The 140,856-nt window shown below is 45.1% G+C and overlaps 3 protein-coding genes and 18 non-coding genes across 23 annotated transcripts; 14 read left to right on the top strand and 7 right to left on the bottom strand.

Moving 5' to 3' along the window:
* The first annotated feature begins 6,107 nt into the window (after nt 1-6,107).
* TRNAG-UCC (transfer RNA glycine (anticodon UCC)) lies at nt 6,108-6,179 on the top strand. Its single transcript has one exon. It is a non-coding gene; the product is annotated as a tRNA-Gly (tRNA).
* A 258-nt stretch (nt 6,180-6,437) lies between these two features.
* On the top strand, nt 6,438-6,509 carry TRNAE-CUC (transfer RNA glutamic acid (anticodon CUC)). The gene has a single exon. It is a non-coding gene; the product is annotated as a tRNA-Glu (tRNA).
* Nucleotides 6,510-12,566: 6,057 nt separating this feature from the next.
* TRNAG-UCC (transfer RNA glycine (anticodon UCC)) lies at nt 12,567-12,638 on the top strand. The gene has a single exon. It is a non-coding gene; the product is annotated as a tRNA-Gly (tRNA).
* A 260-nt stretch (nt 12,639-12,898) lies between these two features.
* Nucleotides 12,899-12,970, top strand: TRNAE-CUC (transfer RNA glutamic acid (anticodon CUC)). The gene has a single exon. It is a non-coding gene; the product is annotated as a tRNA-Glu (tRNA).
* A 5,526-nt stretch (nt 12,971-18,496) lies between these two features.
* Nucleotides 18,497-18,567, bottom strand: TRNAG-GCC (transfer RNA glycine (anticodon GCC)). Its single transcript has one exon. It is a non-coding gene; the product is annotated as a tRNA-Gly (tRNA).
* Nucleotides 18,568-19,490: 923 nt separating this feature from the next.
* On the bottom strand, nt 19,491-19,573 carry TRNAL-CAG (transfer RNA leucine (anticodon CAG)). The gene has a single exon. It is a non-coding gene; the product is annotated as a tRNA-Leu (tRNA).
* A 600-nt stretch (nt 19,574-20,173) lies between these two features.
* TRNAD-GUC (transfer RNA aspartic acid (anticodon GUC)) lies at nt 20,174-20,245 on the top strand. The gene has a single exon. It is a non-coding gene; the product is annotated as a tRNA-Asp (tRNA).
* A 6,698-nt stretch (nt 20,246-26,943) lies between these two features.
* TRNAG-GCC (transfer RNA glycine (anticodon GCC)) lies at nt 26,944-27,014 on the bottom strand. Its single transcript has one exon. It is a non-coding gene; the product is annotated as a tRNA-Gly (tRNA).
* Nucleotides 27,015-27,934: 920 nt separating this feature from the next.
* Nucleotides 27,935-28,017, bottom strand: TRNAL-CAG (transfer RNA leucine (anticodon CAG)). The gene has a single exon. It is a non-coding gene; the product is annotated as a tRNA-Leu (tRNA).
* Nucleotides 28,018-28,618: 601 nt separating this feature from the next.
* Nucleotides 28,619-28,690, top strand: TRNAD-GUC (transfer RNA aspartic acid (anticodon GUC)). The gene has a single exon. It is a non-coding gene; the product is annotated as a tRNA-Asp (tRNA).
* Nucleotides 28,691-29,399: 709 nt separating this feature from the next.
* On the top strand, nt 29,400-29,471 carry TRNAG-UCC (transfer RNA glycine (anticodon UCC)). The gene has a single exon. It is a non-coding gene; the product is annotated as a tRNA-Gly (tRNA).
* A 228-nt stretch (nt 29,472-29,699) lies between these two features.
* Nucleotides 29,700-29,771, top strand: TRNAE-CUC (transfer RNA glutamic acid (anticodon CUC)). Its single transcript has one exon. It is a non-coding gene; the product is annotated as a tRNA-Glu (tRNA).
* Nucleotides 29,772-33,110: 3,339 nt separating this feature from the next.
* TRNAN-GUU (transfer RNA asparagine (anticodon GUU)) lies at nt 33,111-33,184 on the top strand. The gene has a single exon. It is a non-coding gene; the product is annotated as a tRNA-Asn (tRNA).
* A 3,812-nt stretch (nt 33,185-36,996) lies between these two features.
* On the top strand, nt 36,997-37,068 carry TRNAE-UUC (transfer RNA glutamic acid (anticodon UUC)). Its single transcript has one exon. It is a non-coding gene; the product is annotated as a tRNA-Glu (tRNA).
* An 890-nt stretch (nt 37,069-37,958) lies between these two features.
* TRNAE-UUC (transfer RNA glutamic acid (anticodon UUC)) lies at nt 37,959-38,030 on the bottom strand. Its single transcript has one exon. It is a non-coding gene; the product is annotated as a tRNA-Glu (tRNA).
* Nucleotides 38,031-48,664: 10,634 nt separating this feature from the next.
* Nucleotides 48,665-48,737, top strand: TRNAV-CAC (transfer RNA valine (anticodon CAC)). Its single transcript has one exon. It is a non-coding gene; the product is annotated as a tRNA-Val (tRNA).
* Nucleotides 48,738-56,752: 8,015 nt separating this feature from the next.
* CFAP126 (cilia and flagella associated protein 126) lies at nt 56,753-75,810 on the top strand. Its single transcript, XM_012768590.3, has 6 exons — nt 56,753-56,786; nt 72,243-72,411; nt 74,041-74,103; nt 74,293-74,373; nt 74,855-75,031; nt 75,392-75,810. Exons 2-6 carry the CDS (start codon nt 72,385-72,387, stop codon nt 75,635-75,637), a joined length of 594 nt encoding a protein of 197 aa, XP_012624044.1. The 5' UTR covers nt 56,753-56,786; nt 72,243-72,384; the 3' UTR covers nt 75,638-75,810.
* Nucleotides 75,811-77,421: 1,611 nt separating this feature from the next.
* Nucleotides 77,422-77,528, bottom strand: LOC142869727 (U6 spliceosomal RNA). Its single transcript, XR_012918300.1, has one exon. It is a non-coding gene; the product is annotated as a U6 spliceosomal RNA (small nuclear RNA).
* A 622-nt stretch (nt 77,529-78,150) lies between these two features.
* SDHC (succinate dehydrogenase complex subunit C) lies at nt 78,151-121,528 on the bottom strand. 3 transcript variants are annotated; one of them, XM_076000322.1, is made up of 6 exons: nt 121,419-121,528; nt 114,156-114,212; nt 112,112-112,213; nt 98,992-99,053; nt 82,773-82,936; nt 78,151-79,007 (listed from the first exon to the last, which is right to left on the bottom strand). In XM_076000322.1, the coding sequence occupies exons 1-6, from the start codon at nt 121,436-121,438 to the stop codon at nt 78,903-78,905; spliced, it is 510 nt and encodes a 169-aa protein (XP_075856437.1). In that variant the 5' UTR covers nt 121,439-121,528; the 3' UTR covers nt 78,151-78,902. The 3 variants fall into 3 exon arrangements, with proteins under 3 accessions (XP_075856437.1, XP_075856439.1, XP_075856438.1); XM_076000324.1 differs by lacking the exon at nt 82,773-82,936; XM_076000323.1 differs by lacking the exon at nt 112,112-112,213.
* A 5,122-nt stretch (nt 121,529-126,650) lies between these two features.
* Nucleotides 126,651-131,814, top strand: MPZ (myelin protein zero). The gene is made up of 6 exons (XM_012768587.2): nt 126,651-126,732; nt 129,176-129,342; nt 129,632-129,845; nt 130,079-130,214; nt 130,373-130,430; nt 130,562-131,814. The coding sequence occupies exons 1-6, from the start codon at nt 126,666-126,668 to the stop codon at nt 130,661-130,663; spliced, it is 744 nt and encodes a 247-aa protein (XP_012624041.1). The 5' UTR covers nt 126,651-126,665; the 3' UTR covers nt 130,664-131,814.
* Nucleotides 128,781-128,911, top strand: LOC142869838 (small nucleolar RNA SNORA64/SNORA10 family). The gene has a single exon (XR_012918390.1). It is a non-coding gene; the product is annotated as a small nucleolar RNA SNORA64/SNORA10 family (small nucleolar RNA).
* Nucleotides 131,815-140,856: the final 9,042 nt, after the last annotated feature.

The raw sequence follows: 140,856 nt of genomic DNA, 5'->3' as shown, positions 1-140,856 counted from the left end.
CCCGCTGAGAGTCTCAACGCTTCCGCCTCCTCTGCCCAGTAAGTCTAGCGAGGAGGACCTCTCGAGCTTCATTTTCATATCCAGAACACACAAAGCAACCCAGACAACGCGACAGCCAACACCACAAAAAATTGCGTTGAAACAGGAGCAAAGCTCATGAGTACACACTTCTCCAAAGAATACAGATGAATGGCCCACAGGTATGTGAAAAAATGCTCAACGTCCCTCATCATCTAGGAAATGCCCAACAAAACCACAATGAGCTCCCATCTGCACCCAGTCAGAATGGCTAGTACTTAAAAGACCAAAAGTAACAGGTGCTGGCGGGGATGGGGAGAAAAGGGAATCTCTTACACACTGTTGGTGGGAATGTCAATCCCCACAGATGTGGGACGGGGAAATCCCAAAATTTGTATGGAACCACTTATAAAAAGAAAAAGAAAGGGAAAGACCAGGAATGGCCAAAGCAATCCTGAGCACAAAGAACACAGCTGGAGGCATCCCACTACCCGACCTGCAACTGTACAGCAAAGCCATAGGAACCAAAACATGATGGGACTGGTATGAAAGCAGACATGTAGACCAATGGAACAGAATAGAGAACCCTTACATAAACCAGGCATTTACAACCAAGACACCTTGGTGCCAAGACATGCAATGGGCAAAGGACAGGCTTCTCTATAACCAGTGTGAGGGAAAACTGGACATCTATTAATATTTGCAGAAAAAGGAGCCTAGACCCCTATATCTCACTGTATGCAGAAATCAAATAAAAATGGATTAAAGGCTTAGACCTAGGACATGCTACTTAGAAACTGCTAGAAGGAAACATTGGACAAATGCCTCAGGACATTGATCTGGGCAGAGTGCTTGTGTAAGACCTCAAAAGCACAGACATCCAAAGCAAAAACAGACAATTGGGACCGCATCAAGCTAAATACACACATACACTCAGACACACACACACACACACACACACACAAACAAACAAAACAAAAGAAAACAACGAAAATGCTTCTTCCCAGCAAAGGAAACAGTCAGAAAAGTGAAGAGACAACCTAGGGAATGGGAGAAAATATATGCAAGCTGTCCATCTGAGAAGAAAATATATGCAAGCATCCAAACTTAGAGTCCAGTGGGGAAGACAATGTTAAACAATTACCAAAATAATTATTTCTTACAATTAAAGGAAGAATGAAAAGTATGGTCTGTGAGAACATTAAAGAGAGGACCTGGTCCTAGTTAAAACCCAGAATGCATAAGGAGCTCAAACAACCCAATGGGACAACAAAACACAACCCAACAAACAAAAAAACAAAAATGAGCAATCCGATTCAAAACTGGGCAAAAGATCTGAACAGGCGTTTCTGAAAAGAAGACATATAAATGGCATACAGGTATATGAAAAAATACTGAATTCCACTATGGATCGAGGAGAGGCAAATCAAAACCACGGTGTGGTATACCATCTGTCATCCCAGTTGAAACGGCTTACATCCAAAAGACAGGCAATGACAGATGCTGGCCAGGATATGGAGAAAGGAGAACCCTCCTGCATTGTAAGTGGTGGGACCACAAATGAGTCCAGAACAGCAGGGGGAATGCTCAAAGTCCTACAACTAGGCTTTACATAGATCCAGCAGTCCCACTACTGGGTCTGTATCCAAAGGAACAGAAATCCATACCTCAAGGGAATACCTGTGCTCCCATGTTTACCACAGCACAATTCACCATAGCGAAACCATGGAATCGACCTAAGTGCCTATCAACGGGTGAATGGATAAACAAAATGGGGTGAGGATATACAAAATGGAATACTACTCAGCCATGGAAAAGGATGGAATCCTATCATTTGCAGCAACATGGCTACAGCTGGAGGTCATTGTGTAAGTGAAATATGCCAGCCACAGAAAGACAAACATGCGTGTTCTCACTATTATATGGGAGCTAAAGAAGTTGATCTCTTGGAGGTAGAGTCTCGGAAGGGTGAGAGGGGGTGGGGGGGCATAGGGTGTGAGGAGGGATGCGGGGGTGGGAGGCAGGGGAGAAGGCAGGGGGGTTGTTAAAGGGTACAGACAGTTACATAGAAGGAGTAAGTTCTGATGTCCCACAGCAGATCATAGTGAATATAGGTAATTACTGTATAGGTAATGACATATATCAACATGGTAGAAGACAAGACCTGAAAGGTGTTCAACACATATCAGTACCAATGATAAATAGTCAAAGTGATGGAAGCCCTGACTAAATCCTTCCACATTCTATGCAGGTACCCCATAAATATGCACAAATATCATGGATCAACACAAAACCATTTTCATTTTTCAAAAAGATTGGTTGTCACACCACTGCCTCCCCAACGCCTTGCCTGGAGCTAGGCTCTGACGACGTCCACACCCGTTCACAGTCAGAAGCCACCGACACACGTGGAGCCCAATCACCGGCCATGCTCGAGGCCGGACCCACCGGGGGAAAGCCAGAGCGCTTGACCACCTGAGTGGTGACATCACAGACCACAGGCCCTCCCGAGTGGCATAGATGGACCGGTGGGCATAGATGCCGTAGCAGGGAGAGCGGAAGTGGCCGGTGAGCCATGAGGCTCCGCTTGGCAAAAGCAGTGCTGCTGGAGAGTGCTAGCCGGTTCAGGGGGCCAGAAGCAAGTGGCTACGTGTGTTTGCGTAATGTGTGTGTGTGTGTCTGCGCGCGCACGCGCGCATATGCATGGCATGGTGTTTGTGTGTCTGCTGGCAGCCACAGGAGGAGAAAGGCTGTCGTGGCCAGTGGAGTTTGTGTCTGAGGAAGACTGGGAGCGAGGCGAGCAAGGGAGAGGGCAGAAACTGAAGGCCTGAAGGTGGCGAGCCACGCCAAAAGGCCGGATGGCAAGAGGGGTAGGCGTGAGGGCTCTGGCTGAAGATATAACACAACATAACACAACCCAAACAACACAAAAACAAAAATGAGCAATCTGATTCAAAACTGGGCAAAAGATCTGAACAGGCATTTCTCAGAAGCGATCACGTCTGTTGGCCAAAAGGGGAGGTGTGAAGGTGGTAGCAAGGTCCAGAGGCAGTGGGAAAGGAGGAAGCCTTCCCTGACCGGGAATCGAAACCAGACCGTGGCGGTGAGAGCGCTGAATCCTAACCACTAGTACAAGGGTGTCGTGGCCTGTTTACAGGACGGAGGATGAACACAGAACATAAAACACAAACGCAGAACACAGAGAAAAAATGCAGACACACATACAGACGGTTGACTCGAGTAATAATACACTGGGTCAGTTTTATTTTTATACTCTAAAAGATTAAAGTTAGTTCCTTGTACGTAACCACTCAGGCGTGGCAGCGATAACCATAAATTCCAGAACCCGTAGCCTTAGGGAAGCAGATATCCTGACTCAGAATTTCAAGGTGGTTGCTCTAGGCACTAGGCATAGATAAAGGACCCAGATTAGCAAGGATGGGCAAGGTGAGCCACAGGGGGCATTTCTCATCCCCAGCTTCCCTTAGGGTGACCCCCTAAGATCTTCAGCTGAACCCCAGCAGCTGTGCATGGCTTAGGTTGCCCCTCCCTTGAGGGATCTTACCCGTCATTGACTAACCAGCCATCTTATGGGGTGTTTATCATGTGGCCTCCAGACTCCCAATGCCGTGGGGCGGAGCTGCTCTTGCTAGTTGCAGCTCAGGTCCTTTGTTATGCCTCTAGGCAACACCTTTGTTTATCACAGGGAGCCTGTCCAGAACACATTACTTTCAAACACTCTGGGAAAAACACCTACATTACTCACTAACTTTAATTCTTAAACTAGGAAAATATATGTCAGTTCCCTACAATTGATATGTGTTGAATATCTTTCAGGTCTTGTCTTCTAGCTATGTTGAAATATACGCCTCATTGGTAATTACCTATATCCACTACAATCTGCTGTGGGACATCAGAACTTATTCCTTCTATGTAACTGTCTGTACCCTTTAACAAACCCCCTTCCTTCTCCCCTGCCTCCCACCCCCGCATCCCTCCTCACACCCCATGCCCCACTCTGCTCGAACTCTTCCCAGACTCCACCTCCAGGAGATCAACTTCTTTAGCTCCCACATATGAGTAAGAACACGCATGTTTGTCTTTCTGTGGCTGGCATATTTCACTTAACACAATGACCTCCAGCTGTAGCCATGTTGCTGCAAACAATAGGATTCCATCCTTTTCCATGGCTGAATAGTATTTCATTGTGTATATCTGCACCTCGTTTTGTTTATCCATTCACCTGTTGATGGGCACTTAGGTCGATTCCATGGTTTTGCTATGGTGAATAGTGCTGAAGTAAATGTGGGAGAGCAGGTATCCCTTTGAGGTATGGATTTTTGTTCCTTTGGATACAGACCCAGTAGTGGGATTGCTGGATCTATGGAAAGCCTAGTTGTAGGACTTTGAGCATTATCTCTGCTGTTCTGGACTTATTTGTGGTCCCACCACCAACATTGCAGAAGGGTTCCCCTTTCTCCACATCCTGGCCAGTATCTGTCATTGCTTGTCTTTTGGATGTAAGCTATTTCAACTGAGGTGACAGATGATATATCACATCGTGGTTTTGATTTGCCTCTCCCAGATGCTTAGTGGCTTTCAGCATGTTTTCACATACCTATTGGCCATTTGTTTGTCTTCTTCTGAGAAATGCCTGTTCAGATCTTTTGCCCAGTTTTGAATAAGATTGCTCATTTTTGTTTTTGTGTTGGTTGGGTTGTGTTATGTTGTGCCATCGGGTTGTTTGAGCTCCTTATGCATTCTGGGTTTTAACCCCTTGTCTGATGGACAGCTTGTAAATATTTTCTCCCATTCCCTGGGTTGTCTCTTCACTTTTCTGACTGTTTCCTTTACTGGGCAGAAGTATTCTTCTTGTTTTCTTGTGTGTGTGTGTGTGTGTGTGTGTGTGTAGCTTGATGTGGTCCCAATTGTCTATTTTTGCTTTGGTTTCCTGTGCTTTTGAGGTCTTACACAAGAACTCTCTGCCAAGATCAATGTCCTGAATCATCTGTCCAATGTTTCCTTCTAGCAGTTTCAAAGTTTCAGGTCTTAGGTCTAAGCCTTTAATCCATTTTCATTTGATTTCGGCACACATTGAGACATAGGGGCCTAGTCTCCTTTTTCTGCAAATATTAATATATGTCCACTTTTCCCCCACACCGGTTATTGAGGAGACTGTCCTTTGCCCATTGTATTCTCTTGGCACCGTGGTCGAAGGTGCCTTCGTTGTCAATGCCTGGATCTATGTATGGGTTCTCTACTCTGTTCCATTGGTCTACATGTCTGTTTTTATACCGGCGCCTCCTGTTTTGGTTCCTATAGCTTTGCAGTACAATTGCAAGTCAGGTACAGTTGCACTGCCTCCAGCTGAGTTCTCTGTGCAAAGGATTGCTTTGGCCGTTTCTGGTATTTTTCCTTTTTTCTCTTTATAAGTGGTCCCATAGGAATTTTGGTATTCCCTTTTCCTCCGTTTCTGTGGGGATTGACATTCCCACCAACAGTGTGTAAGAGATTCCCTGTTCTCTGCATACCTGTCAGCACCTGTTACTTTTGGTCTTTTAAGTACTAGCCATTCTGACCGGGTGCAGATGAGAGCTCATTCTGGTTTTATTTGGCATTTCCCCGATGATGAGAGACGTTGAGCATTTTTTCATGTACCTGTTGGCCATTTCGTCTGTCTTCTTTCTAGACGTGTGTACTCCTGAGCTTTGCTCCCGTTTAACAGGACTTTTTGTGGGGCTGGCTGTCGCGTTGTCTGGGTTGCTTTGTGTGTTCTGGATATGAAAATGAAGCTTGAGAGGTCTGCCTCGCTAGACCCAATCGACAGAAGAGGCGGAAGGGTGGAGACTCTCTGAGGGTTGGGAAAGCAGCACAGCAAGGCGGACCGGCGCTGGTGTGGGGAGAGGCGTGTCGGGAGAGACGTCTAGCCGATGCGGTTGTGCAGGAGCAGCTGCGCCGGGCTTGCTCCTGTGGGGGCGCGCGGCGACCTAGGCTGGCACCTAGGCGGCTGGGAGCTGAGGGCGGGAGGGGCATCGCGGCCGGGCTTCGCCTGGCCTCGGTGACACGCTCGTGACAGCCCGGGCCCAGCGGCGTTGGTGGTATAGTGGTGAGCATAGCTGCCTTCCAAGCAGTTGACCCGGGTTCGATTCCCGGCCAACGCACTACGTCGACCTTTTGCAGAGGTCCAGGCGCGGGGCCTTGGCCTGTGGGCTGCATGACAGTGTGGAGGGGAAGGAGGCCGGCGGAGCTTGGAGGGTGCTGCAAGCAGCAGGAGCGCTGCCAGGGCACGCCGATTGCCGAAGATTGGGGGCGGCTCGTCTTTGTTTTAAACCGAAGCCGGGGCATGGCGCCAAGGTAATGCCCGCGCTTCGGACGGAGGCGCTGGTTCCAGTAGTCCAAAGTATAATGTAGATTGTCGCTCCCTGGTGGTCTAGTGGTTAGGATTCGGCGCTCTCACCGCCGCGGCCCGGGTTCGATTCCCGGTCAGGGAAGCTTTTTCTCCCTGCTACCTCGCGTTTTAGCCAACAGACTTGATCGCTTCTCCAGCGCCCACCACTTGTAGCTCGAGCCCATCCGGCCAAAAGGCCTCGCTCGTCGCCTTCAGCTTCTGCCCTTCCCTTGCCCGACGCTCGCCTCGCTCCCAGTCTCCCTCAGACCCAGACTCCACTGGCCACGACAGCCTTTCTCCTGCCGTGGCTGCCAGCAGACACACAAACACCATGCCAGGCACAGGCGCGCACGAGCCCGCGCGCGCACACACACTAAGCGAACACACGTAGCCACTCACTTCTGGCCCCCGGACGGGCTAGCGCTCTCCAGCAGCGCTGCCCTCGCCAAGCGGAGCCTCGCGGCCCCCGGGCCACTTCCGCTCTCCCCGCTGCGGCGTCTGCGCCCACCGGTCCCGCCACTCGCGAGGCCTGCGGTCTGTGACGTCACCGCTCAGGCGGCCAAGCGCTCCGGCTTTCCCACGGCGCGTCCCGCCTCGAGCGGGTGATCGGGCTTCACGCGTGTCGGTGGCCTGTGACCGCGAACGGGTGTGGACGTCGTGGGAGCCGAGGATCCAGGCAAGGCGTTGGGGAGGTAGGGGTGTGAGGGTGTGACAACCAAACCTTTTGAAAAATAAAATGTTTTTTTATTGATTCTTGATATCTGTGCATATTTATGGGGTACCTGCATAGAATGTGGAAGGATCCAGTCAGGGCGTCCATCACCTTGACTATTTATCATTGCTACTGACACGTGTTGAACACCTTTCAGGTCTTGTCTTCTAGCTATGTGGAAATATACACGTCATTGGTAATTACCTATATCCACTACGATCTGCTGTGGGAAATCAGAGCTTACTCCTTCTATCTGTCTGTACCATTTTACAACCCCCCTTCTCCCCGACCTCCAACACCCCACCTCCCTCCTCAAACCCCATGCCCAACCCCCTCCCACTCTTCCCAGACTCCACCTCCAGGAAATCAACTACTTTAGTTCCCACAGATGAGTGAGAACACGCATGTTTGTCTTTCTGTGGCTGGCATATTTCACTTAACACAATGACCTCCAGCTGTAGCCATGTTGCTGCAAACGATAGGATTCCCATCCTTTTCCATGGCTGAATAGTATTTCATTGTGTATATCTACACCCCATTTTTTTTATCCATTCACCTGTTGATGGGCACTTAGGTCGATTCCGTGGTTTCCCTATGACGAATTGTGCTGCAGTAAACATGGGGGCGCAGGTATCCCTTTGAGGTATGGATTTCCTTTCCTTTGGATACAGACCCAGTAGTGGGATTGCTGGATCTATGAGAGGTCTGGTTGTAAGACTTTGAGCATTCTCTCTGCTGTTCTGGACTCATTTGTGGTCCCACCACCAACATTGCAGGAGGGTTCCCCTTTCTCCACATCCTGGCCAGTATCTGTCCTTGCCTGTCTTTTGGATGTAAGCTATTTCAACTGAGGTGACAGATGATATATCACATCGTGGTTTTGATTTGCCTCTCCCCGATGCTTAGTGGCGTTGAGCATTTTTTCATATACTTGTCTGCCATTTGTTTGTCTTCTTTTGAGAAATGCCTGTTCAGATCGTTTGCCCAGTTGAATTGGATTGCTTTCTTTTGCTTTTGTGTTTGTTGGGTTGTGTTTTGTTTTGTTATTGGGTTGAGCTCCTTATGCATTCTGGGTTTTAACCCCTTGTCTGATGGACAGCTTCCAAGTATTTTATCCCATTCCCTGGGTTGTCTCTTCAAACTGTTTCATTTGCTGGGCAGAAGTATTCTTCTTGTTTTCTTGTGTGTGTGTGTGTGTGTGTGTGTGTGTGTGTGTAGTTTGATGTGGTCCCAATTGTCTATTTTTGCTTTGGTGTCCTGTGCTTTTGAGGTCTTACACAAGAACTCTCTGCCAAGATCAATGTCCTGAATCATCTATCCAATGTTTCTTTCTAGCAGTTTCAAAGTTTCAGGTCTTAGGTCTAAGCCTTTAATCCATTTTGCTTTGATTTCTGCCTACACTGAGATATAGGGATCTAGTCTTCTTCTTCTGCAAATATTAATAAATGTCCAGTGATCCCTCACACCAATTATTGAGGAGACTGTCCTTTGCCATTGTATTCTCTTGGCACCGTGGTCGAAGGTGCCTTCATTGTAAATGCCTGGATTTATGTATGGGTTCTCTACTCTGTTCCATTGCTCTATATGTCTGCTTTCATACCAGTCCCATCCTGTTTTGGTTCCCATAGCTTTGCAGTACATTTGCAAGTCGGGCACAGTTGCACTGCCTCCAGCAGTGTTCTTTGTGCTCTGTATTGCTTTGGCTGGTCCTGGTCTTTTTCCTTTTTTCTCTTTATAAGTGGTTCCATACGAATTTTGTTATTCCCCCCATCACCACCATTTCTGTGGGGATTGACATTCCCACCAACAGTGTGTAAGAGATTCCCTTTTCTCGGCATCCCAGCAAGCACCTGTTAGTTTTGGTCTTTTAAGTACTAGCCATTCTGACCGGGTGCAGTTGAGAGCTCATTGTGGTTTTGTCTGTCATTTCCTAGATAATGAGGGACGTGGAGCATTTTTTCACATACCTGTGGGCCATTCATCTGTCTTCTTTGGAGAAGTGTGTACTCATGAGCATTGTTCCCGTATTAACGAGATTTTTTTGTGGTGTTGGCTGTCGAGTTATCTGGGTTGCTTTGTGAGTTTTGGATGTGAAAATGAAGCCTGAGAGGTCCGCCTCGCTAGACCTACTTGGCAGAGGAGGCGGAAGCGTGGAGTCCAAGGAGCCGGGTGGGAAAGCCACACGGCCACGCTGACCGGTGGGGGCGTGGGGAGATGCGTGTCGGGAGAGACCTCTAGCCGGCATCCGATGAGCATTTCGTTTGCAACACTCTCCATCTGGTCTCTGAATGGCAAGGAACATAGCGAGAGCGCCCCTAGTCCCAGCGCCTCGATGTCGTTTCTGATCGTTTCCTCTTCCCACCTTATCTGCTGTCTACTCCCCTGCTCTCCACCCGCAGCCCATCGCCCTGTCTATCCGTCTCATTCTGTGGCTGCTCCCAAAGCACACCGCAGGGCTCAGTCCATTGCATGCCAGAACTTCATTGGCAGGTCCAGCTGACGTCCAACGTACTGCACTAATCTGCGACATACCTGTCACAGGGGACCTTGAGGCCTCGGTATCAGGTGGGGAGAGGAGCCCCTGTTGGGACAGGGGAGCTTGCGGTCATTGGGGGAGGTTCCCTCACGAGTGTGTTGTGGGTGGGTGTGAGTGGGTGGCAGGGATGTACAGGGTGTCCCTTCCCGTGGGTGGCATCTCACGCAGCCCAGGGCAAAGGACATGACACCAAAAAGGAGAGGGACGCCGGCCCACAGTGCGGGGAGTAGCGGTGTGCTGGGGCTGTGGGTGGGGAGCTCGGTGTGAGTGTGGGGGAAGAAGGAGGCCAGGGTGCCCGGGTGGAGCTCGAGACTCGCTGGTGGGGGCTGGGGGCTGCGGCTGGCCAGTCAGGCGGGGCTTCTGCAGACCCGGTGGGGAGTGGGCCCTCGTGATCTCGGGTGGCGGGGGAGGTGGCAGGTGTCTCCGGAGCTTGTGGGAGGCTGGAAGAGGGGGGACTCGGGTCATTAGAGCAGGATGTGTGAGACAGAGGCGCAGGGAAGGTGGGTCTCAGTGTTTGTGTGTGTGTGTGTTTCTTGTTTGTGTGTTGGCGCCCCAGGGCTGGGGTTGGGTGTAGAGGGGTGGGTGGGTTGATTGGGGTGGGTTGGGGGAGAAGGAGACGTGTGGGCAGTGACGGAGGTGGCGGAGGGAGGGTGAGACTCGAGTCTGGCAGGAACAGCAGATTGCCAGTGTGTGCAAGGAGGCTGTGGTCCAGGGAAGGTCCAAGATGGAAGCAGGTGGAGTCAGAGGGGACCCCCGTTGGAGAGATCGGGGTGCTGGGCCGCCATAGGGTCAGACTAACGGGGGAGGCTGGGGGTGACGGCTGATGGGGAGCAGGCAAGGGTAAGGCTGAGAGCGAGAGAGAGCGGGCGTGGGCAAGGTGAGAAAGGGGTAGAGGATCCAACTGGACCCGAGACCTAAATAACCCCTCATCAGGACAGACATTTGGGGCTGAGAGTAGAAAAGACCCGAGGGACAGATATGCAAGTGCTGGACTCTGGCGAACGCTGCGGGTGGGGGTTATGGCGGGGTTCTCGGTGGCGGTGGGTGATGCGTGGCAGACTGGGAGACACACGGGGGAGAAGCGCCACGCACTGAATCTGGACAGCGCAGATGTGACGATATCGTCCGTGTGCTTTTTAATTTACTCGCGTGGTTTAAGGACCGTGTGACCCTCCAAGAGTGTTGTGCTGTGTGCGCCAGTCTTAAGAGACTCGCTGTCCTTGCTACGGGTTGGGCGGGACCGACACGCTTCTCAGGGTGCGGGGAGCCAGAGAACGAGAGCAATGCGGTGAGGCGCGAAGAGGAGAGGTGTGGCGGGCGAGCGCAAGCGTGTGGCACCCGGTGGTATTCCTTGAGGTGAATGCGTGTGTGGACTGAGGCGGCGGCCAGGCCAATGAAGAGAATAGGGACCAGGTAGGTGTGTGGCGGGAGCCGGGGTGAGCTGAGCTGGATAGGTGTCGGGTGGGCGGGTGGGTAGGGGAGTGCGTGGAAGATCGGTTTCCTGAGACTGGGGAGAGAGGTGCGGGGAACCGGCAGAGGTGGGTTGTGCTGGGGATCTGAGCTGGTGTAGGACAGGCGTTTGCGTCCCCGTGGAAGGAGTCAGAGCAGGGCGCCGCTAGGCCTTTGGGGCTGCAGGGCCAAAAGTCTACTGGGGGTGGGGGGGCGCTGCATGGGCCTGGAACCAAACCCGGATGTCCCGCGTGGCAGGCGAGAATCCTACCACTGAAACACACTAGCGCTGGCGGCATGTGGAAACAGAGGCTCAGACAGTGGCGTTCCTCTGCTCGCACGCTGCCACACGGCGCGCTCCCTCCACCCCCTTGCAACCTTGCCGGGTCGCCCGCGCATCTTGGTCCAGGCGCAGCCCCCGATTCCCGCGCTGGGGCAGCAGGGAGGGCGCACTGGGAGGTTCCGCTGCACCCGGCTACACGTCGGGGTGCGGCTATGCGTCCGGGTGGGCTTGCAGGGTGCTTTGTTGGGAGTCGTGGCAGGTTGGCTTCGGGGACCGTGGTGGGGGCGAGGGTGAGTCCGGGATGGTGGCGGGAGTGCGGTGTGTTTGGGGATGGGCACGTGCCAGGCACCTGCGGTGGGCAGGGGGAGGTAGTGGTGACGAGGCGTAGGTGGTTCGTAGAGTCCTATGACGCACAGGACGCTGTCACAGCAATCCTCGTTAGTATAGTGGTGAGTATCCCCGCCTGTCACGCGGGAGACCGGGTTCGATTCCCCGACGGGGAGAGGCAGTAGCCACTTTTGGTCTCCGACTCTCCCTGTGAGACCCAGCCTCTGGACCTCAAGGGACTTTCTCCTCCTCTCTCTGCCCTCCAGCGGAGAGCCCTCTCGTGCCTGGCCTCATCCACCCCTTCCCACATTCCCCTTTTACTCTCCCCCAGGGGTCACCCTGCACCCTGGCTGCCTTAACCCCACCCCTACCCCGCCTCCCTCCCTTCCTCCTCACGGGCCTCTTGGTCGCCTAAGCCCAGCGGCCTCCTCGCCCCCAACAGCTCCGGACTAGAGCCGCCCCCCAGACTGGGAGTGGAATGGGCTCCCTGCGACGCGCAGACCCGTGGGGGGCGGGGAGGGTGGTGTCGGCAAGGGGAGGGTACCGGTGAGAGTGCAGCGCGTGCGGGCTGCGGCCTCGCTGGGACCCTGGTGGAGAAGCGCTGTGGTGAGCAGGGTGCCGGACGACCGGTCAAGTCCGCGGGGCGGGCGGCGGGCGCGGAGCCGAGGGCCCATGAGCAGCAAGGCAGCTAGAGCGCCACCAGAGAGAGTCTGGCTGCCGGCGGGCGCGCTTGAGGGCCGGAGCAACGTCACCGGGCTTGCTCCTGTGGGTCGCGTGGCGACCTAGGCTGGCACCTAGGCAGCCGGGAGCTGAGGGCGGGAGGGGTGTCAGGGCGGGCAGTACCGGCCGAGTGGCGTTGGTGGTATAGTGGTGAGCATAGCTGCCTTCCAAGCAGTTGACCCGGGTTCGATTCCCGGCCAACGCACGAGGCCGGCCTTTTGCGGATGTCCAGGCGCGGCATTGGCCTGTAGGCTGTGTGCCAGTGTGAAGGGGAAAGAGGCGGGCGGGGCTTGGAGAGTGCTGCAGCCAGGAGTAGCGCTGCCAGAGCACGCGGATTTCCGGGGCTGGAGGTCAGCGGGCGGCTGGTCTTTGTTTTAAACCGAAGCCAGGGCTGGGCGCCAAGGTAGCGCCTGGCTACCTAGGCCCTGGTTTCAGTTGTGGCCAGCGTGGACCCCATGGCATCGCTCCCTGGTGGTCTAGTGGTTAGGATTCGGCGCTCTCACCGCCGCGGCCCGGGTTCGATTCCCGGTCAGGGAAGCTTTTCTTACTAGCTGCTCCTCGACCTTGCCGCGGCCTTCACGCCTACCCTTTTTGGCCAACTGACTGGCTCCCTTCTCCAGCGCCCACAACGTGCAGCCCGAGCCCTCGTGCATAACGCCTCCGCCCATTCGGCCTTTTGGCCTCGCTCGCGGGCTTCAGCCCTTCATCTTCTGCCCTCTCACCTGCGCAACGCTCGCTTCGCTCCCAGTCTCCCTCAGACACAGACTCCACTAGCCACGACAGCCTTTCTCCTGCCGTGGCTGCCAGCAGACACACACACACCACGCCATGCATGCGCGCGCACGCACACACACACACACACACACATTACGCACACACACATACACACATTACCGCGCGCGCGCGCACACACACACACACACACACACACACACTAAGCGAACACACGTAGCCACTCGCTTCTGGGCCCCGGACGGGCTAGCGCTCTCCAGCAGCGCTGCCCTCGCCAAGCGGAGCCTCGCGGCTCCCGCGCCACTTCCGCTCTCCCCGCTGCGGCGTCTGCGCCCACCGGTCCCGCCACTCGCGAGGCCTGCGGTCTGTGACGTCACCGCTCAGGCGGCCAAGCGCTCCGGCTTTCCCACGGCGCGCCCCGCCTCGAGCGCGGCCGGTGATCGGGCTCCACGCGTGTTGCTGGCTTGTGACCGCGAACGGGTGTGGACGTCGTGGGAGCCGAGGCTTCAGGCAAGGCTTTGGGAAGGCAGGGGAGTGACAGCCAAACTTTTTGGAAAATAAAATATTTTTATTGATTCTTGATATTTATGCATATTTATGGGGTACCTGCATAGAATGTGGAAGGATCCAGTCAGGGCGTCCATCACCTTGACTATTTATCATTGCTACTGACACGTGTTGAACACCTTTCAGGTCTTGTCTTCTAGCTATGTGGAAATATACACGTCATTGGTAATTACCTATATCCACTACAATCTGCTGTGGGAAATCAGAACTTACTCCTTCTATGTAACTGTACCCTCTAACAGCCCCTCTTCCATCTCCCCCCCTCCCCCCTGCCTCCCTCCTCACACCACCATGCCCCACCCCCTCCCACTCTTCCCAGACTCCACCTCCAGGAGATCAACTTCTTTAGCTCCCAGGTAAGAGTGAGAACACGCATGTTTGTCTTTCTGTGGCTGGCATATTTCACTTAACACAATGACCTCCAGCTGTATCCATGTTGCTGCAAAAGATAGGATTCCATTCCTTTCTATGGCCGAGTAGTATTCCATTGTGTATATCTACATCACGTTTTGTTTATCCATTCACCTGTTGATGGGCACTTAGGTCGATTCTGTGGTTTCACTATGGTGAATTGTGCTTCAGTAAACATGGGAGCACAGGTATCCCTTCGTCACGTGGATTTCCTCTCCTTTGGATGCAGACCCAGGAGTGTAATTGTTGGATCTATGAGAGGTCTAGTTATAGGTTTTTGAGCAGTCTCCGTACTGATGGGACTCATTTACGGTCCCATCACCAACAATGCAGGAGGGTTCCCCTTTCTCCACATTGGCCAGCATCTGTCATTGCCTGTCTTTTGGATGGGAGCCGTTCAACTGGGGCAACAGATGATACATCACGTTGTGGTTTTGATTTGCCTCTCCCCGATCCTTAGTGGTGTTCAGCATTTTTCCATATACCTGTCTGCCATTTGTATGTCTTCTTTTAAGAAATGCCTGTTCACATCTTTTGCCCAGTTTTGAATCCAATGGCTCATTTTTTGTTTTTTGTTTTTTGAGTTTTGTTTTGTTGTGCCATTGGGTTGTTTGAGCTCCTTATGCATTCTGGTTTTTAACCCTTGTCAGATGGACAGCTTGCAAATATTTTGTCCCATTGCCTGGGTTTTCTTTTCACTTTTCTGACTTTCCTTTGCTAAGCAGAAGTATTTTTGTTTTTTGTTTTGTTTTGTTTTGTTTTGTTTTGTTGTGTGTGTGTGTGTGTGTGTTTACCTTGATGCAGTGCCAATTGTGTATTTTTGAATTGGTTTCCTGTGCTTTGGAGGTCTCACACAAGAAATCTCTGTCAAGATCAATGTCCTGAAGCATTTGTCCAATGTTTCCTTCTAGCAGTTTCAGTTTCAGGTTTAGGTCTATGCCTTTAATCCATTTTGATTTGATTTTGGGTACAGTGAGATATAGGGGTCTAGTCTCCTTTTTCTGCAAATATTAATAGATATCCAATTTTCCCTCACACCAGTTATTGAAAAGACTGTCCTTCACCCACTGTATCCTCTTGGAACCGTGGTTGAAGGTGTTGTAACCCGTTTGCAGAATGGAGGATGAACACAGAACACAAAAAGACACACAGAAACACATAAAGACGGTTACAAGACTGTAGTGCATAACGCACCAGTGGTTTTATTTTTGTAACACAAAAATCAAAGTTAGTTCCTTTTACATGTCCACTCAGGTATGGCAGCAAACATGTAACCTAAGGACACAGATGTCTCCTGACTCAAGGTTTCCAGGCAGTTGCGCAAAGGGCCAGGCATAGATCACAGACCGAGATTAGCAAGGTTGGGCAAGGCTGCCACTGGGGGCATTTTTCGTCCCCAGTTCCTCTTAGGCCAATCCTCTGCAGCTGTGCTGCCTTAAGTAGCCCCCCCCTTTGAGGGGCTTACCCCTCATTGACTAACCAGCCATATTATGGGATTAAGCAGCAATCAAAAGAACAATGTGCTTATTGTGTGGCCTCCAGGCCTCCACTTATGGTGGGACTGGGCAGCTCTTGCCTCAATGCAGAAACTCAGGTCTATTGTTATGCCTCTAGGCAGCAACCATGTTTGTCACAAGGGCCTTGACTGGAACACATTACTTTCAAATGCTCTGGGCAGAAAGCATACATTACTCACTAAATTTAATTCTTCAACTAGGAAAATATATGTCAGTCCCCTACAGGAAGGTGCCTTGGTTGTAAATGCCTGTATTTATGTATGGGTTCTCTATTCTGTTCCATTGGTCTACGTGTCTGCTTTCATACCAGTCCCATACTGTTTTGGTTCCTATAGCCTTGCAGTACAGTAGCAAATCTGGTAGTGTGATGCCTTCAGCTGTGCTCTTTGTGCTCAGGACTGCTTTGGCCATTCCTGGTCTTTTCTTTTCTTTCCACTTTTTCTTTTTATAAGTATTTCCATACGAATTTTGGGATTCCCTCCTTCCCCCATTTCTGTGGGGATTGACATTCCCACCAACAGTGTGTAAGAGATTCCCTTTTCTCTGAATCCCCACCAGCATCTGTTATTTTTGGTATTTTAAGTACTAGCCATTCTGACTGGGTGAAGATGAGAGTTCATTGTGGTTTTGTTGGGCATTTCCCAGATGATGAGGGAGGTTGAGCATTTTTTCATATACCTGTTGGCCATTCGTCTCCCCTCGTTCCAGAAGTGTGTACTCATGAGCTTTGCTCCCGTTTTAAAGGGACTTTTTGTGGTGTTTGCTGTCAAGTTGTCTCAGTTGCTTTGTGTGTTTTGGATATCAAAATGAAGGTCAGCTGGGCTAGACTTACCCCGCAGAGAACGCAAAGAGTGGAGACTCTCAGCCGGTTGGGAAAGCCGCAAAGCCAAGTAGACTGGTGCGGGGGTGGGGAGATGCGTGTCCGAGAGACGTCTAGCCGGCATCCGATAGGCATTTCGTTCCCGACACTCTCTATCTGGTCTCCGAACCGCAAAGGACATAGCAAGAGCGCACCTAGTCCCAGCGCCTCGATTTCCTTGCTGATCATTTCCTCTTCCCGCCTTACCTGCTGTCTACTACCCGGCTCTCCACCCGCAGCCCGTCGCTCTGTCTATCCGTCTCATTCTGTGGCTGCTCCCAAAGCACACCGCAGGGTTCAGTCCACTGTGTGCTAGAACTTCATTGGGAGGCCCAGCTACGACCAACTCAGTGAGGTGACTGTGGCAGGGGACTCTGAGGCCTCGGTATCACGTGGGGAGACGAGCCCACGTAGGGACAGCGGAGCTTGCCATCATGGGTGGAGGTTCTCTTGCGAGTGTGTTGTGGTTGGGTGTGAGTGGGTGGCAGGGATGTACGGGGTGTCCCTTCCCGTGAGTGGCATCTCCTGCAGCTCAGTGCAAAGGACATGACACCAAAAAGGAGAGGGACACCCACCACAGTGCGGGGAGTAGCGGTGTGTCGGGGCTGTGGGTGGGGTGCATGGTGTGGGTGTGGGGGAGAAGGAGGCCAGGGTGCCCGGGTGGAGCTCGGGACTCGCTGGTCGGGGCTGGGGCTGCGGCTGGCCAATCAGGCGGGGCTTCTGCAGACCCGGTGGGGAGTGGGCCCGCGTGATCTCGGGTGGCGGGGGAGGTGGCAGGTGTCTCCAGAGCGTGTGGGAGGCGAGGAGAAGGGGGGAGGCGGATCGTTAGAGCAGGACATGTGAGAAAGAGGCCAGGGGAAGGTTGTCTCGGTGTTTGTGTATCTGCTTGTGTGTGTGTGTTTCTCTGTGTGTGCGTTGGTGCCAGAGGGCCTGGGATGGGTGTAGAGAGGTGGGTGGGTGGGTTGGGGTCCGTCAGGGGAGAAGGAGAGGTGGGGCAGTGTGGGAGGTGGCGCAGGGAGGGCGAGACTCGAGTCTGGCAGGAAAAGCAGATCGCCAGCGTGTGCAAGGAGGCTGTGGCCCAGGCAAGATCCAAGACGGAAGCCGGTGCGGTCAGAGGGGAGCCCAGCGGGCGAAATCGGGGTGCTGGGCCGCCATACGGTCAGACTAACGAGGGAGGCTGGGGGTGAAGGCTGGTGGGGAGCAGGCAAGGGTAAGGCTGAGAGCGAGAGAGCGGGTGTGGGCAAGGTGCTAAAGGGGTAGAGGATCCAACTGGACCCGAGACCTAAATAACCCTCAGCAGGACAGACAGAGTCTCAGGTGAGTGTTTGGGGCTGAGAGTAGAAGAGACCCGAGGGACAGATAAGCCACTGCAGGACCCTGGCGGAAGCTGGGTATTGGGGTTCGGGCGGGGTTCCCGGTGGCGGTGGGTGGTGCGTGGCGGACTGGGAGACACACCGGGGAGGAGCGCCACGCACTGAATATGCACCGCGCAGATGCGACGATCTCGTCCGTGTGCCTTTGAATTTACTCGCGTGTTTTAAGGACCGTGTGACCCTCCAGGGGAATGTGCTGTGTGCGCCAGTCTTCAGAGACTCGCTGTCCTTGCTACGGGTTGGGCGGCCCCGACACGCTTCTCAGGGTGCGGGGAGCAGAGAGGGAGCAATGCGGAGAAACGCAAAGAGGAGAGGTGTGTCGGGCGAGCGGAAGCGTGTGGCGGCGGTGGTATTCCTTGAGGTGAATGCGTGTGTGGACGGAGGCGGCGGCCAGGCCAGTGAAGAGAATCGGGGCCAGGTAGGTGTGTGGCGGGAACCGGGTTGAGTTGAGTTGGAAAGGCGTCTGGTGGGTAGGGGAACGGACAGAGGCGGTTTGTGCGGGTGGTCTGAACCGGTGTAGAAGGGGTCCTGTCTCGGGGTGGAAGGAGGCAGAGTGGAGCACCGCCAGGCCTTTCGGGCTGCAGGGCCAAAAGGCATGGCGAGATGCATGGGCCGGGAATCGAACCCGGGCCTCCCGCGTGGCAGGCGAGAATTCTACCACTGAACCACCCATGCACTGGCGACACCCTCCCTTGGATGGTCCCACAGTGAAGCTCGACACCAGCCGCCAGCCTCTGACCACCACCTGCCCTGGGCATCCTCTGCGTTTGAGCGCGCACCAGGGGCACAAGAGCCGACGGTCGGCCAGTAGGAGAGACGCGGGTCCCGTCGAGGGTGCTCGGGCGCGCGCTTAGGGAGAGCGGCAGGTACGCCCGGCCCTGCGCTTTCTCTGTCGCCCAAGGCGGCCAGACCGGCTGTCGGTGTCGCCAGAGGAAGCCAGGAGAGGGACCGGCCCGGCCCGCGCCCGGACGCCAGGCGGGTGCCGCGAGGGTGGGTGACAGGACGGATGTCGGTGGTTGCCCCTGGTTGCAGAAGTGCGCGGCTCGGAGAGCGTGCGGCTCTCCTGGCGGCGGGAGCTGGAGGGTGAACCGGTGCGGGGGGCTCTCTGCAGCGGACGGCCCGGCGGAACGCTTGGGCTGAGGCGGTGCAAACGCGGCCGGCTGTGTTGCAGGGAGGAGGGGTGAGGGGCGTACAGGGATGCGGCAGGGGACGGGCGGAGGAGCACTGCGTGAACGAGCAAGATGGACAGCGAGGTGCAGACGCGTCCAGGTGCAGGCCCGTCAGAGGGATGTGCGCGTCGGCGTTCGCGGGTCTGTGCGGATGTGAATTGGCAGAGGGTGGAGGGCGCTGGCTCCTGGGACTCGGGTATTTCTGCGAGGCCAGCGCGTGAGCAGGACGAAGGGATGTGCCTGAGCAGTAGCTGCCTTTGAGAGGGGTGCGTCCAGGGCACGGGAGTCTGGTGAGCGGGCGGGAGCATGTCCGGGAGGCGGGAAGGCAGAGTAAGCAGGGTACAGGGTAAGGTGGTGAGGGTTGCGATGGTTTTTTCTCCAGTCCTGGGGGACCGGGCATCTGCGGGCGGGTGGGCTAAAAGGTAGGCTTGTCAGGAGTGGGATTCGAACCCACGCCTCCAGGGGAGACTGCGACCTGAACGCAGCGCCTTAGACCGCTCGGCCATCCTGACGTCGGGCATTTACCTGGCGCCGCTCCCCTGGCTGCCAAGCAGCGCCAACGTAGGCGACCATGGCCCGCGCCTGTCCTGGTGCGCAAACTTTGGGCCGCGCAGTCAGAGCGCTAGTGATGCAAGCAGTCGCGGCTCTTTCCTCTCCAGCGTGCACGCCGCCACCCTGCAGCCAGCCGGGGCCGCGTTGGGCCAGCCTGCCGTCGGCCGCCACCCGCGCCTCTGCTCCCGCGCTTCCAATGGCGCGCGCCCCCCACCCCCTGGCAGCATTGCTCGCTCGCCCGCGCATCTTGGTCCAGGCGCAACCCCCGATTCCCGCGCTGGGGCAGCAGGGAGGGCGCACTGGGAGGTTCCGCTGCACCGGGCTACACGTCGGGGTGCGGCTCAGCGTCCGGGTGGGCTCTGAGGGTGCTTTGTTGGGAGTCGCAGCAGGTTGGCCTCAGCGACCGTGGTGGGGGCCGAGGTGAGGCCGGGGCGGCGGCGGTAGTGAGGTGTGTTGTGGGGCGGACACGTGCAGGACACCTATGGTGGGCCGGGGAGGTGGTGGTGACGAGGATTCGGTGGTGGCAGACATCATTGATACCCAAGATGCTACCAGAGTCGTCCTCGTTAGTATAGTGGTGAGTATCCCCGCCTGTCACGCGGGAGACCGGGGTTCGATTCCCCGACGGGGAGAGATCAGCCATTTTTGGCCACCGCCTCGGTCCCAAACGCTCCACGAGAGAACCAGCCTCAGGATCTCAAGGGGCCTTCTCCCCCTCTATCCGCCCTCCAGCCGGGAGCCCTCTGGTTCCCGGCCCGCACGGGCTCCATCCCATATCCCCCTTTACTCCCTCCCCCAGGGGCCACCCTGCACCCTGGCTCCCTTAACCCCACCCCCACCCCGCCTCCTTCCCTTCCTCCTCGCCGGCCTCTTGGTCGCCTAAGCCCAGCGGCCTCCTCGCGCCCCCACAGCTCCTGACGAGCGTCTCCCCCCAAACTGGGAGTGGTTTGGTCTCCCTGCGACCCAAAGGCCCGTGGGGGGCGGGGAGGGTGGTGTCGGCAAGGGGAGGGTACCGGTGACAGTGCTGCGCGTGCGGGCTGTGGCCTCGCCAGGCCCCTGGTGGAGAAGCGCTGTGGTGAGCAGGGTGCCGGACGACCGGTCAAGCCCGCGGGGCGGGCGGCGGGCGCGGAGCCGAGGGCCCATGAGCAGCAAGGCAGCTGGAGCCTCACCAGAGAGAGGCTGGCTGCCGGCGGTGGCGCGGGAGGGCCGGAGCAGCTGCACCGGTCCTGCTCCTGTAGGGTGCGCGGGGACCTAGGCTTGCGCCCAGGCAGCGCGGAGGTGAGGGTGGAAGGTGCGTCCGGGGCCAGGCTGCGCCGGCCGTCGTCTGCGCCCTGGTGGTAGCCCGAGGACTGTGTAGCGCAACTACGCTGGGCAAGTGGTGTTGGTGGTATAGGGGTGAGCATAGCTGTCTTCCGAGCATTGGACCTAGGTTCAATTCCCGACCAAAGCACTAGGCTGACATTTTGCGGAGGTCCAGGCGCGGGGCATTGGCCTGTAGGCTGTGTGCCAGTGTGGAGGGGAAGGAGGCGGGCGGGGCTTAGAGGGTGCTGCAAGCAGGAGTAGCGCTGCAGGGCACGCGGATTTCCGGGGGCGGAGGTCAGCGGGCGGCTGGCCTTTGTTTTAAACCGGAGCCGAGGCCGGGCGCCAAGGTAGCACCTGGCTTTTGCGACCATGGTTCTGGTTCCAGTGTGGCAAACGTGGACCACAGACCGTCGCTCCCTGTGGGTCTAGTGGTTAGGATTCGGCGCTCTCCCCTATGCGGTCCAGGTTCGATTCCAGGTCACGGAAGCATTTCTTCTTTCTCGCTGCTGCTCTACCTTGCCGCCGCCTTCACACCTCCCATTTGGCCAACTGACTGGCTCCCTTCTCCAGCGCCCACCATGTGCAGCCCAAGACCTCGCGCCTGTCCCTCCGGCCATCCGGCATCGCTGGCAGCCTTCAGCCCTTCACCTTCTGCCCTTCCCTTGCGTGACGCTGGCCTCGCTCCCAGTCTCCCTCAGACCCAGACTCCACTGGCCACGACAGCCTTTCTCCTCCCGTAGCTGCCAGCAGACACACAAACACCATGCCACGCATGCGCGCGCGCGCACACACACACACACACACACACACACACACACACACACACACTAAGCGAACACACGTAGCCACTCGCTTCTGGCCCCCGGACGGGCTAGCGCTCTCCAGCAGCGCTGCCCTCGCCAAGCGGAGCCTCGCGGCTCCCGCGCCACTTCCGCTCTCCCCGCTGCGGCGTCTGCGCCCACCGGTCCCGCCACTCGCGAGGCCTGCGGTCTGTGACGTCACCGCTCAGGCGGCCAAGCTCCGGCTTTCCCACAGCGCGTCCCGCCTCGAGCGCGGCCGGTGATCGGGCTCCACGCGTGTTGCTGGCTTGTGACCGCGAACGGGTGTGGACGTCGTGGGAGCCGAGGCTTCAGGCAAGGCTTTGGGAAGGCAGGGGAGTGACAGCCAATCTTTTTGAAAAATAAAATATTTTTATTGATTCTTGATATCTGTGCATATTTATGGGGTACCTGCATAGAATGTGGAAGGATCCAGTCAGGGCGTCCATCACCTTGACTATTTATCATTGCTACTGACACGTGTTGAACACCTTTCAGGTCTTGTCTTCTAGCTATGTGGAAATATACACGTCATTGGTAATTACCTATATCCACTACGATCTGCTGTGGGAAATCAGAACTTACTCCTATGTAACTGTCTGTACCTTCTAACAGCCCCTCTTCCTTCTCCCCCCCTCACCCCTCCCTCCCTCCTCACACCACCATGCCCCACCCCCTCCCACTCTTCCCAGACTCCACCTCCAGGAGATCAACTTCTTTAGCTCCCAGGTAAGAGCGAGAACACGCATGTTTGTCTTTCTGTGGCTGGCATATTTCACTTAACACAATGACCTCCAGCTGTATCCATGATGCTGCAAAAGATAGGATTCCATTCCTTTCTATGGCCTAGTAGTATTCCATTGTGTATATCTACATCACGTTTTGTTTATCCATTCACCTGTTGATGGGCACTTAGGTCAATTCCCTGGTTTCACTATGGTGAATTGTGCTTCAGTAAACATGGGAGCACAGGTATCCCTTTGTCATGTGGATTCCCTTTCCTTTGGATGCAGACCCAGGAGTATAATTGTTGGATCTATGGGAGGGCTAGTTATAGGTTTTTGAGCAGTCTCCGTACTGTTCTAGACTCATTTACGGTCCCATCACCAACAATGCAGGAGCGTTCCCCTTTCTCCACATTGGCCAGCATCTGTCATTGCCTGTCTTTTGGATGGGAGCCGTTCAACTGGGGCGACAGATGATACATCACGTTGTGGTTTTGATTTGCCTCTCCCCGATCCTTAGTGGTGTTCAGCATTTTTCCATATACCTGTCTGCCATTTGTATGTCTTCTTTTAAGAAATGCCTGTTCAGATCTTTTGCCCAGTTTTGAATCCATTTGTTCTTTTTTTGTTTTTTTGTGTTTTTTTTTGGGGGGGGGTATATGTTTTGTTGTGCCATCGGGTTGTTTGAGGTCCTTATGCATTCTGGTTATTATCCATTGTCAGATGAACAGCTTGCAAATATTTTGTCCCATTGCCTGGGTTTTCTTTTCACTTTTCTGACTTTCCTTTGCTGAGCAGAAGAATTTTTGTTTTTTGGTTTTTTTTTTTTTTGTGTGTGTGTGTGTGTTGTTGGGTGTGTGTGTGTGTGTGTGTGTGTGTTTACCTTGATGCAGTACCAATTGTGTATTTTAGCTTTGGTTGCCTGTGCTTTGGAGGTCTTACACAAGAACTCTCTGCCCAGATCAATGTCCTGAAGCATTTGTCCATGTTTCCTTCTAGCAGTTTCAAAGTTTGAGGTCTTAAGTCTAAGCCTTTAATCCATTTTGATTTGATTTCTGGGTACAGTGAGATATAGGAGTCTAGTCTCCTTTTTCTGCAAATATTAATAGATGTCCAGTTGTCCCTCATGCCAGTTATTGAAAAGACTGTCCTTTGCCCATTGTATGCTCTTGGAACCATGGTCGAAGGTGTTGTGGCCCGTTTGCAGGACAGAGGATGAACACAGAACACAAAAAGACACACAGACACAAAGATGGTTACCAGACTGCAGTGCACAATGCACCAGTGGTTTTATTTTTATACCACAAAAATCAAAGTTAGTTCCTCGTACTTGTCCACCCTGGTGTGGCAGCGATAGCCATAAATTCCAGAACACGTAGCCTAAGGACACAGTTGTCTCCTGGCTCAAGGTTTCCAGGCAGTTGCTCCAGGCGCCAGGCATAGATCACAGACCAAGATTAGCAAGGTTGGGCAAGGCCGCCACTGGGGGCATTTTTCATCCCCAGTTCCTCTTAGGCCAATCCTCTGCAGCTGTGCTGGCTTAGGTCACCCGTCCCTTGAGGGGTCTTACCTGTCATTAACTAACCAGACATCTTATGGGATTAAGCAGCAATCAAAAGAACAATGTGCTTATTGTGTGGCCTCCAGGCCTCCACTTATGGTGGGACTGGGCAGCTCTTGCCTCAATGCAGAAACTCAGGTCTATTGTTATGCCTCTAGGCAGCAACCATGTTTGTCACAAGGGCCTTGACTGGAACACATTACTTTCAAATGCTCTGGGCAGAAAACATACATTACTCACTAAATTTAATTCTTCAACTAGGAAAATATATGTCAGTCCCCTATAGGAAGGTGCCGTGGTTGTAAATGCCTGTATTTATGTATGGGTTCTCTATTCTGTTCCATTGGTCTACGTGTCTGCTTTCATACCAGTCCCATCATGTTTTGGTTCCTATAGCCTTGCAGTACAGTAGCAAGTCCGGTAGTGTGATGCCTCCAGCTGTGTTCTTTATGCTCAGAGTTGCTTTGGCCATTCCTGGTCTTTTCATTTCTTTCTCTTTTCTCTTTTTAGAAGTGTTTCCATACGAATTTTGGGATTCCCTCCTTCCCCCATTTCTGTGGGGATTGGCATTCCCACCAACAGTGTGTAAGAGATTCCCTTTTCTCCGCATCCCCGCCAGCACCTGTTACTTTTGGTCATTTAAGTACTAGCCATTCCTGGGTGCAGATCAGAGCTAATTGTGGTTTTGTTGGGCATTTCCCAGATGATGAGGGAGGTTGAGCATTTTTTCACATACCTGTTGGCCATTCGTCTGTCTTCTTTGGAGACGTGTGTACTCATGAGCTTTGCTCCCATTTTAATGGGACTTTTTGTGGTGTTGGCTGTCGAGTTGTCTGGGTTGCTTTGTGTGTTTTGGATATGAAAATGAAGCTTGAGAAGTCTACTGCACTAGATCTACCTGGCAGGGAAGGTGGAAGCATGGAGACTCTCAGCCGGTTGAGAAAGCCGCACAGACAGGCAGACCGGCGCTGGGGTGGGGAGATGTGTGTTGGTAGAGACGTCTAGATGACATCCGATGGGCATTTATTCCCGACACTCTTCATCTGGTCTCCAGATGGCAAGTGACATAGCGAGAACGCCCCTAGTCCCGGCGCCTCGATTTCCTTTCTAATCGTTTCCCCTTCCCGCATGACCTGCTGTCTACTACCTGGCTCTCCAGCCGCCGCCCGTCGCCCTGTCTATCGGTCTCATTCTGTGGCTGCTTCCCAAAGCACACCGCAGGGCTCAGTCTACTGCATGCCAGAACTTCACTGGCAGGTCCAGTTGACGTCCAACGTACTGCACTAATGTGCAACTTGACTGTCTGAATGTCGCAGGGGAATTTGAGGCCTCGGTATCACGTGGGGAGACGAGCCCATGTCGGGACAGCCGAGCTTGCCATCACGGGTGGAAGTTCTCTCTCGAGTGTGTTGTGAGTGGGTGGCAGGGATGTACGGGGTATCCCTTCCTGTGAATGACATCTCACGCAGCCCAGGGCAAAGGACATGACACCAAAAAGGGGAGGGAGGCCCACTCACAGTGCCGGGAGTAGCGGTGTGCCGGGGCTGTGGGTGGGGAGCACAGTGTGGGTGTTGGGGGGAGAAGGAGGCCAGGGTGTCCGGGTAGTGCTCGTGACTCGATGATCGAGGCTGTGGGTGTGGCTAGCCAGTCAGGCGGGGCTTCTGCAAACCCGGTGGGGAGTGGGCCCGTGTGATCTCGGGTGGCGGGGGAGGTGGCAGATGTCTCTGGAGCCTGTGGGAGGCCAGGAGAAGGGGGAATACGCGTCGTTAGAGCAGGACGTGAGACAGATGCGGGAAAGGTGGGTCTCGGTGTTTGTGTGTGTGTGTTGGCACTCTCGGGCCCAGGTGGGTGGGTGGGTTATGGTTGGTGGGTTGGTTGGGGTGGGTCAGGGAAGAAGGAGAGGTGGGGACAGTGTCGGAGGTGGCGGAGGGCGAGACTCGAGTCTGGCAGGAAGAGCAGATCGCCAGCGTGTGCAAGGAGGCTGTGGCCCAGGCAAGATCCAAGACGGAAGCCGGTGCGGTCAGAGGGGACCCGAGCGGGCGAGATGGGGTGCTGGGCCGCCATAGGGTCAGAGTAACGAGGGAGGCTGGGGGTGAAGGCTGGTGGGGAGCAGGCAAGGGTAAGGCTGAGAGCGAGAGAGCGGGTGTGGGCAAGGTGCGAAAGGGGTAGAGGATCCAACTGGACCCGAGACCTAAATAACCCTCAGCAGGACAGACATTCAGAGTCTCAGGTGAGTGTTTGGGGCTGAGAGTGGAAGAGACCCGAGGGACAGATACGCAACTGCAGGACCCTGGCGAACGCTGCGGGTTGGGGTTCGGGCGGGGTTCCGGGTGGCGGTGGGTGGTGCGTGGCGGACTGGGAGACACACGGGGGAGAAGCGCCACGCACTGAATATGCACCGCGCAGATGCGACGATCTCGTCCGTGTGCCTTTGAATTTACTCGCGTGGTTTAAGGACCGTGTGACCCTCCAGGGGAATGTGCTGTGTGCGCCAGTCTTCAGAGACTCGCTGTCCTTGCTACGGGTTGGGCGGCCCCGACACGCTTCTCAGGGTGCGGGGAGCCAAGGAGGGAGCAATGCGGAGAAACGCGAAGAGGAGAGGTGTGGCAGGTGAGCGCAAGCGTGTGGCTCCCGGTGGTATTCCTTGAGGTGAGTGCGTGTGCGGACGGGATGGAGGCGGCGGCGAGAATCGGGGCCAGGTAGGTGTGTGGCGGGAGCAGGGTGAGTTGAGTTGGAAAGGTGTCTGGTGGCAAGGGAAGCGCGTGGATGACCGGATTCACGGGACGGTGGGTGGACGGACAGAGGCGGGTTTTGCGGGCAGGCTGAGCAGGAGAGTAGGAGAAGTGTTCGTGTCTCCGGTGGAAGGAGGCAGAGTGGAGCACCGCCAGGTCTTTCGGGCTGCAGGGCCAAAAGGCATGGTGAGATGCATGGGCCGGGAATCGAACCCGGGCCTCCCGCGTGGCAGGCGAGAATTCTACCACTGAACCACCCATGCGCTGGTGACATGTGCCAACAGATGGTCACATGGTGGAACTCGCTTCCAGCCGCGGGCCCCTGGCCACCACCTGCCCTGGGCATCATCTGTGTTTGATGGCGCACCAGGGGCCCAATGGGGCCCGGAACCAACAGTCACCCAGTAGGAGAGGCGCGGGTCCTGTCGAGGGTGCTCGGGCGCGCGCTTAGGGAGAGCGGCGGGTACGCCCGGCCCTGCGCTTTCTCTGTCACCCAGGGCGGCCGGACGGGCTGTCGGTGTCGCCAGAGGAAGCCAGGAGAGGGACCGGCCTGGCCCGCGCCGGGGCGCCAGCCGGGTGCCGCGAGGGTGGGTGACAGGACGGATGTCGGTGGTTGCCCCTGGTTGCAGAAGTGCGCGGCTCGGAGAGCGTGCGGCTCTCCTGGCGGCGGGAGCTGGAGGGTGAACCGGTGCGGGGGGCTCTCTGCAGCGGACGGCCCGGCGGAACGCTTGGGCTGAGGCGGTGCAAACGTGGCCGGCTGTGTTGCAGGGAGGAGGGGTGAGGGGCGTACAGGGGTGCGGCAGGGGACGGGCGGAGGAGCACTGCGTGAACGAGCAAGATGGACAGCGAGGTGCAGACGCGTCCAGGTGCGGGCCCGTCAGAGGGATGTGCGCGTCGGCGTTCGCGGGTCTGTGCGGATGTGATTGGCAGAGGGTGGAGGGCGCTGGCTCCTGGGACTCGGGTATTTCTGCGAGGCCAGCGCGTGAGCAGGACGAAGGGATGTACCTGAGCAGTAGCTGCCTTTGAGAGGGGTGCGTCCAGAGCGGGGATCTGGTGAGTGGGCGGGAGCGTGTCCGGGAGGCTGGAAGGCAGGGTAAAGGGTAAGGTGGTGAAGGGTTGCGGTAGTCTTTCCTCCGGCCCTAGGGGACCGGGCATCCGCGGGAGAGTGGGTAAAAAGCATGCTTGTCAGGAGTGGGATTCGAACCCACGCCTCCAGGGGAGACTGCGACCTGAACGCAGCGCCTTAGACCGCTCGGCCATCCTGACGGTGGGACTGTGCTTGTCACCGCTCACCTCTCTGTGAGGTGGCGGGAGCGCTGGCGCCCTGGGCCGGTGCCTGTCCTGATGCGCAAACGACGGGCCGCGCCGTATAGGGGCAGTGGTGGGAGTAGTCGCGGCTCTTTCTGCTCCAGAGTGCCCGCTGCTACCCCTGACCCAGCTCGGGCCGCGTGGGACCAGCCTGCCGCCGGACGCCACCAGCTCCTAGCCCGCGCGCTGCGGCACGGCGCGCTCCCTCCACCCCCTCGCAACCTTGCTCGGTCGCCCGCGCCTCTTGGTCCAGGAGCAGCCCCCGATTCCTGCGCTGCAGGCAGCAGGGAGGGCGCACTGGGAGGTCCCACTGCCCCGGGCTACACGTCGGGGGACGGCTCTGCGTCCGGGTGGGCTCAGAGGGTGCTTTGTTGGGAGTCGCGGCAGGTTGGCTTCGGCGACCAGGGTGAGGGCAGAAGTGAGGCCACGGCGGCGGCTGGAGTGGGGTGTGTTGGGGGACGGGCACGTGCAGGGCTCCTGGGATAGGCAGGGGGAGGTAGGCCGGAGGAGACGTCAGCCGGTCGCTGAGGGTTCTCACACCGGACCGCTGCCACCACCTTCCTCGTTAGTATAGTGGTGAGTATCCCCGCCTGTCACGCGGGAGACCGGGGTTCGATTCCCCGACGGGGAGGCAGCTCATATTTTTGGCCACCGCCTGGCCCCATGCGGGACCCAGACTTTGGCCCCCTAGGGCCCTTCTCCTCTCTCGACCCTCCAGCCGGAAGCCCTCTCGTGGCTGGCCCGCTTGGGCCCCATCCCACATCCCCCTTTCGCCCTCCCCCAGGGGCCACCCTGCACCCTGGCTCCCTTGACCCCACCCCCACCCCGCCTCCTTCCCTTCCTCCTCGCCGGCCTCTTGGTCGCCAAAGCGGGCGCCTCCTCGCGCCCCCACAGCTCCGGTTGAGCGTCGCCCCCCGAACTGGGAGTGGTAATAGGCTCCCTGCGAGGCAGAGGCCCGTGGGGGGCGGGAGGGCGGAATGCGGAGGGTGGTGTCGGCAAGGGGAGTGTACGGGTGAGAGTGCAGCGCGTGCGGGCTGTGGCCTCCCCGGGTCCCTGGTGGAGGAGCGCTGTGGTGAGCAGGGTGCCGGACGACCGGTCAAGCCCGGGGGGCGAGGGAGGGCAGACGCGTAGCCAAGGCCCATGAGCATCAAGGCATAGCGAACGCCACCAGAGAGAGTCTGGCCGGCCGGAGGCCGCGCGGGAAGGCCGGATCACCTTCGCTGGGCTTGCTTGTGTGGGGCGCGCTGCGACCTAGGCTTGATCCTAGGCACCCGGGAGCTGAGGGCGGGAGGGCGTTGAGTCCAGGCTGCGCCAGCGTCAGCAACTGCCCAGGATAAGTTGCGTTGGTGGTATAGTGGTGAGCATAGCTGCCTTCCAAGCAGTTGACCCGGGTTCGATTCCCGGCCAACGCACTAAGCGGTCCTTTTGCGTAAGTCCACGCGCAGGGCTTGGCCTATAGGCTGCATGCCACTGTAGAGGGGAAGGATGCGCGCGGCTTGGATGGCACGCTGATTGCCGGGGTTGCAGGTGCCTGTTTTTCGTTTTAAACGGAAGCCCTGGCGGGGCGCCAAGGTAGGGCCTGGCTTTTACCTCAGAGGCACTGGGTCCAGGAGGCGGAAGCGTTATGAATAAGCTATCACTCCCTGGTGGTCTAGTGGTTAGGATTCGGCGCTCTCACCGCCGCGGCCCGGGTTCGATTCCCGGTCAGGGAAGCTTTATTTTCTCGCTGCTGCTAGACCTTGCCAGTGCCTGGCTTTACATCTCCCATTTTGGCCAGCAGACTGGCTCACTTCTCCAGCGCCCACTACATGCAGCCAGAGCCCTCCACCCATCAGGCCTTTTGGCATAGCTCGTCGCCTTCAGGCCTTCATGTTCTGCCCTTCCCTTGCCTGATGCTCGCCTCGCTCCGAGTCTTCCTCAGACCCAGTCTCCACTGGCCACGACAGCCTTTCTCCTGTGGCTGCCAGCAGACACACACACACCACGCCAGGCACAGGCGCGCACGAGCCCGCGCGCGCACACACACACACATTAGCGCGCGCACACACCCACATTACGCGAACACACATACCCTCTCGCTTCTGGCCCCCGGACGGGCTAGCGCTCTCCAGCAGCGCTGCCCTCGCCAAGCGGAGCCTCGCGGCTCCCGCGCCACTTCCGCTCTCCCCGCTGCGGCGTCTGCGCCCACCGGTCCCGCCACTCGCGAGGCCTGCGGTCTGTGACGTCACCGCTCAGGCGGCCAAGTGCTCCGGCTTTCCCACGGCGCGTCCCGCCTGGAGCGCGGCCGGTGATCGGGCTCCACGCGTGTCAGAGGCTTGTGACCGCGAACGGGTGTGGACGTCGTGGGAGCCGAGGCTTCAGGCAAGGCGCACTGAAGTCAGGAGTGTTTTTTCTCTTTTCTTTCTCTTTTCTTTTTTTTTTTTTTTGAGACAGAGTCTCACTTTGTTGCCCAGGCTAGAGTGAAGGCCATGGCGTCAGCCTAGCTCACAGCAACCTCCAACCTCCAACTCCTGGCCTCAAGCAATTCTACTGCCTCAGCCTCCCGAGTAGCTGAGACTACAGGCATATGCCACCATGCCCGGCTAATTTTTTCTATATATATATTAGTTGGCCAATTAATTTCTTTCTATTTATAGTAGAGACAGGGTCTCTTGCTCAGGCTGGTTTCGAACTCCTGACCTGGAGCAATTGGCCTCCCAGAGTGCTAGGATTACAGGCGTGAGCGACCGCGCCGGCCAGGAGTGTTTTTTCATTTCTTGATAGTTGCCTTTTTCTCGGGTAACCGATAAGAGTTTTTTGTTGTTTTGTTTTTGAGACAGAGTCTCTGTCTGTTGTCCAGGCTAGAGTGCCGTGGCTTCAGCCTAGCTCACAGCAACCTCAAACTCCTGGGCTCAAGCGATCCTCCTGCCTCAGCCTCCGAGTAGCTGGGACTACAGGCATGTGCCACCATGCCCGGCTAATTTCTTCTATTTTTGGTAGAGGGCTCTTGCTTAGGCTGGTCTCGAACTCCTCTGCTCAAACAACCCCCCTCCTTGTCCTCTCAGAGCGCTAGGATTACAGGCGTGAGCCACCGCCCCCGCCTGGAGACAATTTTTAAGCTGAAAATTTGGGCACCTTTTGAAAACAGCACAGCCAAATTGAGTCAGTGGCTTGGGGGATGCCGGTGAGAGATTTCTAACGGACATTAGTTTTGCATTTCTTTTTCGATGTTCTCAATCCTGTCTCATAATGGCAACGAAAACTCGTAGAATACTCCTGCAGCAGCACCTAGATTTCTTTTTTCATATTTTCCACTTTCCACCTTATGTCATATCTTACCACGTATCTACTCCTCTCTCCATCCTTGTATCCTTCTTCTGCGATGCTTCCTAAAGCATACTGCAGAAGTCAGTGCACTTTCCACCAAACCTTTTGCACAAAGCAGGATAGTTTTTCTCACATACATCCTGTTTACCCTCATCTTCCTGTATGTTCCTGCTCTCTCCACTGCACTGGCAACTCTGAGACCAAGGCCTTAGGGCAGCCACCACTTCCATCCTTTTCTCTTTGGCCTGTGTCCTCGTTCCTGCCTTACTGGCAACTGGAAGTGTGAACTATTGGTCATCTCAGCTCTGATCTGGGTTCCCAACTCTTTTGATTTCTACTTATTACGGTAGAGGGCTGTTGGCTCCGCCGTTCACGTAGCATAGTGTTCATTTCCCGTGTCACAGCGGTAACTCCCCTTTTGGGTTCTATAGCCAGCAGGACTTCCATATTCTTACAACCTGTTGATTATGAGGACCCTGTAAGGAAGTCTAATAACAAAATTCTTCGAACTCTGTGGATCCAGAGTTTCTGCAATGCCTCCCCAAATCTGCACTTCTAGCAAACCTCGCCCCTGGAATGTTTGCAGAAACGTTTTGAATCCATGCAACAAGTGTACTGGAGAGATTGGTGTCTGCCAGCTGGAGCTGCTTCACCACGAAAGCCTAGGAGTGATATCCTGTTATTTTCTATTTTTAAAAGATCACTTTTGATTTGGTTTTAGAAATAGGGTCAACTAAATTGTTGCTATTTAGAAACACAAACTGTATTAACACTAACGTATTAGGTATGACATCCCTGTTTTCCGAGCTTAAGTAAGATTAAATGGGTGGTGGGTTTTCTAATCAGGAACTTCTGAATATGTCATGGGAGATACCCATGGAAATGTCAGAAGGTTTGGTAAAAATTATCCACACTGTAGAGCACTCTGAAAGGTTAACTTCAGCTTTGAGAATTCCAAAGGATCAGGAGAAAATTACATTCATTACTAAAACTGATTTTCTTGATTCAGAATAACTGGCAGATCGGCTTCATGTTTCAATGTAAAAATTAAATGTAGTCGAATTAGTTATAAAGCATTCATTCCCTATGGAAAGCCATGGCCCATTGGAGATATTTTTTAATGGGGGGGGCCGTGGGAGGGGTGGAGAGTTGTATATTCAACCTGCTCGATAACTTGGGTCCCTAAACGTTTTTCCTCCTTCCCGTGGTATATTCAGTACTCTCCCTCCTTACTCTTGAGAATCATATTCTGGAGAGCTTTGGGCTCCTTGCCATAATTCACTTACCTCTTGAACAGACGCTTAGCATCTGCATTTAAAATTCAGAAAGACATGATATACCCGGACTTCAAAGAGCTTTACTGAAATAAGTACGTCAAGATGATCTCCCAAGCAGGGATCCTTAATTCAAATCAGCAATGAGCTATTCTCCCAGCACTCACCTACACACGCTCCATTCCCTATTTCTTCAAGCCGTTAATCAACTTGGTTTTACCCCCGTAAACCAAAATCTCAACTTTGGGAGAAAGAGGCAGTTGCCTTCTGCTGGCGCTAAGGAATTGGGAAGCAAGCAAGCAAAGATTCGAATGTTGCGTAGCGGAGATGGTTTCAAGTTCTGGGTTTTAGAATTGCTCAATTGAGACCTAAAATTGGAATCTCAAGACGATCAGAAATGCAGGAAGCAGAATGGTAATGTTTGACAAAATATCTATAAATATGATCTGCAAGATCAGCAGCTATAGGTCGGTCTCTGTGGCGCAATCGGTTAGCGCGTTCGGCTGTTAACCGAAAGGTTGGTGGTTCGAGCCCACCCAGGGACGACCATAGTTTTCGGTCATGACAGCAATTAGAGAAGCGCTCTAATTCCTACTTTTCTTCATCCTCCCTCTTTGGCACAGATCTACTTCTAATTCAAAGACCTACAAATTGGTTGCTGTCTAAATACATTTTCCCAACATCTTCCACACCTCATCTAGAGTTTAACTACAGGCTCCTGTACTTCTTTTTCCTCCAGAAGCGAATCCTTTGGGAACTTTTTTACTTCAGAATCTCACAGCATGCGGTCCTTAGCAGGTGGGCGCTAGTACTACAGAAAACAGCTATGGCTCTTTCTCGCTCAATTAATTCTCCCAGAAGATGCTAAACAACTGGAGAAACCCAGTGACCTCTGTGTAATTTTAAAGGGTGTAAGGGCAGCAAAACTTTACTTCCATCCTGTTAGGATCCAGGCTGGGCCAAAAAATTAAATTGATGTAAAATAGATTAACAGTAGAAAAGCATACAAATTTCTTTAATACAAGTTTTATGTGACCCAGGAGCCCTAATAAGGAAATGAAGACTGGAAGAAGCAGTTAGGGTCAGTTACTTATATACTAAACTGTATAAAGAGTAGTAAGTTTTGAAAAAGCAACTAAATTATGTGAGAAGGCTTAAAAGATAAGAGTTATTTTAATAAGATCTGTACAGAATTGTCTTGGTCTTCACTTCTTGTCTTGTCTTCACTTCACTTCTTCACTTCACTTCTTGTCCTTGAGGATCAAGGACATGGGAATCTTCCATATGGGAATCTCATGCTCTGCTTTTAGGAAACAGCACAGAGTGATCTTTTTGCATCTACTGTTTTTCAAGTCCCTCTAACTTAAGTAGTCAATATGCCCAAGTGGTATATTTTTTAACTCTTTTAAGGCCAGTATTCCACTCACTAATGTGCTCTAATTTATCTGACTGTTCACTTATAGTTGGACACTGCACATAGGGCTTCAGTAAGGGTCCTAGAAATAATCTGTTATGGGTTTTGTCTTTGGCCCCAACTCTTCCTGTTTCATATGACATACCCTCTCTTTAGGTGATCTCAGCACTCCTGTGTCTGCAGTTATACAGGCAACTCTCAAATTTGTATCTCCAACACTTCTGCATTTTCAAGACATCCGTGCATCCACCTTCCTGCTCCATACAATACTTTGGCCCTCAGGGTCACCTTCTCCCAAACTGAGTCCATCTTCTCCACACTCCCCTAAGCAGGAGTCTCCTCTGGTGTTTTCTTTCCCAGTGGATGGTAATATTGCTTCAGGGGAACAAGCCAGAGGAAAGAGGGACTTTGTTGAAATCTCTTTCCCTCACCCAGTATATCCATTAGTTATCAAGTCCTTTTCATTTTAATTCTCTGGCTTTCATTCCTGTTAGCCCACAGCCACATGCCCCAGGAGGTGGATCCATGTCAGCTTGTGGAGTCCTGGTGTAATATGAGGAGGGTGCCTCCAAGACTCTAGTCTGCATTTGTTCCCACATGAAGAACTCTAGTGACTGGCCTCTCTGCCCCAGCCAAAGCCAACTCTTTGTCCTCTTGAGTGTCCTTCTCAGATTGGGAGTCAGGACCAGAAGACCACAGAGAGGAAATTCTCTGTTGGCTAAAGCGAATTTTCTTACTATTAGCTGGTCTTCTTTTTTTTGAGACAGAATCTCACTTTGTTGCCCAGGCTAGAGTACCGTGGCATCAGCCTAGCTCACAGCAACCTCAAACTCCTGGGCTCAAGCGATCCTCCTGCCTCAGCCTCCCGAGTAGCTGGGACTACAGGCATGCGCCACCATGCCTGGCTAATTTTTTCCATATATATTAGTTGGCCAATTAATTTTCTTCTATTTATAGTAGAGACAGGGTCTCACTCTTGCTCAGGCTGGTTTCAAACTCTTGACCTTGAGCAATCCGCCTGCCTCAGCCTCCCAGAGTGCTAGGATTACAGGCGATAATGACCTTTCAATCAATGACAGACTGCATATATGATGGTGATCCCATAAAATTGTAATGAAGCATATATTAAAACCTTTTATCTAGCACTTGATGTTGGCATTGCAGATCAAGTAGGGGAAACGATTGATATTCAGCAATGGTACTGGGACATTTGGTTTTCCATATGAAAAAAATATATATAATAAAAATATATATATGTCATCTAGGGTTGTATACATTCTGTAATGTTCACACAACAAAATTGCCTAACAATGCATTTCTCAGAATGTATCCTTGCCAAAGCAACTCACGACTATATATCAATACCTATACATAAATATACAAATATACACGCACACATCCTATTGGTTCTATTTCTCTGGAGAACCCTGACTAATGTACCATGCATCCAGTCCAACATCAAAGAAACTTTACAGGCTTCTTGTTCTTCCTCTCATTAACTCCTAGCAGGAAATATGAGGGTTCCTGGACATAAAGGAAGTAGAAAAGTTTTATACCATTTTTTAAAATTGGAAAAAATGCTACTGAATACAATTTTAAGGGGGAAATGCATACTTGTCACCTCACTGCCTTAAACCACATGAGGGCTGCTTAAGTTGCAGAGGTGAGAACATTCCCCAGAGAACTTGGCAATGTCTCACTGGGGGGAGGGGGAACCCACAAACGTTACAAAAGAAAGGGCTTAAGATCTGATGGATATGTAGAGTAGTGCGAGGTTCAGAGATTATTTTGCTAAGGAAGCTGTGATTTACTAGAGGTAGACACCCTGGGAAGGTTCCTGGCTGGGGGTGTGAAAGAAGATGAACTTAGTTTGTAGAGAGTGAGTGACCTTGGTTCCAAGTGGTCACGAGGAGCTGACAATTGGATACGCAGGTGGGTCTGGAAGTCACAGAAGTAAGTAAGTAAGTATAGCCTAATTTTTGTAGCTGTGGGAAGAATACAAATGGAGACCCACATACAATATGTCTCAATATTTTAAAATTATAATTTAAGCTAAAAACAATAAGATAAAATCTTTCCTCCAACCTGACAAAAATTCGTCCTTAAGGATTCGTGAGACCAGGTTTGCATTTAGAATATGGAACTCCTCACAGTTCTGTCCCTGAGCATGACAGTACAGAGGGGCCCCTCTCCTGCACTGAGAGGGGCCTTGTGCAGGTGTGTGGGCACCTCACCTGTGAAGTCTAAGCTCCGTCCAAACTGCTACAAACAGCCTCGCTTTGGCCACCTGTCCATCCTTGCCTGCACATACCCGAGGCCTAGCCCACCTTCGGCAATATTGATGGCAGGAAAGACTTAATCAGACTTCAGGCATTTGTACAGGTCATTCTCAGGTCCCAGGAAACAGAGCATGGCCTAGAAGAGGGGTGCATGGTCCCCTTGGCCCTGAATATTCCTCCTTCTGTAGTGGGGCATATTTAGAGGAGATCAGGAATAGGACCCTTGGGGGTGTGGGGGAAGGGACATGTTTTCCTCAATAGAATGCAAGGAAACTATAGAAGTGAGATACACAAATTTTAGGAACAAAAAAATATGAGTAACCTGATCAGAGGGAGTCAGTAACAAAAAATGTTTCAGGAAAGATTTTCCTTCTCCCTGGGTTGACAAGTAACAACCTTTTTTCCAACTTTTTTTTTTTTATTTTTATTTTTTTTATTTTTTTATCAACTATTTTGTAAATGCACCTTTTTTCCAACTTTTCTGCCACTAAAGTTTCTTGTCATTCTCTGACCCAGGAGACAGTGTGCCAAATACTATACACCCACCACTTCAAAATATTCCTTAGGCGTCACTGAAGATTTCCATAACATATCTCCGAAGTGGCTAACGTTTCTGTCCTAAGATCTTTCTCCAGAAGGTGCTGCCCGCGAGTGTACATACCTTTCCCTGGTGGTCTAGTAGCTAGGATTCGGCGCTTTCACCGCCGCGGCCCGGGTTCGATTCCCGGTCAGGGAAGACTGCTTTTTTTCCTCATTACTGATGTCTTATCGATTGTTGACGGCTGCGGTGTCAGCGGCCAAAGCCCTGATCTCTGATCCTTAGTTCGAAGCAGCAAAGTCAGCGCACCTTTCAACTTCTCCCAGGGCCGGCGATCCTGAAGTCAATTTCGAGAACCGCGGGGAAAAGGTCACTGGAAAGCCAAGGATTGCTGTCAAGTAACTTGTCATTTTAAGAGACTCCCTTTTGATCTATTATAGTTCATCTTACAGGTATATATATATATATATATATATATATATATATATATATATATATATATATATATATAGTTAACTAACAATACCATATGAAAATGTGTTCCTGGTTTTACAAAACATGAAACCGATTAAGAGCAATTTTCCGTATTGTAGATATACAAATAAGTATAATGGACAGGTTCGTTTTCCTGATTGAGGCACCACTTGACTGAAGCTACCTGCAGAAATGGCAGTGCATCTGGTAAAATTGCCTGGGTGGTCTACATCCCTGGAATGTAACTGCTCTTAGGGTTTTAATGAACTGTGTGTGTGGGGGGGGGGATTACATCTATTATTAAAACTGTGTCTGTGTCAATGCTTCTGGATTTAGAAACCATTTGAAATATCTCACTTGTTTCATGGAAAAATTACTTATATTGCTTTTTTAAAATTAGCAGTTCTCAACAGAGTAGGGCATACAGAGGTGAGTGTTAATCTACATAAACTATGTATTCTACACAGGCTCCCCATTCGCTGAATACTGATATACTTAAGAACAGGTTGTCAGTGGTACCTTGTGGGGTGCGTGCAAGGGAGCCTTGGATAAAACCAAGGAGGATGGGAGCCCTGGCAGCCATAATAGAATAATCTTTGGAAGAAAAAGACACGTTCCCTGACCGGGAATCGAACCCGGGCCGCGGCGGTGAAAGCGCCGAATCCTAGCCACTAGACCACCAGGGAGAGGTGCTCAAAGTTTTTTTCATAGGTTCTTCTGAAAAAAGACCTTAGGCTAGAAGCCCTAATCATTTGAAATGTACATCAGAAATTTACAGGCATGTGTGCGAAATGTTCTTAAAGTGTTCAATAATTTTATGTTTGAAGTGTGATTTGTTAGTGGAGTCGGGTGGAACAATGGAACCTGCACATGAGCGGAGAGGATAGCTGCAATATTCTTGTCCATCGTACTTGCCATTCATTTGTATAGACCATTTGCCATTCCTGACGAACACAGAATTCCAGGTGGACTCACTATGCAATGGGCCTTCAGAGACTCAAAGCCAATATAAGCTAAGCACATTGCCTCTGTGACTGAATAACCTGACATGACAGGCCCCGGGGCCACACTTTCTTTCTATTCAAACCAGAACTTGCTTCAAATGCAAAAGACCGGCAGTAGCCTTTCTTATGCTATTTCCTTCTATAAGCCAGCCATTTTATGTTGAAAATGATGACACAGAAGAAAAGGAAAAGACAAGGCAACCTATGGTTTTCCTTTCAGTCCTTCTTTATCAGCAAGCTAAAGGTAGAACGTGTTGGTAGAATGTGTGCATCAAGAAGTGAAATAAAAGCAGTTGAATTCTTTTTGTGCTGTGTTTCCAACTGTTCTGGTAAGAACAAAAATACATGTGCATGTAGGAGCTATGACATACAGACTGTGTCTTTTCGGTGATTCTGCATATGAGTTACATCCTTTTATATTTATATTGATAAATAAAAACAAATCTGGACTCACATAAAGAAAGACTTCCAAAAAGACTATTGCAATAGGAAGAATGTTCTCATCTCACAAATCTGCAAGGCTCTCAAAATCAAACCAAAAAAGGTATTTCTTTTATAGGGAGGGGTAAGTAGAGCTTAACAGAAACTTTTAAGGAGAAGTTGAGCAAGCAAGGGACAGTGGACCATGTGATCAGAGCAGTTTCCCAGGAAATGTTTCTCCATGTGGTCAACTGATTCTCAGGATAAGCTGATAAAGGGTGCAGGTTCTGCATTTTAGCACTTGCTCAGGCTTGGGGGTGAGCCAAAGGTGAGGGAAGGCTGACTAAAGTTAGGTCAAGATAAAGCACAGGGTAAGAAATGGGCAATAGTGAATGCTTGGTGCGCATTTAAAACTGGAATTGCATAATATAAAGATAATGGAGGCCGGGCGAGGTGGCTCACGCCTGTAATCCTAGCTCTTGGGAGGCTGAGGCGGGCGGATTGCTCAAGGTCAGGAGTTCAAAACCAGCCTGAGCAAGAGCGAGACCCTGTCTCTACTATAAATAGAAAGAAATTAATTGGCCAACTGATATATATATAAAAAATTAGCCGGGCATGGTGGCTCATGCCTGTAGTCCCAACTACTTGGGAGGCTGAGGCAGAAGGATTGCTTGAGCCCAGGAGTTTGAGGTTGCTGTGAGCTAGGCTGACGCCACGGCACTCACTCTAGCCTGGACAACAAAGGGAGACTCTGTCTCAAAAAAAAAAAAAAAAAAGATAATGGGTAAAATTCATGCTAGTTATTTAAATTTTTACTCTTTTTTTTTTTTTTTAAGGCTGGTCAAATGGAACAGTGGGAGTGGTGAAGGAACAAAGGAATCTGTAACTGGTTGTGATCAATTAGTTGTAAACACCACTGCACTGGGACCAACCTTCTTACTCTTTCTTTACATAGAATGACATTAAATAGCAAATAAAGGCTGCAAGCAGTGGTTCATGCCTGTAATCCTATCACTTTGGGAGAATAACTTGAGCCCAGGAGTTCAAGAGGAGCCTGAGTAACATTAGTGAGACCCCTATCTCTGGAAAAAAAAAAAAAAGTAGCTGGGCATGGTGGTTCTGGTAGGCCCAGCTACTTGGAAGGCTGAGGTAGGAGGATCTCTTGAGCCCAGAAGTTGGAGGTTACAGTGAGCTACAATCATGCCACTGCACTCCAGCTGGGGCAACAGAGTGGAACCCTATCTGAAAAAAGAAAAAAAAAAAAAAAAGACAAGGAAATTAAAAAACATGACAAGAGGGAGACCACAGAAGAAAGGGAAAAGCTTTAGAGTTCACTATCTTTACCAGCACTTATGTTCCTTTGTTTGCTTCCTTTCAACAAGACTCTCTATTTAGTATTTTTGTTGTTGTTGTTGCCCCAGGCTAGAGTGAGTGCCATGGCGTCTGCCTGGCTCACGGCAACCTCAAATTTCTGGGTTTGAGAAATCCTTCTGCCTCAGCCTCCCAAGTAGCTGGGACTACAGGCATGCACCACCATGCCCCGCTAATTTTTTGTATATATATTAGTTGGCCAATTAATTTCTTTCTATTTATAGTAGAGACAGGGTCTCGCTCTTGCTTAGGTTGGTTTCAAACTCCTGAGCTCAAACAATCTGCCCACCTTGGCCTCCTAGAGAGCTAGGATTACAGGCGTGAGCCACCACGCGGGCCTCCATTGTCTTTTCACACTGGGTCCCCAGTGTAGCTGATCCTGGTACCACATGGTAAGATTAGTTTCCTGGTATATGTTAAAGCAGTGGTTAAAGCTGCTGTCTCAAATTTCCCAGTTGGAGTTCAAGTCTGTTTTGTTATCCATTTTTCTTCCTTTCTACTACTAAGCTCCTGTTGCTGTGGCCATCAATATTTCCCTTTGTTCTAGGACCCAAGAATGCCCAGGCCGCACCTTCCACCCAAGAGTCCATGTGGCCCTTATGCCCATATGGATTCCTTTTCTGCTTTGCATTGCCAGTCTGATTGAGGGTGGCAGCTTCTTTCCAGTTGGTTCTTTGTGGTTGTCTCACTCTCTACCTTCCTCAATCTAGAATTTGAGCAGGGCAGGCGTCTGGCCAGAGCATGTGGTTGGATTTTCCTGGCCCAGTGTTTGCGAAAGGCCAAACAGTGCCTCTGCTCTGCCCGCCCAGCTCTTGGGCACAGCAAACTCACACTTCCCCGGCCACTGCCACACGACCTTTTCCTCCCAAGTGGGAGGAGGTGGCAGCTGCACCTAGAATTCCAGCCACCTGCCACGACCTTGCAGGATGTAGGTGGGTTTTGTGGGGTGGGAATAGGAATGGAGAATCCACAAGGTTTCTGGCATTTCCACCATGTGGCCCTCCTACGCTGGTCTCCCACACTATCCTGCCAACAGGGAACCAGACTCAGGTGGTAGCCTAGGAGAGAATGAGACAAGAGCAATCAATGCCTCCTACCTAGCTGGGCCTAGGGTAGAAGTAGGCAGTTGGACGAGATATTGACTTTAGATGAAAAGCCCCATCTCTTTCCCCATTAGCATAGTGGTATTTCTTTCTGTCCCAAGAGGTCTGAATTTGATTCCCCTGCTGTTTAACTAATTTGTTACCACATCACTTTTGTTTATTCATTTTCTTTCCTGGCTTACAAGTTAACAAATTTGTTACCATATAGATATATGCTTTTATTTTACAAAAAAAAATCTAAACGGATTAAGTATGACATCCCTGATTCTGCAAACTCAGTAAAGGGTATTGGATGAGCTCTGGACTTTCCTAATGAGGCACCTTAAACACCTGGTGACAACCACTAGTGGAAAGGTAAAATTACTGGGCTGCCTAGAACCCTGTACTTTTAACTACTTCTAGGATTTCAAAGTGAGGAGAGGTTCATTAATTACTGGTACTGTGCCTATACTAATCTACCCATTCTAGATTTAGAAGATCCCTGAGATACACATACTTAAGTGTGAAAATTAAACAAACATGCTTAGCAGGCTGGGGTGGAGGGTCTCTTGAGCCCAGGAGTTTGAGCCCAGCTTGGACAACATAAAGAGGCACACACACACACACACACACACACACACACACACACACGCACACACACGCACGCCTTGTTTCAAAAGGAAAGAGAAAAAGGAGAGGGGAAGGGAAGAAATGAACAGAAGACTGTAATTCTAGCACTCTGGGAGGCCGAGGCGGCGGATTGCTCGAGGTCAGGAGTTCAAAACCAGCCTGAGCAAGACCCCGTCTCTACCAAAATATAGAAAGAAATTAATTGACTAACTAAAAATATATATACAAAAAAAATTAGCCAGGCATGGTGGCGCATGCCTGTAGTCCCAGCTACTAGGGAGGCTGAGGCAGTAGGATCGCTGAGCCCAGGAGATTGAGGTTGCTGTGAGCCAGGCTGACGCCACAGCACTCACTCTAGCCTGGGCAAGAAAGTGAGACTCTGTCTCAAAAAAAAAAAAAAAGAAAAAGAAATGAACAGAAGAGAGAGAATGAGAGAGGGGAAAGAAAGGGAAGATAAAAAGGAAAGAAAGAAAAGAGAAAAAATTAAACAAAAGTATAAATTAAGGGCCGGGGGCGGTGGCTCACGCCTGTAATCCTAGCTCTCTGGGAGGCCGAGGCAGGCGGATTGCTCGAGGTCAGGAGTTCGAAACCAGCCTGAGCAAGAGCGAGACCTCGTCTCTACTATAAATAGAAAGAAATTAATTGGCCATCTAACATATATAGAAAAAATTAGCCAGGCATGGTGGCGCATGCCTGTAGTCCCAGCTACTCGGGAGGCTGAGGCAGGAGGATCGCTTGAGCCCAGGAGTTTGAGGTTGCTGTGAGCTAGGCTGACGCCATGGCACTCACTCTAGCCTGGGCAACAAAGTGAGACTCTGTCTCAAAAAAAAAAAAGTATAAATTAAGGATTCTCAAGGCAGGTGGGCATAGCCCCCTTAAGGGGCATTATACTGGTAGAATTACTGGAAAGACATCAACCTTCACAGCCGCAGAGCCCTCAGGCGCTGATCAGACTTAGCGACTGGATGTTTGGGTCTCCCGTTTGTTTCTCTAGAGAATTGCACCAGAGAGATTAGGAGCTCACAGCTCACTGTCATTCTTAATTCACCTCTTTGAATAAACGGCCAGCATTTTTCTTTTAAAAATATATTTCGGAAAGAAGTAGTGATACTGGACTACAGAACAGGTTACTGAGATGTTGTGGTCTTCAGGCCAAGGGTCTCGGGGATTGGAATCCGCCACGATTCCCCCACACGCCTCCCCTGTGCAAGCAAAGGGTGCCGCCTGCAGCAAGAGGAGGGTTCAGCTTGGTTCTCGGCTCGCGTGCAACGCTCAACTCTGGGTGAAAGAGACGGTCGCCTCCTGACAGAGCCAGGATTAGGGAGGCAGGAAACAAGGCTCCCAGTGCAGGGAGGTCAGGGGCGATGACTTCCTGTTCTGGCTTTTGGAATTGCCCACGTGTCCTGCTTCCAGGCCCAAGATCACAGCGCTGGGTCCTTGGCTGAGGTGAGTTCAAGCCCTGGACTTAGTGGACGTGGGTTCAGGTACTGGACCTCGCTGCAGCTAGGGCCTGGCAGGACGCGGGGGACGAAGTACAGGCCTACCTCTCAGTGGTGAATGCCGCGACAAGATTTACCCAGGAAGCTCCGCTGGTGAGGACACGCGACACAACTGGTTGCCACGTTCAGCTTTTAACTGAATGTTTGGTGCTGCGAGTCCTCTCTGGAAGACTTTTTTTTTTTTGAGGCAGAGTCTTATGTATTAATCTGTCGCCCTAGGTAGAGTGCAGTGGCTAATTTTCCTATGATTAGTAGAGAAAAGGTCTCGCTCTTGTTCAGCGGGGCTCCAACTCTTTTTTTTTTTTTTGAGACAGTCTCACTCTGTTGCCCCAGGTAGAGTGCGGTGGCGTCAGCCTAGCTCACAGCAACCTCAAACTCCTGGGCTCAAGCTATTCTCCTGCCTCACCCTCCCGAGTAGCTGGGACTACAGGTATGTGCCACCTTGCCCGGCTGATTTTTTGTATTTTTAGTTGTTTGGCTAATTTCTTCCTATTTATAGTAGAGACGGGGTCTCACTCTTGCTCAGGCTGGTCTCGAACTCCTGAGCTCAAGCAATCCTCCCGCCTCAGCCTCCCAGAGTGCTAGGATTACAGGTGTGAGCCACCCTGCCCTTTTTTTGAGGTAGCTATCCTCTGCCCTCTGTTTCAGCTTGCCTTCATTGACTCCCAACTTTCTGAGACTTAGTTTTGGTCAAATGTGTTAAATATTGAGACCCGGGGTAGGATCCAGTAGAGATGTTTCCAGGCTCAACCTAAGTGCCTATCAGTTCATGAGTGGATTAATAAAATATAGTGTACACATACACACACACACACACATACACCCATGGAGTACTACTCAGCCATAAAAAAGAATGAATCAATGCCTTTTGCAGCAATTTGGATGGAACTAGAGGCCATTATCCTAAGTGAAGTATCTCAGGAATGGAAAAACAAACACTGCCTGTACTCTCTAATAATTTGGAACTAATCAGTGGACACAGAGAGAAGTAAAAGCCATTGGAATCAAGAAGTGGGCAAGAGGCCGGGCACGGTGGCTCACGCTTGTAATCCTAGCACTCTGGGAGGCTGAGGCAGGAGGATTGCTCAAGGTCAGGAGTTCCAGACCAGCCAGAGCAAGAGCGAGACCCTGTCTCTACTAAAAATAGAAAGAAATTAATAGGCCAACTAAAAATGTATAGAAAAAATCAGCCAGGCAAGGTGGCACATACCTGTAGTCCCAGCTACCCAGGAGGCTGAAGCAGGAGGATCACCTGAGCCCAGGAGTTTGAGGTTGCTGTGAGCTAGGCTGATGCCACAGCACTCTAGCTGGGGCAACAGAGTGAGACTCTGTCTAAAAAAAAAATCTAACCATGTAACAAAAACATTTGTACCCCTTTAATATTTTGAAGAGAGAATGAAATTAGATATACTTAATTCAATCTGCCACCTTAATGTGAAACATTTTTTTGTCAACTAAAAAAAAAAGATCAGAATTACTTAGTTTTATTTCATCAGATCTCTTCATAGTAGGCATGGCCCCTTTACTGGGCCATGGGACTATTCCCTGAACTTTCTCATAGTTACGCACCCCTTGATCCTGTCCATAGCATCATATGGTGACTGGTTTATACTAGATGTTCCATAAATATTAGTTGTTTGAGTGGTTTAATGAAAGAACAAAGTAAGCTAACCATAAGTAAGCCTATACATTAGTAATGGACATCTGAATTGCTCTGATTCCCACTATCACACAGAGTCCTGTCATGAATATCCTGATAAATGTCTCCTTATAGACCCAGATGCTAGTTCTTCTGCAGTATATAGCTAGACGGATTGCTGTCTCATAAAGTATACAATTACTTAAGTACTTTCAGGTTGCTTTCCAATATGCTGTACCTGTTTGAATTTCTACGAGCAGGACGTGAGTGTTCCCATTTCCCTATATTTTAACCAAGACTTATAACTTTCTAATGTTTACCAAAGGTGTAAAGTGGTATTTCACTGTTTTAATTTATTTGCATTTCTCTGATTACTGATGAGGCTCATCATGTCTCTATATTTTTAGCCACCTAGCTTTCCCCTTCTGTGAATTGACTGTTCATATTCTTTGCCCATTTTTTTTCTATTGGGTTTCCTATTTTTGTTTTTTTTTCCTTCTAATTTCAGAAGTTCCTTGCATATTCTAGAATCTAGATATTAATCCCTGGTTTGTTTTAGATGTTGTAAGTATTCTACGTAGCTAATCAAAACATCAGTGCCTCTTTGAGATGTATAACATCAAGGTTAAGAGACAAATCTAGAAGCCATGAAAGCTATTATAGTTTCAAAACTGCAGTTAACTTTTCTACTTCCTCTACAAATTACAAATTTCATATCCAATTTCCTTCCCTGAACTCCTCTACTGAACACTAGTTTTATAACATCCCTTACCTTTCCATCACCACCACCGTCTATACTACAAAGGACAAAATCTTTTGCTTATTGTCTTCTGCTGCCGAATTCCTTAAGTTCTGTAGGTGTTAGAGTCATGAGTCAGGAGAAGGAGGATGTAGTGGAAGATACTGAGAAATGGGATAGCAAAGAGTCAGGGATGGAGTTAAATTTTAGAAGGAAATAGGGGGATTAGAATCTCTAACAGCCAAGAAGATCTGGGTTATTCAACTCAGAATGGGGATGGAACCTCAGCTTCATGTTGGTGGAGGATTCTCAATACCTCTGTCTAGAAAAAGATGACTGACATGCTGATAACACTGTGTACTCAGGGAAATAGCTCCCCACAGGGCATTGCCTTAGGGAGAAACCTTGGCTAGGAAGGGTAATGAGCAGGGCAGGAAGAGAGCTTGTCCAGATCCAGATGCGGTGTAATGGGGGTGAACTCCAGGGGTACCTCCCATCCTTCAGGACTATCCCACAGTCTCACTGACCACTGAGGTCAGATGTATGACAGCTTTGCTTTTCCAGAGACTGATCAGGGGAAAGATCAGGAGGAAAGTACTGGCACAGCCTCTGCAGTTCCTGGCAGTGAGAGGCAGAGATAACCCATGTTGAAAGTGGCTCCTTGGGGCATGATGGGAGGGTCCTTGTGTGCTGGGCTACCATAGGTCTCATCTGACCTGGCATAGTGGATATGGTTGCTGTTTGTGTATGTGAGAATGTGTGTTTATTTACTTCTCAGTGGAGAACTGCCTTAACAGGGAAGCCTTTAGAGTAGAACTTTTCCCAACAACAATTCCAGTTTCTAGAAGTATAGTTATGCTTCTTTATTCTCTGTTGCACTGTGGTCTTACCCTCTGTAGAGAATGTTGTTGGTTGCCACATCAGCATTCCCACCTCCTTTTCCCTTCTTAGAGATACCCCAAATTTATGAGCCCTTGAATTTAAGTGGGATTAATTTTATCCCGAACGTCAAGAGTCGGCCCTAATTGGCTTAAATGAAGCAGCATATCTCATTCCTTTACACACAGCACAATTGCTTTTCAATAATGAGTTCCGCAAGAAATGAACTTTTGCCTGCTGGCTGTGAACAAAGAAGCCTGTAGCCTAAATTGCTGATGGTGGGCATTTTGAGAAAGTGTAGAGTAGATAATCTGCCTGAAAATGGAGTCTACATTGAGGAAGAAGGACCAAGAAAAACCAGAATTTTTTTTTCAGCCTTTTATAAAGACTTGCCTGAGGTCTGGCGCGGTGGCTCACGCCTGTAATCCTAGCACTCTGGGAGGCCGAGGCGGGTGGATTGATCCAGGTTAGGAGTTGGAAACCAGCCTGAGCAAGAGCAAGACCCCGCCTCTACTATAAATAGAAAGAAATTAATTGGCCAACTAAAAATATATAGAAAAAATTATCCGAGCATAGTGGCACATGCCCGTAGTCCCAACTACTCGGGAGGCTGAGGCAGAAAGATCGCTTGAGCCCAGGAGTGTGAGGTTGCTGTGAGCTGGGCTGACAACAGGGCACTCTAGAACGGTCAACAGAGTGAGACTCTGTCTCTAAAAATAAATAAATAAATAAAGACTTGCCTGAAACCTAGATCTACCTAAGACTGAGAGGCAATATTTTCCGTTTATTATTTAAGGCAATTTCAATGAATTTTCTGCTGAAGTGGCTTAACCTGATAAACTCTCTCCTATCTGCCTCGCACTCAGGCCATTGTACAAACGTTTTTGATGTCTCTTCACCTTCTACACAGCGTCAACCCATAGCCAGCTACTTCCCTGGTGCTCTCTCACTACCACTCCTGACTCCTTAACACTCCTCCTTTGCTTCTTCATCCCACAAGCCGCCTTCTCCTCTCGGCTCTTGCCAGATTTGAGCTGCAGAAGCAGTCAGCGAACACTGTGCCATTCTAGCGCCCGCACATTTGTATCATGCGACAGCACGTAAGTCTTCAGGGACGCTTTGGTTATTCTTTCACCCTTCTCTTCTTAATTCCCTAATGCCTTGCTCACATGGCATCTCCAAACTGTCTCCACTCCCTACTTCTTCAGATAATTTCACCCCTAACACCATGGAGAATAGTCATTCGACCTCGACTACACGAGGTATTTTGGGGTTCTGCAGATCAGCCACAAAGGTATCTTGAACCCCTCCAGGCATACTATTCACTCTTTCTTCTTCCTTTGCTTCCTCGTACAATAGGGTGTAGTCCAGATAAGCGAGATGCCGCCTGAGAACTACAAGGTTGCTGACCGTTCCTCGGCGTTAAGTGGCGGCGCTTCCATCTTATGAAAGTTAAATTTACTTAGCTTCGGTCTCTTTGAAACAGCGTTTAATACTCTGCTCATAGCACTGCCGTGAAAACTAAGTGCGAGAGAGTGTGAACATGCCTTCTGAGTTATTAATAAGTGCTGGACAAAAGTAAGGTTGTATTTTTATGCTGTTTCAAATACGAGCGGGTTTCCCTTAGCATGGCCAAGGCCGTCTCTTCGGTCTGTCCCACTGCTCCATTTTGCTCCAGTCCTGCCAGGGCGCACGCGCTAGGTGCCGGCAGGCGGCCTCGCCCCCGGCGTCCGCGCTCCCCGCGAGCACTCCTGAGGAACCCGCGGGATCGGAGAAACTCCACGACGAGCCTTTGAGGAAGCCTGGAGCCCCGCTCCACTGCCTCGGAGTCCTGGCTGGAGCCCTAATTGTGCCAGAAGTTTCCTGAAGAGACACCAGGGAGTTCGCCGCGTGTTACGATTCCCCGCTAGCAGGCGCGGCCTGACTGGCTGTTTCCTGGCGCGTGTGTGAAGCCGGGGCTTGTGTTACCGTCCGCCCTGAAACTCTTCTCCTTGGTTATAGACACGGTGAAGAAACTCTGTTTCAAGAAGTGTTTGCTAGACGCCCGCTGCTGGCTAGTTTCCGTAGTGTAGTGGTTATCACGTTCGCCTCACACGCGAAAGGTCCCCGGTTCGAAACCGGGCGGAAACAGCACGCACGTTTTTCCTTTTGTCAATTCTGTTCCAATCCTGTAATCCACCAATATAGCAGTGAAATCCCAGGCCTCCGGGGTCCGAGGCGAGTGGGAAGGACCCAGGCGCAGGCCCGAGTCGCCCAGCAGCTCGGCATCGCGCGCGCAGGAGGCGGACGATGGCGCCCTCTGGCGGCAGCGGCTGTCGGTGGCTGGGCCCCTCGAGAACAGTGAGACGAGATCCTCAGGTACCTGTGCCGGGGTTCTGCCCCGTCAGTTTCTGTGTGGAGTCTTTCCTTACGCGCGGAAGACGCTTGACCTTGACACTTTGGGAGCCGGCAATGGCTACTCAGTGAAGTTGTCGGTTCCGACCTGGACCCCTGAGGACCAGGTCCTGAACAGCCGGTCCCTTTCTCAGATACTGCTCAGGTTCCGGCCTCTTCGGCTGGGACCGCGATAGATCCATCAGTCTCTGCCAGAGAGTTTATGATTATTCCGCTTAGTGCGGATTGCGGGTGTCATTAACCCTGTAGTCCTGACCGAACATGGTGGCAGAGCCAGGATCACAAGTCGCTCTACTCTGTCGCCCCCACCAAACCTGCCTTTACTGCGTTTCTTTTCTTGATTTAAGTTGTCACCATCCAGTTCTCAGTCATGGAAATTGTTCATCCTTTCTCTCTCCTTTCTCTCTCTCAGTGTCTCCCCACGGGAATCTTAAGATTCTTGCTTCTAAATTAGGTGGAAACAATGTATATTTTTTAAATTAAAAGATTATTTTCACAACCCATCCCCAAAGGGGAGGGACAAAAAATTTTAACAGATACTTCACCAAAAGAAGATATACAGATTGCAAATAATCACATCAAAAGATGTCCAACATCATTAATCATTAAAGGAATGCAAATTTAAAACACAATGAGATACCACTACACACATATTAGAATGTCTAAAATTAAAAAGATTGACCATACCAAGTTGGCAAGAATGTGGAGGAACACTTATACACTGCTGGTGAGAATGTAAAATGGTACATCAACTTTGCAAAGTAATCTGGCAGTTTCTTAAAAAGTTAAAGTATTAATACTACAATATGAACCATTCCACTCCTAGGTATTTACCCAAGAAAAAATAGACATATGCTCATACAAAGGCTTATACCCAAATGTTCACAGCAGCTCTATTTGGAATAGCTCCAAACTGGAGACAATCGAAATATCAATCAATAGGTGAAAGATAAATCCATACAATGGAATATTATTTGGCCAAAAAAGGGAACAAACTATTGATACACACAACAACATAAATCTGAAAAATAATTATGCTGAGTTAAAGAAGCCCAACCAAAAATGAGTGTATAACTCCATTTACATACCTTCTACAAAATGAAAACCATGCCTGAAAAATGCATTTTCTTGCAATGCATCCCAGCTATTCCATGGGCTGAAGCTGGAGGATCACTTGAGCCCAGGAGTTTGAGGCTGCAGTGAGCTATGATTGTGCCATTGCACTCCAGCCTGTGTGACAGAGTGAGACCCTGTCTCAAAAAACAAAACAAACCACCTAAATGACAGGCAGAGTTCAGAGAGCTTCTGGCTTGTTGAACACATTGAGGTGCTAGGAGGGTGGCAAACCTGGAGAGGGCATGGAACCTCCAAGCCCCTCCCCCACACTTGCCCTTTGTACCCCTTCCATTTGACTGACCATCTATAAACTTTGTAATATCCTTTATAATAAACTGGGAAATGTAACTAAATGTCTCCCTGAGTTTTGGGAGCCATTATAGCAAATTATCAAACATGAGGATGGGGTTATAGGAACTCCCAATTTATAGCCAATTGGTCAGAAGTACAGGTGACAACCTGGAACTTACAATTGGCATCTGAAGTTGGAAGTAGTCTTGTGGGACAGAGCCTTAACCTGTGGGATCTGAATTAACTCCAGGTAGTGTTAGAGTTGAGTTAAATTGTAGGACACCCAGTTGACATCCAGTGAGAAGTGAATTGCTTGGTGTGGAAAACCCACATTTTTGGTGCCAGAAGTCTGTGAGCAAAGGAAACAGTTTTCTTTATTATGTTAAATGAGATAAGAGCTAAGGGAAAGTAAAGAGGGCAGCAGGATATGAAACATCACAACTGGCTGTAAATGTATGTGAAATAGTGTGGCCAAGGAAGGCCCCCTGACAAAATGACTTTTGAGTTAAGACTTGAAAGAAGTGAGGGAACTAGCTGTGTAGATACCTGGGGCGCTACAAGTGCAAAGGTCGGGTGGCAAGAGCAAGCTGTTGTGTTCCAGAAATAGCAAAAGACCACTGTAGCTGTCAGAGTGAGCTAGGGGTAGCTGTCAGAGTGAGCTAGGGGTAGGTAAAGGGCCATGGAGGACATAATAAAGATTTTGGCTTTCACTTTGCATGAGATGGAAGCCTGGAAAATGCATTTCCTTGCATTGCACAGCAGTGCAGAAGTAGGGCAGGCTGTGGATCTGAGAGCAAAAATAAATAATAAATAAATAAAATTAAAAAAATAAATAAATAACCAGTACATACGGTTTCATTGGGGCTTCTTTATGGCATGGGAGAGAAAAACTACAGCCAAATAGCTGCAATCAACCCTTGTCTCAGACTAACCATTCTAGCACCCCTTGGTCACCCATTCTACCAGCTCATTTCTAAGCAGACACCAGTAACCTGGTGCAGTAGGGGAAAAAGAGGATGGGGCAAATCCCTCAGAGCTCTGCAGATCTTGAAAAGAGTCCATCCCTGTTGGTCAGAATATTTCAGGACTTTATGGAGAATATAGAGAAATAGTAGGGTGCTGGGCCTGCACCACCCAGTTGGGCCAGGATCTTCCAAAGTACGATCCTTGGTGGAAGGTGAAAGGGAAATCCAGGGTCAGAGAGCCAGGCCTTGTTTATGAGAGGAAACAAGACCAAGGCTTCCCACGGAGGTTCTAAGGCAGATTGCAGTAAGCACTATGTTAGATGAAATTTACAGGAGGACATTGTTTGGGACTGAGCTCCTGTACTAGAACTCTAGGGACCAAATCAAAATAGAGTCACTTATGCCAAAGTTCCACATCACCAAACTAAAAAGTTATCTGACCTTCCTAGAAATCAAGAGAGAGAGAGAGAGAGAGAGAGAGAGAGAGAGAGAGAGAGAGAGAGAGAGAGAGAGAGAGAGAGAGAGAGAGAGAGAGAGAGAGAGAGAGAGAGAGAGAGAGAGATAATTGCAAATCCCCAGGCCGGGCGCGGTGGCTCACGCCTGTAATCCTAGCACTCTGGAAGGCCGAGGCAGGCGGATTGCTTGAAGTCAGGAGTTCGAAACCAGCCTGAGCAAGAGCGAGACCCCGTCTCTACTATAAATAGAAAGAAATTAATTGGCCAACTAATACATATATAGAAAAAATTAGCAGGGCATGGTGGCACATGCCTGTAGTCCCAGCTACTTGGGAGGCTGAGACAGGAGGATTGCTTGAGCCCAGGAGTTTGAGGTTGCTGTGAGCTAGGCTGATGCCATGGCACTCACTCTAGCCTGGGCAACAGAGTGAGACTGTCTCAAAAAAAAAAAAAAAAAAAAATTGCAAATCCCCAAATAGGACAGTTTTAGTCAGCGTGCTAAGGAAGTTCCCTCTGCTTTAACCCTTATGCGAAAAGTAACTTTGAAATGACCAATCTGTTTTTCATAACGTTTCTGCTTTCTTCGGCCCTTTTCTACCCATAAAGCCAACCTCCTCTGCTCAGCTCACCTTTGCTAAGTCGTTGGATCAGATGCTCCTGATTTATGTATCACAAATAAATGCCAATTAGATCATTTAACTAAATTTGATGAAATTTTGTCTTTTGACAGCCGGCCCTGAATTTGCCACTTCCCTAAGGGCCCAGGAGGTCTTCTCACCCATCTCTCTTTTCTGCTGCCATGTGGAGCCCAGGCTACCTTCACCCCAGATTAGAGGATAGTATGATGAGCCTTTTGAAGAGTTGCAGGGTAGAATCAGTGAGGCCTGCCTAAGAAATGAGAAAATGGCTGGGTCACACGTACTTTGAGCCTGAAAGGAGTGGTCTGCACAACTGCTTCCTATGTGGGGAGGCCGGGGATCTGCCATGGACAGAAAAGCAGCCTCGGCTTTCAAACGGGCCATTGCACAGGTCAGTAATTCCACCCAGGCTTTGGTACTTCAGGCACCGGCCACCCACGCTGAGGAAACGGCTTCTTCAGGCCTGGTGTCAGAAGCCTCAGGCTTCACCATCCTGAGGAACTGCATCAAAACACTGGAAAGACACTTCCCTTTGTTTAGAAAGAAACAGCCAATTCTTGGCAAGGACCAGAAATGCATCTTTTAATTCCCATAGTTGGGCCCTCTGTCTATATTGGCAAAAAGCCTGGAAGTACTTTAAATCCTAGCCATAGAAAGTTTTAAATCACTCTTCACTTTGCAAGTCGTCCTGCTCTTGGACTGGTTCAAGACATATAGTTAATGGAAAAAAAGACTCAGGTGCAGAGCAGCGTGTATAGTATGTGATATTTGGTTAAGAAAAAAATGGAGGTGCAGTGGCTCACGCTTGTAATCCTAGCACTCTGGGAGGCCGAGGCGGAGGATTGCTCAATGTCAGGAGTTTGAAACCAGCCTGAGCGAAACCCCGTCTCCACTAAAAATATAAAAAAGAAATTAATTGACCAACTAAAAATAAATATACAAAAAATTAGCTGGGCATGGTGGCGCATGCCTGTAGTCCCAGCTACTTGGGAGGCTGAGGCAGTAGGATCACTTAAGCTCAGGAGATTGAGGTTGCTGTGAGCAAGGCTGATGCCACCGCAAAAAAAAAGAAAAAAATGGAGGAAATATATGTATGCACTTATAAATATATACATTTGTAGATATATTTGGCCCTCCACATCCACAGGTTACACCATCCATGGATAGAAAATATTAGGGAGGAAAAAAAACCAATAAAAAATAACAATACAACAGTACAAAAATACAGTATAAAACAATTTGCATAACATTTGCATTGTAAGTAATCTAGAGATGATTAAAAATATACAGGAGGATGTGCATAGGTTATATGCAAATACTATGCTATTTTATTTATTTAGAGATGGATTCTCGCTGTCGCCCACGCTGGAGCCCGGTGGCGCGATCATAGCTCACTGCAACCTCCAATGCCTGAGGGGTCAAGCGATTCTCTTGCCTCAGCCTCCCAAGTATTGGGGACTACAGGTACCCGCCTCCACACCCGGCTAGTTTTTTATTTTTTGCTGAGACAAGGGTGACGTGGGGGGTGTGGGAAGGGGGCTGGTGGTCTCACTATGTTGCCTAGGCTGGTCTCAGACTCTTGGCCTCAAGCCATCCTCTCGCCTCGGCCTCCCAAAGTGCTGGAATTGCAGAGTGAGCCACCGCACCGGGCCAGTGCCATTTTATATGAGGGACTTGAGCATCGTGTTCCCCACAGATACCAAGGATCTAGGGATGGCATACAGGAGATGTTAACAGTCGGGCTCAGTGGCTCACGCCTGTAATCCTAGCACTCTGGGAGGCTGAGGCGGGCGGATTGCTCAAGGTCAGGAGTTCGAAACCAGCCTGAGCAAGAGCGAGACCCCGTCACTACTATAAATAGAAGTAAATTAATTGGCCAACTAATATATATAATTAGCCGGGCATGTAGTCTCAGCTACTCGAGAGGCTGAGGCGGGAGGATCGCTTGAGCCCAGGAATTTGGGGTTGCTGTGAGCTAGGCTGACGCCAGGGCACTCTAGCCTGGGCAACAGAGTGAGACTCTGTCTCAAAGATGAGATGTTAACAGCGGTTGCTTCCTGGAAAGGGAACGGGGAACTCGGGGTAGGGATGGAAAGAGACTTTCCACCGTGAATCACACCAAGGCGAGGCGCCCAGTGACCTCCAGGCCTGGGCTTCGCGCCGGCCCAGGCGCGCCGTCGGCAGAGCCCAGCGCGAGCCCCAGAGAACAGAGCCCGTGTCCGGGGCACCGACCTACACATCGGCCGACTTCGCCAGCAGAGCCGTACGTCCCCAGATTCGACGGAGAAGGCATGAAGCTTGGAGAAAAAGTGATTCAGAGTTTCCCGGAAGCTCAAGGGCGCCCAACGGCCCCAGCCCTCGGCGCCCCCTGGCGCCCGCCCCGCGCCCCGGGACCGGGACCGCCCTGCCCCCGCCCACGCGCCCCTTCCCTCCCGGCTGCGAAAAGACCCTGCGTGTCCTTCCCTCGCGGGGAAAGTGGCGGTCTCATTGGCTGCACACCTCGTACTCGCGCCGCCTCTACGCTCCTCGTAGGGCACTCTCACGGATTCCAAGGAACCCTGAAGGCAAAGCCAGTGCTGGAAGGATTCTGAGCCTCCTGCTCCTGAGGGAGTGGATTTTGAAAACCCTGAGAGTAGGTGGTAAGAACTTCACCCCGCCCAGTCAGGAGAGTTTGGGGGCGGGTAGAGAGAGAAATGGTTTCCGCAAAGATTTAACTCCCATCTCCTTCCAAGGGAAGACACACCTTAGACAAGAATAAATGTCTTTTGTAGAAATCTGAGGCCGGAGCGTGGTGGCTCACGCCAGTAATCCTAGCACTCTGGGAGGCCGAGGCAGGAGGGTCGCTTAAGGTCAGGAGTTCGAAACCAGCCTGAGCAAGAGCGAGGACCCCCCCCTACTAAAAAAATAGAAAGAAATTAATTGGCCAACTAAAAATATATACAAAAAATTAGCCGGGCATGGTGGCGCATGCCTGTAGTCCCAGCTACTTGGGGGACTGAGGCAGGAGAATTGCTTGAGCCCAGAAGTTTGAGGTTGCTGTGAGCTAGGCTGACAGCACGCACTCTAGCCTGGATAACAGAGTGAGGCTCTGTCTCAAAAAAGAAAAAAAAGAAAAGAAAAGAAATCTGGGAATAAGACAAAGAAACCCATTGGGCAGGGACTTTGCAACTAGATGGATGAGGTGAATTCATGGACTTGAGAAGTTAATGTCAAGGTGATACTACAAAAAGCCCAACAGAAAAAGCTGCATCTTGCTGAGCCTGGCACAACTGAGAACAGTGAGGTGCCAGAGTCCAGCCAAAGGGACTTGAGGGTGCCTTTTTCTACTACCTCTAAGTCAGGGAGGCTTCACCTTCACCAAGATGCTACCTTGAGGATAAGGGAGTGTTCCAATTATCCACTGCTGTGTTACAAACCACTTCAAACTTACTGGTACAAAACAACAACCAGTTTATAATGTCATGGATTCTATGGGCTAAGAATTTGGAAAGGGTATAGTGGGGACTGCTAGTCTCTGCTCCAAAATCATTGGGACTTCTGCTGAGAAGACCTGGAGGCCAGAGGTGACTTGACAGCTCAAGCTGGAATCATCTGGAATTGTTCACACATGTGAAAAGGTAAACTGAGGCATGGTAAAATTTTTAGAGTTTATTTGAGTAAGAAGTAATTCATGAATTGGGAAACACCAAACACAAAGAAGTTTAGTGTTCCAATGACAAAACGTCAGGGGCAAGTAATATAGGGTAAATACTGAAGCAAAATAAATCATTTGATTGGTTGCAATAATACAGTTGCCTCATTTGGTTTATCCCATTGGAAAGTCCCTAGTTATATACTTATAAGTGTGTTGGCTACTCCAGTTGGTTAACCTTAAGTTCTGTTTTTCTTTAATATAGGCATTTACAAGAAATAGCTCAAGATAAGTTTTGCTTATGTTTGCAAATTGAGCAAGATTGAGGTCACTTATGAGGTCTAACTAATTTTGTCTACTCAGGGATTCTTTAGGCCTGGTTTTCATTTTAATTTACTTTAACACATATCTGAGGTTATGCTTGGCTGTTGGCTAGGATCTTGGCTGGGATTGTCAGCAGGCAGCCCTACATGTGGTTTCTCCAGGAGGCCTCTCTGCTTCCTCATTCCCATGGGGGCTGGATTCTAACTGCATCTTAAGAGAATTGAGCAAAGATGAATCATCACTTTTCGACCTTGCATCACTTCCCCTGTAGTCAGAGGCCCACCCAAATTCAGGAGGAGAGAATACAAACTCCACCTCTCAATGGGAGGAGTATCATCAACACAGGAGTAGCACATTTAAGAAGAGTATGTGCCTAACAGATAGAGGTGGGATGATAAAAAAAGAGAAAGAAAAAGAAAAAAAAGAAGAGCATGTGGTGTGGAATATCTTGTTATAACTCTCTTGAAAAATACAACCTTCCACACAGTGGGGAAGAAGAACCATGAAAGACAAAGCATTTACCTGGAGGGACTAAGTTAATCCGGAAACGCTAAGTGTTATTTACTTATTTCTGTATAACAATTTCTAAATTTAATGGCTTAAAATAGCAATTTATTTCTCATGGTTCTGCTGGTTGGCTGGGGCTTAGCTGGGCTATTATGATGGGCATTTGGCTGGAGCTGGAACAGTCAAGATAGCTTTAGGTCTCTCTCCACATGACCTTTATATGTGGCAAAGTAACTGGACTTCTTACATGGTAACTGACTTCCAGGAGTGAGTGTTCCAACTGATAAAGGCAGAAGCTACAAACCTGTTAAAACTCCAACCTGAGGCCGGGCACGGTGGCTCACGCCTGTAATCCTAGCTCTCAGGGAGGCCGAGGTGGGCGGATTGCTCGAGGTCAGGAGTTCGAAACCAGCCTGAGCAAGAGCGAGACCCCGTCTCTACTATAAATAGAAAGAAATTAATTGGCCAACTAATATATATAGGAAAAATTAGCCGGGCATGGTGGCGCATGCCTGTAGTCCCAGCCACTTGGGAGGCTGAGGCAGAAGGATTGCTTGAGCCCAGGAGTTTGAGGTTGCTGTGAGCTAGGCTGATGCCACGGCACTCACTCTAGCCTAGGCAACAAAGCGAGACTCTGTCTCAAAAAAAAAAAAAAAAAAAACAACTCCAACCTGGAAGTTACATATCAGCACTTCTACCCCATTCTATTAGTCTAAACAGGACATAAGACCAACCCAGATTCAAAGGGAGGGGAAATAGACTCTACCTCTAGAAGGGCAGTTGTCCAGGTCACAATGCAAAAGGGATTATGGGATGGGAAATATTGTCATGGTCATCTTTAGAAACACAATCACCACTATTACTTAAATAAGAAGAAACTGAGATATCTTTAATTGTACATTAAAAACTTCCCCATTTCTATTTAGTAGAATAAAGGCTTAAGAACAAGGTCACATCAGTTATAAAATTTGCTGCTTTTTCCCCTGCATATCTGAGTGTAATGAATAAATTGTGAGCATATGTCAAAATACTGGTCTGAACTAGAGAAATCTTAGTTTTATTGTAAGAAATAAAATTGAAGGCTGGGCACAGTGGCTCACACCTGTAATCCTAGCACTCTGGGAGGTCAAGGCAGGAGGATCGCTCAAGCTCAGGAGTTCGAAACCAGCCTGAGCAAGAGCGAGACTCTGTCTCTACTAAAAATAGAAAGAAATTAATTGGCCAACTAAAAATACATAGAAAAAATATTAGCCAGTCATAGTGGTGCATGCCTGTAATCCCAGCTACTTGGGAGGCTGAGGCAGAAAGATTGCTTGAGCCCAGGAGTTTGAGGTTGCTGTGAGCTAGGCTGATGCCATGGCACTTTAGCACAGTCAACAGAGTAAGATTCTGTCTCAAAAAACCAATTTTTTTAAAATAATAAAATTGAAGAACAAATTTGGATCAGGATGAGAAATAGGAAGATTGATTTTGGTGTTGTTACTAATGCTTTTGTACCTGCATCTGTCCATCATATGTGTATTCCAATGTGACTTAACAAACACCCCCAAGGTGAGACAAATGATTAGTTGAGACCTTTAAACCTAACTCATTTAGCTCTCCATTTCCTTTGCTCCCACCCTGGTTCGATCTACCATTATCCCTTACCTAAACTACTGCAGAAGACTCCTAATAAGTCTCTATGCACCCACAGTTGTCATCTTCCAAACCATTCTCCATTTATGTATCTTTAAGATATACATTGAAACATGTAATCCTAATAATATACCTTAAAGACCAAAAAATTTACATAACTTTCTTGTTAGTAATTTCATTATAATATTTGTAGTCCCATAAAGCTGGAAGGGAACTTAGAGACTAACTCTTTCATTCTAAGGGTGAGTAAACAACCTCATAGAAGCTAAATAAGTTGCTCAAAGAAATACTGGTTAGTAGGTGGCATAAAATAGAACATGACTTTTTTTTTTCCTTTTTTTTCTCTTTTTTTCTTTTGTAGACTGTAAATGGAAAACATGACTTCTTTTTTTATTTTTTTTTGAGACAGAGTCTTGCTCTCTTGCCTGAGCTGGAGTGCCGTGGCGTCAGCCTAGCTCACAGCAACCTCCAACTCCTGGGCTCAGGCGATCCTCCTGCCTCAGCCTCCCGGGTAGCTGGGACTGTACCTGGAACTACAGGCATGTGCCACCATGCCTGGCTAATTTTTTCTATTTTTTAGTTGCTTGGCTAATTTCTTTCTATTTTTAATAGAGATGGGGTCTCATTCTTGCTCAGGCTGATCTTGAACTGCGGAGCTCAAGCATTCCTCCCACCTCGGCCTCCCAGAGTGCTAGGATTACAGGCGTGAGCCACCATGCCCAGCCATGACTTCTTAATCTAGTGATTAATGATCATATCACCCTTCAAGTAAAGAAAGCATATTACAATAATACCTTATTTTTTTATAACCCATATTTATACTTTTCAAAATTTTTACTTCTTTAAAATCTGATTTTATCCTTATAACAACTATGTGAAGTAGGCAAGGTAGGTGTTATTATCCTCCATTTGTAAATTAAGACAATGAAATACTTGATGACTTCTCCAAGGCCATAACTAGTTAGTTATGGACCTAAAAATAAGGGTCTTTGGGCTACTCTTTCAGAATTTTTTAAATGTCTTATTTTATTTTTTTTATTTTTTTTTTTTTTTCTTTTCCATGCTTATACAAATCAGGAATAAATGTCTTATTTTAAAAAAATATTTTTGTTACCAAATAATTGTGTGCTTATTATAACCAACCAACACAGAAATGTAAAATGAGACCTTCTTAAGCAAAAATAACAAAACAAAATGGAAGAGCTATAAAGGAAAAGACATATTTAACTACCTTTTAGAAAAAAAAAAACTAAGGCAAAATACCATAAATAACATTTAAAAACTAGAAAAATGCTCACAGAAATGATTCTAACACATGACTGATAAAGAGTATCTCTAATATACAAAGAGTACCTTTGAGACTGATAAGAAAAAGAAACAAACCAATAGAAAATGAGCAAAAGACATGAACAGGCAATTCATAAAAATAGGAATTCCATGTAGCCAATAAACATATGAAAAGGTGCCAATAGTCAAGAAATTAGAAATTAAAAGAATAATGATATATCATTTTTCAGCCATCAGATTGATAAAAAGAAAAAGAGTGATAATATTCAGGGACTGAAAGGATCGAAGAAAGAGGTGCTTTTGTATTTTTCTGGTCAGAATATAAATTACCATGAAAATTTAAAAGTAATCTGGCAACATATTATTAAAGATAGAAATACACATTCAGTTTTTCCCAACAACTGCACTTATAAGAATATAGCCTACTGAAATAAAACTATTAGTATATAAGGCCAAAGATACCAAAATGTTTATTACAACACTATGGTGGCAAAAATTGGAAATATCTTGAATGTCCATAAATTATAGTATATCTCTATTTGGAATATTAGGCAGCTGTTTAAAAGGAGATAAATATATATAAACTCATGTGGTTCTATTTTATTGAGCATTTCTGATTCCTTTAGGCTATTGAGTCTCTGAACCTACTTTCTATGTTTGGGAGTTCTCCCTCCGCCTTATAAGATACAGCTTTCCTCCTACCATAAAACAACAGATACTCATTTTTCTAGCTTCCATTGTAGCTGGAAACTCTGCAGAGTAGATGCACCAGTCCCACATCTTGAATTGTTGACAGATGAGGGGAGGAAGCAGCAAAGGCACTGAATTCATTCTGGTGAGGGTATGGCAGTAGGGCAGCTTCATCCAGTTCCTAGAGGGAGTACTAACAGTGACCCTAATAGCAGCACCCAATGACTAGAACCCAGGACCAGCTACATAATTTGTGGGGCCCAGTGCAAAATGAAAATGCAGGGTCCATTTTATTACCCATTGTGTGGGGGGGAAAAATAAAATGCAGGGTCCATTGTTCCAAAATTATTGAGAATTGAGAAGGTCAAGATGGCAACAGCAGAGCATGAAACCCTTCTAAGTGCAGGGTCCTGTTTGCACAAGTCGTATTCTCAGAAAGCTACCCTGACATTGCCAGTGAGTCAGTGGGACATGCAAGTCCCACTGGCTGTGCCCAGTGGCAATGGCAGTTCAAGGTACCTTGTTTCCTCGAAAATAAGACAGGGTCTTGTATTTATTTTTCCTCAAGAAGACACCCTAGAGCTTATTTTTAGGGGATGTGTTATTTTTTTAAGACCGGTACAACAATCTACATTTATTCAAATATAGTTAAGTTGTCTTCTTCTAGAACATCATCATAACTCTCCAAACCCTGAATTCCATCCTGAATTTCTTGCAACTCTATTTCCTTTAGAACCATTGGCCCCAATCTCTCATGTCGAGCAATAGAGCTCTCATGGGGCAGATGAGAAGGGCTGCTCCTCTTCTTTCCCGCTCCGCGAGGAAATGCATGGGTTGTGCAGATACGCTGCGCAGCCACGCCCATCGCTAGGTCTTATTTTCAGGGTAGGGCTTATATTTCGCAAATGCTTAGAATGCTTTGGGCTTATTTTATGGGTAGGTCTTATTTTCACGGAAACACGGTACTAGTTCTGCAGGATGGTCAGGAATGATTTAAAATCCTAGTCTAATTCTTAAGCCATCCAAAAAATTGTATGGACTATCCAATGTCTTTTAATAAGTTAATTTTCTACTTAATTAGCCAGAGTTGGTTTGTATTGCTTGCAACTGAGGACTCTGACACTTCAATGCTACATTAAATTAAAAAGGCAAGTTGTGTAAAGTACAAGAAAACAATCTGAAAAAATACATAACAAGCATTCAAGATTATTTAGTGGCAGAGATAGTTTCCTGACACAATTTCCCTCCCTACTTCTGCAGTAATAGAATTTTTAGTTGGGCACCTGTCCTCTCAGAATAAAAACTCTCTTTCCAAACCTACCTTGCAGCTAGATATGGCCATGTAAGTGGAAATATCTTTGTGTGGCAGCTTCAGTTTCATTCGTTAAAAGACAGCTGCTGTGTGCCCTTTGTAACCACTGCCATCCTGGATTCTGAGGACCAGGGATGGAGGAAGAGTTATCTGGAAGGAGCCTAAGTCCCATAAGCCTTCAAGCAGCAGAGCTACCCCAACAACCTAGACTACATATCTCTGGTCATTTACACAGAAGAAAAATTAACCACTCTATATTTTTAAGCCACTCTTATTTTGGATTTTATGCACCAAATCTCTTATAACTAGAATAATTTTTTGCCCTAAACTATTGAAGTGAGATTGGAGTGGTATGTATTTCTCTGTACATCTCTGTATTGTTTGATTTGCTAAAATGAGAATGTATTCCTTCTGCAATTAAAAAAAAAAACTTTAAAAAAAGACCCATGAAATTGTGTCCAGAAAACCTAGATTCTAATTCTGGCTCCGATATTAACCAATTATGGCCTTGGACAAATCATTAAGTTTCTCCATATCTCAATGTTTACAATTTTCTAAATGAGAGAAAATAATTCAAATATTCTCTTAATTAAAGTAGTTGATGTAACTGCCTAGTTATTCCAAAAAAAAAAAAAAAGTAGTTGAAAAAGGTAGACAAAAGTAACATTGTATATTAAAATTTTGCAACATTTGGGCTGAGAAATTTCCTTAAGATGCTCCATGAAAAATAAATCCAGTGGCTAAATAGAGGAAACACTATATATTATATTCCTCTCCCACTCTCAGAGTCTCAATGCACATTAAGAAATTAAACATCTTTCTGGCCGGGCGCGGTGGCTCACGCCTGTAATCCTAGCTCTTGGGAGGCCGAGGCGGGCGGATTGCTCAAGGTCAGGAGTTCGAAACCAGCCTGAGCAAGAGCGAGACCCCGTCTCTACTATAAATAGAAAGAAATTAATTGGCCAACTGATATATATATATATAAAATTAGCCGGGCATGGTGGCACATGCCTGTAGTCCCAGCTACTCGGGAGGCTGAAGCAGCAGGATTGCTGGAGCCCAGGAGTTTGAGGTTGCTGTGAGCTAGGCTGACGCCATGGCACTCACTCTAGCCTGGGCAACAAAGCGAGACTCTGTCTCAAAAAAAAAAAAAAAAAAAAAAAAAAAGAAATTAAACATCTTTCAACTGAAAATTGGAAGAGGGGGAAAAAGTAAACAAACAAAAAAAGAAATTAAACATCTGAGAATTCCCACAGAAAAGAATTTTGTTTACCCAATCAAATTAAATGAAGGCTAGGGAGGGTCTGGGTTTCTAGAACAGGCAAGTGTGGGGGTTTGCCAGACAACCTAGGTTTGAAATCTGGGTCTGCAACTTATTAGCTGTGTGCTCTTAGAGAAATTATTTTAATAACCTCCCTATGCTTCAGTTTCCTCATATGTAAAATGTACTATCATTAGTCTCATTTTACATTGGGTTGTTGTAAAAATAAGTTAAAATACTTTGGCTATATTTTAATAGCTTCCAAATGATAAGAGTGATAACTCTGACCTAGATTTTTTTAGGAAATTACTGACTCTGCGCAAGATTTCTAACAAAAGAAAAAGGAGAGGCTAAAATGTAGTTGTTTGAGGAAGAGATATGGCTGATGATTGAGGGACACAGAAACTTGGAGAGAAGTGTTCCTGGCACTTAAGGAAATAAGACATGAGATCTCATCCTAGCATCAGTCACTGGTACCTCATTTCATTACTCTTCGGCAGTCTTCAGTAAAGTTCACATTACTCTTTTTCCTAATTTTTAAAATTGTGGTAACACTTAAAGTTTATCATCTTAACCATTTTTTAGTGTACTGTTCAGTGGAATTAAATACGTTCATATTGTTTTGCAACCATCACCATCACCCATCTCTGGCACTCTTCATCTTGCAAAACTGAAACTCTGTACCCATTAAACACTCCTCATCACCCCTCTCCCCAGCCCCTGGCAACCACCATCCTACTTCCTGTCACTATGATTTAGACTACTCAAAGCACCTCATTTAAGTGGAATCATTCACTATTTGTCCTTTTGTGACTGGTTTATTTCACTGAACACAATGTCCTCAAATTTCACCCATGTTGCAGAATGTGTCAGAATTTCCTTCCCTTTTAAGGCTGAATAATATTTCACTGAATGAGGTTCACATTACTTTCTGTTACATTGGGAATTCCGGTCTGAGGGCTGGCCTTTAGCAACCAACATGTTTGGGGAAAGAGTGCCTTTCTTCCTGGCCTATCTTCTCTGTTGATGGACTCCAAAGAAAGATCTTACATTTTGCATCCAGGAAGGGTCACCATACCTAATTAGCCCAATTTTTTCCCTCCAGAATTTTAATGTGTCTGGAAATTCACCTCTTAAAAGGAGAAAGTAAAGGCAAGACAAGGAAAAGTGTGGGAATTGGTGGAAATAATTATTTAAACGAGTCCTTTCCTGGACAGCATTCTCAAACTAGATATATAAAAGAGCAGGACTAGTGTCCAATTAAGGAATTAGATTTTATAGGATCAGAAAATGAATTCAGGGGCCGGGCATGATGGCTCACACTTGTAATCCTAGCACTCTGGGAGGCTGAGGTGGGAGGATCACTCAAGGTCAGGAGTTCGAAATCAGCCTGAGCAAGATTGAGACCCCTGTCTCCACTAAACATATAATTAGCGGGACAACTAAAAATATATAGAAAAAAATTAGCTGGGCATGGTGGCGCATGCCTATAGTCCCAGCTACTAGGGGAGGGGAGGCTGAGGCAGGAGGGTCGCTTGAGCCCAGGAGTTTGTGGTTGCTGTGAGCTAGGCTGACATCACGGCACTGTAGCCCAGGCAACAGAGCGAGACTCTGTCAAATAAAAAATTAAAAATTTAGGATTAGGAAACTGGGCCATTTTTAGTGTATATTTCTTCTTGTATTCCTACTGAAAATTGTAAAGAGGGTGGGAGATACATGCTGAGGTGGGACATGCTCTACTGAAGGCAAGACCGCAGTGCCAATGGAAAATAAACAAGAATGGCATATACTTCCAGAAATTGGGAGATGTTAGGAAAAGTTCTGCTCTAAAGGCTTCCCTGTTTTGTTTTGTTTTTTGACACAGAGTCTCACTTTGTTGCCCAGGCTAGAGTGAGTGCTGTGGCGTCAGCCTAGCTCACAGCAACCTCAAACTCCTGGGCTCAAGCAATCCTCCTGCCTCAGCCTCCCAAGTAGCTGGGACTACACTACTGGTGGCGGTTAGCACGCGCCACCATGCCCGGCTAACTTTTTCTATATATATATATTAGTTGGCCAATTAATTTCTTTCTATTTATAGTAGAGACAGGGTCTCGCTTTTGCTCAGGCTGGTTTCAAACTCCTGACCTCGAGCAATCCGCCTGCCTCGGCCTCCCAGAGTGCTAGGATTACAGGCGTGAGCCACCGCGCCCAGCCAAGGCTTCCCTGTTAAGGCAGTTCTTCACTGAGTAGTATCCACTATGCCAGGTCAGGTCAGATGAGGCCTATGGTAGCTCAGCACACAAGAACCCTCCCATCATACCCCAAGGGGCTACGTTCTCTGCCTCTCCCTGCCAGGAATGGTAAAGGCTGTGCTAGTACTTTCCTCTGATCAGTCTCTGGGAAGGCAAAGCTGTCGTACATCTGATCTCAGTGGTTAGTGAGGCTGTGGGATAGTCCTGAAGGATGGGAGGTACCCCTGGAGTTCACCCCCATTACACTGCACCTGGCTCTGGACAATCACGCTTTGTGCCCTGCTCATCACCCTTCCTCGCCAAGGTTTTTCCTATGGCAATGCCCTGTACGGAGAGTATGAAGCAATATTATTAATGGCATGTTAATCACCTCTTTCTTGGCAGAGATAGATAGTGGGAAATTTTTAACCAAATGGAAGCTGAAGTCCCTTCCCCATTCTAAATAGAATAACCTAAATCTTGGCTCTTAGAGTTTCTCATCCCCCTACTTCCTTTTTTATTTTTTAGAGATGGTCTCTATGTAGCCCAGGCTGGTCTCAAGCGATCCTCTTGCCTCAGCCTCCTGAGTAGCTGGGATTACAATGGCAAGCAACCACGTCCAGCCCTCTTCCTTATAAAATTTAATGCCGTCCCTGACTCTTTGCTATTTCATTGTTCAGAATCTTCCCACATCCTCCTTTTCTTGACTCTAACACCTATGTAATTTAGGGAATATAGCTGCAGGAGATAATAGGCAAAGGATTTATTTTAAAACGGTGTTTTACAACTAGTTCCCACTAGAGGGGGCCTTAACCTCAAGAAAGAAAACAGGATGTGCCATTTGTCAGGTTGAGGAACTAGAGGCATTAATTGGTTTACATAGCTTTTGTATTGCAGCCAGCTATCTCTTATTTTAAAAACTTTTTGTTATTCAACCTCCCACTACTAAATTTGACTGGTTAAAAATAATAAAGAAAAAAATAAAAAATAAATAATGAGGCCGGGCGCTGTGGCTCACGCCTGTAATCCTAGCTCTTGGGAGGCCGAGGCGGGCGGATTGCTCAAGGTCAGGAGTTCAAAACCAGCCTGAGCAAGAGCGAGACCCCGTCTCTACTATAAATAGAAAGAAATTAATTGGCCAACTGATATATATATAAAAAAATTAGCCGGGCATGGTGGCGCATGCCTGTAGTCCCAGCTACCCGGGAGGCTGAGGCAGAAGGATCACTCGAGCCCAGGAGTTTGAGGTTGCTGTGAGCTAGGCTGACGCCACGGCACTCACTCTAGCCTGGGCAACAAAGTGAGACTCTGTCTCAAAAAAAAAAAAATAAATAAATAAATAAATAAATAATGAAAACTTTTTGTTGTAAAAATAAAGACAATTCCTTTGTTTTTAAGAATTGCTTTTTAAAAAACAATTTTGTTTTATAATTGTGTATACTTACATTGTTTCAAAATCAATTCTGCAAAACAAGGTATACCCAAAGAACTCAAAGGACTTCTACCCCCACTTCTACCCCTGTGCCTTCCACCTTATGTCTCTCTCCCTAAAGGTAATCATTTTGTTTGTTAGAGACGGGGTCTTGCTATTAATATGTTACCCAAGTTGGGCAATCTTTTTTTTTTTTTTTTTTTGGAGACAGGCAGGCTCTTTTTTGTTTTGTTTTACAGACAGAGTCTCGCTCTGTCGCCCAGGCTAGAGTGTCATGGCTGGCATAGCTGACCTAGCTCAAAGCAATCTCAAACTCCTGGGTTCAAGCGACCCTCCTGCCTCAGCCTCCTGAGTAGCTAGGACTACAGGTGCCTGCCACCACACTGGGCTAATTTTTTTCTATTTTTAATAGAGACAGGGGTCTCACTCTTGGTCAGGGCTCAGGCTGGTCCTGAACTCCTGAGCTCAAGCAATCCTCCTGCCTCTGACTATGAGAGTGCTGGCATTACTGCCGTGAGCCACCATGCCCAGCCTTGGAGATAGAGTCTTGCTCTGGGCTAGAATACAGTGGTGTCATCATAAATCACTGCAACCTCAGACTCCGGGGCTCAGGAAATCCTGTCCCAGCTTCCCAAGTAGCTGAGACTACGGATGTGCACCACCAGGCCAGGCTAATTTTTCTTATTTTTTGTAGAGATAGGGTCTCACTATGTTGCCCAGGCTAGTCTGGGACTCTCAGCTTCAAGTGACCCTCCCACCCCAGACTCCTAAAGTGCTGGTATTACAGTTGTGAGCCACCGCACCTGGCCTGAATTATTTTTTAAATATTGGAACTTACAAAAGCCAAAGCATAAGATTCAGAAGCATAGAAAGAGCAATAAATTTGACTACATAAATATTAAAAACATGTCCATAGCAAAAAAAAAAAAAAGCCACAAACAAAACAAAATCAAGTGACAAGCTAGGGAAAATGTTTGTGACACATTTGACAAAGGACTAATTTCCTTAATATACAAAGAGTCCAAGCAGATTAATAAAAATGATCAACACCAAATGGCAAAAGATATGAAAGGTCATTTTCAGGAAACATAGTAAAAGTAATTTAAAAAAAGGCTTATACACATATGAAAACACCCTAATTAAAGAAATGCAAATTTAAAACAGTGATATATCATCTTTAATCTATAGCTTAAGAGGCAATATGGTATAACAGTTAAAATTGCGGGCTCTAGAGTCAGAACACTTGGTATTATATCCCGGCTCTTCTCCTTAATGTGTATGCCCCAGTTTCCTTGGCTGGGTTCTTGTGAGAACTAAATGAGAAAATGTAATAAAAAGCAATTAGAACCATGCCTAGCATATTTAGAGTAACTACTTAATTAACATGAATTCCATTAGTTCAATTAATTACTTTGATTAGTTTGATTAAAATTAGTTCAAACTGACAAAAATAAGAAAAACATTGATAAACAGTGTTGGGCAGGTTGAGGTAGCTCATGCCTGTAATCCTAGCATTCTGGGAGGCCGAGGCGGGAGGATCACTTGAGGTCAGGAGTACGAGACCAGACTCCGCAAGAGCAAGACCCTGTCTCTTACTAAAAAAAAATAAAGAATTAGCTGGGAGACTAAAAATAGAAAAAATTAGCCAGGGGTGGTGGCATGTGCCTGTAGTCCCAGCTACTCCGGAGGCTGAGGAAGGCAGATTGCTTGAGCCCAGGAGTTTGAGGTTGCTGTGAGCTAGGCTGACGCCACGGCACTCTAGCCTGGGTGACAGAGCCAGACTCTGTCTCAAAAAAAAAAAAAAAAAAACTGTTGGAAACCAAGCAGAGAACTAGGCACTTAAACATTGTTGGTAGAAATACAAACAGGTACAATGCCTTTGAATGATAATGAGGCATTATTTACTAACATTTTAAATGCTCAACCCCTTTGCAATGCACCTTTAGAAATATAGCCTGCAGGCCAGGCGTGGTGGCTCATACCTATAATCCTAGCACTCTGGGAGGCTGAGGTGGAAAGATTGTTTGAGCTCAGGAGTTCAAGACCAGCTCTGACCAAGAGCAAGAGCAAGACCCCATCTCTACTAAAAAAATAGAAACAAATTAGCTGGACAACTAAATATATATATATATATACACATACATACATATATGTATACATATATATGTGTGTGTATATATATATATAAATTAGCCAGGCATGGTGGCGCATGCCTGTAATCCCAGCTACTTGGGAGGCTGAGGCAGGAGGATTGTTTGAGCCCAGGAGTTTGAGGTTGCCGTGAGCTAGGCTGACACCATGGCACTCTAGCCTGGGCAACAGGGTGAGACTCTGTCTCAAAAAAAAAGAGAAAAATATAGCCTCCAGATAAAAAATACATACATATGTATGTTAATAAAGATATATATGTACATATGGATTTTCATTGCAGCAATGTCCATAACAGCAGAAGACTGTAAATAACCTGAATGGTCATCCATATGGGCTTGAATAAATAAAGCTACAGTGCCTCTCAAAATGGAATACTATACTATCATGAAAAAATAACCCCCAAGATATTCAAAAAAGCAAATCACAAAGCAATGTGAACAGTTTGCTCTTATTAATGTCTGAATCCCTAGAGTATTTCTGGAAGGAAACAAAAAATAGTAACAGCAATTGCCTCTGAAGAGCAAGATGAGGAGTTGAAGTCAGATGGAGATTTGCTTTTCATTGAAATGTAGATTCTTCTGTAAATACGGACCTTCTTGCATGCACAAGTACAGTACTTTTTCAATGAAATAAAAACTAGTGGTTTTTTTTGTTTGTTTTTTTGAGATAGAGTCTCGCTTTGTTGCCCAGGCTAGAGTGAGTGCTATGGCATCAGCCTAGCTCATAGCAACCTCAAACTCCTGGGCTCAAGCATCTTGCTGCCTCAGCCTCCCAAGTAGCTGGGACTACAGGCAAGCGCCACCATGCCCAGCTAATTTTTTCTATATATATTAGTTGGCCAATTAATTTCTATTTATAGTAGAGATGGGGTCTCAATCTTGCTCAGGCTGGTTTCAAACTCCTGACCTTGAGTGATCTGCCCGCCTTGGCCTCCCAGAGTGCTAGGATTACAGGTGTGAGCCACTGCGCCTGGCCATAAAAACTAGTTTTTAAAAATAAGACTGCAGGCCAGGCATGGTGGCTCACGCCTGTAATCCTAGCACTCTGGATGGCTGAGGCAGCCGGATCGCTCAAGGTCAGTAGTTTGAAACCAGCCTGAGCAAGAGTGAGACCCCGTCTCTACTAAAAATGGAAAGAAATTAATTGGTCAACTAATATATATAGAAAAAATTAGCCAGGCATGGTGGCACATACCTGTAGTCCCAGCTACTTGGGAGGCTGAGGCAAGAGGATTGCTTGAGCCCAGTAGTTGGAAGTTGCTGTGAGCTAGGCTGACACCACGGTACTCTAGCCTGGGCAACAGAGTGAGACTCTTGTCTCATAAAAATAAATACAAATAAATAAATTAGAGGTATTTTTAAAAAGATAAAAGTGCAATCAATCATCACATATCACTACCTCCCTATCAGAAAAGCAGAGAGGAAATATACCACTGAAGACAGAAATTCTAAGAGAAAATGATGATTGCCTAACTATCACTGTGGTTAAGGACCAAAATGGGTATCCTAGAGCACAGATAGTCCTTGGTCTAAATAACTCCTCTTTTCCATCTTTCTAGAGAGTGATAAGAAACACAGGGGCTAATCTAGAAAGTTCTCTTTCTAGATCTCATATTATCCAGCTGTTAACTCCAGAGCCTATAAAACAAGACCTGTATTTACCTCCATCTCTAGAAGCGTTAGGAGTATTCTCATACTTGGTGTGTTGGTTGGGAGGAAGACTTTGGAGGAAGAAGGAAAAGAGAAGGGATGCTCTCCTGGTCTCAATTATCTATTTCTTTGGACAACTTATTTCTTTGCTTTTCCCTTTCAGCTTGACATCTTATATACAAACAGACTTTAAAAGTCACAAAGAACTTCCCATTCCACTTTCTTATTAATTCTCCCAACAACCTAGTAGATGGGTACTATAATACCATTTTATTATTATTATTTTTTCAGTATGAAGGGGGAGGACAGGGGTTCAATTCATTTTTTTTTTTTTTGAGACAGAGTCTCACTTTGTTGCCCAGGCTAGAGCGAGTGCCGTGGCATCAGCCTAACTCACAGCAACCTCAAACTCCTGGGCGCAACCTCAAACTCCTGGGCTCAAGCAATCCTACTGCCTCAGCCTCCCGAGTAGCTGGGACTACAGGCATGCGCCACCATACCCGGCTAACTTTTTCTATATATATTAGTTGGCCAATTAATTTCTTTCTATTTATAGTAGAGATGGGGTCTTGCTCTTGCTCAGGCTGGTTTCGAACTCCTGACCTCGAGCAATCCGCCCACCTCGGCCTCCCAGAGTGCTAGGATTACAGGCATGAGCCACCACGCCTGGCCCTCTTTTTCTTTTTTTTTAAGACAGAGTCTCACTCTGTCACCCTGCGTAGAGTGCAATGGCATCATCGTAGCTAACTGCAGCCTCAAACTCCTGGGCTCAAGTGAGCCTCTGCCTCCCGAGTAGCTGGAGCTACAGGCACATGCCACAATGCCCAGCTATTTTTCTTTTAGTAGAGATGGGGTCTTGATCTTCTTGCTCAGGCTGGTCTGAACTTGAGCTCAAGCAATCCTCCCTCCTCAGCCTCCCAGAGTGCTAGATTACAGGCATAAGCCTCCAAGCCCAGCCTATACCATTTTAGATGAGTCTCAAAGGGGTTGCCTAGTTCCACAAATATTAGGCTTGTGTCCTACACCACCACTTAACTCTCCAAACCTGGTGATTTCCACTCTATGACTCTCTCATCATCCCTGATCAATCTCCCCGCACTAGCCCCTCATTCTATCTTATCCCAGACAACACTAAGCTCCTGTGTTTTTAGGCTCTGTAATTCCAGAAAGTGATCGAGAGGAACAGCATCATTTAAGGACCAAGGGCAAGATAAGTTTTTCCTTCTGGGGACAGATTTAAACTAGTCACTTTTAAAAAATTGTCCCTTTGTTATCTTGTCTGAGGAAATGAAGTAGTGGGCCTTATAAAAAGATGCTATGATATTGTCTAGACATTTAATTCATTTCATCTCACTTACCCTGCAAAGGCAGGCTCTATTATTTCCACAATACATGAGTGAACAGAAATTTAGTGAAGGGAAGCCAGTTGTTTAATGCCATATAGCTCCTGTGTTTCTATGTTGAATGGCTCAAACCCCAGTATCTGGCTCTACAATCAGTGGTATGCTACACCACACAGCCCAAAGAATACAGCTCTTGACGTTACATGGTTTGTTAAAAGTGGTTAAAAACCCCAAAGACAACCTGGCAGGAATAAATTATACTAGAAAGAAAAAGAGGCTGTTATTCAGCTGTCACCAATTTACTCAGTCCCTCCCTCACGTTTCTAAATGATAATGAATCTAAGTTTCAGAGAGAAAGGATGAGGGCAGTGTGAGCCAAGGAAGTGAATAATTGTAAAGGAAAGGCAGCCCCTGCTGATTGGAAGGTAGTCCCAGAAGGCTGGCCTTCTGCAGTTGCCAGGCAACAAGTGTACACAGCACAAGATCATGGCCACTAACTACAGTGCTAACCAGGTAAGTTCCCTTTCTCCATCTCTTTAGTGTTTACATTTGCCTTCCAGATTCTATCTTTGGATTGACCCCTGTCACAGGATTCTGATCTTTGAAAAGATAGCTGAGAGTGGGTGAGATAATATTTCACCTCCTCAGAATAGAGAGGGCCCAGAGACGTGCAAAAGGCGTCTCTGGGTTAAATTTATAGGGTGTAAACTAGAGGTCAGCAATTTTTTTCTGTAAAAGGCTAGAGTAAATGTTTTAGGATTTGCCAAGTAGCAAAGTCAAAGGTATTATGTAAGTTCTTACATGATGAGAAAACATTTTTCCATAAAATTTTTGACAAATTCAAAATATAATAACTGAGTACATTTTTTGTAATACTAATGAAAAGAATGGAATTCTTTTGGGGTGAGAAAACATTTTGCTTAACTTGGATTCAAAGTTAATGTCCCACTGAACATCTGTTTTTGAGGAGAAAAGAATTAAAAAAATTTAAAAAATAAAAAAAGAACAAAGTTAATGTCCCCTTTTATCAAATCAACTGTAAATGTTCATAAAAACCATTCTTAGCTCTCAAGCCATCCCAAAACAGGCAGCAATATGGATTTGGCCCATGGGCCACAGTTTACCAACTTCTGGCCTAGACCAGTGCTACCCAATAAACAGTGTGAGCCACAGTGTAATTAAAAAATGTCTAGTAACTATATGAAAAAATTAAAAAGAAATATAATTAATTTTAATAAATTTGAGAGGGGAGAGGGTGATGAAGCAAAAAACACATAAATGTACTTATTACCACTGAACTGTACACTTAAAAAGGGTAAATATGTATGTATATACCTCAACAAATAACATAAATTTAGGCTGGGTGTGATGACTCACCCCTGTAATCCTAAGCACTTTGAGAGGCCAAATCAGGAGGATTGCTGAAGGCCAGGATTCAGGACCAGCCTGAGCAAAAGTGTGACCCCATCTCTACAAAAAAAAAATTGAAAAATTAGCTAGGCACATGCCTGTAGTTCTGGCTACTCAGGAGGCTAAGGTGGAGGATCACTTGAGCCCAGGAGTGTGAGGTTGCTGTGAGCTATGATGACACCACTGCACTTTAGCTCAAGAGACTGAGAGACAGAGACTCTGTCTCAAAAAAGAAAAAAAGTATATATATAAATTTAACCCAATAAATCAAAAATATTATTTTAACATTTAACCAGTATTTTAAAAATTATAATCAGACATTCTATATTCTTTTGTGCAAAGTCTTCAAAATCTATATACTTAATAAAATACCATAGAATAGATGGCCCAAAAAAAAGAAAAAAACAAATACAGAGATAATAAAAATCCTAAATAATTAATAAATAAAAGATTCAATATTTTTTAAAAAAATTTAAAAAAATCTATATATTTACAAAGCATTTCAAATTGGACTAGTCAGAATTTAAGTGCTCAATAGCTGCGTGTGGCTACTATTAGCTCCATGCTAGACAGCACACAGATTACACCCTTGTTATGGGTGTAACTGAGTTAAAGACTACCTGGTTGGTTGTTCAGGCCTTTGGTCTTCAAATCTAAAGAACAGTGCCTAGTCATCATTTCCTGGACTTAGGGCCTTCAAGCCTTACAGAGGTTCTTACTTTCTCTCCACAGTATGAAAAAGCTTTCTCACCCAAGTATCTGCGGAACTGGTCTCCTGCCAAGCCAACAAAAGAGGTATTCCATGTTCAGTGCACCTGCAAGTCTAGTTTCTGGTGGACTTGTTCTCTGTAATTCTGTAACCCAACTCCTGTTTAGCCTTCTTTAAACTCCCATATCCTCTTTTCATCACATCTTTAATTCAAGCCCCTTGGATACTTCCCTCTTTTTCATTCACAACACTTCTCTCCCCTGCTTATACCCCAGAGCATCTCTTCTCATGAAGGCTACACTCAGATTATCGCCAATGATCGTGGTCATCTACTGCCTTCAGTGCCTCGTTCTAAGGTGAGATACCCATTCCTATCAAGAAAGGGAAAGAACTGAGGCATAGAACCAGGAGATTTGCAATCTCCCACAGCCACTATCTGGAAAATTAAAGTTCAATCTAATTCATGTTGTAATGTGAGAGGCCCCAAACTTCCAGCCAGCTTATCCAACAGCACAGAGTTGTGTATAGCACCCAGAAGTCCTTAAACTGATGATTTATATTCAAAAATGCGTTCCAGTGATATTTGTGTAGTGGGTACTTCTTTGCCACACTTAGCCTACAGATGCAGAATTTAAGTAGGCAGAAGGAAGGAGATGAAAAATTTTAGGGTAGCTTAAATAAGGAAAGGGGAAAATGAAGAATGGGGAGATTATGCTTTTAGTCTTGTTTCATTACATGAATTCCCAAAGGTAAAGAGTGGAAATTAGATGAATAGCAGTCCTGCCAATAGGTTACTGAGAGTGAGAAGCTCTGCTGAAGAATCCATTTTCCTTTTAGGCAAATCCTTGGGGTTCCTTCATGGACACCTGGCAAATGCCTCTGAAGATACCCCCTGCTCGGGTGACCCTGACATCCCGTACAACTGCTGGTGCTGCCTCCCTCACCAAATGGATACAGAAAAATCCTGATTTACTCAAGGCCTCCAATGGCCTGCGTCCTGAAATCTCAGGCAAGGTATCTATTCTTCCCATCTAACCCCAAACCCTATTCTATTTCTTTTCAACCTCAAAAAATGCCTATTTTTATACTTCTACTATCCCACCAGGGAGAACCTCTAACCAATTCCCTCTTATCCTATCCCCTCCCTAATCACCTTCTGAGGTCTGAAGGGATGAGCTAAGGACATCTTACCCACCACAGTAGAAAATGATCTAATCTCAAGGGGGTTTAAGGGGAATCAAATTTAACTCTTTTTATTTGAAACTTGACTTGTTGCCCATGGTGTGGGGAGAAAGGCAGTTAGAATACTAAAATGCACTGAGAATGCTGTGCCTGACCAGAAAATGATTATCTTTTCCACTGTACCACCAACAGTCCTATGATCCAGACAGTCAGAAGAAACTCACGAAGAAGTGTATCACAAAGACTGTACAACAAGCACCAAGTCCAACTATAATTCCATGCTCCCCAGCGGCCAACCTCAATTCCCCAGATGAACTCCAAGGCTCACACCCCTCTGCAGGTCACACTCCAGGTCTCCAAAGCCCAGCCGAATATCCTAAGAGCCCACCTGGAAGCCCATTAGAACAGTGGGCAGGTCCTAATCTAGCTGAGGTCTAGAAAAACAAACCTGGAACTTCAGAAGGAACCAAAGGGCCACACTGAGAAAACCTGTCTAGAGATTGAGTGAATGAAGTAAACAAGACATCCTAGTCAGGACTGTGGAACAGGGAAATCATGGGGTGAGAGTAAAAGCAAATTTGGAAAATAAATATTGTTTGTTGAATCTTTTACTGATCTGGATTTTCTCTTCTTGTTATGGCTGCCTCTTTTTAGAAGGAAGGTGGGGGTGTGGATAGAGTAGGGAAAAGAACATGACGGTGGTTCAGGGTGGGACACATTTCTACAAGAACTGAGTCAGTTACACTCCAGAAATGACAAAGAGAAAGTTGATCTGAATCACTTCAAAGAACCAGTCTCTCACCTCTACCCACTCATTTTTCATCCTAAGCATACACAACTAACAACTTCAAAATCAGAAGCAGAATTGTTTAATAGAACATGTGTTTGGAGAAGGTGGGGAAGAAAAGGAAAGCCAGAGTCAAAAAGCAAAAGATGCTATCCTTGTCTATGACTTTATATCTGGGCAAAAGTACAAATACAGTCTGAAAACTGAAGATATGGAAGGGATTAGAAGTTAGAGAAGAAAAATTAAGATGGTAAATAGAGGGCTGGGTGCAGTGGCTCACACCTGTAATCCTAGCACCCTGGGAGGCCAAGCTGGGAGGACTGCTTGAGGTCAGGAGGTTTGATACCACCCTGAGCAAGAGCAAGACCCCATGTCTACAAAAAATAGAAAAATTAGCCGGGCGTGGTGGCATGTGCCTATAGTCCCAGCTACCCAGGAGGCTGAGGCAGGAGGATGGCTTGAGCCCAGGAGTTTGAGGTTGCTGTGAGCTATGATGACATTATTGCACTCTACCCAGGGGGACAGTGAGACTGTCTCAAAAAACAAACAAACAAAAAAATGTTAAGCACAAATGTAGGGCATTTAGGGCAGAATAACAAACACAATGTTCTGTCACACACTCCTCTTCAATCACCCGAATGGTAAGATAACACCAAAAAGTCCCTTATTCATTTTCCAGCCTCCAACATTTATTTATCGTTTGACCTTATTTTGCATTTTTCTGGCAGTGGCTGTTAAATTTAATGCCTTGGCCAAACCTTTCCTGGTCTCCATGCCAAAGTGTTCTCTCATGAACACTTGTCCCTCACTCCAAGGACAAAGAAGAGGACAGCTGGTGTAAACTTGTAGAAGGGTACAAAGACTTCCCAGGGCCAGTATAGCAAAAAGGGAGAAGTGATCAGTACTTAGGGCCAAAGACTATCTGGGAGCTAGGAGGAAGACTGTTGAGGCAGCAAGTCCCCACTCTCTTAGCTTAAGAAGTAAGGTCTTCCAGGCTGGGTGCGGTGGCTCACACCTATAATGCTAGCACTCTGGGAGGCTGAGGCAGGCGGATTGCTCCAGGTCAGGAGTTCGAAACCAGCCTGAGCAAGAGCGAGACCCCGTCTCTATTATAAATAGAAAGAAATTAATTGGCCAACTAATATATATAGAAAAAATTAGCTGGGCATGGTGGCGCACGCCTATAGTCCCAGCTACTCGGGAGGCTGAGGCAGCAGGATTGCTTGAGCCCAGGAATTTGAGGTTGCTGTGAGCTAGGCTGACACCATGGCACTCACTCTAGCCTGGGCAACAAAGCAAGACTCTTGTCTCAAAAAAAAAAAAAAAAAGGAGGAAGGTCTTCCTATCCAACTGACTCCAGCTAGAGTCATTATGACTCCTCTTCTTATTTATTTATTTATTTATTTATTTGTTTGTTTGTTTATTTATTTATTTATTTTTTATGGAACGCTTCACGAATTTGTGTCTCATCCTTGCACAGAGGCCATGCTAATCTTCTCTGTATTGTTCCAATTTTAGTATATGTGCTGCCGAACCGAGCCCTATGACTCCTCTTCAACCCATTGCTTTAACTAGTTGGCCAACAACTCAAAGTGACAGAAAAGATAGATCCCTTACCCCAGAGTTCCCAAAGACTTCAAAATAGCAAGCTTGTCAAGGGATTTAGAAACTCAAAAGCCTAGCCTATCTGGATTTTAAAAGCAGTAAGTTTATTCATTAAATTATAACTTTTTTTGCCAGATTTTCAACAATCCCTTCTTTTTTAAATCTCTATTCTCCTTTCTCCCCAAATCTATATCTTTAGGTGACCATTCCTTAGCATCCACCTCACTAGATCACAATTTGTTGAACTGTACCATGAGACTTGTAAGTCCTAACGGAATTTTGGAGCCTGTAATAAATGAAAAGCTCTCTATATGCTTAACTTCCTTTATTTTTCTCCTTCCTTCTCTGAGATATTTAAATCTCTAACTTGTATTTGATTCCCTGAAAAGTTTCCCAGTGGTCAGTTGTAGGACAAACTGTGTCCCTCCTGGGAAAGGTCAGATAGCAGATTGGGATGTGGGTGTGTGTAAATGCTTGAGACCTAAGCAACGGGGAGAAAATTGGCTCCTTCCCAGCAGCCATTCTCTGGGTTTCTCTAGATTTCAAGGAGAGTCAAAGATAAAATGAGTATTTTAATTCAGTTTCAGAAAAAGATGGTACATGAACTTGGATTAGAAAACATGAAATTAAGAGGTCTGTTTTTCCAAAAATGCAGGAAAAGAAATAACCCTTAATATGTTAAATGATAATTATCTGGATCTTCATGTTACATCAAAAGCTGCAAATTTTCTCCCCAAAGCACCTGTTCCAAGAACTAACTCACCCTCTCTATCTCCCTCCTTGGACAGGCTAATTCCCATCCACCCCCAACCTCTCTTCTTTCAGTCATACTGTGTAGGTGTTAAAAGCCTGGGCTCTGACCAAAGAACAGAACTGTCCTTTAAGCCAGCAACCCACAGGCAGTGGCACCCAAAGCTTCACCCCCAGTCCCCAGAGCAGAGGCCACAGTGCTATCATTGTTTCCACTGTCTTAGGAAGAAAGAGCCAAAAGCTGACCCTCAGCACAAATCAAAGCCCAATATGGAAAGAGAATAAGCGCTCCTAGGCGCAGGGTAGGCTGCAAGCTGTGGGCAGGAAAAGGGAGTTTTTGCAGCCATTCCATCTTTAGAAATAAAAGGAAAACTGGATCCTTTTCCACTACGATGGCTCTGTAAGGTACTCTGCTGCTACTGAGCTCCAAGGGGAACTGCAAGCACTTAAGTATCTAAACAAATCAAGAAAACTTTGCCCTGGATGGAGATAAGAGTGACAAAAAGGAAGACAAGTCAATGTCATAATTTGTAGGAAGATGATGCTGGGAACTTCAGCTCTTCACATGGCTGCCAGCCCTACAGAGGACAGCACAGTAAGAACCAAGACAACCACTCCAGATTGGTATAGCTGGGCAATCTTCAGGCCTTTTCCTAGGTCCCACATCTGTAGAAAAAGGAAAAGAAAAAAGAATTTCAGTAATCAGGACTCTGGTCACCCTAACAGTTCCTTTCTCAGGAAGAAATTCTCCCTACTGGAATAGGCACCTCCTCTCAGCATGATTCTAGAGAAAGGACTTCTATCCTCATGCCCTGCCTTCACCCTTCTCAAAACCCACAATATGGTACCTCCCACTCACTTATTCCAATGACAGAAAATCAAGTCCTACTGGGTTGTGGTGGTAGAAGGAGTATTTTCTAGAATGCTGCAGACCCTCTACAATATACAAAAGCTTCCAGACTGAACAGATAAAACTTTTCCTCATGACAACACATCTAGATCAATGTTTCCCCAGTGTGTTCCTCAGAATACTGAAAAGCATGTATGGGGGGAAAAAGTTCTGTGGTCAAATAAATTTGGTAAATACTTAACTGCAGGGCTTTTCAAACAATTTATTAATACATATATGACTTAATAGTCCAATTAAGTCCAAAAGGGGGATATAACACGAATGATTTCCTAGATATAATCAATCACAGAATCTCTTTTTAGAAGGAATATCTGACTATTATAGGACTAGAATTTTAAAGAATATTCTTTGGGGGATCTAGAACATTATTTTTCAATTTTGTTTTGACTGTGACCCCACTAAGAAATCTCTTTTAAATTGAAACCCAGTGGGTATGTTTATATAATATAGTGATAGTTCATAAAACAATAAAACAGTATTTACCGTTACTAATGTGTACTGCATTTCATATTTTCTATTCTATTTAAATTTCTTTTTTCTTGGTAGCAACCCATTAAATTGATTTCCTACCCTTTGGACCAAAACTCGCATTTTAAAAAACACTAATCTAGACTCTCTTGTGCCCTAAAGATATTACATGTTATGCTCTAAATCGCTAGAAGAGTCCTTAGGGCAAAAGTAGACTCTTCAGGTTCCACACTTTTTATATACATGGCTGCCTCAACACACACATATACACATATACCTGCAATCTGAATGTAAAACTGACTAAATTAGAAGTCACTTTAGAGAAAAGTTGGAGAGAGCCCAGAAAAAAATCAAGATGAGAAGGTGCCCCCACCCGAGTTGTTTTGCTTATATAAGCAGTACTTTACAAAAACATCCGAGCCCTACTGGGTGATGGTGGTAGGGGAGATATTCTCTAGAATGCCATAGACCCCATAACTTCCTATTCTTACAACAATCCCATTCTCCACTCCCCTATCAGACCTTCTGGCAAGTCAGCTATCAAGCTCAGAGGCCAAAAACTATGACTGTCACAGAAAACAAATGAAATCCTGACCGACGCTCAGAGCAAGTACTTACTGAAAGAAAAAATAAAAGCAGATTTAAGGGCATAATAAAAGTCTTTAGCCGGGAGTGGTGGCTCACGCCTGTAATCCTAGCACTTTGGGAGGCCGAGGCTGGCGGATTGCTCAAGGTCAGGAGTTCGAAACCAGCCTGAGCGAGACCCTGTCTCTACCAAAAATAGAAATAAATTAATTGACCAACTAAAAATATATACAAAAAATTAGCCGGGCATGGTGGCGCATGCCTGTAGTCCCAGCTACTCGGGAGGCTGAGGCAGTAGGATCGCTGAGCCCTGGAGATTGAGGTTGCTGTGAGCCAGGCTGACGCCACGGCACTCACTCTAGCCTGGGCAACAAAGTGAGACTCTGTCTTAAAAAAAAAAAAAAAAAAGTCTTTAGCCTCCTTACTTCTCTTAACAAAAAGATTACCATCATAGGTAGAAACCAGGACAGAAGAGCCCTGACTGAATTCTGGAATTTCATAAAATGTCTTCCCCTCCTTTCCCCCAATACTGACACAAAGGCAAATATATAGGGCAAGTCCCCGCCTGAGCCAGGATGTGAACAGGAAGCTGATCAGATGATTTTCCTTACAGAGCTTTGTTCTGTGGAATAAGAAATCATTAATGGAAATGCCCTCCCTCTCCATCCCTCCCCCTCAGTGAAGTAAAAAGTCATTTTATTTATCTATTTATTTATTTTTTGGAGACAGAGTCTCACTTTGTTGCCCAGGCTAGAGTGGCAACAGAGTGGCATGAGCCACCATGCCCAGCCTAAAAAGTCATTTAATTTTTTTTTGAGACACAGTCTCGCTTTGTTGCCCAGGCTAGAGTGAGTGCCGTGGTGTCAGCCTAGCTCACAGTAACCTCAAACTCCTGGGCTCAGGCAATCCTACTGCCTCAGGCTCCCGAATAGCTGGGACTATAGGCATGCACCACCATGCCCAGCTAATTTTTTTTCTATATATATTAGTTGGCCAATTAATTTCTTTCTATTTATAGTAGAGACGGGTCTCGTTCTTGCTCAGGCTGGTTTCGAACTCCTGACCTCGAGCAATCCGCCCGCCTCCGCCTCCCAGAGTTGCTAGGATTACATGCGTGAGCCACCCAGCCTGGCCTTAAAAAGTCATTTTAAATCACACTGAACACTGCCCCAGGGAAGAGCTGACGGACACATTTGTCATTTAGATTCTCACTTTTTGGATTCCATTAAACTCTCTTTTGGATCAGACTTAAATCCAGAAAGTACTCCTCTATAAGGCTCTGATGTGGAAGTTATACAAAGTCAAATTAAGGCAAAAACAACCATTTTGACAGTTGGCTCAGGTTCAGAAGCAATGGAAAATCAGAAAGAACGGAATTTCAATTGTTTTCTTGGAAATGAAGGCAAGACCAAGGCTAGGGAGACTACAACATATGAAATCTCAAAATGCTGGAGGGACTGATCTCTAACCTGGGGCAGGTTTGATTAAGCTGTAATTCCTTTATAAAGAGAAGAGAGACACCAGTGTTTTTTCATTTGTTTGTTTTGAAACAGTTTCTCACTCTGTTGCCCAGGTAGAGTGCCGTGGTATCAGCCCAGCTCACAGCAACCTCAAACTCCTGGACTCAAGCAATCCTCCTGCCTCAGCCTCCCGAGTAGCTGGGACTACAGGCACACGCCACCATGCCTGGCTAATTTTTCTATATATTTTTAGTTGGCCAATTAATTTCTTTCTATTTTTGGTAGAGACAGGGTCTCACTCTTGCTCAGGCTGGTTTCGAACTCCTAACCTTGAGCAATCGGCCTTGGCCTCCCAGAGTGGAGATACCAGTTTTGAACTGACCCTAAGGTCACACAGGAGACAACATAGACAGTATTGAGTCTACTAAAAGATTCCTAAACCCAACACTAGAGCCTGGGATCCTTGGCATTTAGTTTCTACTGAAGATGGTCCCATTCTTTCCAATAGCTCAAAACAAAAAGTTAACACAATCTAACATCTAGATGACAAAAGTCAATATATTTGAGTCCAGTCAGACTTGTCACTCTGGGTTGACAGGCATGTCAGACTGAAAGCAGCAACCATGTTAATCTAGCTCATAACTGAACCTCCAGTGTCTACAACACGTAACAGAGACAAATTAATATTTACCTAACAAATGTACCTTTTATGCCAGATGTGGCTTCAGGGGTCTCTTTTAATAATATCCCTCTTAAAACTAGAAGAGTTCACACTAAGACTCTGCAAGTTATCTGCCAGGCCTACACTCATCGCTCAGCTATACCACCAACAGGGCTGCCAAGGAATGCACAGGGAATCTTTTTAGCTTTCCCCAAGAGGACCCTGAATAAAGGTCCAGCACAACTAACCTTAAGAGCAACACTAAACCCAGAAATGAAGGAGAGAGAATCCTCCCAGCCTCCCCACTCCCTTCACCTCGGATATGTGCAAATCCCCAGTTAACTTACCAAGTGTCGAATCCCATTCCAGCTGTGATACATTAGAGGGAAGACAAGCGCAAACTTAGCTGTGTGGATCAGTGCTGGCCCCAGAGATAGGGACTTCACAAATTCGAAATAAGACTCAAAGTTCCCAGGCAGCAACAGGGCCGACAAGCCAAAAAGATAGACACCTGAGGAGAAAACCAAGTAGCCCATCACAGCTGCCCATAAGTTACCACTCATATATTGCATAAAACTAGGTTTTATGATAGGCCCTGGCACCTCATACAACTCCAAACTATTTTAAAATGGAGATGATTTAAACTCATGTTCAAATTTATAGGGGGAGACAGGCTACTTGGGATCTGATCATAATCTGAATGTGCCATACATTTTAGTACATTATTCTTCCTTTCAACATCCTTCTCTATAAAAACCTCAATGGCCAGTTTAGAAGTCACCCTCTTGCTACATGATCTACATAATCATCTCAGTAAGAAAAAGTAAAATAAAAACAGTATACTCAGTTCAGGGAAAAGAGAAAAAATTTTAAGTCATTCAAATCTCTACCACACAAAAATTTAAATAAAAATGGATTAGAGACCTAAATGTTAGAGCTAAATGATAAAACTCTTAGAAAGCAAGCATGGGAATAAACTTCATAAGCTTGGATTCAGCAGTAGTTTCTTAGATATGACAACAAAACCATAAATGACAAAAGAAAAATAGTTAATTTGGACTTCATCAAAATTAAAAACTTTTGTGCTGCAAATAATACCAACAAGAAGGCCAGGCACAGTGGGTCACACCTGTAATCCTAGCACTCTGGGAGGCCAAGGCAGGCAGATTGCTCAAGGTCAGGAGTTCAAAATCAGCCTGAGCAAGAGACCCCATCTCTATCAAAAATAGAAAGAAATTAATTGGCCAACTAAAAATATATAGAAAAAATTAGCCAGGCATGGTGGTGCGTGCCTGTAGTCCCAGCTACTCGGGAGGCTGAGGCAGGAGGATTGCTTGAGCCCAGGAGTTTGAGGTTGCTGTGAGCTAGGCTGACACCACGGCACTTTACCTGGGCAACAGAGTGAGAGACTGTCTCAAAAAAAAAAAAAAAAAATACCAACAAGAAAGTAAAAAGACAACCCACAGGAATGGAAGACAATATGTGCAAATCATATGTCTGATGAGGTTTATCCAGAATACATAAAGAATACGTACAATTCAAAAATAAAAAGACACATAACCCAATATAAAAATGGGCAAAGGATCTGAACAAACATCTTTCCAAAGAAGATAAATTGCCAGTAAGTACATGAAAAGATGGTCAATATCATCGGCCATTAGGGAAATGAAATGCAAATCAAAACCATAATGAGGCTGGGCATGGTGGCTCATGTCTGTAATCCTAGCACTCTGGGAAGCGAGGCGAGAGGATCACTCAAGGTCAAGAGTTCAAGACCAGCCTGAGCAAGAGTAAGACCCATCTCTACTAAAAATAGAAAGAAATTAGCTGGACAACTAAAAATATGTAGAAAAAATTAGCCGGGCATGGTGGCACATGCCTGTAGTCCCTAGCTACTCAGGAATCTGAGGGAGAAGGATTGTGTAAGCCTAGGAGTTTGAGGTTGCTGTGAGCTACGCTGACGCCACGGAACTCTAGCTCAGGCAACAGAGCAAGACTCTGTCTCGAAAAAAAAACATAATGGGAATGACTTCACACTCACTAGGATGCTATTATTTTTTTATATATATATTTTATTTACATAAAATATAATTCATATAAACACAGATTTAAGAAAATATATGAAAATAAAATTATAAAAAGACAGATAATAATAAGTGTTGGTGAGGATATAAAGAAACTGAAACCCTTATTCATTGCTGGTAAGAACATATTAATAAAATGGTGAAATTACTTTAGAAAACAATATGGTAGCTCTTCAAAATGTTAAACATAGAGTTACCTTATGATGCAGCAATTTTACTCCTAGGTATATACCCAAAAGAAATGAAACATGTCCACACAAAAACTTGTACACAAACGTTCACGGCAGCATTACTCATATTAGCCAAAAAGTGGAAACAACCGAAATGTCTATCAATTGATGAATGAGTAAATTATATACGGTATATCCATATAATGGAATATTATTCAGCTATAAAAAGAAATGAAGTACTGATAGCATTTATCTACAACATGCATGAACCTTGAAAACATTATGCTAAGTGAAAGAAGCCAGTCACAAGGACCATATACTGCATAATTCCATTTAAATGCAGTGTTCAGAATAGGCAAGTCTATGGTGAGAGAGAGCAGGTAAGGGGCTGCCTAAGGCTCGAGGAGAACTGGGGGAAATGAGGAGTGATTGCTAATGCATATAAGGTTTCTTTTTAGGGATGATTAAAATATTCTAAAATTGATTGTAGTTATTGTTATACAACTCTGAATATATTACACTAAAAACTACTGAATTATACATTTCAGATAAATGAATTGTATGGTATGTGAATTATGTTTCAATAAAGCTATTAAAAGAAACAATCTCTACTAGTTATTACTTAGTTTCTACCAATACCCATTTCCATCAGTAACTGTGGCTCAATTATAGAGTTATTCTAAACAGTAGGAGTGAAAGGGCACACCTGTTGAAAATACACAAGATTATTTTAATAATCATTTACTTCTCCATTTCCATGGGTGACAGAGCAAGACCCTGTCTCTTATTAAAAACGAAAAGAAAAGAAATCAACCTGAGCCAGGCATGGTAGCGCACTCCTGTAGTCCCAGCTACTCAAGACACTGAGGTAGGAGGATCACTTGAGCCCAGGAGATCAAGGCCAGCCTGGACACATAACAAGATCCCATCTTTTTAAAGAAAATCAACCTGGCACCAGTAAGAGGATGAAATACAGAGAAGTTAGAATGAAGGCATGACATTTGAGAGGTCAAGTTAACTCCAAGTCTTCAGCTGATAAAGTGATAATAGTTGATCTAAGATAATAACAGAGAGAATGCAGAAGGGACAAGTGAGAAAGAATACAAAGAGGGTAAAATTTGGGGGTGGGAGGTGAACGAGGTAAGTCAAGGACGTTGGTTTGCATGGGCTACTAAATAATGCTCTTCATCCATATAAGGGAACAAATGAAATGCCGGTTGTTTTTAGTTTAGTTCAGCTTTGATTTATTTGGGGACTGATGTTGTTATTTGGGCAGGAGAGGAGAAAATAGGTTCAATTTAGGGGATGTTTGAGTTTAAGGTGCTTAAGGAACATCAAAGTAAAGATATTCAATAAGCAGTTGGATAAAGGTCTGAAGCTAGCTGAGCTCTGATTTAAAGATACGGATTTGAGGATCATCTGCATATAAGTGATAAGTGAAGTTTTAAGTGTAGATGGGGTAACTTGGGAAGAATATAGTTTAAAAAGAAGGAGGAAGTTTCTCACTAACGTTGACTCAAAAAAAAATAAATAAATAAATAAATAAAAAAATAAAAAATAAAAAGAAGGAGGAAGGCCGGGCGTGGTGGCTCAAGCCTGTAATCCTAGCACTCTGGGAGGCCGAGGCAGGCGGATTGCTCGAGGTCGGGAGTTCAAAACCAGCCTGAGCGAGACCCTGTCTCTACTAAAAATAGAAAGAAATTAATTGACCAACTAAAAATATATATACAAAAAAATTAGCCGGGCATGGTGGTGCATGCCTGTAGTCACAGCTACTTGGGAGGCTGAGGCAGGAGGATCGCTTGAGCCCAGGAGATTGAGGTTGCTGTGAGCTAGACTGATGCCACGGCACTCACTCTAGCCAGGGCAACAAAAGTGAACTCTTGAGCTCAAGAGTTCAAGACCAGCCTGAGCAAGAGTGAGACCCTATCTCTACTAAAAATAGAAAAATTAACCAGGCATGGTGGGATGTGCCTATAGTCCCAGATACTCCGGAGGCTGAGGCAGAAGGATCACTTGAGCCCAGAAGTCTGAGGTTGCTATGAGTTAGGCCTATGCCACGGTACTCTAGCCCAGGCAACAGAGTGAGACTCTGTCTCAAAAAATATTTAAAAAATTAAAAATAAAATAAAATAATCAAACTCATAGAAGTAGAGAGTAGAATAATCATTACAGAGGCTGGGGCAGGGCAGGGGAAATGGAGATAATGGTCAAAGGGTATAAAATCTCAGACAGGAGGAATAAGTTTGTTTTGTGGTTTTTTTTTTTTTAGATCTATTGCACAGTATGGTGAATATATTAAATAGTTAACAATAGTACATTTCAAAATTGCTAAGAGAGTAAATTTCAAATGTTATCACCACAAAAAATAATAAGCATTTGAGATGATGGATATGTTAACTAGCTTGATTTAATTATTCCACATTGAAGTCATAAATCATAATATCACTTTATACCTTATAAATATATATAATTATAAATTATCAATTTATAATTTTTTAAAAAGCATCAAAAATCTTGCCAAGGAAATTTGGGTGAACTCAAAATGATATGTTAGAAATGGGATTTTAACCAAGAAAGCTCATATCTAATACATATTATTCTTCATTTGGTTCTTAAAGCAAAATGAGACATGTTAACATGATGAGGTTGATCTGCAAAGCATCTATAAAAAGTAGGACCACCAAGAAAAAGTAGGCAGTATGTCCCTAGCACTGTCCAAAGAATAAATGTCTGGAACCAGGTTCAGCAATATCAAGTACATGTTGCAGGAATATCCCTAGAGTAGAAATGTATGCATATGCTTAATGGCATTAGCTGTTAAGATCATTCAACTAATTCCTCTTGCTTTGATTGCCTGCTCACCAGACAACCTTTGGATTATAATGTAGTATTTATTCCACACAGTTTGCTTCTTGGAAGAGAGTGAACACATCAGGTAACACAGTATTGGGTAATTTAATTACCTTTTCATTATAAATCAATAAACTGACATTCTCGTTAAAATATTAGTTTCTTGGTGAATCAATCCCCAGAGCTGAGTAAACAGTGAATAAACTAACAAAGTCAAATTTCTTAGCTTATACAGCAGAGGACTAGACTGCACAGCCAGCTAACCTTCTTCATATGTCCCTTCAAACTGCACAGTATGAATACTGATATGAAGTGAAACTGATTAGAAGGAACTAATAGGAAAAGGACAAGGGAAATAGGAAGCACGTGTTAACAGAAAGACTGCTATGCTATCCAACCAAACTGCCTTTTGTCTGTCTGTCTGTCTGTCTATCTATCTATCTATTTAGAGCCAGAGTCTCACTTTGTTGCCTAGGCTAGAGTGAGTGCCGTGGTGTCAGCCTAGCTCACAGCAACCTCAAACTCCTGGGCTCAAGCAATCCTGCCGCCTCAGCCTCCCGAGTAGCTAGGACTACAGGCATGCGCCACCATGCCCTGCTAATTTTTTCTATATGTATTAGTTGGCCAATTAATTTCTTTCTATTTATAGTAGAGACAGGGTCTCGCTCTTGCTCAGGCTAGTTTCGAACTCCTGACCTTGAACAATCCGCCAGCCTTGGCCTCCCAGAGTGCTAGGATTAAGGCGTGAGCCACCACGCCTGGTCCTTTTTTCCTTTTTATAATAACCACTGTTAAGGAAGGCTGAAGTCTTTCTTCCAAAGTCGTCTTTACCTTAAACCAGAAGTCACAAACTGGTGGCCCTCAGTTTAAAACACATTTAGCCATGTACTTGGCTTATACTGTTTTTTGAAATGTTTGTATAAACTGCCATCATTAAAATATCAGAATATTTCATGTGAAGTCCATCTTTCTGCTGTCTCTTCATTGGAATATCCAGTAACTAGTTGTGAATTTCTGCATGACAATAATTAGCTGAAGATATATATATATCCTGTGGTCTCCTCTTTATTAGGAAGCCTGCCAGAGTCCCAATACCAATTAATGTCTCCCCAACACTGAACTAAGTGTTAGTTGTCACTGTGCTTGCACTTTTTTCTTTCAGTAAAGAAAAAAAGTAAAATATTTCTTATACCCATTTCTTTATCAAAACTAGAAAGGAGATAGACTGAGAGAGATGTATTTCATTTGGATTACTTCATCATCTGCTTTACTCATTTAAGTTACCTGCTTAGCCTCTATAGGTTTTGAGCTTTCAAGTCATGCTTTTGCATTTTTCCAACAAAAACAAACCCTGAGGTCGAGCACAGTGGCTCATGCCTGTAATTCTAGCACTCTGGGAGGCTGAGGCGGGCTGATTGGCTCAAGGTCAGGAGTTCAAAACCAGCCTGAGCAAGAGCGAGACCCCGTCTCTACTATAAATAGAAAGAAATTAATTGGACAGCTAAAAAAAATATATAGAAAAAATTAGCCAGGCATGGTGGCACATGCCTGTAGTCCCAGCTACTGAGGAGGCTGAGGCAGAAGGATTGCTCGAGCCCAGGAGTTGGAGGTTGCTGTGAGCTAGGCTGATGCCATGGCACTCTAGCCCCGGGCAACAGAGTAAGACTCTGTCTCAAAAATAAAAAAATAAAAAGATGAAAATACCACTAAGCCTAAAAGAACAATTAAGAATCATAAGTTTCTAAGTGCTTAAGAAAAAAATTGTGGTTTTAGTAGCCTCAGTTTCTTTAGTTGTTAAATGACGGTACTCCTGTTTTTCAGATTATTATGAGGGTTAAATAATTACTTAAATATTCTGTAAATAATGGCTGTACCAATAGTTAGCTGTGTTTGAATTAGGTGGTATTTTTCTGATGGGTTCAGTCCTCAAACAAACAAACAAAAAAACCCATAAAATGAAACAAAGTCTAGTCTACATATACATAGAATGGTGGTTATTTCTGAGTGGTGGGATTATGGGGAACTTTTTAAAATCATGTATTTCTATAATGTTTTAATTCTTTGCAATATGTTTTTGTAATCAGGAAAAAAATATTTTTAAGCAATATTTCTGTGAATTCAAGGAGATCTGGGATCATTACACAAATTCCAACCCAGACAAAATTAGAAAAGAGACCATTTTGGCTGCCCGCCTTCCGAATTTTTCAAAAAAGCCTCACCTCTTCAAACAGGAATATCAATCAGTTAATTCAATCAAAAGTTACTTTAGCCAAAGTTTTTCTCACTACAAGTGAAAAATATTTAAGAAATTATTATTATTATTTTTTTGAGGCAGAGTCTCGCTTTGTTGCTCAGACTAGAGTGAGTGCCATGGAGTTAGCCTAGCTCACAGCAACCTCAAACTCCTGGGCTCAAACAATCCTCCTGCCTCAGCCTCCCAAGTAGCTGGGACTACAGGCATGCGCCACCATGCCCAGCTAATTTTTTCTATATATATTAGTTGGCCAATTAATTTCTTTCTATTTATAGTACAGATGGGGTCTAGCTCTTGCTCAGGCTGGTTTCAAACTCCTGCCCTTGAACAATCTGCCCGCCTCAGCCTCCCAGAGTGCTAGGATTACAGGCATGAGCCACCGCACCAAGCCTTAAGAAATTAAATACGAGATTTGGTAAATCTTCCTCTGATGTCCAGTGCATTAGGAATCAGGAAATTGACCCTACTCCTAGAACCTGAGTGTCTGAGGAGAGATCCTTCTAACAGCTAAACAATTTAAATTAAGAAAACAAAGCCACTGAAGCTGTCCCATCTAATCACTAAGAAAAATTAAATGGTGCTTTTGCCTGGGTGCCAAGATCAGCTCCTGCTGGCTCCACTACAGTTAAGTGCTATAGGCAGAACTGTGCAGATTGTCAGTAAGTCCTATTGTCATTTCCAGAAGCCATCATAAGCTCTTTCAGACATTTGTTAGCAAACCCCTGTAGATACCACTGCAAATGAAAACATCTACAAGACCCTCCGTGAAGCTGTCCAAGTGATGATTAAAACTTGGGCTGACAGCACCTGCTTGCTCTTTTATCTAAAGTGTTGTCACACTTATCAAGATGTATTCTGCCCATCTGCTCTTCCCTGAAACCTCTCTCTGGGAGTATTCATCATGCTCTGAAGACTACGGTTAAATAAAGCTTTTTCGGCTTTTTTTTTTTTTGAGACACGATCTTGTTTTGTTGCCCAGCCTACAGTGCAGTGGCATCATCATAGCATACTGCAACCTCACATGTGATTCTCCTGTCTCAGCCTCCCGAGTAGCTGGGACTACAGGTGCACACCACAATTTTATTCTATCTTTAGTAGAGCTGGGGTCTCATTCTTGCTCAGGTTCCTCTCAAACTCCTGACCTCAAGCAATCCTCAGCATCCTAGAGTGCTAGGATTACAGGTGTGAGCCGCCATGCCCAGCCAAAGCAGAGCATTTCTGAGAAGCGGTTTCTTTTCTGGTGCCAATCAGTGTTTATAAGGACTAAGATGTAGCAGTCATGAAATAGCAAGGGCTCAGAATGAGATTTTTAAACTACAAATGTTCATTTTCTGAGAGCCATAGGATTAACTATTCCAATTATTAATATAAATACTAATCACCACCAGGCCTGTATTTGGAACTTTATATAAAATATTTAATTTTCACAATCCTAACTAGGCATATTATTAGAAAAGGAAATGATTATCTAGTAAGATTGAAAGGTAATCTACCTTTCTCAAGAGATCTTATAGGTGACAAGAACTCCTGATGCATTTTTTACAGTCCATAGCCTACCTGGTCTTCAGTCTTGTCAAAATTATAAGAGACTAAAGTATATATACAGACTGCAATGAGTTAACATACACTGTGGGATATCACTTCCAATAATCAAAATCTAAGGCCCAGAAAGCCAAATTAAAATTAGCAGATTAGTTAGAGCAAATAATAATTGAAATAATTTTGAGAGAAATATCACCTAGGTCAAGATGAGACTTTTCTTTTTTAAGAGACAGTGTCAACTCTGTTGCCCCAGGCTACAGTACAGGGATAACATCATAGCTCATTGTAACCTGAAACTACTGGGCTCAAGTGATCCTCCTGGCTCAGCCTCCAGTGTAACCAGGACTACAGGCATGTGCCACCATGCCCGGATAATTTTTTTTATTTTTTGTAGAGATCTCTAAATTCTAATTGCTGCCCCCCACCCGACCTCCACCCCCTGCCCCCGTACAAGCAGAAAGATATTATTCACAAATCTCAGGAGGGTGGGGCAAATAATTCGTCCAAGGATTCACAGCTAGTTAGTAACAGAGTTGGACCTGAACTCCAATCTGTCTTATTTCAAAGTTTGTACTTTTTTCACTTTCTCTACACTGCCTCAGTCTGGAATGACTGGGATTCCTAACATATACCAGATCACATTTAATAATCAATAACTAATGTCCCACCTCATGATAAGCCCAGAAGAAAAACAGCCATGTCAGACATTCATTAGTTACTTTATAAATCTGTAAGTCATTTAGCTTTTCTAGAAAAGAGGCTGCCTGACTGAACAGCAGGTTTGCCTATAGATTCAGGCAATCTCTCACTGATGTTCTGATTTTCCAATCTGACTCTGTTTTTAAAGACTACCTAAAACATTCAGGACCATTCTTATACCCATTCAAGTTAATTGTACAATTCATATATAGTTACATTTAATACCAAAATGTCTGTTGTTTAGCATCTTTATTTCCTCTTCCGAATCTCATGCTTTTTATTATTATATGTTTTATCTTGTTATTTACCCTTTTCCCCAGTCTTATTCATTATCGTAGCTTCAGCTATCTGCTCTTCTCAAGGAATTTACTTAATTTTGCCTAGACTTTCATACTGTCACTATGAAAAATCGTTAGTCTTTATTCTAATCCCTACAGAACCTAACCAATGGAAGAATGCTATTAGCCTCCTCTTTCCATCTTTTAAAGCATTGTTTATAAATTTCCTTTTCAATAAATTCTATTTTAAAGTCAAACTAGTGTCAACATGCTTTTATAAAATTTATATATTAGCCATAAAATCTCTACAATCTGAATAAATAATGTATCATGGATTTATGTAGGCCAGCTTGTCCTGTTGCTGGAACAAAGGAGAACATGAACCTTTAATGGCTTCTCTTGGTCTACACAACCAAGTTCTGACATCTCAGCATGGCAGTGAAAGTTCTTCACAAAGTCTGGCCCACTTTCCCACCTTATCTTCTGTTAATTTTCCCATAAACACTACTCTCAAGATGCCAGACCTTGGCCGGGCGTGGCGGCTCACGCCTGTAATCCTAGCACTTTGGGAGGCCGAGGCGGGCGGATTGCTCAAGGTCTGGAGTTCGAAACCAGCCTGAGTGAGACCCCGTCTCTACCAAAAATAGAAATAAATTAATTGACGAACTAAAAATATATATACAAAAAATTAGCCGGGCATAGTGGCCCATGCCTGTGGTCCCAGCTACTCGGGAGGCTGAGGCAGTAGGATCGCTGAGCCCCAGAGATTGAGGTTGCTGTGAGCCAGGCTGACGCCACGGCACTCACTCTGGCCTGGGCAACAAAGTGAGACTCTGTCTCAAAAAAAAAAAAAAAAAAAAAAAAAAAGATGCCAGACCTTGTCATAATTATCCAACAACTCTGGATGATTTCCAATCCCTATGCCTTTGCATTAGAGAGTTTCTCTGTTGGTGCCCTCCTCCACCTCCTCTTCACAAACTCTCCTACTCATTTTTCTTTCAAGCTCTCTAACTCCTTCACAGCACAGTCAACTATGTATTGTGGGTTCCACATCCATGGATTCAACCAACTATAGATCAAAAATATTGTGGAATTGGCCGGGCGCGGTGGCTCACGCCTGTAATCCTAGCACTCTGGGAGGCCAAGGCAGGCGGATTGCTCGAGGTCAGGAGTTCGAAATTAGCCTGAGCAAGAGCAAGACCCTGTCTCTACTATAAATAGAAAGAAATTAATTGGCCAACTAAAAATATATATACAAAAAAATTACCCAGGCATGGTGGCGCATGCCTGTAGTCCCAGCTACTTGGGAGGCTGAGGCAGTAGGATCGCTTAAGCCCAGGAGTTTGAGGTTGCTGTGAGCTAAGCTGACGCCACGGCACTCACTCTAGCCTGGGCAACAAAGTGAAACTCTGTCTCAAAAAAAAAAAAAAAAAATTATTGTGGAAATAGATGGATCTGTACTGAACATGCACACACTTTTTCTGTCATTATTTCATAAACACTATAACAACTATTTACATAGCACTTATATTGTATTAGGTATTATAAGTAATCTAGAGACGATTTAAAGTATATACTGTGCATAGGTTATATCCACATACAGCACCATTTTATTTATTTTTATTTTTTTATTTTTTATTTTTTAAACTGTGTTGAATTAATTTATTAAATCTACCTGTCAAGTGATCCATTCTGTATGGAGCCTTGAAACGATGTATTGAGAGTTTATTTGTAATTACTGAAAGCAGATGGTTCTGAAAAAATTGCAAGTAATTACAGGCTCCTTACAGCACCATTTTATATAAGGGAATTGAGCCTCTGTAGATTTTGGTATCCAAGGGAGGTCCTGGAACCAATCTCTCAGAGCTATCAAGGGATAACAGTTTTGCTGGTCTCTCCTCTGCAGTCTCTTATCTCATGGCGGCTCACGCCTGTAATCCTAGCACTCTGGGAGGCGGAGGCAGGTGGATTGCTCAAGCTCAGGAGTTCAAAACCAGCCTGAGCAAGAGAGAGACCCCCATCACTACTATAAATAGAAATTAACTGGTTAAATAAAAAAAATATATATAAAAAAATTAGCCGGGCATGGTGGCACATGCTAGGTAGTCCCAGCTACTCAGGAGGCTGAGGCTTTAGGATCACTTGAGCCCAGGAGTTTGAGGTTGCTGTGAGCTAGGGTGATACCACGGCACTCACTCTGTTGCCTGGACAACAGAGTGAGACTATCTCAAAAAAAAAAAAAAGAAGAAGAAGTATAAAGGAACAGTGTTGTGAAATACAAAATTAAGGAGGAAGCTACTACTTTAGATATGGTGGCAAGCAAAGTACTCTTTTTTTTTTGAGACAGAGTCTCAAATCAACTGCTATTGTTCTTCCGGTGATTTTTAGATTAAATCTACATATGAATGTCACCAAACTGAGTAGAAAGCATCGATCTAGAAATTTCTTTTTTTTTTTTGAGAAAGAGTCTCGCTTTGTTGCCCAAGCTAGAGTGAGTGCCATGGCATCAGCGTGACTCACAGCAACCTCAAACTCCTGGGCTCAAGCGATCCTACTGCCTCAGCCTCCCGAGTGTGAGTAGCTGGGACTGCAGGCATGTGCCACCATGCCTGGCTAATTTTTTCAATATATATTAGTTGGCCAATTAATTTCTTTCTATTTATAGTAGAGACGGGGTCTAGCTCTTGCTCAGGTTTTGAACTCCTGATCTGGAACAATCCACCAGCCTCAGCCTCCCAGAGTGCTAGGATTACAGGCGTGAGCCACCGAGCTGGCCCTAGAAATTTCTTAATCAATCTAAAAATATCTTTAGGCAGAAATAAAAATAATTATGAATCTACAGTTAGAATGGCCTAATATTAGGACTTACCCTATCAGTTCAGTACAAATAGATTAAAAACCAAGAACTAGCCAGGAGTGGTGGCTCATGCCTCCTAGCACTCTGGGAGACCAAGGTGGGTGGATCACTCACGGTCAGGAGTTTGAAACCAGCCTGAGCAAAAGCGAGACCCCATCTCTACTAAAAATAGAAAGAAATTAGCTGGACAACTAAAAAAAAAAAATAATAATTATATATATATATATATATATAAAAATTAGCCAGGCATGGTGGCACATGCCAGTAGTCCCAGCTACTCAGGAGGCTGATGCCATCCCTTTACTAACAAAAGGAATTATAGCATAGGAATGACAGCATCAGATCTTACATACGAGTTCCTACCCTTATCAACATAATTATGTATACATGCATCTGATTGCAAATAGCAGAAGCTTAGCTTCAGATAATTCCTGCCAATGTTTCATCAACAGCTCCCTAAGTACAGGATCCCTACACTAGAGCCACTAGCCCTGATGACCGCTTCAGTAAAAACATAGTCTACAGAAGGTTAGGAGGGGTCCTGAAGGATAGAGCACTTTTCCAATACCACCATCACTTCACCAAAGCAAAAGTCAAGAGAAATACCACCTTGACAGCTCTATCTGGCACCAAATTTCTGGAGCAAGGGCACACTACATGTTAGGACCTGAAGGCCGCCATCTGCTCTACACTGTACAAATGGGCCATTTCCTGGCAAGCTGGTAATAATGCCTGATGTGGTGAGTAAAAGTTGGGCTTTGCTCCCAGGCTAAAGTGCCAAAAGAGAAGAGACAGAGGGACTCAGAGTTTTACATCAGGTAAAACAGTGGAGCTTCTTTCTCTCACACACAGAACCTCATACAGATTCTAGGCAAGATATTTTCTCTTATTCCCTAGGATGATGTTAAAGACATGCCAGGGAAATAGCCACAGGAGAAAAAAGTTTGTACACACAGCACGGATTTATATGCTGTTCAAAGTCATGAGCTCATTTTCCTTTGTCAGCAAAGGGCCTAGGACTATCAACTTGGAACATAAATCCTATTGAATACATGCTAACAGCTTACTCAAGCATTTTTTTTAGAAAGCACTTCACCACTCTTAGTTTGCATCTGTTCCTCCTGTGTATACATATAAAAGCTAGATCACCTTTGCTGGGAGAAAGCACAAATCCCCCAGGTATCTATCTCAAGGAGACTGATCGAGAACAAACTCAGATTTACCTATGCAGCATTCTAATGTCTGATAACCTATTTTCTTGCTCCCACTGAATTGAGTAGCTTTTAGCTAAACTAGTAATCACATAATACAGAAATATCAGTGTTGAAATACAATACTAGTTAAGTAGTTATCATAGTCAGTATGGAGGGGAACAAAATAAGATACCTGCAAAGCCTGAAAATATGATGACAAACTGAACAAAAATTTAGAACACAAATATATGAAAAGTGTTAACAGAAAAAGAAAATGGTATTCATTTTTTTTTTGAGACAGAGTCTCACTTTGTTGCCCAGGCTAGAGTGAGTGCCGTGGTGTCAGCCTCGCTCACAGCAACCTCAAACTCCTGGGCTCAAGGTATCCTCCTGCCTCAGCCTCCCGAGTAGCTGGGACTACAGGCATTCGCCACCATGCCTGGCTAATTTTTTCTATATATATTAGTTGGCCAATTAATTTCTTTCTATTTATAGTAGAGACAAGGTCTCACTCTTGCTCAGGTTGGTTTCCAACTCCTGAACTCAAACGATTCGCCTGCCTCAGCCTCCCAGAGAGCTAGGATTACAGGCGTGAGCCACTGCGCCCGGCCAATGGTATTCATTTTGCATTCAGCAAATATCTACTGCATTATCTATTGCATTCTAGGTACCATACTCTCTGATAAAAATACAGACAGTTTGATCTTCCCATCTAGTAAAATAAAAAAAAAAAAAAATACAGACAGATGCAGCCTAGTCTCTCATGGAACATATAAACCAGTAAGGAAGAATGACAATGAACAAGTAAATTACAACAGTGATGACCGTTATGAAAGAAAAAAACAGAATGCTTTGAGAGTGTGTACTGGGGAACCTAAACTAGTTTTCTGTAGGGGACTGACATATATTTTCCTAGTTTAAGAATTAAATTTAGTGAGTAATGTACGTGTTCTGCCCAGAGCATTGAAAAGCAATGTGCTCCAGACAAGGTCGTTGTGATAAACAAGGCTGTTACCTAGAGGCATAACAGAGGACCTGAGCAGCACTTAAGCAAGAGATGCCCAGCCCCACGGCAATGGGGGTCTGGAAGCCACAGGATAAACACACTGTTCCTGTGATTGCTGCTCAAACCCCTTAAGATGGCTGGTTACTCAATGACAGGTAAGACCCCTCAAGTGAGGGGTGACCTAAGCCATGCACAGCCACAGGGGGTCAGCCTAAGATCTTAGGGGTCACCCTAAGAGAAGTTGGGGATGAGAAATGTTCCCTGTGGCTACCTTGCCCATCCTTGCTAATCTCAGTCCTAGGTCTGGTGATCTATGCCTACTGCCTAGAGCAACCACCTGGAAATTCTGAGCCAGGGGATATCTGCTTCCCTAAGCCTATGTATTCCAGAATTTATGGCCATTGCTGAAATGCCTAAGTGGTTACGTACAAGGAACTAACTTCAATTTTTTAGAGTATAAAAATAAAATTGATCCAGTGTATTATTACTCAAGTCAACCGTCTGTATGTGTGTCCCCATTTTTCTTTGCGTTCTGTGTTTGTGTTTTGTGTTCTGTGTTCATCCTCTATCCTGTAAATATGCCGCAACAGTTTTTGGTTTTGGTGGGGGAGGGGAGCCACATATGCTATATAGCTAGGAGGAAAGCTAAAAACACAAAAAAAGTCTTGTCACCAGCATCAGCCAGAGAAAATTTTAAAATCTAGCCAATCCCCTTGTAAAGTATATCCCTACTATGAAAAAATACATCAAATTTCAGAAACCTCCTGATTATAACCTACACTCCATGTAATAAACCTTCCTACCTAAAAATGAATTACTACTTACCTAAGACTAGTATACAATTCATTCTGCAGCTGTATTTCCCATTATACAAATAAATAAATAGACATTCTGGTCTGTTAACCAAGATTTTGTGTGACAAGAATGGGGCTGGGTGCTGTAGCTCATGCCTATAATCCTAGCACTCTGGGAGGCCGGGCAGGAGGATCACTAGAAGTCAGGAGTTCGAGACCAGCCAGAGCAAGATTGAGACCCTGTATCTACTAAAAAAAAAAATAGAAAGAAATTAGCTGGACAACTAAAAATCTATATAGAAAATTAGCCAGGCATGGTGGTGCATGCCTGTAGTCCCAGCTACTCAGGAGGCTGAGGCAGAAGGATTGCTTGAGCCCAGGACTTTGAGGTTGCTGTGAGCTGGGCTGATGCCACAGCACTCTAGCCTGGGCAATAGAGCAAGACTCTGTCTCAAAAAAAAAAAAAAGAATGGGTGCTAAAACTGAGTTTCCAGAAGAATAAGGTTAATGACTGATCTTGAACTGTGTTTCATCAATGATCAGTCAGCCAACCCATCTCTATTTCATTTCTACCTCTGCTCTCTATAATTTCAACAAATAGAATATCAGAAAGTGCTAAGGAATAGTTAAAAATCTGCTAAGAAAAGAACTTTAGCATAGTGGGAACTCATAATTCATTGTTAAAGGAATAAATGAGCAATAAGCTTACAGAGATTCATCATTCCCTCTAAACTGAGTTGCTGAGTTGTAAAGGAGGCAGTGACAAGAGCCACAGAAATATCAAAGTTCTTCAAAGAAGCGTGTGTGCGTGTGTGTGTAAAAATATACATACATACCTGCACTTGCAGCAATACCAGTGCCACGATGACAAATGGACATTGCCATGGGAAGAGACCAACTGCAAAGAAACACACAAAGACAATTTAAGAAGGAAAACATGACAACATAGTATAGAGTCCATCTTGGCAAAGAGAATATAAACTAATTCTGAAATGAGCCCTATTTTAGCTCACATATTCCTGTGTTTCCACTTTCTAATTTGAAAATAAGAAAACTGATCTAAAGAGTTATATCCCCCCCCTTTTACCAAACTGTATCACTGATAGAGCTGAGAAGAGAAAATAATTATAACTCAAAACTTCTTTCACAAGGAGAAACATGGTTTAAAGATACTAATTAAAGTTGGTACAATTACGGCCAGGCAATGTGGCTCATGCCTATAATCCCAGCACTTTAGGAGGCCAAGGTGGGAAGACTACTTGAGCCCAAGAGTTTAATGCTGCAGCAAGCTATGACTAAACCACTACACTCCAACCTGGGTGACAGAGGGAAACTCTGTCTCTTAAGAAAAAAAAAAAAAAAGTTGCTACAATTTGAAATAATTGCTAGAATACAACCACTTGGGTCCTTCTATTTCTTTAGTCATATCACGGAAATGAAAGAAAACCTAGCAAGCTTTATTTACCCACAGTTTTATGTGATATATGGTCGTCCTTAAATTCTCCCTTATTGGCCGGGCGCAGTGGCTCACACCTGTAATCCTAGCACTCTGGGAGGCTGAGGCTGGCAGATTGCTCGAGGTCAGGAGTTCAAAACCAGTCTGAGCAACAGCGAGACCCTGTCTCTACTATAAATAGAAAGAAATTAACTGGCCAACTAATATATATAGAAAAAATTAGCCGGGCATGGTGGTGCATGCCTGTAGTCCCAGCTACTCTGGAGGCTGAGGCAGCAGGATTGCTTGAGCCCAGGAGTTTGAGGTTGCTGTGAGCTAGGCTGATGCCACGGCACTCACTCTAGCCTGGGCAACAAAGCGAGACTCTGTCTCAAAAAAAAATTCTCCCTTATCATATGCCCCAAAAATATCCAAATTGAGCATACCACTTATTCCTTAAAAAATTACCAATCTCAAATTTGTACATCCAGTTTCCCAGATTTAGTATATATCTCTTAATCCACAGTAGCTCTAAAATGCTTTCTCATCGAATCTCTTTTAAAATCATGAATCATCAATTTGCCAGAGTGTTTGCATAAAAAAACAACCAACATTGTTATTCTAGACCTAGTTCTCATGCTCAAAAGAGAACTGGTTGGTAAAACGAAAAGAAAAGAAGTCTTTGGAGAAAGTTAACATTCATCTTGGAATGTTAGCTTAGACAAGGAATAATGAGCATAATCAGACCATATACTCAAAACTTTAAAGAGAAACAATTTAAGGAGGTTGAAAACATCTCAATAAGAAATCCTACCTACATTATGAAAATGGTAACAGTGAGTAATAAATGAGTAATGTCCAAAGAAACCAAAAAACTGGCTATATACCACTCCGATTAACTCAGATTTAACAAGAGAAATATAAAATGTAGAAGAGCCACATAAACCAAGTACAAAGAGAACAATGGCATGATTTGGGAAGAAAAATCAGGAGACTGAAACCCAAATGAGCTGAGGCTTGCAAAAATCTTCAAGGACAACAAAAAAGAGCTTTTAAAATTGTATTCTGGGAAAAAATTGTATTCTGGGAAGAGACAATCTTATGCTAATTGATGACACAGTGAGAAACAGATTGTGCAACCATTTTATATGTTAAAGAGAATGCTCATCAGAATGAAAAAGACAGAACAAATATTGATTTGAAAGAACTGAAACCCTAAAGAGGTGAGGAAATTGTAAAATATCACTTTAAATTCCAAATGCACTTACAGCTCCTGGCCGGGAGCTGAATGAATTAAATCCCATGACTGAAGATGCTAATGGAAGAAATATACACTGTTCTGGTAATCTTTGAGAAATACTGGTATGGAAAGTGGAAGTAATGTGACATAAAACTGCTGACCTCAAATGTTACCCTAAATTTCAAAAATGGTTAAAATCATAACATGGTTAGTCTACTATTGAGTAGATAAAAGAGATTTTATTTTCCAAAATTAACTGTAGTTTATTTTTGTAGTTATCATTCCAGTCCCCCATGATTTTCCAGAATCTTGTCATTTCTCGTCAGGCAAGTATTTAGCCCCTACTCTCGAACCCTGGCAGGACTTCATGATTGATTGCCCTCAAGCAACAGAATGCAACAGAAGTGTGCTATATGACTTATGTATTTCCCTTCCCTCCCACATGTTATGAGGAAGCCCAAAGAAGCCTATGCAGAGAGATCATGTGGAAAGGGCCATTTGGAGAGAAATAAGGGCTCCCTCCAACAGCAAGAATCAACCCAAGACGTGTGAGTGAATAGATCTTCAGATTAATTCAGCCCCTAGCCTTTGTGTTTTTCAGCTGAGACCCCACACATCATGGAGCAGAGTACAAGTTGTCCTCACTATTCCCTGTTCAAACATTAGAGTTAAGTATAGAAAATCAAAATTGTTTTAATTCATTTACAGAAAAGCTAATCACTAGGAGCCAATATGATTTCCCTTAGGAAAAAAAATTTTTTTCAGGAAATACTGAGATCCATATCTTATTTATCTTTGCATTTCCAACTCCTGAAAGAGCATCAGGTATACTGTGACCAATAAAAACAAAAATCTACTGACATCGGCCGGGCATGGTGGCTCACGCCTGTAATCCTAGCTCTCTGGGAGGCCGAGGCGGGCGGATTGCTCAAGGTCAGGAGTTCAAAACCAGCCTGAGAAAGAGCGAGACTCCGCCTCTACTATAAATAGAAAGAAATTAATTGGCCAACTGATATATATATAAAAAATTAGCCGGGCATGGTGGCGCATGCCTGTAGTCCCAGCTACTCGGGAGGCTGAGGCAGAAGGATCGCTTGAGCCCAGGAGTTTGAGGTTGCTGTGAGCTAGGCTGATGCCATGGCACTCACTCTAGCCTGGACAACAAAGCCAGACTCTGTCTCAAAAAAAAAAAAAAAAAATCTACTGACATGAACTGTATTAATTTTATTTACTTTTTTGACTTTGATAGAATGTTAATCAAAGGAAAGCTAGAGACGCTAAATAAATGAATTTCAGCAAGTGATCTAGCAATTGCGCTGCAAACAATACCATAAAAAAGTAAAAGTATTTCTCCAGAGATTACAAATGGCCAATAAGCACATGAAAAGATGCTTAACAACCCTTATCATTTACTTCTAGGCCTCTTCCAAAAAACTCTAAATGTTGGTAACAGAAAATATGATTTTAGATATCTCAGATATCTTACCCTGACATGTCACTCTGGAAACAGCACCATGTTCCCTGTTGTTTCTTTTTTTTTTTTCACAAGTATATCTGGAGTTACATAACTAGAAAAGCAAACTAAGTAGTGAAAGACTGACCTCAACAAACCACTACCATTCTTTATGTGACCTGTGAAAAAAAGACCAAGGTTTTAAATACAGATTGAGAATAATTTGGGAAGTTCTTCATCATTATAATTCTCTCTCTCTTAAAAAAAAAGTTTCACCATTAAGTAGCAAGAATTGAGATCACTTATTAGCCTCCTTCTGTTTTAATAGAGTGTCTTGTTTCTACAATCAGGATTATTCCTGGAATCTGGCTTGCAAAAAACTGAAGGGTTGTGGTATTTGTGGAGGTGGTTAAAAATGGCCAGCCTCCTGGCAAGAACCCAAGTAAAGAGGGTAGCAGAGCTTAGGATGCTTTGCTGGGTTAGCTTTTTTTTTTTTTTTTTTTGAGACAGAGTCTCGCTTTCTTGCCTAGGCTAGTGTGAGTGCCGTGGCGTCAGCCTAGCTCACAGCAACCTCAAACTCCTGGGCTCAAGCAATCCTACTGCCTCAGCCTCCTGAGTTGCTGGGACTACAGGCACGAGCCACCATGCCCGGCTAATTTTTTATATATATATATTAGTTGGCCAATTGATTTCTTTCTATTTTTATAGTAGAGACGGGGTCTCGCTCAGGCTGGTTTTGAACTCCTGACCTTGAGCAATCCGCCCGCCTCGGCCTCCCACAGTGCTAGGATTACAAGCGTGAGCCACCGCGCCCGGCCTGGGTTAGCTTTTAAAAAAAAAAAAAAAAAAAAAAAAAAGATCTACATATAGGGACTTTTCTTGGAAGACACCAGCAAAAACAGATATTAACGCCACTTCTGAAGACAAGATAAACAGATAAACAGATGTATGTATATACTTACATACATGTATATGGTATGTGTATGTTTATGTGTGAAACTGCATACATATATATTCTATCTCTACTAGGAGGGACTAGAAGCAATTATATCCTGGTAGCAATGAACACATCTAGCACCCAGATATTGGTTTCATAGGAGACATCTTGAAGAATTCCTATTGGTCAAGTCTGGGACAATTTGAACACCAAAATACATATTAACAGAGTATAACCCTTTGGGCAAAATAAGAATCCTTGAATCTATACTGATAAAGAAAGTAAGCTTTATTCTATCATAATAAATCAATCTAGAAGGTATATGGAATTAGAAAAATTACAATTTGGTAACCATCACAGTAATAACTGATTTAGGAAATTACCACCAGCAGATACCAGTGAGTAAACATCTGACAATAGAATATTCAGAGTTTCAAAGTGTATTCCCACAAAATACATATTAACTAATAAATACAACATCCTTACTGAGTTAACTTTACAGTGTGAAACCTAGCAGACACATCTCAACCAGTGATACAAGTTAACATCACCAGTAATGGGATAAATCATCATCATATGCCTCCTGATATAATGTACTCAGAAGAGTACAGTATCACTTCAGGGGTATTCCTGCCAAAAATGAATAAATCACAAGAAAACATCAGACAAACCCAAACTGAGAAACATTCTAAAAATACCAATGTCATAAAAGGAAAGACTAAAATACTGTTCTATACTGAAGGAGATTAAAGAGACATGACAAATAAATGTAACACATAATTTTAGGTTTTATCTTAGACATATAAAGGACATAAATGGGAAAACTGAAAATTTTGAATGGAATCTGAAGTTTAGATAGTAACACTGGATCAATGTTAAATTTCCTATGTGGAGCCGTGCGCGGTGGCTCACGCCTGTAATCCTAGCACTCTGGGAGGCCGAGGCGGGTGGACTGCTCGAGATCAGGAGTTCGAAACCAGCCTGAGCAAGAGCGAGACCCCGTCTCTACTATAAATAGAAAGAAATTAATTGGCCAACAAATATATATAGAAAAAATTAGCTGGGCATGGTGGTGCATGCCTGTAGTCTCAGCTACTAGGAAGGCTGAGGCAGAAGGATTGCTTGAGCCCAGGAGTTTGATGTTGCTGTGAGCTAGGCTGATGCCACGGCACTCACTCTAGCCTGGGCAACAAAGGGAGACTCTGTCTCAAAAAAAAAAAAAAAAATTTCCTATGTGATGGTTTTATTGTATAAAGTGTCTTCCAATTGAGGAAACACATACTCAAGTATTAAGGAGTTGTGGTAGACAGTCCTTCTAAAGATGTCCACGTTCTAACCCCTAAAACCTGTGAATATATTATCTTTTATGGCAAAGGGAAATTAAAGTTGCAAATGAAATTAAGGTTGCTAATAAGCTGACCTAAAATAAGAAGACTATTCTGCAACACTCAGATGTGCCCAGTGTAATCCCAAGGGTCTTTAAATGTAAAAGAGGCTGGCAGAATAAGGAAGTCAAAGAGATGTGATGATGGAAGTAAGGTCAACATCAAGTGATAGAAGAACTCAGTCCACTATTGCTAGTTCTGAAGATAGAGGAAAGAAGACACAAGCCAAGGATTTCAAGTAGGCTCTAGAAGATGCAAAAGACAAGGAAATGGATTCTTCTTTTAGAGCCTCCAGAAGGGAAGATAGCTCTGCCAACACCTTGATTTTAGCCCAGGGAGACCTGTGTCAGACTAACAAAACTGTGTTGTTTTAAGTCACTGAGTTTGCAGTAATTTGTTATAATAGCAAATAGAAAACTAATATAGGCCGGGCGCGGTGGCTCACGCCTGTAATCCTAGCACTCTGGGAGGCCGAGGCGGGCGGATTGCTCGAGGTCAGGAGTTTGAAACCAGCCTGAGCAAGAGCGAGACCCCATCTCTACTATAAATAGAAAGAAATTAATTGGCCAACTAATATATATATATATAAATTAGCCGGGCATGGTGGCACATGCCTGTAGTCCCAGCTACTCGGGAGGCTGAGGCAGAAGGATTACTTGAGCCCAGGAGTTTGAGGTTGCTGTGAGCTAGGTTGACGCCACAGCACTCACTATACCCTGGGCAACAAGCGAGACTCTGTCTCAAAAAAAAAAAAAAAAAAAAAAAAAAAGAAAACTAATATAGACTGTCGTGCCTGGAAGGGGAGTGCTGCTGTAACAAAGTACTGGTACCCAAAAATGTAAAGTGCCTTTGGAATTGGACAGTGGGAAGAGACTAAAAGAATTTTTAGGACCATGATAAAAAAACAAAAAAAGGCAGCCTACATTGCCTTGAATAAACTGTTAGTAGAAGTATGGATGCTGACCAAGCAGTGGACCACGCTGGTAGTCCTAGCATGCTGGGAGGCCGAGGCGAAAGGATCGTTTGAGGTCAGTTCGAGACCAGCCTGAAAGAGCAAGACCCATCTCTACCAAAAATAGAAAAATTAGCCATGTGTTGTGGCACGCACCTATAGTCCCAGTTCCTTGGGACGCTGAGGCAGGATTGCTTGAGCCCAGGAGTATGGGTTGCAGTGAGCTACAATGACATCATTGCACTCTTATCTGCGGTGACAGAGTAAGAAACTGGAGCCCTCATGCACTGCTGGTAGGAAAGTAAAATGGTGTAATCACTTTGGAAAAGTCTGGTATTTACTCAAAATGTTACACATAGAGTTATATCATGCAACAATTCTACTTCTAGATGTATACTCAAGAGAAGTAAATATGTCCACACAAAAACTTATATACACATGTCACAGCAGCATTACTGATAATAGCCAAAAATTGGAAACCGCTTAAATGTCCATCAATTGACAGATGAGTAAATAAAATGTGGTACGTCCATACACTGGAATATTATTCAGCCATAAAAAGGAACAAAGTACTGGCACATGTTAAAATATGGATGACTTTATAAAAACATTATGCTAGCCAGGAGCAGTGGCTCATGCCTGTAATTCTATCATTTTTAGAGGCCAAGGTGGGAGGATTGCTTGAGGCCAGGAGTTTGAAACCAACCTGGGCAACATAGCAAGATGCCATCTCAATCAATAATGATAAAACTAGCCAGGAACGGTGGCTCACACCTGTAATCCTAGCACTCTGGGAGGTGAGGTGGGCGGATCACTCAAGGTCAGGAGTTGAAAACCAGCCTGAGCAAGAGCGAGACCCCGTCTCTGTAAAAATAGAAAGAAATTAATTGGCCAACTAAAAATACATAGAAAAAATTAGCCAGGCATGGTGGTATATGCCTGTAGTTCTAGCTACTCAGGAGGCTAAGGCAGAAGATCGCTTGAGCCCAGGAGTTTGAGGTTGCTGTGAGCTAGGCTAACGCCACAGAACTCTAGCCCAGGCAACAGAGACTCTCTCTCAAAAACAAAAAAATGCTGTTAAAAATATGGATGTTAATTCAGCTAGTGAGGGCTCAGAAAGAAATGAGAAATACGTTATTAAAAACTTGTGGGGATCGCTTGAGCCCAGGAGTTTGAGGTTGCTGTGAGCTAGGCTGACGCCACGGCACTCACTCTAGCCTGGGCAACAAAGTGAGACTCTGTCTCAAAAAAAAAAAAAAACAAAAACAAAAAAAAAAAACTTGTGGGCCTGGCCGGGTGCGGTGGCTCACGCCTGTTAATCCTAGCACTCTGGGAGGGGGGGGATTGCTCGAGGTCAGGAGTTCAAAACCAACCTGAGCAAGAGTGAGACCCATCTCTACTATAAATAGAAAGAAATTGGCCGGGCGCTGTGGCTCACGCCTGTAATCCTAGCTCTTGGGAGGCCGAGGCGGGCGGATTGCTCAAGGTCAGGAGTTCAAAACCAGCCTGAGCAAGAGCGAGACCCCGTCTCTACTATAAACAGAAAGAAATTAATTGGCCAACTGATATATATATAAAAAAAAAATTAGCCGGGCATGGTGGCACATGCCTGTAGTCCCAGCTACTCGGGAGGCTGAGGCAGAAGGATCGCTTGAGCCCAGGAGTTTGAGGTTGCTGTGAGCTAGGCTGACGCCACGGCACTCACTCTAGCCTGGACAACAAAAGTGAGACTCTGTCTCAAAAAAAAAAAAAAAAAAAAAAAAAAAGAAATTAATTGGCCAACTAATACGTATAAAAAATTAGCTGGGCATGGTGGTGCATGCCTGTAGTCCCAGCTACTCGGGAGGCTGAGGCAGGAGGATCCCTTGAGCCCAGGAGTTTGAGGTTGCTGTGAGCTAGGCTGACACCACGGCACTCACTCTAACCTGGGCAACAAAGCGAGACTCTGTCTCAAAAAAAAAACCCAAACAAACAAAAAACTTGTAGGCCTTTTGTTACGACAGGGGGCCTGTTTGTTTTCTATGGCAAACATATTTAAAAAAAAAAAAAAAAAAACTTGTGGAAAGGGGACCTTGATATATAGTGGCAGAAAGTTTAGCAGAATTATGTCCTGTTGTAATGTGGAAAGCTGAATTTAGTGAAGGTGTAACTTGGTTTCTTCTTGTAGCTTATAATAAAATGCAAAAGGAAAAAGAGAGACTGAGGGAAAAACAAACAAAAAGGAACCAGGACTTAATGATTTGGGAAACTCTCAGCCTTTCCAGTAGCAAAAAAAACCTAAAATTAAGATATTTACCGTCAAAACAGAAAAAGCCAAGGGTGTGGACATATAACCTTAATACTTAATACCTTAATACTTCAGAAAGATCAAAAGGACAGAATGAATATTCAATCATACAACAGGCTCTTTGAGGAGATTAAGCACATTACAAATAGATCCATTCCCCCACCCCCATCTCAGCAGAAGCCCAAAATAGAGATGGGATTATTTAGGAAAGATCTCTAGGGGAGTCTCTTATCTAATGGAGCAAATCCCCATGACAAACATAGGTTCTTGAGAATGTTATAGCAACAGAAATATTGCCAGGATGCACTAAAAGTTAGAAAAGATGAAAAGAAGGCCTTTCACCCCTAAAATTCTACAGACAAGAAACAGGCTATTAAAACTCTCAGCAGCTAAAACACATGCCACCTTTCAAGAACAAGGAAAGATGGAGGGTGGAACTATACGCCCAGAGGACAGAGCCAATAGCTCCAAAGGATTATTATCAGGCCTTAAAAGCAAATGGAGTTTACCTGCTGGATTCAAAATTGTTTGGAACCAGAGACTCCTTTTTTCCTTCCATTTTCTCACTCTTTTAATAGGAATGTCTACAACTATTCTATGTCTGTACTTTGGGAGCAGGTAATGTGTTGCTTGAGTTTCACAAATGAGAAAACTTGCCTCAGGTGGAATTATACCCAGAGCCTCATCCATATCTGATTTAGATGGTCAGATTTAGATGAAATCTTAAGACTTTGAGCTGCTGCTGTAATGGGTTAAAACTTTTGGGGTCACTGGGATGGGGTCAATGTATTTTGCACACGGGACAGACATAATCTTTGAGGGCTAGGTGGACTGTGGTAGGCAAATAATACACCCTGCCAACAGTGTCAATGTCTTAAACCCCAGAACTTATAAAGATATTACCTCTACCACAAAAGGAACTTTGTATATATGATTAAATTAAGGACCCTGCGATGGAGAGATTACCCTGGACTAATTACTTGGGTGGGTCCAAATGTAATCACCAGGATCCTTGAAAGTAGAAGAGGTTGGCAGAAGAAGAGGTCAGAATGACACAAAGTGAGGAGTCTGCTGATGCTTGCTTTGATGATGGAGAAAGGCAGCCGTAAGCCAAGGATGTGGGTGGCCTCTAGAATCTAGAAAAGAGCTTCTGGAAAAGAATGCAGCCCGCTGCAAACATCTTAATTTTAGCCTAATGAGACCCATGTCACACTTCTAACCTACAGAATAGTAAGATAATAAATTCATGTTATTTTAAGCCACTATGTTTGTGAAAAACTTGTTATAGCAGCAATAGAAAAACAATACTGGAGTAATAGGGCATTGTTTCTAGAACTACTTTTCTTTTCTTTTTAAATCCATGTTGAAATAAAACTTGTTCTTAAATCATTCAGACATGTTAACAAGCTGAGAATCTGCATAAAGATATATGGAACTATATTATTTCTGTAATTTTTATGTAAATTTGAAATTGTTTCAATTTTTTAAAAATTAATTCTGTTGGCTTACCAGAATTTTCTGAACAATAGTTTTGCAGAACAGATTACCCTTATAAGGCTAGACAACAGAATTTAATCATCTCCATATAAAAAAGACCTGAGACTTCAAGCTATACTACAAGGCCATAGTAACCAAAACAGCATGGTATTGGCACAAGAACAGAGACATAGATCAATGAAACAGGACTGAAAACCTAAATATAAAACCATCTTCATATTGTCATCTGATCTTTGACAAAGCAGACAAAAACACTGGGGAAAAGAATCCCTATGCAATAAATGGTGCTGGGAAAATTGGATAGCCACACATAGAAGACTGAAGCAGGATCTGCACCTCTAACCAAAACCAACTCACAATGAATATCAGACTTAAATCTAAGGCATGAAATTGTAAGAATTCTAAAAGAAAATGGGCTGGGCGTGGTGCCTCACGCCTATAATCCTAGCACTCTGGGAGGCTGAGGCAGGCGGATTGCTCAAGGTCAGGAGTTCGAAATCAGCCTGAGCAAGACCCTGTCACTACTGAAAATAGAAATAAATTAATTGACCAACTAAAAATATATATACAAAAAATTAGCCGGGCATGGTGGTACATGCCTGTAGTCCCAGCTACTCGGGAGGCTGAGGCAGTAGGATCACTTGAGCCCAGGAGATTGAGGTTGCTATGAGGTAGGCTGATGCCACGGCACTCACTCTAGCCTGGGCAACAAAGTGAGACTCTGTCTCAAAAAAATAAAAAATAAAAGAAAATGAAAGTAACACTCATCAGGTGTTGGGCAGGTGGGAAGAAGTAGAGCGGATGGGTAAACTCATACCTAACAGGGGGATGCACACTGGGGGATGGGCATGCTTATAGCTCTCACTTGGGCAGTGCAATGGCAACATATATATAACCAAAGCCTTTGTATCCCCATAATTTTCTGAAAATAATGATAAAAAATAAAAAGAGTATTTCTCTGATAGACATCAGCTTAGGCAAAGAATTTATGAATAAGACCCCAAAAGCAATCACAACAACAACAAAAATAAATAAATGGGACCTGATCAAATTAAAAAGCTTCTGCACAGCCAAGGAAACTATCGTTAGAGCAAATAGACAACCTACAGAAGGGGAGAGAATATTTGCATGCTACACATCCAGGGCTGATAACTGGAATCTACACAGAACTCAGGAACATCAACAAGAAAAAAAATCAAATAACCCCATTAAAAAGTGGGCAAAGGACATGAACAGAAACTTTTCAAAAGAAATCACAGACTAATGGCCAAGAAACATATGAAAAACTGCTCAATATCTCTAATTATCAGGGAAATGCAAGATATTACTTAACTTCAGTGAGACTGGCTTTTATCAAAAAGTCCCAAAACAACTAATGTTCGTATGGTTGTTGAGAGATAGGAACACTCATACACTGCTGGTGGGACTGCAAATTAGTACAATCTCTATGGAAAGTAATATGGAGATATGTCAAAGAACTAAAACTATCATTTGATCCAGCAATCCCACTACTGGGTATTTACCCAAAGGGCATTCTATAATAAAAACGTCTGCACTCGAATGTTTATAGCAGCACAATTCACAATTGCAAAGATAACAACCCAAGTACCCATCGATACATGAGTGGATTAATAAAATGTGGTATATGTACACCATGGAGTACTACTCAGCCATAAAAAAAGATGAACTACCTCTTGTATGATGCTGGATGGAGCTGGAGCTCATTCTTAGAAGTGAAGTACCACAAGAATGGAAAAACAAGTACCACATGCACTCACCATCAAATTGGTACTAATTAATCAACACTTATGTGCACATATGAAAGTAACATTCATGAGGTATTGGGCAGGTGGGAGGAGGTGGAGTGGATGGGTAAACTCAAACCTAACAGGTGCAATGCACATTGGGGGATGGGCATGTTTATAGCTCTCATTTGGGCAATGCAATGGCAACACATATATAACCAAAGCCTTTGTATCCCTGTAATTTTCTGAAAATAATGATTAAAAATAAAAAGAATATTTTTCTAATTATAAAACTAATTTACACAGATTATAGAAAATATAATAAAATAAAAAGCACTCATAGTTCTATAATTCAGAGCCATTCATTCTTTTTTTTTTGAGACAGAGTCTCACTTTGTTGCCTAGGCTAGAGTGCCGTGGCGTCGGCCTAGCTCACAGCAACCTCAAACTCCTGGGCTCAAGCAATCCTCCTGCCTCAGCCTCCTGAGAGGCTGGGACTACAGGCACGTGCCACCATACCTGGCTAATTTTTTTTTTCTATATATATTAGTTGGCCAATTAATTTCTATTTATAGTAAAGACGGGGTCTCACTCTTGCTCAGGCTAGTTTCGAACTCCTGACCTTGAGCAATCTGCCCGCCTTGGCCTCCCAGAGTGCTAGGATTACAGGCGTGAGCCACCATGTCCGGCCCAAAGCCATTCATTCCTAACTCTATGCAATAGTAACTTATTTATTTTATAACAATAGGAATCATGCTATAATACTTAAAAAATTCTCCTTCTTTTACTTATTGCTACATCAGAAATGTTTTCTTATGTTATTAAACAGTATTTAAAGTTAAAAAAAAAAAAAAGGCCTGAGATAACCTTTATAATAGCTCCCTCCACCCTGAAGGGTTCACTTCACCTATATAGCTGTACTTGAACTGAGTAAAAGTGAGAGAGATACCAGGTAGGCTAAGGGCCAACCTATAGAACTTTCACCCACTACTTCTAGATTCTCTGGTTCCAGATCCCTTCCTTACCCGTAGATAGAGATATGGGGAGATAAAGGACGGTTTGAACTTGTGTTCTTATTCCAGAACCGCTCCATCTCTTCTTTGGCTGTGGTCCCCAGGGGAACAGCACTAAAATAAAACCAGAAAATTTTAAAAGAATTGAAAGTTAGCTTGGTTTACTATTTTGATAAGGAAAACCACATCTATTACTTGGCGCATCAGCCACCTGATGCAGAAGACCCGCATCAACATAATACTAACCTATTACCTGACACATCAACTAACCTATTACCTGGCTCATCAGCCACCTGAGACACCCAACCCTCAGACCATCCCAGCTTTATAAAAGTCGGAAAAATCGAGTAGATGGGGCTTAGAATTTGGTGGTGAAATCCCTCTGAGGCCACCAGTGAATAAACTTTGATTCTCTCTCTAGGTTTGTCCTCAGGACCACCCACTGTTAACACTTGCTGTAACAATTTTGTATAACAAAAAGTTTCATTAGAAATGTGGACTGGACAAACCTACTCTACTAGGAAAACATATTCCTTCACTTGAACTTATTTTTATGCCAAGTTTGATTCAGTTAATAATCCAATATCTGATGAGGTCCTATTGGAGGAAACATGCTTTCCAATCCCACCAATACACAGGTCTGGTAATGAAAGCCCATCTTCTTTCTTGCTATGCTGTAGGGCAAGTGCAACATTTCAAAACAATTGAAATAAATGGATTACCCTTTTCCCAGGCCACAAGTAATCTCATAGATTACCATCTGCACTCCTTGGCTTTTCTTTTTTTTTTTGAGACATAGTCTCTCTGTTGCCGGGGCTAGAGTGCCGTGTTGTCACCTAGCTCATAGCAACCTCAAACTCCTGGGCTCAAGCAATCTTCCTGTCTCACCCTGTAGCCTGGGCAACAAAGTGAGACTCTGTCTCCAAAAAAAATAGAAGAGAATCAGACATCAAACAAGGAATCGAGAAGGCAGAGCAAATCAGTGAAATTAAATATAGCAGAAAAGCTGAAAGTAAGAAAAATTAAGAAAAGACCAAATAAATATCTCTCCTTCTACTACCAGATGAGAAAAATAGTAATCACAATTATTAAAGATTTTTTTTTTTTTTTTTTTTTTTGAGACAGAGTCTCGCTTTGTTGCCCAGGCTAGAGTGAGTGTCGTGGCGGCAGCCTAGCTCACAGCAACCTCAAACTCTTGGGCTCAAGCTATCCTCCTACCTCGGCCTCCAGAGAATCTGAGACTACAGGCATGCACCACCATGCCCAGCTAATTTTTTCTATATATATTTGTTGGCCAATTAATTTCTTTCTATTTATAGTAGAGACAGGGTCTTGCTCTTGCTCAAGCTAGTTTCGAACTCCTGACCTTGAACAATCCGCCCGCCTCCGCCTCCCAGAGTGCTAGGATTACAGGCGTGAGCCACCGTGCTCGGTCAATTATTAAAGTTTCAACCAACTGTCTACGACTGCCCGCTTTCATACATATCCCCCAAATCTAAGTCAACAACCTATTGCTTTTTCCTAAGGGAAAAAAAGAATAATCTCCAGACTTAAAAACTTTTTTTTTTTAAACTCCTGGGCTCAAGCAATTCTATTGCCTCAGCCTCCTGACTAGCTAGGACCACAGGCATGCGCCACCATGCCCGGCTAATTTTTTTTTTTTTTTGAGACAGAGTCTCACTTTGTTGTCCAGGCTAGAGTGAGTGCCGTGGCGTCAGCCTGGCTCACAGCAACCTCAAACTCCTGGGCTCAGCAATCCTACTGCCTCAGCCTCCCAAGTAGCTGGGACTACAGGCATGCGCCACCGTGCCCGGCTAATTTTTTGTATATATATATTTTTAGTTGGCCAATTAATTTCTTTCTATTTTTGATAGAGACGAGGTCTCGCTCAGGCTGGTTTCGAACTCCTGACCTTGAGCAATCCGCCCGTCTCGGCCTCCCAAAGTGCTAGGATTACAGGCGTGAGCCACCGCGCCCGGCCTTAATTTTTTATATATATATGTTAGTTGGCTAATTAATTTCTTTCTATTCATAGTAGAGACGGGGAAAAACTTACTTTCGGATACACAGCTGAGGACTAAGGTGAGCTCGGAGACAATGACGGCCAACATGTCTGCAAGATAAGAGAATCAAGAATCAATACACATTTAGAGATCAACTTCAGTATATCAACTTCTCTATTTCTGTAGTATATTAGACTTAGGGGTGGAAGATTAAAAGATGAAAATAACAACACAACCTGTCCTTGAGATCATTTTCTAGTCGGAAAGTTACAACTCTAAGTAACCCAAGAACAATCAGAAATATTACCTACAAATGCAAACTGTTTTAACTGAACACAAATAATAAGGAAAAAATAAGGTAAAAGAATAATCAGAGTGGTAATGTTCAACAAAGAAATATATTATACAAAGTGATTTTTTTTAAAGCTAGGTCTTACAGGAGTTGATGATTAAAAGACAGGGCTAAAAAAACAAACAAAAAAGCAGAGTGAGCCACTGGCAACAGTAAGCATATAGCTTAGCTACAGCGGAGACTTGCCACAAATGGATGAATTAAAAAGGCTGAAAAACAAGGGGTTTGTGGAGAGAGGGTCCTGAATATTAAGCCAGGTCATTTCAAGAACTACCATCAAGTTCCAGACAACCTGGATGAATTTTAAGTCCAAAATTTTCTCCTATAACAGCGCAAAAAAGGGTGGGGGTGGCAGGGAATGAATGAATGGATAATAGAAAAAAAAAAGTGCAAAAATGTAAGAATGCAAATTTTTTTTTATCAACCCATGAAAAGGTATTTAAAGAGGATACACAAGTTTTCTACTAATAAGTTGCTATTTTTGAAATGTAGACATCAGTTCCAGAATTGCTTTTCTAGTCAAAATACAAGATGTGCCCAGGCATTCTATCTAAGGAGAATTTAACTGATCCAAAGTTTACACAATACAGGTTGAACATCCCTAATCTGAAAATCCAAAATCTGAAATGCTCCAAAATCTAAAATTTTTGAGCACCAACACAATGCTCAAAGGAAATGCTCATTGGAGTGTTTCAGATTTTGGTTTTTGGTATAGTGATGCTCAATTGGTAAGTATAATGCAAATATTCAAAAATCAGAAATTCTAAACACTTCTAGTCCCAAGCATTTTGGATAAAAGATGCTCAACCTGTATTATGAAAAACAAACAACCGCTATACTCATTAGTCGCATCACTGTAACAAATCTTTCCAAGAACATTTAAGGTGATCAGACTGAAGTTCTGGGACTGAAACTTAAATATACATTGATTCTACAAAAGTTTATTGCATTATCTACTATGTGCAAATTACTACGGAGATAAAAAATCTCATTAAGTCCCATGATCTTTTAAAAGAGCTCCTGATATCCCTCACACCGCTGATATTAGATACACAATTTCAAAAGACCTATGCTTTATACTAGTACACTAGAAGGGTCCACTATTTGAAGGAAAAAAATCCAACCAATACTTCCTTCTTTGGCTCTTCCCTCTTTCCAGCTTTGGAGGCAAGAGGTGAATACAGACATTGTGTACCCAAGGCTCCCAGAAAGAAGTGGGAACAAATCTCTTTAAATCAATTGAATTGTGACTCTGAAGTTGCAGGGCATGCATTCCTCACACCCGGCTAGTCCCAGTCACTGAGCTACCCAGCACGAGTTTGCAGATGTGGGTTGGAATCTATGGCCGGCTCTGTCTACTGCTATTGTTTCCCAGACAAATACCAATGTAAACTTTCCACAAGGCCCTTACAGAAACTAGCTGCACAAATGCCATAACCTTATTAGAAATATGACAAAAGTAGGTATCTATCCTTGCCTTTCATGTGAAACCAGAAACTCTGAAAAGATTTCTCTTTTCTACCCAGGAATGGTGCTTTATACATTATAGCTAGAAAGTAAGAATATTTTGTTTCATTTTTTCATTTTTATTTTTTTATTTGGTTTGGTTTTTTTAGAGACAGGGTCTCACTCTGTCATCCAGGCTGGAATGCAGTGGCCCAATAATAGCCTACAGCAGCCTTGAACTCCTAGGCTCACACAATTCTCCCACCTCAGCCTCCCAAGTAGCTAGGATTACAGGTGTGAGTCACCACATCTGGCCTTTATTTTTATTTATTTATATTTTTATTTTTTTTGAGACAGAGTCTTGCTTTGTTGCCCAGGCTAGAATGAGTGCCGTCGTGGCAGCCTAGCACAGCAACCTCAAACTCCTGGGCTCAAGCAATCCTATTGCCTTGGCCTCCCTAGTAGCTGGGACTACAAGCATGCGTCACCATGCCTGGCTAATTTTTTCTATATATATTAGTTGGCCAATTAATTTCTTTCTATTTATAGTAGAGGTCTTGCTCAGGCTGGTTTCGAACTCCTGACCTTGAACAATCCACCCGCCTGGGCCTCCCAGAGTGCTAGGATTACAGGCATGAGCCACCGCGCCCGGCCTATTTTTATTTATTTTTTAAATTTATTTTTATTTTTTGCAGAGACAAGGTCTCCCTATGTTGTCCAGGCTAGTCTTGAACTTGAACTCCTGGCCTCAAGTGATCCTCTTGTCTCAGCTTCCTAAAGTGCTAGGATTACAGGTGTGAGCTACCGTGCCCAGCCCTTTGTTTTTAATTAATAAGCCATAACATATAACTTCTACTTAGTGTTGTCCCCTTGCACATGTACTATACATGTCCCCCCCCCAAAATGTAATCATTGCTCAAATCATTTTTGAAACTCTTCTTTGGATTGGGGCAGAACCAGTAATGTAGAAAGAACACTGGAAAGTAAAAAAGCCAGACTGGAGTCTTAAATCTGCATAAGTTGTATAACTTGAGTGAGTCACTGAACTTCAGCTTTTGCATTTGTAAAATGGTATTGATAATACCTACCTTATTGGCTGCTAGAAGGATTACATAAGAGAATGCAGAAGAAAGCATTCTCTAAACTATAATATATCACATATACATAAGATATTTTTTCACTGGTCTCCTCAATGTCTTTAAAATTCATATCACATTCTTTTTAAACCCTCAGTGGTGATAAAAATATTCATCTGCTAAAAATGAATTTGACTTCTGGAAAAAAACAAAAATTATTCAAAGCCAAGTCTGTGATCGAAATTGAGTAATACCACTTTTAGTCCAAAACAAGATGTGACTATGTTTCTCTTACATGACCTTTAAACTTGATTTGATGGCATCCCAAAATCTTACAAAATATCAAGGTAACAGCAACATATAACCTTGAATGACATGATGAAGAGCAATCATTTATATATAAAAGTTTTGGTTAGAGATTATTACCATCCAACTCACAACTACATAACCTAAGTCATTCTTGATTTCTCTTCTTCTCTCACCCCCCATATATATGCATGGCATCATCCAATCCTACCATTACTATCTAGAAAACTTCATTACAGTCCATTATCTCTTCTCTACCATTTAATATCACCAACACTAACTTACTGAAAAATAAGGCTGATTTCATCATTCTTCTGCCTAAGTCTTTAACAATTCCCCACTGCTCATAGTATAAGATCTAAACTGAACAAATGAGGCACTTCTACCATGGCCCAATCCAACTCTCTGGACCTATCTTCCCACAAATTGCCCTTAGTCCCCCATACTTCTGCCACACTGAACGTGACACTATACCCAGATAAAGCAAGCTCTCTTATGATTGACTACATGCCTTTGCTAATGCTGTTCTCTGACTAGAACCTTCCTCACAGCCTAATAAACTCATTCTTCAAAGCGCAACTCCTGGATGACAAGTTCACCAATTCTTTAGCCTTACTTGCTGTATCTGCCATGCTCCCACACCACCTTCTCATATCTATCAATATTTATTATGTTGTTTAATAATTAATCTATTTATTTATCTCCCCTGTTAGACTTTGAGCTCCTCAAGGACTGGAATGCCTTGCCTCCATAGCACCTAGAATATCTGACATGTAGAAGAGGTTAAAAAAATGGTTTTTGAATATACTTATTTAACAAAGAAATCTCATGAACTGAGAGTTAAATCTTACTGTTTAGAAACATTTCACATATAGCATTTAATATGATGAGCACTGGCCAGATAAGATAATGACTCTTGGTGACTTTGTGCTTAAGGAGCATGAACATTATTAGATAGAAGCCCAGTTGTCCTTAGCTTAGTTCTCTCTTCTCTTGGCTTTGGCAAATCATTCTTTGAGTGAGTGCAAATGGACTTTATTACTCAACTGCTTATTCATCCCCGGCTGGTCTCTAAACTGTTTAGGGAACATCCAAATTATGGGAGCATATATATTCCAAAGCTATGCCAAGGCCAGGCACGGTGGCTCACACCTGTAATCCTAGCACTCTGGGAGGCCAAGGCAGGAGGATCATTTGAAATCAGGAGTTCGAGACCAGCCTGAGCAAGAGTGAGACTCCATCTCTACTAAAAAAATAGAAAGAAATTAGCTGGACAACTAAAAAATATATATATAGAAAAATTAGCCGGGCATGGTGGCACATGCCTGTAGTCCCAGCTACTCGGGAGGCTGAGGCAGAAGGATCGCTTGAGCACAGGAGTTCGAGGTTGCTGTGAGCTAGGCTGACGCCATGGCACTCTAGCCCGGGTAACAGAGTGGAGACTCTGTCTCAGAAAAAAAAAAGAATCTATGACATACAATACTCTCATACTAATGATTTCTAATTAGCCAAGGATTAAAAATGTTTAAATGGGTGGAAGGGGGATATGTTAGTCAAAGGATACAGAATTTCAGTTAGACAGGAGGAATAAGTTCAAGAGATCTATGGTACAACATGGTGACTATAGTTAATAACAATGCATTGTATACTTGAAAATAGGGCCGGTGTGGTGGCTCACACCTGTAATCCCAGCACTCTGGGAGGCCAAGGTGGGTGGACTGCTTGAGGCCAGAAGTTTAAGAACAGCCTGGGCAACATAGTGAGATACCATCTCCACAAATAAAAATAAAACTAGCCAGGTGTAGTCCCCGCTACTCAGGAGGCTAAGGCAGGAGGATTGCTGAACCCAGGGGTTTGAGGCTACAGTGAGCTATGACTGTGCCACTGCACTCTAGCCCAGGTAACAGAGCAAGACCCTGTCTCAAAAAAAAAAAGAAAAAAGAAAAGAAAATTGCTAAGAGTAGATTTCAAGTGTTCTCACAAGTAATGTACATGTTAATTAGCTGTTTAGCATACACGATGCATATGTATTTCCAAACATCATGTTGTACACTGTAAAAATATACAATTTTTATTTTCAATTAAAAATAAGTAAATAAAATTCTTTAAAAGTTTAACTAATATTTTTCCTAAGTGGGCCCAACTTATTATCATTTTGAACTCACAAATGAGGAAACCACAATCATGGAATCAATGACCTTGACTTTTTCAAAACAAGTGGAGAACTAAAAACCAGCTCCTAGAATTTCTTAAGAAGGTATTTTCCTTCGAGATTAAATCAGCACACCATAAACAGTTCCAAATCCCCCTAGTAAAATAGAATTAGACTGGGAACTTCTATCAAGAATAAAATATTTTTGGCTGGTCTAATGGTAATGGGTTATCAAAACTTGTTAGCATTAGTGTCACTAAAGTTGGTATATAACCCCTCACTACTAAATTTGACTGACTTAAAAAAAAAAAAAAAGGAAAGGAAAAAATATTTTTAATTCCCTATTTCTCCTCCTAAAAAATCCTGCGTGAGAAATGGAGAGAGGCACCATTCCCATGAGAGCTTCAGGATTACCACTAATGAAAAAGAAATCTATTTCTTGGCTAGTGTAGACACTGCTTATACAACTCAAAATGACACTGTATGCACACTTAATGAGTACAATGACCCTCAGCTTCGAAATCCTAATCCTAAAATTCTTAAAATGAACTGTTTGGAACCAATATGATCATTTCCAGCTAAATGTATATTCTACCAAAAGCCCCTAACATCTATTAAAATATGATATATTAAAGAATTCAAAAACATTCAATTATGGTCAAACCATCTGGAATAAAGGAGGCAGTTCTGGCAAGACTAGACTTGACATACCTTAGAAAAAAGATACAGATGGAGATGAAAGACAGGGAGAATATGAAGAATTAAGATAAACCTGATCTCAACTCGAAGAGGAATCATTTTGTCACTGAGAAAAACTAAACAAAGTCCTTCTATTTTTACACTTGGTGACTGAAGTGGAAAGAGAAATGAAAAGACATTTGGGGAAATCAGGAATTGAAATCTCAACAGCGTTGAAGCTAACTTTCCATAACAAATAGTTTCCAAAAATAGGGCTGGCACAAAACTATGCCGGGATCTGTACCAGGAGTGTCTAGAGGAGCTAGTCGCTACAAATAGAGAGGCTCCAAGTACAGAATGAAACCTAGACAGTGCAAAGTTCAGAATGGAAGAAAATCTAGGGTATTTCTCCAGGCACCTAATCTGCCTTCTACAGAAAAGGTGGGACACCCACTTCCCCTCCCAAATAAAAAGATAAACTAAAAATGAATTCCCTGGGGGGCTTCAGGGCAGCAGAGGACTCACCGCTCTGGGTGCTATTGCTAATTGCCAGCCCGGTAGGGGTCTAGGCCTCTCGGCTAGAAGCCTGTTAGGAATCCAGACACTGCCCCCTCCTTGCCAGTAGCAGCTAATGTTTGCAGGAGTTAGAAACAAAGGCAAAATACACCATGATATCTCTCCCAGAGATCCCTGAATAAGATCTCGAAATTGTGGGACCAGACAGGTGCGACGGCTCACGCGTGAAATCTCAGCACTTTGGGAGGCCAAAGCAGGAGGATCGCTTGAGCAAAGTTGTTCCAGGCTGCAGTGAGCTACGATCACGCCGCTGCACTTAGATGACAGAGACCCTCTCTCTCAAAAAAAAAGGGGGGGGGGAAATGGGCAATATACGTAACCTCAACATTTGTACCCCCATAATATGCTGAAAGAAAAAAAGAAAAACAAAATTGAGGACCGATGGTCAGCTGACCTCGAAGTCAGAGCTACTTAACAGTCTCAGGGCTCGGCTCTGGGTATGGCCCCAAGAGCAATTTGGGAAGCACGATAGGTGGGGCAAGTAAAAGGGGAGAGAGCCGCGCAACCGCTCAGTTCCGAGCAAGCGACCCCGAAGCCCTCCGGAGCGCGCCGCAGCGGCTTGTGGGGGATGGGGAGAGAGGTTTCTAGGATTCCAGAGCGCGTGACCTCCACACCCACGGATCCTTTCCCTGCCCAGGCACAGGGTAAACATTTGTCCGCAAGACGTGAGGGGCCAGTTCGGGTCTCCCAGGGCCACAGGCACCGACTCCCAGCCCCACACTAAAGTCACCTCAGCAAGAGCGCAGCCATCTTGGGTTCCGGCCTGGACGGAAGTGACGCAGGCGGCCCAGCCACCCCAGGGCGGCTGCGGAGAAGGGGGCTGTCACGTGACAACAGCGGCTGCTCTAAAAGGCTCCGGATGCTTTCTTCTCAGCTCAACCCAGATGGTTTGAGTTTTCTGTAGTTCTTTCGTTTCCTCCCCCACTGACTTCTACCGGAATTTGCCAGGATTTCGGTAGCAACGCCCGCTGTCTCAAAATCCGCAGTCTCCGTGCCGGCTGCATACGTAATTATTTTGTATCGCACCACCGAGCGGCGAAGAGCCGACCTGCCCAGATTCTTCCCTGAGGCCTTCGTAGTCTGTTTCACTCCCCCTTCCCCCAGGTCGGCCTAAAAACGTCGTGGTTGGCCAGCTGAGACACCCAGGAGAAAAGATAACTTTGGACTCCCCGTTCTAATGTGAAGGTTCACCCAGACAGAGATGCACAAGTTGAGACCTAAGTGCGGAGGGGTCCTCGAGAGAACCTCGCTGACCACCAGTCCTAAGAATGGGAAGCCTCGATTAGGCTCCACAATTCCTGGGCCTGAGCTGCAACGCGAACCAGACGCCCACCAGCCCAAGACAACGCTCCCTTGTTCCTTGTTTCAGCGCTAGGTGGGTGACACCCACAGCCAAAAGAACCTGGGGTGAGGGGGATAACACGCTTTGATTTACATATAGAAACAGTTTTGAGGAACCCAAGCACAGGAATCAATTGCAGAGCACTCATGACTAAGGGGAGAAAAAGCAAGTAAGAAGGAAAGGAATAGGCCGGGCGCGGTGGCTCACGCCTGTAATCCTAGCACTCTGGGAGGCCGAGGCGGGCGGATTGCTCGAGGTTGGGAGTTCGAAACCATCCTGAGCGAGACCCCTTCTCTACTAAAAATAGAAAGAAATTAATTGACCAACTAAAAATATATATACAAAAAAAAAATTAGCCGGGCATGGTGGTACATGCCTGTAGTCCCAGCTACTTGGGAGGCTGAGGCAGGAGAATCGCTTGAGCCCAGGAGTTTGAGGTTGCTGTGAGCTAGGCTGACGCCACGGCACTCACTCTAGCCTGGGCAACAAAAGTGAGACTCTGTCTCAAAAAAAAAAAAAAAAAGAAGGAAAGGAATAGAGTGCAAAAGTTCTTGACCCTTTTTTGGTGGATAGGGTGGGGAAGAGTAAAGGGGACAGCCCAGAGCAATTCCTATTCTACAATAAAACATCCTTAGTCATATTAATATTCAGATCTTATTTATATTTAGCACCCCTGCACTATTCCTTTCAGGATTTAAATAGCACAAATTCATTTATTTATGCATCAAATGAATAATACTATTTTGCATTTCTATAATGCTTGACAAAAAAGGGCATTTTTATAGACTTTAGGATTGAAAGACACCTTAGGCAGGGGTCCTCAAACTTTTTAAACAGGGAGCCAGTTCACTGTCCCTCAGAGGGTTGGAGGACCGTTGGAGAGTGCGGCTGCACATTCCACACCCACACTGTGGGCCATGGACCAGTCGGCTGCTAAGCAGGTCAGGCAGCCACCGCAGAAACACCCCGAGGGCCGGGTAATGTCCTCGGTGGGCTGTAGTTTGAGGACTCCTGCTTAGAGCCTCTCTAACCCAACCTATTCAGTGCAAGGATCTCCCTGATGGAAGATCTTTAAGACTCTGCTCCCAATGGTGGCATTTCAAAAGACAAGTTTCTAGCACACTCACACCTGTAATCCCAGTACTTTGGGAGACAGAAGTGTAAAGATCATTTGAGGCCAGGAATTAGGAACCAGCCTGGGCAACATAGCAAGGCCCTGTCTCTACCAAAAATTTCAAAACCTTAAAAAAAAACAAGCTTCACTGAGTGAACAGCTTATTCATTAGGAATTTATTATAGTAAAATACAGTGTTCTGCTATCAAACTTCCAGTCATTAATCCTACCTTGGGCCTCTGAAGCTTCACATTAACAAATCCAATGAATGCCTCTTCACTTAGTTCTTTAAATAATTTCATTTAACACGATTGCATTGCATTTTTGCCAGAGTATGTGAAAAGTGCTGTGGGGGATTCAAAGCTACAAACATATTGTCCTCAAACATATTGTCCTTTATAGCCTTAGAAGGATCAATAAAATGCCTGTAGTCTCAGCTACTTGAGAGGCTGAGGCCAAAAGATCACTTGAGGCCAGGAGTTTGAAGCCAGCCTGGGCAATAGAGGGAGATCCCATCTCTTAAAAGAGAAAGAAAGATTAATACAAAAAAGAAAGTAGCTAGGCCCGGTGGGCGTGGTGGCTCACGCCTGTAATCCTAGCACTCTAGGAGGCCAAGGCAGGTGGATCGCTCAAGGTCAGGAGTTTGAAACCAGCCTGAGCAAGAGCGAGACCACTGTCTCTACTAAAAAGAAATAAAAAGAAATTAATTGGCCAACTAAAAAATATATAGAAAAAATTAGCCAGGCATGGTGGTGCATGTCTATAGTCCCAGCTACTGTGAGCTAGGGCAAGACTCTGTCTCAAAAAAAAAAAAAAAAAAAAAAAAAGTAGCTATTCCATGAAAAGAATATAGATAAAGCAGGTAGATAAATAAGGAGAAAGTGATTTTTTTTTTTTTTTTGAGACAGATTCTCACTCTCTTGCCTGGGCTAGAGTGCCATGGCATCAGCTTAGCTCATAGCAACCTCAAACTCCTGGGCTCAAGCGATCCTCCTGCCTCAGTCTCAAGAGTAGCTGGGATTACAAATTAGCCGGGCATGGTGGCACATGCCCGTAGTCCCAGCTACCCAGGAGTCTGAAGCAGTAGGATTGCTTGAGCCCAGGAGATTGAGGTTGCTGTGAGCTAGGCTGACACCACGGCACTCACTCTAGCCTGGGCAACAAAGGGAGACTCTGTCTCAAAAAACAAAATGAAACAAAAATGTGGAGTTTATGATCAAGCCCCATATTTAGAGCTCCACAACCCAAATCTAATACTACTCACCAAACCTCCCAGGACTGTGGTCTAAGCAGAAGCCAGGAAGGTACCAAGAGACTGTGGCCTTACACGGGTAAGCCTGCAAATGGTCTCATAGCAGAATCAACAATGACCATCCCACTCAAAGTAACTTCTAGAACCCATAACTAGAGGAGTTATGGAAATGAATGAATCACATTGAAAGTCAAACCCAAGATAAATCAAGCCCTTTATCATCAGCTTATCTTAGAAGTAACCAGGAGGAAGAAACAGGTTCTAGCCAAGGCCTGAGGTGAGAGAAAGGAGAGAGAAGAAAGAAGGGAAAACAATTCCAGATGGGAATATGGGAGGCTCAGTGAAAAGCAAAATCATTTCAGATGATCCCAAGGAGGCTTGCAATTCTAGTGCTCTGGGAGTCTGAGCGGGGAAAATAGCTTGAGCTCAGGAGTTCAAGACCAGCCTGAGCAAGATCGAGACCCTATCTCTACAAAAAATAGAAAAAATTATCTGGGTGTGGTGGTGAGTGCCTGTAGTCCCAGCTACTCTGGAGGCTGAGGCAGAATGATCTCTTGAGCCCAGGAGTTTGCAGTGAGCTATGATGACACCACTGCACTCTACTCAGGGTGACAGAACAAGGCCCTATCTCAAAAAAGAAAAAATCAGCTCTGGTTGTGTAGACATTCCCAGCCCTAATGCCAGCTCAAACCTTCAGGAGATTCTCATGGTAAACCAAACTAAATCCACCCTCTTTAGTATGTCATCTAAGGCCCTTCACAAAATGGCTTCAACTTTCTTGTCCAGTTTTGTTATGCATGGACAAGTCCAGTGCCTGTATGCCACTTCAAGTTCCTCCAAATCAAGTCAAAGTGCATGGCACAAGATCTGCCCTGAATATGCTCAGTACTTCACAAACATACCCAACACACACACACACACACACACACACACACACACACTTTATCACCTCTTTGTCTTTGTGTTTGCTATTCTGTCTGGTTACCTTCCCTACCTCCTTTTCCAAAATGGCAATCCTTCAAGTTTATTCCCTATCTAGCATTGCCTCCTGGACATGACTACTCCTTTCTCTGAACTTTATTTATTAAATGAAACTTATTTTTGTTTTTAATTTCTCATATAACTTGATCTTCCTGATGTTGCAGCTGTGTGTGCCCTCCTTTGTACTCCTAGCAGCACTTTGTCAATTACTAAAGTGAGTATCATGGTTTGTTATATTTGGTTGTTGATGGGTTTGTCTTCTAATTGCTCCCACCTCCACCTCCTGAAACTGGATTTTTTGTTAAGACAAAATCTCACTCTGTTGTCCTAGGTAGAGTACAGTGGCGCAACCATAACTCATTGCAACCTCAAACTCCCAGCCTCAAGCAATCCTCCTGCCTCAGCCTCCCAAAGTGCTGGGATTACAGGCATGAGCCACCATGCCCAGCCTCCAAACTAGATTTTTAAACTCCTTATAGGAGGGACTTAATTTTTATTCCTCCTTCTATTACCTACATTCTCATACTTTACATATAGCTGGCACTCAATATAATTTTATCACCTTGCTCTAAATTAAAATGGACTTAAAACTGAAGCACAACACATTGAAGGAGTTCCTGGCAAAGAGGGAAAGGTCAGGGGCTTCTTCCCTGGAAATATTCCAGTGAAGAAAAGCTTCTATCTGGGAATAATCACCCAGGATGCAGGAAGATAGAGGAGGAAAAAAGACTCTCAAAGGACCTGGTCATCTCAAGAAGTCTATAATGCAGCCCATGATAGTCAAGATAACAAGGGATATCCTATTTTTAGCATTCTCTAGGGGAAACCTGCCTCTAGTTCCTAGAGCTCTGAGGTAGCTGCTCTCAGGCAAGAAGGCTAAGGAGGAATCCCTTTTTATGGCTTTTGGAATGAGGTTTCCTGCCTATCTATCCCTCAGAGAAGTGTGTCCGTGTCCCTTTTTCTGTCCCTCTCTCTCACCACCCCCCCAACATTCCACTGGGGCAGAGGGAGGCCAGTAGACACAAAGCCCTCTGTGTATGGGGTGGTATGTGTCCCCCACCCCTCTACCCAGACTATACAATGCCCCTTCTGCTCCCTGCTCTCTGCCCCCCTCCCCACCACCTCTCAACTGCACATGCCAGGCTGCAATTGGTTCCTGGCTCAGGACAGCCCCCTCATGCTGAGGAACCAGGGGATTTTAAGCAGGTTCCAGGAACCCCCGCTCAGTTCCTGGTCCCCCACTCTCTCAACCCCACAGACGCTCTGGGCCCCTGCCCCTGCCCCAGCCATGGCTCCTGGGGCTCCCTCATCCAGCCCCAGCCCTATCCTGGCTGTGCTGCTCTTCTCTTCTTTGGGTAAGTGGAGCCACCCCAGTCTGTGAGCCTTGGGACTCAGGTTGTCTCTCAGCAACCTCCCCCTGCCTTCACTGAACTATCAAAGAGTAAGCAGGAGAAGGAAGGTGACGTTATATTCAGAGAGAAAAAAAAATGCATGTTTGGAAGGAGGCAGTAAAGGTATTCTGTAAAAGAAATGTTAAGAGAAAGTGTGCAGAGAGCTTCCCTGTGTGGGCATGGCTGGACCCAGGCTGGAAATCAGTAACATGCCCCCAGAGCCATGCTAAGAGTCTGGGAGGAAGCAGTGTTTGAGCATGAGAAGGAGCAGGTCAATCACCTGGGTTCTGGTCCCCATTCATCACCTGGTAGTATAAGAGGAACCTAACCTTAGTTTCCCAGAAGAGAGAAGTCAGACAGTGTGATCTAAGGAGGGAGCCTAAGGTTTGTGATCTTAGCTCCTCGGATACTTTGACTCTTAGTGCCTCAGTTTCTCTCTGTGGCTCCTTGTCTATTATGTGGGTGAACAGAGTAGAAGGGAAGTTCTATGAGGTGCTAAGATCTTATCCTTCTAAAGTTATCTTTCTTTGCAAGTTGACCAACCCTTTCCTTGCCCCCTGGCAGATGGTGGGTGAGCAAGAGAAGGTCAAAACAAGGTAATTCGAATGGATCCTTCCTTCTCTGAACTGCCCTGAAGCCTAGCACAATCAATGAGCAGTGTTGGCAAGCTGGGGTGGGGGTGGGGGACAGTGAGGAAGAGGAGCTGGTGAGAATGCCCAAGGTTCTCTGCTGTCAGCTCCTTGAGTCCTAGACTCTTCTGAGCTGTACTGGACTCTTCTAGGGTACCCTGGGAAAATGTTAAGGACAGGGAATTGGAAAAAGGCATGGTAAGAGAAATGGGGAGAAGAAATCTTGGAGCATAAAGGGGAGGGAAAGTTCTGTCTCAACACCTGTACCATTCATAGAACCATTGAGTGAAGCTGAGAAGGGCAATGGCTGATGTTATAATAAGAGGAATAGAAGTTAAATCCAGTGAATAACCTCCTTAGTTACATTGGGGATTCCCAAGAAGGCTCTAAGACAGAATTCCCAGGAGGTGAGTAAATGATATTGCATGCTGAGGTGGGAAATTCAGGACAATGGGGGTGGGGGTGGCATAAGCCCCCCAACATTGGTCTGACAATGGGACTTTGTTTGTTTGGTGGCCTCCTCCTCCTCCTATAGAACAAAAGGGTCTACAGTTGCCCTACCCAGGGCCAGCCCCCACACACAGTCTTTTTGGAATGACCTTCCTTGTGTGGGTGAGTCCTGAGGGCGGCATTGGGCCAGATGGCCAAAAGGAGGGTAAGGACTGTTAAACCACAGAATACTCACACGCAGAATTCTGGGCATAGGGTCTTGCTCTGCACCCAGCTGAGAGGGGTAAATAAGGTCCTTTCCTCCCTGTCACCCCAGTCAAGAGCAAGCTGTGTGGCAACCAGGGATTCAGCAGCAAAGACAGTTGTGCCAGGGAAGAAGATTTACACTCTCTAGTTAGCTTCATTTTTTTCTGCAAAAAATTTGGGTTTGCTGTACTGTGAAATACTACGCAGCTGTTAAAATTAAGATTGATGTCTATATATCAACATGGAAAGCTCTCTCAGATATATATATTCTTAAGCAAAAAAAAAAAGTAGAATATAATGCAATGTGTATGTAAAAATAGAAAGCTCCACAAAATAAAACTATTTGTTATAAGTACATGTATATCTTGAATTTATTGAGTTTATATTGAGTTTGATTCTTAGGAAAAGCATACATATTAAACTGATAACAGTGGTTATATCTGGGAAGGAACTGACTATAGGAAAGGAATTGGTTAGGTGGGTGTTAAGGGAGACTTTAGCTTTATTTCTATTGCTTGAATAGTTTATGAAAAGAATGCAGTATGTATTACCTGTATGATTTATAATAAATTAAAAAAAATTAAAACTCTGTATCTAAAGGATAGCTTAAGAGTTAGATACTGACTCAAAGGGAAAGTGAAACTTGGTAACAAAATTCAACTTCTAGAAGTCCTTTGGAGAATGCTTTCTCTCTCTACTCTGCAAAGTTACATTCAGCTTCACCTGCATGACTTTCATGATGAGAGACAGAAAAGATCTCCTGGGGACCTCAGATTGGCCTTATAGTGGTTTCTCTTTCCTTGAGGGGTACCACAGGTCCTGGGAGAAAAAAAGAAAGAGAATTCTGTTCCTGATGATTTCATTTCCTCTACAGCCATGCCAAAGAGCTTGAACAGACACAGCATTAATGTGCATCTATTCAGTGCAGAGAACTATTTGGGCCTCAGAATTTATTGTTTCTTTCCTAATCTTTGCTATGGCCTCTGACCTATGACTCAGCCTTTGATTTCCTATTGATGTCACTCCCTCTATAGCCCTTACTGGGCCCACATATGTATCTGATTCTCCCTCTGTGCTTGCAGTGCTGTCCCCCGCCCAGGCCATTGTGGTTTACACGGACAGGGAGGTCCATGGTGCTGTGGGCTCCCGGGTGACCCTGCACTGCTCCTTCTGGTCCAGTGAGTGGGTCTCAGATGACATCTCCTTCACCTGGCGCTACCAGCCTGAAGGGGGCCGAGATGCCATTTCGGTGAGTGTCTGTGGGAATCCTGGGGTTGGATAACAGAAAGGGTTCTTCAAAGAACAACAGAAAAGAGAACTTGGGCTGAGGAGGAGAATATCCTTTATGAGCCACAACTCCAACTTTGGCAAGGTAAGTGGCAAGCTTTGTCACTCTGACTAGGGCCTGTGTGCATTGTCTTCCCTCCCCCACAACTACCCTCTTCATGCCAAGATCCCTTACTGCGAGCCTGGAGCTAAGCTTTGACAGCCCTGTTCTCACTGGGGTTCTTTCACATGCTTCCTCTTGCTCCTCACAGATCTTCCACTATGCCAAGGGACAACCCTACATCGATGAGGTGGGGACCTTCAAAGAGCGTATCCAGTGGGTAGGGGACCCTCGCTGGAAGGATGGTTCCATTGTCATACACAACCTAGACTACAGTGACAATGGCACTTTCACTTGTGACGTCAAAAACCCTCCAGACATAGTGGGCAAGACTTCTCAGGTCACACTCTACGTCTTTGAAAAAGGTGTGAAGGGACAGGGGTCTGGGAGGCAGTTCAGAGAGGGGACGTGGGAGGCTCGATAGGCGAGAGGAAAGAGGCAAAAAGCCCAGCCTAATGACCTTGGCTCTAGGAGGGTGGGCAGAAGGCAGCCTTAGCTGAGAGTCCTACATCCTCAACCGCAGGGAACAGGTGTGGGACTATAAATCAGAGATACAGGTCCCTGCTCATCCGCCCACTTCTTTTCCCTCCCCTCCTAGTGCCAACTAGATACGGGGTGGTGCTGGGAGCCGTGATCGGGGGTGTCCTCGGGGTGGTGCTGCTGGCGCTGCTGCTTTTCTACCTGGTTCGGTACTGCTGGCTGCGCAGGCAGGCGGCCCTGCAGAGGAGGCTCAGGTAAGGGGCGGGGCCTGACTCCCCTCCCGCTAACCCGCCACCCCCATCTGGGCGGAGGGTGCTTCAGAGGGTGCAAGGGCCAAAGGGAAGAAGCAGCTGTGTCCGCTGTGCAGGGGGTTCTGGACCAGCCAAACCCACAGCGCCCCCTTTTTCCGCAGTGCCATGGAGAAGGGGAAATTGCACAAGACTGGAAAGGATACGAAGCGCGGGCGGCAGGTGAGCGGCACTCGGGGCCCGGATGAGCTGGGGCGGAGAACCCTGGGGGCCGCGGGGCAGCTGTGAGGGGTGGGATGCAGACGGTCACGCCCCACCAGATCGGTGACTGATGTGCGCACCCCTGCCCCCAGACGCCCGTGCTGTATGCCATGCTGGACCACACCAGAAGCGCCAAAACCGCCAGTGAGAAGAAGGCCAAGGGCCTGGGGGAGTCTCGCAAGGATAAGAAATAGCGGTTAGCGGGCCGGGCGGGGGATCGGGGGTTAGGGGCGGAGTCCGCCAAAGGCTCTAAGGTGGTGGTCATCGAGATGGAACTACGAAAGGACGAGCAGAGCTCGGAGCTCCGGCCAGCTGTCAAGTCCCCCAGCAGAACCAGCCTCAAAAACGCCCTCAAGAACATGATAGGCCTGGACTCGGACAAGTGATCACCACCCACCAGGCCCTGCTGGAGCAGGGAGACCTAGGCTCCTCTTATTCCCGTCTAGGTGCTTTCCTCTCTTGCTCCCCCCGCCCCGCCCTGCCCTGCCCTCACTTCCCTTTGAGATGTAAGTTTCATTCCAGAATTCATTCCCTAGGCGCTTGTATTCTCCGCCACCTCCACCCCTTGGCTTTCTGGGAGCCCAGGGGCTGATCCCACCCCTCATCTGCCCCAAGGGCTGTGTGTTTGGTGCCTGTCCCTCAGGCACTGAGAAGAAAGGGACCTTGATACCCTCTGCCTCAACTTCAGGCCACCTGGCATTCCCATCCCCTGCACCCCTTAGCCTGTCCCTCTGGTTCTTTCTACTTCTGTCCCCCCTCCTCCTTCCCCTCTATCAGGTGGCTCAGCTTCATACTCTATCCTCCCAGCTAACTCCCAGATCACCCAGATCACACTCTCCTTCAGGGTTTGTTTAGGTTGTTGATTATTTTTTATTTTTAATCCATGCTTTGTTTGTTTGTTTGTTTACCTGTGCCCATGCTCTGTCCTTACTCCCATGACTGAGGACCAATGACGTCATGTGGCTTTTGCAATTCCTCACCCCTGTTAAGTCCTTAGTGGAGAGCCAGCCCAAGCAGAGGGGCCTGATTCTCAAACCCTGGCTATAGCATTGGTGCCCCCTGACTGCTTTGGAGCACTGTTCTGGGACTCAAGGTCTTGGGGAAGGATAGAGAGAGAGATCAGGATCCTCACAGGTCAGGCGGTGAAGAGGGGGCAAAGGAGCCTTAAGAAATGATGTTTAAACAACCAAACAGAAAGCAGGAAAACAAATGGGAACCAGGAGAGGGGAAAGGAAGAGGCTACACTCTAGCCACATGGGATTCTTAGGATTTTTCTATATTCTGTATATTTCTTCTCAAACCTCCAAATGTCCATAAATGTTTAATAAAACTGACATTTCCAGAAGCTGCTGCCTCCATCTTGAATTTCCTAGTTCTACTGGGAATAATCCCTGCCCCCTACCCCATCCACAAACTTCCGTGCTTGGTTTCAATTGTTGTTTGGTTTTTGGTATAAGCTTATATAATATGGTGGGAAAAAATGTGAAATAGAAAATCCTAGTAAGTCACTAGCTGTGTGACCCAGGATGGTTATTTGGCTTTGGTAAGCTTATTTATGCACCTGTAAACAAGATACCTACCTCATTTAATTCTCAGGGGTTTTGTGGGAATCAAATGAGACCCTGTGTCTGGAAATCTCTGTAAACTATCAGTTGGTATACAACTAAATATTAAGGTGCTTAATATTTGTTTCTAGCTTTTGTCTAAAAGAATGAATGCACTTTGGCCGAATGCAGTGGCTCACGCCTGTAATTCTAGCACTCTGGGAGGCCAAGGTGGGAGGATTACTCAAGATCAGGAGTTCAAAACCAGCCTGAACAAGAGTGAGACCCCATCTCTACTAAAAATAGAAAGAAATTAACTGGACAAGTAAAAATATGTAGAAAAAATTAGACAGACATGGTGGCACATGCCTATAGTCCCAGCTACTCGAGAGGCTAAGGCAGAAGGATTACTTGAGCCCAGGAGTTTGAGGGTGCTGTGAGCTAGGCCGATGCCACAACACTCTAGCCCAGGCAACAAAGTGAGATTCTGTCTCAAAAAAAGAGAATGTACTTTACAATCTAGCACAAATCTCATGCACCTTTCTAAACACACACACACTTTTGTTTTGTTTGTACAATATCTTAGGTATACTATTGATACCTCATTAGTTTGTTGGTATGTCAATTCAGGCACACCACTAATATCTTGGAATTCTTAAATGATTGTTCAAAACTGTAATGTATCATTTTCCCCTGGGGGGTGGTCTCTAATGGCAAAAAACCAAGATACCCACAAGTCATTTCTTCCCTTTCTTAAGAGGCTAAAGATATGATCAACACCAGCTTTGCCAAAATTCAAAGTGCTTCCAATTATTTGAGGGGTGTCTTCCATTTCTTTTAAAAGAAAAATTAGCTAGGCATAGTGGTTCACATCTATAGTCCCAGCACTTTGGGAGGCTGAGATAGGAAGATAGCTTGAGGCCAAGAAGACCAGCCTGGTCAACATTACCAAAACCCCATCTCTACAAAAATTAATTAATCAGACATGGTGGCATGCATTTGTGGTCCTAGCTATACCAGAGCCTGGGGCAAGAGGATTGTTTGAGCCCAGGAGTTCAAGGTTACAGTGAGCTGTGATTGCACCACTGCACTTTCAGCCTGGGTGACAAAGCAAGACCCTGTCTCTAAAAAAATAAATAGTAAAAGAAAATTTAATCTGAATTCATTTTAATATAAAAGCTAATAGATTCTATATATAGTTTTTAGAGGGTAGGAGAGGATGCTTAGTCACAACTCAATACAATTGGGAACATCTAAGCTCAAGATTCTTTTTTTTTTTCTTTAACACAGAGCAGCCACATGCAATAAGCTCAAGAGTCTTTATTAGTTAAAACACTAAACTATCCATTATTCATTAGATAGTTGCAGCTGTGTACCCTGCTTAAACTTTCCTAGCTGTTACGAGAGTCAAATGAGACATTGTGTCACTTCTGAGATATAGCATAGCCCAAAGCTTCTCATTTAATTACACTTTTATTCTAAAATTTATCTGCCTCCTGCACTTTGCTAGCTCAGTTTACCCAATTACTTTAATAGTTCTGATTCCATCAAGATTCCTGGTACTGGCCGGGCGCTGTGGCTCACGCCTGTAATCCTAGCTCTTGGGAGGCCGAGGCGGGCGGATTGCTCAAGGTCAGGAGTTCGAAACCAGCCTGAGCAAGAGCGAGACCCCGTCTCTACTATAAATAGAAAGAAATTAATTGGCCAACTGATATATATATAAAAAATTAGCCGGGCATGGTGGCACATGCCTGTAGTCCCAGCTACCCGGGAGGCTGAGGCAGAAGGATCACTCGAGCCCAGGAGTTTGAGGTTGCTGTGAGCTAGGCTGACGCCACGGCACTCACTCTAGCCTGGGCAACAAAGCAAGACTCTGTCTCAAAAAAAAAAAAAAAAAAAAAAAAAAGATTCCTGGTACTTTAGAAAGCATTTTCCAACCTTTCCACTATGCATTTTCACAAGCATTGTACACTTTCTTTTTATTTTATTTTATTTTTTATTTTTCTTCATGTTACACGGGACAAACTTTATAAATGTTATGGTTCTGTGACTATTTATACCAGAGGGTGTTTCATCTATTAAAGAGCCATAACTTATTAATTTATAAGTATTAAAGATTGTATATCACTAAATTCTGGTTGACTTACGTCACAAAAGTTTTGATATGTAGTAGTAGTATAGTTAAGTACTACCTATTTTCTAATTCACATCAAGATGTGTTGGATCCACAAGTTATTTAGTTTACCTGCATCATAGACAGAATGCATGGTCTTCATGATATAGATTCAAACAGAAAATTGCTGGAGACTTGCTGTGTGGCACACTGTGGCAGATAGAACTAGTTGTCTCTGTCTATTCCTCCCTTCTTCCTTAAAGTAACAAACTTAGAGTTTTGTTCAAGTTGGTACTGTGAACAGTTTTTTTAAGGACACATCTTCCAGCTTTCCTTGCAGCTCTGAGTGACCATATTTGTCCACAGTCCTGGCCATGAGAACTAGGCAGAGGTTACCAGATGCAGCTTCTAAAGAAGCTCCTAGAAATGGGACCATTTCTTCTGACATTTTCTCCTTGCCGTTTTGCCCTTTGATCACTTCTTTCCCAAACTGGCTGGAATTTCCAGGTTGGTAATGCCGCTGGGGGACGAAGCAACCATGACCCCAGCGGCCGAGATGCTCTTCCTTCTGGAGGAAGACCACGAGGACAAAGAGGCTTTGGAAAAGCAGAGCGGGGCAGACAAGAAGGCCCTGCCCGCACTCCCCAGAATGATACCCCGAGCGGCCCCATGGGGCTCGAGGAGGAAGCGCTGCTGCAACCCCGAGGACGCCACCCCCACCAGTCCTCTATTTTGATTTTTTGAGACAGAGTCTCACTTTGTTGCCCAGGCTACAGTGAGTGCCATGGCGTCAGCCTAGCTCACAGCAACCTCAAACTCCTGGGCTCAAGCAATCCTCCTGCCTCAGCCTCCCGAGTAGCTGGGACTATAGGCATACGCCACTATGCCCGGCTAATTTTTTCTATATATATATTGGTTGGCCAATTAATTTCTATTTATAGTAGAGACGGGGTCTCGCTTTGCTCAGGCTGATTTCGAACTCCTGACCTGGAGCAATCCGCCCGACTCGGCCTCCCAGAGTGCTAGGGTTACAGGCATGAGCCACCTCACCTGGCCTCATTGTACACTTTCATGGGTTTACCCCAGACTGAGTCCATTTTCCACGATTCCCACCAACATAAGCCACATCTTTTCTCTCCTCTGCAATAAAGCATTAAATAAAGCCTAGAATAATGATTCAGGTGAAGGGAAATGGCATTGTTATATGGGAAACTTTGAATCTCATCTAATTATTACTTTTAAATAAATCATTCACAATCCTCAGTGCATTATTAATAATAATAATTTTGACCAGGCATTTGAGCACTTTGAGAATAATTTAAAGCCTCTTTCAATGTTAACCTCAAAACAAAAAAATTATAACCCAATTTATGAACATACATACAAAAAATCTAAATAAAATATTAGCAAATAGAATCCTACAGTGAATTAATAAAACAATAAATTATGGCCATGATGAATTTATTCTGGGAATGAAAGAATGAATCAGTATCAGGAAATATAATAAAATTCACTATACTAACGTAGAGGGGAAAACATAATTATATCAAAAGATGTTAAAAAAAATTGGTAACATTCAGTACCCATTCCTAAAAGACATTCTAGGTAAAACAGGAATAGAAATATAGAAACTACCAAAACATGATGAAGACTATTTTTTGAAAATCATGAAAAAGCATATTAAATGTGAAACATTACATCCATTATCATTAAAAAAGAAAACAAGACAGTACTTTTTTTAAAGAACGAGGTCTTGGCTGGGCGCGGTGGCTCACGCCTGTAATCCTAGCACTCTGGGAGGCTGAGGTGGGTGGATTGCTCAAGGTCAGGAGTTCAAAACCAGCTTGAGCAAGATCGAGACTCCGTCTCTACTAAAAATAGAAAGAAATTAATTGGCCAACTAAAAATATATAGAAAAAATTAGCCAGGCATGGTAGCGCATGCCTATAGTCCCAGCTACTCAGGAGGCTGAGGCAGAAGGATGGCTTGAGCCCAGGAGTTTGAGGTTGCTGTGAACTAGGCTGACACCATGGCACTCACTGTAGCCTGGGCAACAAAGCGAGACTCTGTCACAAAAATAAAAAATAAAATAAAATAAAGATCTCAGCTGGTTTGAAGTAGACAGGAGCTGGCCCAACTTCCTAAAAAACAACTGAAGGGACAATTACTGTGGTGACTTATGGATGTTATCTGTAAAGTAGCCAGTGAAGGTTAAGTTTCAGTTACCATAGTCTTTAGCTTCATGGAAAAAGGGGCAAAAAAAAAAAGCAACCAACCAAAGAGCAAGCAGGGCAGGCAGACCTGATCCAATTAACCCCTCAGTTTCATTATCAGCTACTTTCTTTTTCTGGTAGCAGTATCTCTTAACTTCCTTGAAACACACTATCCTAGTTTTTCCTCCTAACCATTTGAGAAATGCATAAATTAACTTTAAAGCAGAGACTGCAACAATATGAAAGACATCTTTTGTTTGTCCCATACAATGTGTGTATTTTCATCCAAATTAATGCTACTCTTGATTGTCACCAGGCAACAATCACCTTGACCTGAATATTCTTTTCCCCCTTTGGGTGGGGCCTGCATCTTCACTTCTGTTTCCTTACCAGCCTGACTACTCTGAGCATATGAATTTGCTATCCCCAATCTAAGAAATTGTTGGACAAATATTCACGTGTGGGAGTGAGGTTGGAGAAGGAAGGGCATGCTCAGGCTACACACATAGAGCTTTTCCTCAAGTAGGCCAACAGTGATTGCATCCATCTAACTATGTTAATTCAGTCATAGTCCCATGGAATATTGTTATGTAAATACTAAATTGTATTAACTTTCAACAATTTGCACAATAATATTAAAATGGGAAGGAGAGAGATGAATAAAATGGTTGACATAAACAAATAAACACGCTGTTTGAGGAAGGCGTCTCATCTTCCAGGAGCCACAACTGCATTTAGGATTCACTAACCCTCCTTCATCCAGAGAGCCCGCTGTCCCCACATGCTGCTCATGGTAGCTCTGGTCTGGGTTTCCTTGGTTTCTGCCCCTGTGGGCCACACCCTGCCCAGCCTTCCAGGCAGTGACCTGCTTGGGGTCCCCGCCAGTGGGAACTGAGGGAGGGTCGCATGAGCCTAGGAGGCCACTTGGACAATAGTGAGACTCTGGATTACTAAAGTATTTTTTTTATTACAAATTTATTTTTCTTTTAGCCTCAGCCATTTTCCATCAGTAAAGTATTAAAAAAAATAATAATAAATAAAATAAACAGCTATCTATAACAAGCAAACAGAAAATTTGCCAAGTTACTGCAGTGCTCATTTCTGTAATTGTTCAAGAAGCCATAATTGACATCTATTTTCTGTACTTCCCTGCTCTCTCAGCCAGAACCTCAGATGGTCAGGGTTCTTTACCCGGTGGAATGACCCAAACTTCCATTTCTGACTCAAGGCCTGAGCTCTCAATTGTCTTGCCTTTTTTGTTATTGCTATATTTGTCCATTAACCTTTACTATTAGGCATGGAAGTACTAAATGGTGCTCCCAGAGAATCCCCTGGGTTCCAGAAATAGCTTTCCTTGTCTCCACTGTGGAACAGCAACTCAATTTCCCTTAAGTAATCAGGATTGTAACTGCACCAGACCAAATCTGGCTCAACTTTTATGTAACAAAGTTGTGAGTTGTTTTTCAGTTGCCATGGACCCCCAGGTTAAAGGTCATGTAACCTGAGCATGCCCAGAAGAACCAAGCCTGCAACCACGGGCGAAACTTAAGTGCTTGAGGTTATCTCCAGTTAGGGTTATCCCTAATTATTTCCAGTGTGCTCTTTACTTGCGCCAAATAATAAAACCACCTGCTATAACCAATTGGCTGTGTCTGTTGGCCTCGTAAATGCTAAGTGAATGCACCTTTCCATTTGTGAGGTAACAAAATCAATCATACCAGCCAGAGGAGTATAGCAGTCCCCACTTCTCTATGGAGGATATGTTCCAAGACCCCCAGTGGATGCCTGAAACCACAGATAGTACTAAACCCTATATATACTATGTTTTTTTCCTGTGTGTATATACCTGTGATAGAGTTCAATTTATAACTTAGGTACAGTAAGAGATTAACAACAATAACTACTAATGAAAAAGAACAATTATAACAATATGCTGGCATCACTACTCTTAGACTTTGGGCCATTGCTAAGTAAAATAAGGGTCACGTGAACACAAGCACTTCCATAGTTGATCTGATGACTGAGACAGCTACTAAATGACTAATGGGAAGGTAGTGGATACACTGGACTAAGGAAAGATTCATGTCCCAGGTGGGATGGAGTGAGAGGGTGCAAGATTTCATCATGCTACCTAGAACGGCATGCAATTTAAAATTTATGAATTGTTTATTTCTGGAATTTTCCATTTAATAATTTTAGACCGAGGTTGACTGTGGGTAGCTGAAACATCAAACAGCAAAATCTCACATAAGGGGATGGGGAGAACTACTATAATCCTTTTATTTGCCTGTTAGATCAGTAGCCTATAGAACCCAAATTGCCTCTTGACATTCTTATTAGTGTGTGAAGCCCGTATGTGCATGAGAAAGAATTCTTTGACAGAGTTCAGGATAGAAAGAAGCACCAAGTTTATTTTACTCTTTCTCAGAAGAGAAAGAGGGCACAGCACTAGAAAAAAGGCACTGGCCCTGAGGCCAAACGACTCTGTTAGGGCAAGCTGAAGAGGGGTAGAGGGAGATTTGTGATTGTAGCCCAGTTAGTAGAGGACAGCTGAGAAACTGCTGAGTTCATCCTTTTCTGTCTCTCACATAGCAGATTGATAACAGGAATTGGTTTCTTCTTTGTTTGTTTGGGTTTTTTTTTGGTTTTTTTTTTTGAGACAGAGTCTCGCTTTGTTGCCCAGACTAGAGTGAATGCCGTGGCGTCAGCCTAGCTCACAGCAACCTCAAACTCCTGGGCTCAAGCAATCCTCCTGCCTCAGCCTCCCAGGTAGCGTAGCTGGGACTACAGGGATGCGCCACCATACCTGGCTAATTTTTTCTATATATATATTAGTTGGCCAATTAATTTCTTTCTATTTATAGTAGAGATGGCTCTCGCTCAGGTTGGTTTCGAACTCCTGAGCTCAAAGGATCACGCCTGCCTTGGCCTCCCAGAGTGCTAGGATTACAGGCGTGAGCCACCGCACCTGGGCTCTTCTTTGTTTTTGATAGCGAGAGACATTAGTGCTGTCTCTCCTTGAAGAGCTGGTGCCTCTGCTGTTGGCCTAGGAACCCTTCAAGGCTGTTTAAACAAACTAAAAAAAAAACAAAAAAAAACCCAAAAACCCTTTTTGTCTATAGGTTGTGAATCTAAAATGACAGTTGATCAGATTGTTTACCCTTTCAGTCCCCCTCTCCTGGAGACTCCTTTCCCTTTTGGAATGTGAATTGATCAGCTCTGGCGAAAGAGATTTACGCTTTCCTTTGTTAGCTCAGCTTTTTTTCATTGCTAGGTAAATATCTCTGTAGGAGACATATTCATGTTACTAACCTTAGAAACAGAGTTCATACCACTCTGAGTGGCTGCCAGTTAGAAATTCATTTTCCTTGTTACCCTGTTAGTAATACTGCTAACAGGCTAACAAGGAAGACTGCTAAGACTGCTAAATTAGTAAGACTTTCAATTCTCATCTTCCAAGGGTACGAAACCCATTGCCATGTTCACTGGTGGATGCAATCTCCATTTGGAGACTAAGTCTTCCAAACCAGCACAGCTGAAAGTCACTGGGAAACAAAAATGCTATGAGTGGGTTATAAGGTATAATAGTAAAAGAGCTTCTCCCACTTCCACCCCCTGACTCCTGAGCCCATATCTTCTAGCTATGGGGAAAACAACACTAGATAATGGACTTTCATTCAAAGCGCATATTGCATCTTGTAAGATGGACCCACTTTCTTGGGGGTGGACCCACTTTCTCAGGGTGTTGTCTCCCTACTGTTGCTGTGAGTATTCACTGCTGTGTACACACAATGTTATGGTTAGGTGGTTATTCAACACCCAGTTCACCACAAGAAGCTTAGGTGCCATAGTTATCTGTCTTCTACTTTTCTTTTCCTGCTTAGCTCACTCCAGGGAGCTGAGTGTGCCACCCTGGCCTATGTGTCAGGGTCAGATACCAGCACAGTGATTTCTGAATGTAGGAGATCGATAGGAGAGCAGCAACAGAGCAAAATAAAATGGGTTATAAAGTTAGGAAGGCCTAATGTTTTAAAGGAGTTATTTAAGCTCTATGAATCCCTCTGAATCTACAAAATGGGGGTTATAATATATAATTTTTGTTTGTTTTTGAGACAGAGTCTCACTCTGTTGCCTGGGCTAGAGTGCCTTGGCATCAGCCTAGCTCACAGCAACCTCAAACTCCTGGGCTCAAGCAATCCTCCTGCCTCAGCCTCCTGAGTAGCTGGGACTACAGGCATGAGCCACCATGTCTGGGTAATTTTTTTCTGTGTATATTTTTAGTTGTCCAGCTAATTTCTTTCTATTTTTAATAGAGACAGGGGTCTCACACTTGCTCAGGCTGGTCTTGAACTCCTGACCTTGAGCGATCCTCCTGCCTCAGATTCCCAGAGTGCTAGGATTACAGGCGTGAGCCACCACGCCCGGCCTATAATATATAATTGTTAATGAGAATGAAGGAAAATACCAAATGTCAAATTATTAAATTGGTGTTAGGATAGAAAAAGTTATTCCCTGTG

This window comes from Microcebus murinus, chromosome 2 (assembly GCF_040939455.1).
Source record: "Microcebus murinus isolate Inina chromosome 2, M.murinus_Inina_mat1.0, whole genome shotgun sequence".
In the NCBI taxonomy this organism is placed as follows: Eukaryota; Metazoa; Chordata; class Mammalia; order Primates; family Cheirogaleidae; genus Microcebus; species Microcebus murinus.
Note: the sequence above shows the minus strand (reverse complement) of the source record. Positions and strands in the feature narration are given on the sequence as shown.

Bases quoted from the DNA above. Each gene is read 5' to 3' on its own strand.
- CFAP126 (XM_012768590.3), top strand. From the start codon at position 72,385: ATGGCCACTAACTACAGTGCTAACCAG. The intron at 74,104-74,292 runs GTATTCCATGTT...CTTATACCCCAG, and splicing joins CTGCCAAGCCAACAAAAGAG to AGCATCTCTTCTCATGAAGG. The intron at 75,032-75,391 runs GTATCTATTCTT...TACCACCAACAG, and splicing joins GTCCTGAAATCTCAGGCAAG to TCCTATGATCCAGACAGTCA.
- SDHC (XM_076000322.1), bottom strand. From the start codon at position 121,438: ATGGCTGCGCTCTTGCTGAG. The intron at 99,054-112,111 runs GTAAGGAAGGGA...GTTTCTTTGCAG, and splicing joins CCCCATATCTCTATCTACGG to TTGGTCTCTTCCCATGGCAA. The intron at 82,937-98,991 runs GTATGTATGTAT...TTTTCTCCTCAG, and splicing joins TGGTATTGCTGCAAGTGCAG to GTGTCTATCTTTTTGGCTTG.
- MPZ (XM_012768587.2), top strand. From the start codon at position 126,666: ATGGCTCCTGGGGCTCCCTCATCCAGCCCCAGCCCTATCCTGGCTGTG. The intron at 126,733-129,175 runs GTAAGTGGAGCC...CTGTGCTTGCAG, and splicing joins GCTGCTCTTCTCTTCTTTGG to TGCTGTCCCCCGCCCAGGCC. The intron at 129,846-130,078 runs GTGTGAAGGGAC...CTCCCCTCCTAG, and splicing joins ACTCTACGTCTTTGAAAAAG to TGCCAACTAGATACGGGGTG.